The sequence below is a fragment of the Scatophagus argus genome, chromosome 10, assembly GCF_020382885.2.
Source record: "Scatophagus argus isolate fScaArg1 chromosome 10, fScaArg1.pri, whole genome shotgun sequence".
Taxonomy (NCBI): domain Eukaryota; kingdom Metazoa; phylum Chordata; class Actinopteri; family Scatophagidae; genus Scatophagus; species Scatophagus argus.
Window position 1 is genome coordinate 9,432,572 of NC_058502.1, and position 105,544 is coordinate 9,538,115.

General features: G+C 41.2%; 2 protein-coding genes across 5 annotated transcripts; both read left to right on the top strand.

Annotated features, from left to right (window-relative positions):
* The first annotated feature begins 11,182 nt into the window (after positions 1–11,182).
* LOC124065715 (cGMP-dependent protein kinase 1) lies at positions 11,183–83,974 on the top strand. 4 transcript variants are annotated; one of them, XM_046401370.1, is made up of 18 exons: positions 11,183–11,999; positions 20,394–20,560; positions 36,400–36,513; positions 56,433–56,538; positions 59,383–59,446; positions 63,168–63,245; positions 64,742–64,836; positions 70,784–70,849; positions 73,153–73,227; positions 77,268–77,364; positions 77,519–77,658; positions 78,511–78,600; positions 79,084–79,225; positions 79,712–79,875; positions 80,725–80,847; positions 80,958–81,020; positions 81,156–81,222; positions 81,356–83,974. In XM_046401370.1, the coding sequence occupies exons 1-18, from the start codon at positions 11,743–11,745 to the stop codon at positions 81,452–81,454; spliced, it is 2,007 nt and encodes a 668-aa protein (XP_046257326.1). In that variant the 5' UTR covers positions 11,183–11,742; the 3' UTR covers positions 81,455–83,974. The 4 variants fall into 4 exon arrangements, with proteins under 4 accessions (XP_046257326.1, XP_046257327.1, XP_046257325.1 ...); XM_046401371.1 differs by having other exon boundaries at positions 11,190–11,589; XM_046401369.1 differs by lacking the exon at positions 11,183–11,999 and adding an exon at positions 14,666–15,748.
* Positions 83,975–84,700: 726 nt separating this feature from the next.
* On the top strand, positions 84,701–88,058 carry LOC124066497 (dickkopf-related protein 1-like). The gene is made up of 5 exons (XM_046402922.1): positions 84,701–84,846; positions 85,937–86,172; positions 86,293–86,437; positions 86,651–86,785; positions 86,905–88,058. The coding sequence occupies exons 2-5, from the start codon at positions 85,957–85,959 to the stop codon at positions 87,168–87,170; spliced, it is 762 nt and encodes a 253-aa protein (XP_046258878.1). The 5' UTR covers positions 84,701–84,846; positions 85,937–85,956; the 3' UTR covers positions 87,171–88,058.
* The last annotated feature ends 17,486 nt before the right edge of the window (positions 88,059–105,544 follow it).

Genomic DNA, 105,544 nt, shown 5'->3' on the forward strand with positions numbered 1-105,544 from the left:
TCTGAGAAGGTCTTAAGCTTGAAGTCAAATTCCAGCTCAGGCTGTGCTGTTAAGGATACACTATGTGACTTTGCTTAGTCTACCTTCTGTTACCATAAAAGTTTTGGATGGAGTCCCCGTCCGAGCTGGAATTGTCTCAGAGAATGACATACTGTGTGATATAACAAGTCAAAAGTCAATTAACGCCAACTGAGGGGACAGTCTCATGACTGATGGAAACAGTTTCTGTGCCATCTGTCTGCGGTCCTTGCCACCAGTGCTGGCACAGCAGATTGAACAAAGAGGGGCATCCTCAGTCATCTTATCACTCCACCTGGAAGGCAAATGCATCATCCTTGAACAGACACTTTGGTTTGTTAGAAGTTTGGAAATAGACCATGTTCCTGACAGGTCCGAGTGAGAAGTTGGCAAACTGATTCTTCTCAGGTCCAGGTTGTCCAAAGAGTCACTTGGACAGAGACCACCCTGCTGCTGAACTGTGGCTTAAATGGCATCTGTTGAACACAGAAATAGTGTTAGTCAGAAATAGAGTAGTTTGTCCCACCATTTCAATGACATACTAATATATGCCTTCTAATAAAGAGTAACTTTTCACCCAGTTGAAAAGCACTGTGTCCCTGGAGTTTCAGTTTCAAGCTTGTTTCACTTCAGACTGCAGCGGGCCTCACTGACAGGTGTGGTTGGGTGTGGTAACCAGGCCCAGCTGTGATGGATGGGTTCTTGGATTTCACCTGTACTTCATCTAATTAAACCACTGGAGGTCAGCAAAAACAAAAATTTCAAGCGACTTTGTTATTTAAAACTTTAAAACCACCTGGAAAGGTGACAAGCTGTAAACGTAACATTATGGATATGTTGACATAAATATGATGAATAAGATTATAGACGATAAATAGCTGATAAAGCAAAGACAAATTGTTTTCTTTGACTTAACAAGTGCAGCATCTACACTCCGATACAGTAGGTGGCAGAATGTCCCTTTAAAGTAGGTTTGTAATCTACCAATAAAGACAGAGAAGAAGAAGGAGAAAAAGAAGATGAAAAAGAAGAAGACATCAACTGCTGCATTTGTATAGAGTGTAGACCAGTTTCAGGGGAAGACAACACGACTGCAACTTCCAATACGTATTTTGCAAGGGTTCCCTATTCAGATATCAATCTGAAACAGAACAGCATTTCTGGTTACCTGACAGATGCAAGTCCTTTTAGCTCTGTTTGGTCTCTGTCAGCTCCTGAGGAAAATGTTTCACTCTTAAGCTGTTCATTACGTTCATCACGATCATTATATGTTGAGTCAGAATCCGGGCCTGAATGGACTTTAAAAGGCACATCACCGGGGAATCAATCCATACAGAATGATTTTGAAACATGGCAGCTGACTGGAACCCCCTCCTTTGACCATTCTGGGTGGTTTTGTGAGTAGCACTGACGGTGTTTTTGGTATTAGTTTATTTGTGTGCTTTGTTTTCGTCCGTGCTGCTTGACTGGCTACTACACATGGATCATTTTCTGACGCCAAAGGCCTCAAAAAGCCACAGTGACAGAGCTGCCTTTGATCCAAGGTGTCACCCTGACTTTTTTGAGCTTTTGGCATTTGGATGCTATGAAAGAAGAACAAAGCTTTGGTCAGCAGACAGGGAAACAGGGAAATGTCAACGATAAGTACAATAAGTATAGACGCTTACATAACCCTGTATGTGGCTGTCATATTGGCTCCATAAGTCACAACATTATCAGGGACAGAATAACGACCATACAGAGAGAGTGCTGAGGCTATTAAAGCAGGTAAACAGACACCCTGCATGAAGTGTCCTTGAACAAAATACTGGAGCACTACCAACTTCACGGGATCCTCCTCTACTGTTCAGCAGAGCACGAAAGCACACAGCTGAAGAGATCTCAGCCCATCAAAAAATCCTCGAGACAGCTGTTATTTTGAACATCTCGTTCTGAATTTGTCATCTTTGAAAGCCAAAAGGAAACATTGTGTCCTGATGTCTGATGTTCTCTAACTGCTCAATTCGGGGATTTTAAAAACTTAAAAGCAGGGTCTGTAAAAGCAGGTTCAGTCACTGTTTCATCTTTATTGTATTTTTTTAAAAGCTGATTTATGTACCTGATCCTCTCAAGTCCTCTTTGTTAAGTAATCATGCTTCTTAGTTTTGCTCTGCTATATAAAGGCAGAAGAGGAGTTTGTGTAGCAACTCCTGAAGATCATATTAAAAAAAAAAAAGAAACATATGCGTTTGGCATTGCTTAAGAGGCGAAGAGAAACAAGAAACGCTGCAGTTGAAATCTAAATCTACGCTGGCTGTTGAGCTTGTCCACTGAGTGATGCTGTTTGTCTTGATGAGCATGTACGAGGTCAAAGGGTTGCCATAATGGAGACCTGCACGACTGATTTACTGCAGCACACGCAAATGAAGAGTGATCATGCTTGCAACATGAAGACTTGTTGTGTGCTGTGTTTCCCGGCAGCCGTGCCTGACTGCGAGCCAGATATCTCCAAGCGCTCCTTCAGGCTGAGTCATCCACCAGTCTTTTTTTTTTTTACTTTCACAGTGGCAAACATTGGTATGCTCCCATGCAGAAAATGCAGTGAGATTTTTTTTTTTATTGCAATTGCAAAGTCATGGGGGCTTGTCTTGACTAAATGCAGGGTGAGAATACTTGTTATGTAACACGGGCAAAGATTCATCCAAGCATCTATGAAGAGCGTCTCTTTGTTTCTGTTAATATCTCTCACACTCTGCCGTGATATCCAAGAAAGAGATGACCTCTCAGCTTGTGCATATTATATTAGTGATTTGTTGCCTCTGGAGGCCTGTCCAGTTATTCTGGGTGAGCTCCTCTGGCGCCATGTGATGTCGATTGGAAATGAAGAGGGCGTCACTGGCTACTAGGCAACTGCAACTCGGCGCAAATTAGCAACAATGCAAGAGGAGCCGCAGATAAGATCTCAGTGTCTCCTAATATCAATCAGTCTTGTCTTTGTTATGCAAATATGGAAAAGAACATTTGTGTAATCAACAGCGAGCCAGCTCCTTCTAGCTGAAGGATGGTTTCTTGAATCCGACATCAAAGCAGATCGGTGCATTCAGCTGCCAAGGAAAATTAATGATGCTTTTTTTAATCACAAGTCACTCAATCTTTTTTAACAGGACGACTTGGGAAAACACTCACACTCTTTTGGGCTGCACGCTGAATCACATCAATCTGAACAAGACAAAGCGATACAGAAAAACAAAAGATGTTCCAATTATTTTATTTTATTTATTTTTTTATCAAGGTGGCGAAGGGGATCTCAGCACGTGGATGGGACTGAGGGTATGGGCATTTTTCACCCATTTTCCCACCCAAGGCTCAGAAGTAACAGCTGAGACAAGAAACCACGTCCCCCCGCCCCCCGTTAACATGCACAGCCATGGGCAAACGTCACTCAAAGATGTCAGGCTTTTGTTTTGAGCTTTAACTGTATCATCCTTATCTTCAGCATCTCTGGAATCTTTTGTGTTGTCTCTTTATTGAGCATAATCTCTGTTCTTCATGTTTGCGTTATCACTTACTTGTCTGTTTGCCTCTGCTCTTTATGTATTTTTCAATTATCCCGGCCAGTGTTCGCTAACAGGTTCAGTAAGTGCTTTCAGACACTATTTTTACAGCACCTTCCAGTTAGGGTGACAGTAAATGGTTTCACAGTGAGTCGGGAGATTGTTAACCTTGTGTAGTTTGTTGACATGCTGCAGGTGGTGGCCTGTTGAATGTCCAGCTGAGCCAGGAATTTGGAGGCCCTTTGGGTGCAAAGCAGACGGAATCAACCGTGCAGACAGGAGAGGGATTTCCTGAGCACTAATGCTGGTACTGCTAGTAGATTAAAGGTGTGATGAATCCTAAAGTCTTTGTTTAGTTTTAAAAAGCAACATAGAGAGGCTTTAGAGCATTCAACCACAAAGCCAAGATAGTACACGGCCAGGTCTTTAGGTCATAGTACACATCATGAGAGGGTTCAGTTCAGTGACAGGCTGGGATCGGCATTATGGCAACAAGCTAAGCTACACCATCTGAGGACCCTTTCTCTTCAGGCCCCAAGGGTCCCCTACTGATTTATGGCTGTCCCTCTGACCGCCTGTGTCTATCTTTAGCTTCTCAGAATTTTATGAGCTTGTCGGAGTGAAGGCGTGCTGTGGCACTGTTCTCAGAGCTCGCTCCAGACACTTGGACCAGCCTCCACCATGACTGGTCCCTCCATAGGTTGTGCAAAGCTTGCTTAGTTTGCTGGGAACCCTGCAGGGTTAGGCATGCGCCAGAGGAATTCAGGGGTCCAGTAGCTGTGTTTTTCGACTTCTGCAGCTCACAACTGCTACTGTCTACTAGCTACCAAATGGTGGTGGCTACTTTTAGCTATTTATGCTTTACACTTTTTACTTCTACTCCACTACAAATCAGGGGGAAATTAAAACAAAACAAAAACAAAACAAACAAACAAAAAAAAAACATGCAATGGACATATAAAATATGATGCATGTATTTACTGCCAGTATGTCAAATTAGATCTGTAATGATTAGTTGATTGACAGGAATAAGTTTTTGAAAACTGATTTATTGTTTAATTTATTTTTCATGCAAAATGCCACAGAAACGTTGATCGGTTCTAATTTGTTAATATCCGTGGGGATAATCTAAAGATACAACACGTAAACTGCACATAAAACCTAAAAGTGCTTTTACTTTGGATACGTAATTTGTATGTAATGAGTATTTTAACAGTTTTATTAGCACTTTTATTTAAGCAAAGGATCTGAATATTTCCTTCTCCAGGATATTAACATGCTGATCAAAACACAATGCAGGGCACTATTAACAGCTTATGATGCAGTCCTTTTGTAATAAGAGACGATGACTCCTTTTAAGCTCGGGTCCAGGTCACATTAATAAATATTCTTAGAATACACTGAGAGCTTTGAAGTGATTCAGGACACAATCTGAAGCCATAGGAGCAGACCTTTTATCTCACTTTCATTGGTCAGAATCTCCTCCTTTTCATTCATTCGTAACACAGGACAGTTTGACATATGTGTGATTTATCTATGTTATTTAAAAATGTCAGCTTTCTAAAAGCTTAATTTTTAATATTCCTACTGGCTTGGCTGTTGTGCTATGTCAATCATGATATTACAATCAATGTGATAATGGTTTGAAGTTTTGACCCTCTGTTATGGCAATCCTTTATTATTATGACATCTGTTATTTTTCCATATTGCTGGTGTCCACGTGTTTGTCATTTTTATCATTTTGTTTCTAGTAGTAAGGACTGTGCAAGTTTTTCATTGTGAAGTCTCAATTTTAATAACTATTCCTGATAATTTAAAAAGGGTTAGGGTTAAAAAAAAAATTCTCAACTGACCAACTTCTTAATTAGACTCAAATTGTATAAAAATCCAATTATAGTCAAAGTAGACTGTAAACTGAGTATTTCCTATACACTTCAATCTAGATGTACCTTGCAGACAGGAGCTGCACTGCCTTCAGTAATCAGTGAAGATTGTCCATGTATACCACGGTTAGATAGTATCAGTATCCCCCTGTATTTACCTGATGGTGACTTTATTTTTAATGGTACTTCTAGAAGACTGTGGCCCAATAATAAGTAATATAATTTTTCAAGAGAATTGTAGCAACATAATGATAATAAGTCTTGCATTTTAAAAACAATGAAAATGGTTAGTAAAAGTGTTTGAGAACAGTAAAGTTTTTTCTTATGACTAGCAGGCAGTTATGTAAACTTCACCACGCACCGTTCGACACGCACATAAGCTTATTTATTCTGCTACAAACTTTTTGGAAGAAGGAGGCCAGGAAAGAAAGTTTCATTTTAAAAACTTAAGTACTTTTTTGGCTTGACATACTTCAGACTGAGATCATCAGTCACTCTGAAAATCAACAAGATATCACAGCTGAAAATGAGCCCTGTAAAATGGTTGACAAGACCATTAAAGGGCTGAGAAAGCACACTTTTACCAGTGGAATCAGCCATGTGAGAACTTTGAGCACAATATACTATCCCGTGTGCAGAGGAAAGCCTGGCATACAGTCTCCATATGGTGTGGGTTACACCGGGGGAGGAACGTGCTCTCTCAGACTAGCTTCCATTAAACGCATTCCTTGTTAACAGCCCGATAACGGCACACTAGTTGAACCCAGTTTTCCAGTGATGTGACTCATCACTCAGGTGTGTTTACAGCTTATTGCGCGAGAAAAAGAGGCTTTTCTGGTGACAGACTACCATGCTTTGTAACACATGTTTGGAGCTCCAAGAAACAGTCAAAGCAGCTCATCTTCCTCTGAGCAAATGTGTCACAGGTGACGACCTTTTCAAACACAGGCTTTTGCTAACAAAAACACGCGGGAAGAGAGGCAGAGATGAAGAGAGTGTGATGGTGCTCATGTATGTGTGAGCCTGAGAGCCCTCGGGGTGAGCTTGACACATCAACAGGGTCATTCATTTCGCCCAGAACCATCAATTACGTCCCACCTCACCATATGAGTTTGTTGCTTTAGTGCCACGGCTGCACGTCCAGGTGAGGAGGAAAAACGGGTATTTGTTGTCTTACAGCCTGGGAGATGAGAGGTTTTCTCCGCAGCTTATGTAATAACATGTCAAACTCTGATGACGTGACTAAGATGAATTAATATTTATCCTTATACGACAAATTAGACTTTTCTTTCTGTATTTGCTGTGCAGGTTAAGTCCACACATGAACACAACTGTCCCATGACTCAGCGTGGTTCAAATAAACACATTCAGGAAACAAAAAAAATGTTGTAAACAGTACATTTTTCTGTAACGACAACATCACAGCTGCTCCTCGCTGCTCCTTGATGGTAGGGCGTCAGACAGCTCGGGACAGGCGCGAAAAGAGACACCTCCATAACACCCGAGAATTAGCGGAGGAGCAGCAAATAATCCTGCTTCGTCTGAGCGAGCACAGAGCAACACAGCCTTCATTTTCTCCAGAAAAATGCGCAGACATAAAAGTAGTGGATATGGCAGAATGACAGACGGAGGGATAAGATGGTGTCTGTTTGTATGTCTTCTCCTGTTACCATGTGTCCACTCTGCTTATCCACGAAACAAACACTTCCAGAGGTGTTGACCTATCACGACGAGAAAACATCTGCAGACTAAGAGTGTGACAGCGATGCCAAACAAACATTTGTCTTTTTTTCAGGTTGACATTTTTTAATGCCTCTACACTTTGCTTGAAGCAGCATGAGGCAAGACTACCATCAAAACGAAGGGTATTCATGAGTCATTTAATAGTTGACATTGAAATGATGTACCTATTGTGTTGGGGAAATCGAGTCAATTTCACATCTATTGCCTGGTATCAGGAATCTCATATTTGATGCTGCAGAAAATACAAGAAAAGATACACTGCGACATTTTGTGATCTTATTTGAATTAGGAGGCTAGCAAGGCTAACGGTGGCAAATAAATTTAAATAAATCTTTTATCAACTTCAGTAACTCTGTTCTCTGTATCTCTATACTGCACAAAATGGGGATTATGTTTTCTCAGTTTCCCCGTGTTTCATTCCTGTGCTTTGAGCTCTCAGGGCCACCGTACATGTGAATGAGGTCATTAGCAATGTTGCTCAAGCAGCACACCTGGAAGATGACGGGAATGCAGCATTCCAGCCAGTGACCCCTGACCTTCTGTTCACCTCACAGGCACATTTCTGCTCCATGTAAGACCAGACCCAGAATCTGTTCTCACACATACTGTCTACTTTGGATCATGCTCATTTTTTTAAAATTAGACTTTCACATTCAAGCAGCCTCTGAGTGCTGAAACAATTAGTCAATTAACCGATACGCAAACTGACAAACAAATTAATCGACTACAATTTTGATAATTCGTTTAAATCTTTCATCAAGCTAAAAATGCATTCAGTGGTTCCAGCTTCTCAAATTTGAAGACTTGAGGCTTTCTTCCCCTATTTTATATAATATATTATATATGCTAATAATATATTATCTATGCTTAATAGACAAAACAAACAGTTTAAAGATGCTATCTTGAGCTCTGGCAAATTGTGAGATTTATATTTCTGAAACGTTATAGTTTAATGGATTGTAAGACTCAACAATTCATTTATAGCTGGAAGCGCTAAATCAACTGCACATCTTAAACAAGTAGTAGAAATAAGCTGTAAATACAAGGTGATGTGGTGAACTTCTTTACACATCAAACAGATAAGGAGCAACATTGGCATTCATCTGTAGTCACGCATCTGTCCACCTGCTGAATGTAAGTCCAATATATGCTCCATTTACAGCATTCGCCAAGTCGCTAACTTAGTCAGTGCGGGCAGCGTGGGTCTGTAAGATGTCTCTATTTTAAAAAAGAATCCAGCTGCATTTAGAAACAGCCATGATGAAACAGCAAAGTTGCAGACCATTAAACCAAGACGTTAAAACTCTCCTCGGAGTTGAGGGAAAGTCGTGTGAGCCATTGTTAATTAAAAAAAATATTGATTATAGCCACTTGAAAGATAAGTCTCTTCTTAATTAATCTAACCCAAGTCCAGTTGCCGTTGACCGAGAATCTTCACAGACAGATTCACTGATAGGTTAATAAATAATGAAAACAGCAGCTGCAGCCTGAGCATTGTTGCAAAAAAAGGTTAAATGCACCCTATCCTCACCATCTAGTTTTGACAGTACTAATATAGGAAGGCAGGAAGGAAGTATAATTACTGCTTTTGCCAAGTCAATTTCCTGGGTTCTGGTTGTATCCATCTTCAGTGTGAGCCAGCCGAGTGATTCATCTGCAGCTCTGGATTTGATATCATGTTACGGTGCGAGACTACATCGATGTCATGTGAAGTCTGCGTATTGATATTGCTGCTGGAGTGTACGGTTTGCTGTAGTTTTTTTTTACATTTTTTTACAGGACTGGAGAGGCTCAGAAATAGATTGCCCTGGGCTAAAGCATCACTCCCCTGTCCCCATGATGTCTTTCACCTCCTCTCAGCGCTCATCTCACCTCTCCTGGGACAGCAGGCCCAGGCAGGCAGCCAGCTGGTGGTGTCTCACTGGGACAGGAGCAGAGACACCGGGGGCATAGTCTGATGTGGTTTCAAAGACATCAGGAGCTCAAGGGGGAAAATTCTCCAGAGATGCAGCAACATACCTCTCCTACCACTGCACTTACAGTAATCCCCTCTGCGGGATGATCGTGTTTGTGTGTCTGCTGGGATGTTAGTTTTGTGAATGGTTACATAAATCTTTATATGCAAGCGTGTGCGTGGGTGATAATGATGTGCAAGCATTATGTCTGGGTATACCCAAGATACCTCTCTCTGTTTCTTTTGTGTATGTGTGTGTGTATGAGTGTATTACAGGAAAACAGTGACTAATGTCTGCCCTCTTCTCTTCCGTAAGCTGATCTGTCCCAGAGGCGAACAAGAGGGCACAAGCTTTTCCCTTCCCAGAGACACTTTAGAAACACTGCAAAGACAGCACATGAGCGCTTTATTACAAGGCGGCCGGACGCAGCAATCATGACCTCAATGGCGCCTGTGAACGGCCACTCTCAAAGCATCTATCTCTGGGTGCCGTAAGGCTAACTTGGCCATTACCTAACCCACAACATCCAAGGGAGATGACCCATGTAGCGCTCAGACAACACAAGCTGAAACCGGTAGTGCAGCATTACTCACTCTGCGTAAACATGGGATAGTCAAGTGTTGGGGTAACGCAGAGGGTCCTCTTAAGCCGATGATGGTGACAGAGTCGTGACGCAATGAGTACGCGTAGGTACATGCACTGATTGTGTGTATTGATTGAGGTAGTGCCGTGAGATCAAACACATTTTAATGCGAAACTGACTGATAAGATTCCGCGTCGTTTTGTCCAAATGCGTGAATGCCCTTTGCTTGAACATGATGTCAGTGGAGCTTTTTCAGCGCAGCCATATTCTCCGTGGATATGGATAGGGTCACGGAAGGTGATACTTAATTTACCACTGTCATAATGGGCACAGTGTCTGCTGCATACATAATTAATCAATCACTGTTTTCCACATTGATAACAGCACGACCCCGGTGCTCACCTTGTCTCTGAATGCTGATTACATTCACTTTGCCGCTCACAAAACGCACTTGCAGAGACACTCAGAAAAAGCAGTAAAGAATTGGATTTTGTGTTTTTATGATGAGAACCTCAGCAGTCTATTGAGGACCGACTGAAGCCAGGTGAGAAATAAGTGGGTTATCACGAGTCTTGCAACCATTTATCATGGTAATATTCTTCTCCAAGATGCATTTGGAGAGATACAGGTTTGGGAGGGAAAGAAAATGTCAGATAGTATGCAATAAAACTCTGCAAATACACCCAGGCTTTCCAGCAAGGAACACTCATCTCTAACCCAATAAGAGCTGGTTGGAAAAATAAGAAGGCGAGCAGTAGACAAGGGTGAGATATGTTGTACTACACCAGCAAAGGAAAGATCTGTTCACTCTATTTTTAACTCAGAATCTTAATGAAACATCCCCCCAGTGCTCATGAGCTCCCCCTTTTTTTTTTTTTTTCTTTGCTCAATGAATTCATTGAGTTGAAACAGATTTAGGCAGTAGAGTGAAAAATGGTGCATAGAAATGACTGGCTGGATTTGGAGATTAATATTACAGAGAGAAGAGATGATCTGTTGCAGGAGTCTCTTCAGTCAGCACAGCACGCAGAGGATGAATGTGACTGTTGATGCCAAAGTGTGTATCTCACTGATTAGTCTGACTGGTAAGAAAACACACTCTGAACCTGTTGAGTAATTTTAACTTTATGCTGGACATTTTAAAAAAAGATAAAAAAAAAAAAAAATCTTCTGCAACTATGAATCATCAGTTTTGGAGTGTTTGAGTATCATCTAGATTTTCATTTTGTTCTTCACATGAGTTTGATGTTTAAAATAACACTACATATTTTTTTTATTATATCCTTTGATTTAAGATTGGATTGGATCATCACAACAACACTGAACAGCAAGTTAGAAAGCAAATCACCAGTGCACTCAAGTATTCTCCTTATAGGGAGATTACTTTCACTTCACTGATGTGTGTTTAGTCCATACGTAAAATGTGATCGCTGCAAACGAGCTACAGCCCAGTCCACTGTCCAATGAAGCCAGTGCGGGTGCGGGACAATTGATTTTTGCAATATGCTAGGTCGGGGAGGTGATGTGTGTGCCAAACATTGCGCTCAAACGGGATTGTGCAGATAGATCGTAAACAAATATTTGACAGCAGCAGCAGCAGCAGCAGCAGCTCTGGACTTCCTCTGTGGTGTATTTGCAGTGTGAGAGGCGGCGAACTACAGGAGTTGCCTCGGCTTTTAAGTGCCCAGTTTGACGGCCTGCCTGCGTCCTCAGAGAGGAAGAGCTGCTGTAATTGGTTTCTCAATGAAGGATCATCAGCAGTTCCCCGGAGGCTTGGTGGACTGTAGCGTGGCGCTGCTCTATCATCCGTCCGCTGCCCGGCTTTAAACACCGCTTTGCTCGTTTCTTCTGAAATAAACAAGTGGGCAGTGAAGGTGGGTATTCAAGGAGCATCATCATCCTGTGCGTATTTAGAGGGGGGGGGGATCTCTGTGTCCAGTTTCCACAACCTGCGCGAGTGCTGGGAGTTAATCGTTTTGGTCCACATATCGCGGAGTGATCGCGGAAAGTTTAACGCCGATTTCAAAATGAGTGACCTGGAGGACGACTTTGCCAAGATCCTGCTGCTGAAAGAGGAGAGGATACGGGATTTGGAGAGGCGCCTGGCGGACAGGGAAGACGAGATTCAAGAACTGAAGAGAAAATTGCACAAATGTCAGTCTGTTCTGCCCAGCGCTCAACTTATTGGACCGAGGACCCGCAGGGCGCAGGGCATCTCCGCGGAGCCTCAGACGCACCAGGATGTGTCGAGGCAGACGTTTCGGAAACACGCCAAGTCAGACTGGTAAGACTCTTTCAGTAGGCGTACTTGTTTGCCCGTGTGTCAACTTTGCCTTCCATCTTAACATATCGTGTATCTTTTCTTTCCACAACCAAAATGTTTGCCTCGAACGGCGTGAATCGATACCCTGTTAGCAGGAAGCACAACTCTCCCAACAGAAACGTGATCGAGAAATGAATGTGCAGTATGTTGATAACAACTCCACGCACTCAAACACACACACACACACAAGTTCTCGTGGTACTTCGGTGTCCTTTCTCCACAAAGCTCTTTTCTGTCTGTTGTCCACCTCGTCTTTTTTTTTTTCCATAAATGAGACATGGAGACGTTTGCCATGAATGAACGAGCACTTTCATTCTTGGGGCCGATGACGCAGCTCCAAGACGAGCTTCAGAAAGAGCTCCTAATTGATCAGATCCATCATGGCAGTCCCACGGGACACAGACAGGAGGAAGTGCGATGCATTATTGGCTTTTAGTAGCTGGACGCTGAGGACCCGAAGTGCATGTCTGAGGATATTTAATACTCCATTAGAAAACGCTTTGTTTGACCATATGCTTCCTTCATCACCTTTAGGTGCTCGTTTTAGCTTCATAGTATGCTTGTGTTGACTTTGAGGGTTTCGTGTGAGGCCTGTAACGTAATAGTTAAAGGTTGTCTCATCCTTTCAGTATGTTCAGCTTGATTTTGTGCTGTGATTACTCCCAGCAAAAAGTCTGACTCTTCATCTTTTGATTTTTGAACTTCCCAAAATCCCATGAGGATAATTTACTTCTTACATTAATATCGCACAAAAACACAAGCAGAAATCACTGCCTCAATTAATGCAATAGACAGTGGGGTTGATTTTATTAAGATGGCTAGACAATTTCCAGTCTTCATTTGCATTAATAAAGCGCAGTCAGGGAAGGTCCTCATTTGCACTCATTAGCTGATACTTGGTGTGCTTTCAAACAAACACAAAAGTGCTCGCGGTGTCCTGAGGCAAAGCATAAAAATACTTGAGAATGAAGTATGGAGGTCATGAATGACCCTGGTTCATTGAGAAATAATGACTAACAGGCTATATTCTACACAGCAATGGTCAAGTATACGTATCATCTGTTGTCAGCGTTCTTCCAGAATCAGGGCTCATTCTGAAAAGGGTCAAATTATGCTGATGAGGCACACTGTGTGTTTGAATGGGCCTACGTGTGGCCAAATACCCTGTTAAACGGAAGTAAACTGTTTGTGAAAAGATGAGATGACGTGATTGTTCCTGGTGCCATGGGGCGTCTGGAGGAAGGCCTCCACCTGCGCCGCCGTACCCGGGGTCAGAGACGGCGTGACCCCCCCCTCCCCATTAGAGTCGGGACGTGGCACCAGCCGGTGGCCTGCCCCGCTCATCGGATTACCGCAGCGAGGAGCGGCGGATCCTGTTTCTATTGATCTGCATAGGAAAAGGGCTGAGCTGATGGTTAGAGAGGTGAAATTTAAAGCGCAGAGGTGCTTTGAAGGACAGTGGGAAGGCCTTTTGATGATGGGCGGATGCGGTTGGGATGCAACACTGGACAGGAGGGAGAGCTTGAAGTCTCCAGGCACACGATATGAAAGAAACTCTGCTGCCGCTGCTTCATTTTCTTGCCCTCCCCTTGACAGAGTCGCAAGAAAACGTGATGCTTTTAATTAGCTCAGAAGAGAAAAGCTGCTTTGCTTTATTGGAAGTTTGGGTGTTTGCATATAGAAAACAGCCCAAAAACACATAGTTTGGGGAGAAATATATAAAGCTGTTATTCTAATGGCTTAAACAGACAACGACCTGCTTCATTTGTTGAATAGGTGCTCCCACAGTTGCTTTATCTCATTTAAAGTCTCACAGAAAGCTTAAATCCCTTCTCTTTTTTACTCTTTGGTGTTTTTGGGGTTGTTTGCTAAGCTGCAGGTTTCCATTTGTTTTCACTCATTGCACACAGGAGTACTGTAAGCTACATGCCAGTATTTGCAGTAATAGAACTAATTATTCATTGCCACAGCACACACTGCTCGGGTATCCATTAACACGGTGATACTTGGGAGCACTGTGGGATCATTAAGTGCCTGCAAAGCAGACGATCCACCTTGTTGCTGTGTGTTTGAGTTGATGCATGAACTCACCACAAGAGGGCAGCTGTGATCTTTTATTAGACCAGCTATCTCTGTCCGAGGTTGTTTACATGCTTTTTTCTGTAAGGAAGAAGATGCTTTTTAACCACACACACCAAACACATCTGTCCTTAGAGCCAAAGTAATCCTGCTCATCCCTCCTTTTGTCCTCACTGTCAGCCTGTGACTCCCCATCCTCTCAGCACAGTAATTGCTGTCGTAGCCTCACTAACTCTTCATCCTATCAGATTGTCCTTGGCACTTTATCCTCCTCCGAATTTGTCCAGAGCGCGTGAGGCTAGTAATGTTCGCTGAGCTTCAGATGACTCATTGGGATAATGTGGACAGACATCAACAGTGCAGAGTCCAGACACGGCTCAAGAAAAGATGAGGAATGTGGGGCTGCTGTGGAGAGACATGAGCCTTTGGTATTGTTATATTTGTAAGATCTGTCAGAATACCTATTTTTTCTTTGCCTTGCCTTTATTGGTCCACTTTGAGATCAGATCTGTAATACAATGAAAGCGTTGTTTGACAGGGATTTGTGAAAAGTGGCCTAATATAATAAATGCTAAAGTGGGAGCCACTTTTTAGTATTTGTTATACCACAGCATCATGTTCTCTTGTTTGCACTTTTGTCCATGTAGGCAAAATACAGAAATAGTCTGTCACACTACAAGCAGCAGAGCCTTCCCTTCCTTCCCCAGTAGATGTTTATTCTTACACTGAGGTTCATTAAGTTTCCATCACCTTCAGCTTCCATTAAGGCTCCGGTGCTCATCTATTTCTAACTCGGCAGCCTCAGGGTGAGTTTCTGAGGTATGATGACATGGTTCTCCGAGCACTGGCTTTCTGACTGGGTCCATTATTCATGTGAGATTAGCGAGGCTCTCTCTGGAGTGACAGACTGCACTGTGCCACAGATTCCTGTAGGCGCCCTTCTCGCCATGCGCTCTCACTGGGTCGCAGCCTGACGCACTCGGGGAGGACGGTCCTCCGCTGTCACACCGCCGAGGGAGGGAGAGAGAGAGAGAGAGACAGAGAGAGAGAGAGAGAGAGAGAGAGAGAGGGCAAACTTTGCGTGATTGTGGCTGAGACGCTTTCACCTTGGCAGTCGCGGCAACCACCGACCGAACATACCTCAGCTTAAATTCCCAACATCCGCTGGTGACAGAGCGGTTGAGGATCCCCCCCCTCGGGAGAGACAGGGGCTGCATCCTCTGAAGCCGTTCATGCCGGCTAAAGTTTATGAGCAGAGAAGATAAAGACCCAGCTGGCTCCCTTTTGGTAAACTTATTGGGAAGTCGCTCGTCGCCGCCAACGGAAATGGGCACCTTACGCGACCTCCAGTACGCGCTCCAGGAGAAGATAGAGGAGCTGCGGCAGAGGGACGCACTCATCGATGAGCTGGAACTGGAGCTGGACCAGAAAGACGAGCTCATACAGAGACTACAGAACGAGCTGGATAAGTACCGCTCCGTAATCAAACCGGCAACCCAGCAAGTCCACAAGCAGAATGAGCTGCACGAGCAGCAGCGGACGAAGAGGCAGGCAATCTCGGCCGAACCCACTGCCTTCGACATCCAGGATCTTAGCCATGTCACCCTACCTTTCTACCCCAAAAGCCCACAGTAGGTGTCCACATCATAAACGCGTTTTACTTTTTCTTCTCTTAATTTGCAGTGTGAGTTAATTCACGCTTTGTCACTTTTCCAGTGCGTAATTTTACGTGTGGCGCAGCAGGTGCAGCACCTGTAGCACAAACGCACACGCACGCACACACACAACGAAAATGTGATATGATGCCACCAACCATGAACAGGAGAGAAATATCTTATCAGAAGATTGTCATCAGTGGCACTTACCAATAAATGTATCAGCAGCCCAGTGATAAAAGGCTGACTATCAATACACGTGATTATAGATTACCATGAGAGAGAGAGAGATGAAATGTCTCCCACTGACAGGGAATTATAGGTTTAGAGAGCTGGTGATGGCAGCAGCCCTGCAATGTGCCGGTGCCTATTTCATACAAGCTGTGATTCTGTGACAGACTTAACAGGCTCTCTGTTTGCATGTTTACCTTATGATTTGTCAGGAGCTAGTCTCTCTCTCTCTCTCTCTCTCTCTCTGTGAGTCTTCTTTTCAAACTCAAGCAAACACATCTCTCCTACTCAACTCTGTCTGCAGCGTGAGGTCTGGTTCTCGTACTGGCACTAAAATAGCCCTCTGTTGTGAAACCATCCACACTTTGCCCCCCCCCACCCCCCACCCTCAAAGAAAGGTTGACATATTGAATGTAATTAATCCAAAAATAAATCCAGCTTTGTAACGCATAGCGGGACAGTCAAGTCACTTGACTTCAGCAGAATGGAATGTTCAAATTCAAATCATTGGTACGTTATCTAATTTTAAATGCATTATAGCGTGATATGAAATGCTTCTGTTCTCAGACTTTGCAGAGAGATCAGATGTGTCAGATATGCATGTCATTATTCCGTTGACGCACAAACAAACAAAGCTCCAAGGATTTCATCAAAGAAATTTAAAAAAAAATGAAGGGGATTATTTATCTGAACTGAAAAGGTCATTAGTCTTTGTTATACCTGTCAGCTTTGTTTGTCAGGAAAAAAAAACCCCAGAAAGCTTCTCTTATTTGTTTCTTTGTCTCGCTGTTGGAAATAAACACGACGGCTTGGAATGGCAGTTTGGTAAAGTACAACCGGCTGACCGTTTTATTTTGATAATTATAGTCGTCTTAGAGCTTTTATTCTGTATGCTTGTTTCCATTAGGAGATTTCCCAAAGAGGCTTTTAGCGAGACCTCAGTTGGAAAAACAAAAACAAAATCTCCAAAATATCAATTTGTCCTGCGTCTTGACATTTTTTGAATCGTCTCTCGATTACGACAGGGAAAGGGAAGATTTCACATTGACAGCAGAGAGGTGACGTTGGCCTCGAATCATTTTGGACGATTAAATCCTCACAGGGAAACTGAAAGAAAATTACATGAGGGAACTGAAAACTAACTTTCTGCATTGTTGTTGTTGCTGTTGTTGTTGTTGTTGTTTGAACTTCCGTCAGTGCCTCTCAGCAACAGCTCTGATTTCCTGCTGAGCATCTGCCACACCTTTTCACACTCTCCATCTGGCAAAAAATGAGAGCTGTGTTCAGTGTCTCTCTTCTAATAAACATACGTGTAAAACAGATTGAAAAGCAGACAGACCGTGGAGTGCAAATGACTGGACACTGTTGTCTTATTAGTTCAGCATTGTTGTCGCTCTTCAGTTTGTTTGGGCATCTGTGCTTGAGAAAATTGCAAAAGTTCAAATTATTTTCTTTTGTAACTTTTGTTATTGCTCAATTGAGAATAAAGAACTTTTTTCTTTTGAATGAAATACACAAGCGCCCTCATGGGATAACAACAGCTGTGTTACATTTTCAGTTTGTTTGGTTATTGAAGTGTAGCGATTCTGCCTGTTGGATTTGGCCAAATGTTTATATTTGTCTTTCATTCCCACCCACTTGATCTTCTTCACGAGGCCCATAGAGTGTTCATTACAAATACGCTCGCTATCCCTCTCCCTCTGTCTGCCTCTTATTTCCTCTCCCTCTTTTCTGCCACCCCTCTTCTTTTTTCCTCCTAAAAGAGCATATTTTCTCCTTTTAAGGAAGGCTGAACTTGCTCAGCCCCAGACTTCACTTGTGGATGAAGGCAAATATATCATCCTCACAAAGGCGAGGCAGGCATATGTTTTCATAAAGGTCTGGCTGGAGGACGTTGCTCAGAGGCTCAAGTTGGGGTGGGGGGTCCAGATCGGAGACGAAAAGACCAGGAATGTCACAGAAACAGGGTCAGCGAGGCAGATTTCCTGTTAGTTTGGTGATTAAATGCTGAGTTCTGCAAAGTCTGCATACATTTAAGCAAGTTTTAAAGCATCATTAACTAAGTAAGGATCATAAGGATCATTACAGTCTAAAGAATCCTCACTTCACACTTTTATTAAGGTTTATTCCCGAAAACCTAACAAGAGTTGTTACATCCAAATCATCCTCTGCTCCTTGTGCAGTGTTTGTTGGTTTGTTGAAATAAAACCAGCAAGTTTTTTGGGAAGCACATCTGAACATAGGTTGTGGGGTGGGAATTTAAAAATAGGTGCAGCACTTCAGTCTTCTCTTTTTTATTCCCCGGAATAACTTGTTCTGATTCTAAGTGGTAGAATAAAAAAATAACTAACAAGGAGCCTTTGGATCATCCTAGCTGCCCTGTTGGAGTAGCGACTGCTCTGTTCTACACGAGGTTCAAATCGATGAAAATCAGAGGACGACGGAGGAAGAGGAAGACTGTATCTGTCATCTCTCTCATATCTGTGAAATGTCTAATAAAGCAATTGTTATGTAGAATATGTTCTAAAAAGGCATGTCTACAAATAGGAGTTTCACATAGTGATGCCACCGTACAAAGACATTGCCTGAAGACAACGGTGGTGTTTATACAGTAAATAACCTTTCGAGAGAGAAAATGCAATATGCAAGGATTTCTGAACTGTTACTGAGAGCAGTTTATCAATCCAGAAACCGAGTGTAAGAAGCATCACTGAGAAGTCAAGCAGTCTGACGCTTTCTCCTCCTTGCTTGTGCTTAAATAAGTACACTGTGTTTTTCTAATAAACTGTGACAGCTAGCTAATGTTGGTCTTTAGTGATTTAGTTCCTCACTTTTATCCACAAATATCACTGCTGTCAGGGAGTTAAAGCAGAGCTGTTTGGGGAGCCTTGGGCCTTGAAACCCTAACTGAAAATTTATCAGACTGTTAACTGCACAACTTGCATTATAAGGACCATGTTAATTATATTTTAGCACGCTATCTGAGACCCAAACCAAAACCAGTTCAGATTAAAATGATCTGCAGATGCCGATCATTCATGTGAGCATAAAAGTTTAAAAAGGCAGACATAAGCACAGAGGTCAGTACATAACTCTCACTGAACAAACTCCAGGGCACTGCTGATATTGTCTCAGGGCAGACATTGAAGTTTCCGTCCTTGAAGTTTTGTTTGTGTGCCTGTGTGGTTTGTGTAGGATGTTGCTGCGGGCTGACAGCAGGTCAGGGAAGCCTGTGTGTGGCGGGAGCATTGCTTTATAAATGCCTTCTAGGCTATTTGCTCTCTTATGAGTTCCTCAGGTGATCAGGTTCTGAAAAGGGCACTGAAAAGGCAAGAGGCATTTCACCAGTATCAGGGGACAGAGAGTGCTCCCTGTATTTTTTATGAATTGGGGGTATAAAGGCTTCACTTCTCAGTAGGAGGGGACCCCTAGTTGGATTAACCTTGATACATATTATTAACCTCATTCATCAAGCCGACACTGTCAAAACCAGCTATGCAGCACCCAGCTGAGCAACTCAGACTGTGGCCATGACATGCTTTAATGAATGAATGATTTTGACTGTTGAGAATCAGGTCAGATTTCTCTCCTGTCTCCTGACACCTCTGTGTGTCCGAGAGGACTGGCCAGACACTCGCTTTGACGGTTTCAACCCTCACTGCTTCCAGCGTTCGTTCACCCGTTGGTGTCAACACATGGACACCTTTTATGAGCAAATGTCCGTCAATGGTACATCTGTAGTGTCCAATGTGGACTTGTTGATCTCAGTGATAATTTGACATAATGCCCCCTTTCATAAAGTTATCTAATTCCATTTGCCTTTGTTTTTCCTTTTAGCCCGCCTGACAAAGTGCTCTTTCACCTGTTCACCGTGCTGCACCTTAACAACGGCACATTAGCTTTACAGTTAATTACATTTTCTCTCTTCCTTGCATAGTCCTGGCAAAAAATACTTACCCGTGGAATGCCCTAATGACTCCACAGTCTGGAGGCTGGTTTGGCTTTCAGAAATGTGCCCATGAGTGGAAACAATCTGCCTCCATTAAGGATGGATTTTGCGATTTATTGACTTGTTCCAGCATTTGGAGGGGATAAAAAAAGGCTTCACCTTGACATCTTTGAAATGAGGATATGTTTTTTGAAAAGCTACTGTGCAGTTTGGTTTAGAAATAAGCAATGTGCCTGCCTGTGGACCTGAATAACATCCTTCACTGCATTGTAGAGAATAGTTTGATCTCTGTCAAGGTTTTTGTTTCAGTCATATGCGCGATACACGATACTTTCTCCCTCTTATTGTATCCCGTCAGGTCTTTTTACCACAAAGATACACCTGTGACGTTTATATGTGTTTGTGCAGGTATCGTTTAATTGTGTTTCACCTTCTCTCCAGGTCTAAGGATCTGATCAAGGAAGCCATCTTGGACAATGACTTCATGAAGAACCTGGAGCTGTCGCAGATCCAAGAGATTGTGGACTGCATGTACCCTGTGGAGTATGGAAAGGACAGCTGTATCATTAAGGAGGGCGATGTGGGATCGCTGGTCTACGTTATGGAAGGTAAAATGTCAGTCCTGGGGAAGCACAAATCTAGTGCAAAGACTAGAATAACACCATAAAGAAGTATATAATAAATAATGCGATTGACTGGCGACCAGTCCAGGGTGTACCCCGCCTCTCGCCCATAGTTAGCTGGGATAGGCTCCAGCCCCCCCGCGACCCTGATGGATAAGCGGTATAGAAAATGGATGGATGGATATATAATAAAGAATAAGAATTAACTGAATCTGTAGGACTGTGTAGGGAGAACTTTAACAGCACCACTGTGACAATGAAGGAAAAGAAATGAAAGGGCATTATTGATGACTTTCAGAAGGATGATGAAGTAAAAGTCAAAACTATAACGCTTTGTGATGCTGCATGATTCACACATGTACCATCGATTTTATTTCTCATGATGCAGTGTCCCTGCTGAGTTCTTGATATTTCAGTCTTTTTTTAACGGCATTGTTTCAGCATGTGGTATTTATTTATTTTTTAAAATAGTGTTGGTGATACTGAATGTGGGAGCACACTGTCCACGCTGGTGCTGATGGGATTTGCGAAAGGGCATTTTTGCTACTTGATTTGTGATACGGCTATAAAATCCTGAGAGAGCCATTGTCCCTGACGATAGATTTGACCTCAGTTAAAATGGCCTCGTTCAATGCCTGCACAATGTAATTGATCGTTATACATAGAGAGGTGAACTTTGGCATTCACTGACATAATACAGATTCAAATATAGAAATATAGAACATATAAATTAATATTATCGCCAATTTCCTCTTTAAAACCTTTATAACTCGCGCTTGACTTTAATAATGCTGAAAGGTGGAAACACTTTTCTCAAAACCTAAATGACATAGCTGAACAAAGAGAGAGAGAGAGAGAAAAGGGAAACTCTGAATCTTTGACATATAGGTAATGGCATTTAAAGGTTAATATTTTACTAGGAAGCTTGCTGGTATTGTTTGTTCAATGCTGTCCACCTCCTTTGATTATGGAATTGGTAAGACATTCCCTTTGGCCAAACGTAGTTAACAATTAAAAAACAAACAACAATTTTACTAAACTAAGAGAGACTTTCCTTTTTCAAGATAAATTCAACCGCAAATCTGTGTTCTTTATGAAATTTTACAAAAATATACTCGTATTCTGCACTTCACTCTTTTCAAGCAGAGGCAGGTAGGATTTGTCTGTCTGAAAGAACTCCAGGAACAGACGTTGTCTCTGTTTGGATGCCAACAGAAAAAATGGCTGTTTTCTGTCTTCATCTGGTCTTTAATGAGTCACTGGGTTTGAATTCAAAAACCTTTTGTGGTGCATCTGAACCGTGACTTTAAAGGTTATTGTATTAGAGACATGACTCAGTCATATTGTTCAGCAGTGGTCTTTTGCCGTTCGTCAGCTCTGGATGAAATGAATACTGATACTCATGTTAATAAAAGTGTAAATGTGGGTCTAGAAAAGCGAGACTGACTCAACATTTTAGCCACGTTGTGACATGATCCACCACTTGGGTCCAGACTAACAGATGCTGAGTAGATTGATTTGATTACATTCATGCTTCCCAGAGGATGAATCCTGCAGACTTTCCTGGCCAGATACCTGCTAAACTAATGATGTTCCCATCAGTCTCAGATTGCATTTTTGCTTATTAGGAAATGTTAGCATGCTAATTAAGTATGCTGAACTGATATTGTGAACATGTTAAACATTGTATCTGCTGAACATCATATTAATATTGTCATTGTGAGCACGTTAGCACGCTGATGTTGCCGTAGCATAGAGCTGTTAACGTGACTGTAGAGTCTTGCAGTGTGTCCCAGTACCCACACTGAGCATAGGAATTGTAAAATGCTGCTTGCTGTAAGATAATAACAGTCACAGGGACCATTTTCCTACAGATCTCAGTACATGTTGTTAATAATTATAGTATTTTTACATGGATAGGTTTTAAATGCAGGACTTTTACTTATCCTGACGGTTTTGGCATTGTAACACTGGTACTTTTACTTTACTTGCTGGCCTTATCTCTAGGCTGTAGAGAGAAGACAGATATGTAAAAAAGTCTAACATGTAACTGGCATAATGCAAATGAAATGTAAAACACAGTGGCCTGTGCAACAGTGAGCTGAAATGAATTGTTAGAATTTGGGGAAGTACTAGACCCCGTAACAAAAACAAGGACAAATATATACACCACCTTGTTCTGTTCAAGAGTCGAAGTGGAAAACAGGAAACAGAACCAGGTGCAGTTTTCACAGAAAGCCAGGACATGAAGCTCCAGATGCCGAGGTGATGGTCTAAAAATGTGTGTTGTTTAACGCCGGTCATCCGTTCTGTAGGTCATGAGTAGATCTGAATCTCTCCCTGTGACGAAGGCTGTGAGAAGTCGATTGTGCAAGAGGTGACTCGTCATTGTAGGTCACAAATGAGCAAGTGTCACACTGACATGATGAATTGGGTTTGCCTGAGCTCAACAGAAAGAGAAGAACAAATGATACCAATCTGTAAGAGAAATAATTGTTGAGAGGCTTTGTGATTTCCTTTCCGACAGCAATGGAGGAAAGCTTAATTGGAACAAGGGCTTCAGTTCAGCAGTGGTCATATGCCACTAATATCAAATGTATGGTTAATTATTTCCCATTTTCAATTCTCAGTCATATACTTTACATATGTATTCTCAGAGAACATCAGCAGCAACTCCTTTCTATGCCACTTTCTGCCCATCTCTCGTTTGTTTTTCTCTGTCTGGTGTCCCAGCTTGTCCCTTGCCTGCAGTTTTCACATTAACCGTCCCTGGTCTTGACTTATTTTGCATAAAAAACAAATGTTAAAAGCATTAGCCAAGGGGTCGATGACTTTGTGCCAAGGTCTGTGAAAGCCCATTACAGGCTCTGAGTTTTTAATCCACACTGACAGGACTTCTGACTGTGCCATGCCATGTCAAACACACAATGTAAATCATTTTCTTAGCAAATGAAGTGTTCAGTGCTCAGGCTGTAGAGTCATTTCTGACTGCAACTTGGCAGGCTAGTCATTGATGTTTTGCCATGGGACTGACGGCGTTTATCATGCACCATGTAACCATAAGAGGCACAATTACATCAATACAAAAACTGTGATAATAGTGTGCTATGTCCTTGCTGTCTCTTCAAATACATTTTCATTTTGCATTTTGTGACTCATTTTCCCCTACTGAGAAATTAGATTGATATCAGAGAATAGCACAGCCTCTGTGTTTAAACAACCTCAGAGGAGTTCGCTTTTGCTGCTTGATAATTAAAAATCAGAGAAAACAGAATGGATCCTGGCACCGGCTTGCTGCTGTGATGAGGCTGCCTACATGGCCAGTAGCTGCTCTAATGAGCGTTCGCTGTATTTTGGTTGCATCCAATGGGCTGTAACTGTCACCGGCCCTCCTTAAAATACTGATTGCAACTGAGACAAAACCTCAGGTTTCCATGGAGATGAGCAAGGATTTTTGATTGGCTGTGTCACCCAGGAAGACCCATACAGGTGGCTAATGATGATAATGACAAGTATAATCACATCCAATTACTATCAAGTACTTCCTCAACAGTAAAACCCTCATGACTTCCTTCATAGTCATCATTCAACCTAAGCTAATGAAAATGTGTATGCTAATACAAATAGGTAGTTCAGGTTCTACTTGTCCTCTAAGAACATGTTATTATCGGAGCATTGACAGTGTTATGAATAAGCTTGTTAGAGGTGTAATAGGGCCTAATCCTGACCTTTGAGAATAGAGATTAGATGATTCTTTTGGATGGCATAAACACACTAATGTGCTAAAATTTGATTGGGTTTTTTTAATTTGTAATTAAAAATGTGCTTATTTTTCCTGTCAGCAGAGGAATTTCAAAGTTTGGATTGTTGAACCAGAAAAAGCCACTTCTCATTGTTATAGTTATTTCTTTTACGTTAACACTTAATTGTTTGCTTCGGCGCTAGTGATGTTCAGGTATAACCTCTGGTGTTGATGTTACAACAGGAAGACTATGCCGGAGAGTCCCCAGCACACATCCTGTTATCATGATAAAGTAGTCACCTGTTCACTTAAACTTTCTTATTTAAACTGTACATATGTGCAGGACAGATTTTTATCCTGACAATAACAGCCAACTTTGCATTTACATTTGATTATTCACTTAAGATTCATGCATTTATAGCTTTCATTCTGTATGAGAAACAGGTGTGTTCACAGAAAAAAAGTCAAGCCAGGAGGATAAAGGCGCACAGCATATTGATTCTAATTTATGTATTTTTTTTTCTGGTTGTTACCTTTTATGAGGAGTTAGCTGTCTCCTTCACAGTGTATTTTATTAGTTTTACTAAGTGTACAGGGAGGGCATGTGGAAAAGTGAGAAGAAAGAGCAGGGTTACAGTATGAGTCAGCCCCAGACCTCCCCGTGCTCACAATACATTGACAGTCTCTTTGACAGGCTAACCCTGTTTAATGCAACCGTTGATACACCGTAGACCATTTTATTCATGTGAAGGTGTTCAGGGGATTTGAGAAGACGCCCAGGATTTGACATTTTCTCAACACAAATTGGATGAAGTCCCAATTATTTTATTTGACCTGCCGTTAGGGAAGGCAAATATAATATTCTGACAGATTTTTTCTTTCAGAAAGACTTGAAGTTTGAAGTGAGGCTTAAATGTCATTCTTTAATGTCTGAATGACAGAAAGGAACAATGTGCTGTTTTGAGGCTCACGCTGAACCACTCCTCCAGTTATTCTGTTTTTCCTGCTGTTTCACTTAGACAGACCTCCGAATAACAATGAATAGGAATGTTTACCCGCTGTAGCTCTGTACGTCTCTCTGTAAGGAAAGTATCTGATGTTTTTTTTGACTCGTTACGATATGACACTCAAGATGTTTGGTAAACATATTGTGCATGTAAACCTCAAACACTGATCTGTTTGCATGTGTCTCTAATCAAATATAAACAGCAATGGGAAATGAGGAGCACAGGTGTCTGTTTACATACCATTTCATGGCATATTTTATCCTGTGATAATCCCTTCGAGCTTCTACTAGCACCTTATCACCTCTCTGTCACCTTGTTCTCTACATTACAGGCTGATTTATTAAAACCTGACATGAAAACTGATCTCCAGAGCTCAACGTTCACAATCTTACCTAATCAGCCACCAGCCAAAATAGTCGACTGGCTAAAAGACCAACCGGTTTACCAGCTTCCAAAACAAGAGACAAAATGAATAAATGTCTCTGTCTGAGATTCTGACAGCACTTACGGTTTACAGGACTCATCCTCTCTCATCGCGCTGTAGGCAGGAGTCCCTCTGTGCTCACTGGCCAATGAGGCAGAGGAAAAAGGAGATGGGCTCTTCTCTCATCTTTCAGGACAGCATAGAGATGTAATCAACAGGGGCACTTGAGTGTGACTCAGTGTAAGAGGTGTGAAAGGATACGTAAAGCAAATTAAAAGCACTGCCTAGTCTTACTACTGCCTCTGTAACTGCTACTCGGCTGCCGCCGCCACTGCTGTTAGTAAGTTGTTGGCTGATCTTTGTAATTATTATGATGTATTCGCATATTAAAAAAGATGATATGAAAATAGAGAATGCACTGGATTACAGAAATGTGAGCGCACAAACTCATTGCGCTGCATTGTTGCCTGGCAACTTAACTAATTCAGCTCAGCAAAGTAAAATGTTGAGGCTCACAGATTTTGGTTTGATTGGCCCCAGAGAATACAGCATGTAGCCAACATTTGATACAAAAAAAAAAAAAGCTGCCTATTGTATGTTGACAGCACCGTACAGCCGACAATTTTAAGTTAATAATGAAGCGTAACCCACTGCTGAGGCTCAGAGTCACCCCTGCTGCTGAAAACGCGTCTCCCGCAACTCAATTTCAGTTGCCTGGGACTCAAATTGAATGTACGATCACCTCTGTGTGTGTGTGTGTACACACTTATGTAACATGACATGTTATACCATTATTACCAGGAGATTGAGTCACATATAGTCTCTCCAAGACTACGGGATCTCATGACAACTTTAATGAGGCTCCTTGTGGGGGGGTTTATTAAGAGATCATCTGGGGAATAGGTGAGAGGTCTGTAATTGGAATGACATTTAAACACTCTCCCTAGTTATCTCACACACATACACACGTCGAAAGTAACTGCCGGGATCAGGTGTTAACCCTGTGTCTGTCCACTTAAATATGGTTACTCTGAAACCTGGTGTGTGTGTGTGTGTGTGTGTGTGTGTGTAATTCTTTGTATTCACGTGACTGTCAGAATTGTTGGTGCACCGGGCATGAAAAATCATTTATTGTGAAAGAGCTTGCGGGAAATTTTTCTGCATCTGATTTCCAATTTACAACTTAGGTTGTGATAGTGACGCACACTAACTGTAGATCATGAATACATCAGAATTTCTTTTTCTTTTTTTTTTTTTAATTCATGATCTCACATGAAAAGAGAAGAAAACGTGAAGGCAGCAAAAGAGCAGAGGATAAAGTTTTTGTCACACTCCAAATTCAGGGGGCTTATTGATTTTTAAGGTTGGTGAACATACACCTGCATTTATTAACATATAATAGTCTAATGATCTTATATATACTTCTATCAAGAAGAATACGTCTTTATCTAATGTGTCATTTATGTGCAAATTGTGACTAATGATGTCACCTGTTTCGATTGGCTCACCATCTGACCTGATCATCAAGTGAAAATACTCTTTCTCTGGCAAGTGTCTTTTCTCATTTGCCCTTTGTTCCCTTTGTCACTTTCTCTCTCTTTCAACCACACACACACACACACACACACACACAGAGGTACACAGTATCAATTCAGAATGCTCAAATGTAAGAGCAGAGGCATGCATGACTCCTTCTGTCACTCCTCCTCACATTTTACTGACGATGACCCCAGTCTCTCCTCTTGTCACCATCTTTTCTCCAGTTGCTCATCACTACTTCTTTTCATTTACTGTCTCATTCCTCTTTGTTGCTCTTCAACTATCTGTCCATTCCTTTCTGCTTCTTTCTCTTAATATCCTCTGCCTTTCTTCCCCGTTCACCCCTCCCTCCTTCATTGTCTTTTCCTTTATTCTGATTAGTGTCAGATGCTCTTTGTTTTTTCCCCCTGAACTCTAGAACAAGAATTGATCCCCATATTCACTCTACTGAGGCCGATGAATACACTTTAGAGTAAGAATTAATGAGCAATTTGTGAATGATCCCAGAGCCTTTATCCCTTTTGTGGCCAACCACGGTTTTGAGGGTTCCTCATCTGGAACGCATTGTATGTGTGTTTGTGTGTGTGTGTGTGTGTGTGTTAAATAGGAGAAGGAGAAAGGAAAGGCAGACACTGACAAAGAGAGCTTATGAGCATCATATGAGCCGAATATTATGCAAATGTATGAAACTCCAGTCTTTGCTTTGGCTTAGGTGGGCATAAAGTGTACTGTATTGTATGTTTACTTGCTGTGAGTGTGATGTTTGTATGTGAGTGTGTGTGTGCATGTGTGTGAGTGTGTATATGTGTGTGTGTGTGTGTGTGTGTGGAGGTTTTGGCTGTAGCTGGGGTAATACTGAGAGTCTACCGTGACTAGATAAGCCCTGTGTTTGCTGAGGTTCAGACTTGAGGACACAAGATATGGCTCGAGTTGTACTCTGCTACATTCACGGTCAAATTCCTCTTTTCACCCTTAGACACATGCACAGCACCCACACACATACTGTGCATGTATATATACAAATATATGCATGTGCAGTTGCAGTCACTGGCTCTAAGCAACATTTTGATCTGAGGACAGTCTCACGATGTCCATCCTTAAAGGTTGTGTTCTTGGCTTTTATTGTAAACTTGCGTACATGAAGAAGCCTGAATACATCAAGCTTTGAAAGGGCACTCTCATCAATCAGTACCACTGGAGTCAAGATTTGAGATATGGGTTTCCTTTACATTTCTCTTCAGTCACTGCAGACTTTTTACTTGAGTTAAATTTCGTTTCTTTGATCTCTTTTTGAACTTTGATTGCCTCTGTGAAACACTCTCCACCCCAGCATGGAAATTCTCAGAATTTTTGTTGGGGCAAAAGTAGAAATCACTGTTATAAGATGACTTTGAGTGTGCATGTGTGTAAAGTGTTGCTGCATGTGTAAGCAGATACAGTAGGAGCATATTGCTGTACTTTCTTAATTATCACAACTTTTTCTAAACTAAGAAAAATAGCCTTGTTTTAAGTGAGATAACAAAGCATTTAATGACATTTTGAAAAGATTAAATGAGCCAAGGAGGCTGGGATAATTCTCAACCCAATGAGCAGCATGTAATCTTTCAACAATCAGAGGAAGGAAGGAAGGAAGGAAAATGGGAAGTTGGTAATATCAATTTTCTTTCCACAGTGACGGTACAAAACATGTCGGTCTGTCAGTCGGTACATCATTTTGGTTCAGGCTGAAATATGTGAGCACCTATTGTATGGAAGGCTGAGATATACTTTGTGAGTGTGCTGTTCAGAAAAGGTTAGCATGCAAACACACCAAAATAAGATGCAGATCATGGACACCTGAAAAAACATCTGCTCATATTAGCATTTAGCTCAAAGCAGTGCAAAGTACGGCCTTACGGAGCCTCTGATGTTAACCTAAGCTTGTTTTGTATGTGCACTTCTACTTACGCAGATACTCTGAATCTAAAGTTCCCTCTGAATGCCTTCTCATGCCTGAGGTGATACAGTAGACTACTGAAATGAGAGCAGGCTGTGGAAATGAGAGAGGCCTATTACTGTAGTACTTCGATTGCCATATAAATCTGTATTCTGCTTTTGAAGCTGCCTAATTAAGTCTGGTCTGCATAAAAGAAAAGCTGCAGTACAGCGCACGGTCTGGACGCTAACTGCTAATTACAATGCTGTGATTTGTCTCTGAATACAAAATGATCATTTTCACTGCCCCCTGCTTAGGCTATCAATCAGCTTGTCAACACAGGAGCCATAATCTGAGTTTGATGACCAAGAGAGTGGCAATGATGAAACCAGGCCTATTACAACGTTTTAATGAAAACTCAGATAGGACAGGGGCTCTAGACAAGGTAGTTTAACTGTCGTGCCTCACCTCACATGTCTTCTTACTCCCACTGAATTAAAGTAACCTTCGGGGTGAGGCTTAAGGGCGCTAAAAGTAGACATAAGGTATTGCAGTATGTTCATGGCTGGATTCCTGCCTGATAAAATGATGTTAAAAGGATGAAACCAGCTGTTCTCAGTCTATAGGACCAAGACACTACTTAGTGTCCTTACATCTGAAAAGCACTTGTACAGAACTGCAGTCTAATTCTCCATCATACCGATGGCAAGGCACCCTGTGTGAGGGTGCCTCAGTTCAACTGAAAAAGATCTGAAGTGCTCTCACCACAAATGATGTGATGTTCAGCAGCGCTCACCTGCAGCATCAGGTGTCCTTCCTCGTCTTTCTCCTCTGCTGCTCCTCTGCTGCCCCTCTGCTGCTCTTATCCTCTCTTCAGCACTGCCTTCTTACGTTTGTCACCCCGGTTCTCTTGCCATGTCCCCGCATTTTTTTCCTTTCCTTTTTCTGTAAAAAAAGCTGGCATACGTTTAAGAAGGCTGTTTGACGTCAGCTAGTTTGCACTCGGAGCCAACCCGCAGAGCAGTGCGTATTCAAAAGTCTCTCTTCTTGTCAATTTAAAAGGGATGCTGGCACCGGTGTTTTTTGAAAAGACACACACACACAAAAAAAGGAAAGTAAACTCTCCCTTTTCCACCTCCGATGGTAAGTTGTCTGAAGCTGCAGATGGTTACACAGGCTGCTCCACAAGTTGCTTGACAGGAAGCTAACAGTCAACAAGCATATTTTTCGGAAATTGTGCAGAAATTATATCATGGGGAACAAGGATGCAGGACTCAGGGTGAACATCATACTGGTCTCATGTTCACAGACTGCTGCTGTCCACCTAATTGCATCTTCACATAGCTACTGAGTGTACTGTAGCTTAAAGTCTGGAGAGTGAAAGATACTAAGAGAATAAAGAGCACATTTAATATAGCAATTACAGCAAACTAATGTCACAGTGTAGTAGAACTAATAGTGCTGATAATACTTCATCACTTAGTGAGGCAACAGTCACCTGAAGCTCAATGTCACCGGTGAGCTTGAGGTGGACTACAATGGATGTTGCTGTAGACAAGCTACAACGTGGATGCTTTACACACATTTTGAACCCAGCAGCACAGAAGATCAGCACAATCAGCCCAGTTGGAAATGTGGTCACAATCAGCCCTTCTGTTTCTGAGTTATGGTGTAGAATAGTGGCCTGAAAAATATTTTTGCAGAACATGATGATGACAGATGAAGTTGACCTTTTGGATAGAAAATGTAATTAATTCATTATTTTCTCCCGCTGGACATTTGTGTGAAATTTTTTCATGGTTAGCGCGTGATTTCATGAATTACGGCTAAGTACATGTTTCATCAGGTGGTGACCTACAGCCTTTGACCATCGATATCTAATCTGTTCATCTTTTAGTTTAAGTGGTGGTTTGTACCAAAATTGACCAACCCCCCCCCCCAAAGAAATTCCCTTAAATATCACGTTCACAAGCATGGTTTGCCCCTGTCCTTCGATATCACTGGCACAGAGCCATAAACAGGTGGACAGCAGCCACCTGTGGCTCATGCTACAGGAGGTTGTTCATAGGGTCTGATGTGCTGTAGCTGTTAGCTGTGACGGCTGCACCCTGCTGCACCATCATCACTGGGTGCCAGAACATTTGCATCAAAGACAACACTTTTTTTCCATTGTGGGTTCCACTGTGGACCCTGCACATCAACCTGCTCCTCATATTCTTTCAGCCTGTAGTGATACAAACAGAGATTCTTTGAAACAACAATAGTTTGTCACTGCAGGTGTCGGTTTGCTCTGAACTTGAAACACAACTCATTCCCATTCTGAACCTTTCTCCCCGTATTAATCAACTAACAGTGCCATTTCTCTCTCTTCTTTTCTCTTCTGGTTTGTCCTTGCTTAGGGTTTATTTTGTCCTTAACTGCAGAGGAAAAACAACCCATGACTTAGAATAATTAGTCCTCATTGTTGCACATGGTCACCGTTCTGTGATCAGGAGGAGATATCAGTTTTTTACATTTTTGATTAATTCAATAAGGTTTGCTATTAATTTGCCTCGAACACAAACACAAATGTTTCTACATGTTTTCCCTTTGAAAATCTCTCCATTGAGTGTGAAGTAAAGCGTGGCATTCATGCTGAGATCTATTTATTTTATTTTTAATGCTTTGTTGTCTGCGTTTTGTGTTGATTCATGTGTCTCATTTTTCAGGACAGAGCAGCCGCTATGAATATTTGTTCTGCCGAAAGGGTTTTTTCAGAGGTCAGATTGTGTTCTTTTGAAAAACAAGGTGAAAACAGAAATTGCTGCTTGGTGCTATCAAAAGCTATCATTTCAGACCCATCTCAGGCAAACTTTTGAATGACCTGCAATTTATGAGATCTTTCAAACCACATGTTTTTGTTAAGATATAAAGAGCAGATGGTGATTTCTAAACTGTAGAGTTTTTTGAACCCATTTCAGTCCCTGCTGAATAGATCCCACGCTTGGCCCTTTTTCTCTCATGGCCTTTCCTCCACAAAAGCATTCAAACTGTCAGAAACAGTGTAACATTTTTTTTTTTCACAAATATGTCATTCCTGACCTAACGTCAGAAGTGTTGACTTGAGGGCTTTACCACCTAAAACTTCACCCCATTTTTTTGCCCAATGGGAGCAGGATGAAAACATACCATGCTCGATCTAGTCTCAGTGTTCCTCTTTTTCCTCTAATGGATTGGGATAGCATTGGGTAATCTGACCCCTGAGCAGTGGCTGGAGAACAAGGCCTGTCAGGATGGGATGGTGGCTGTATATTATCCACTAAGGGATTTGAACTCCCCCACATCCTGTTTCTTGATGTCCGTTTGTTGTGCTTGAAAAATCTAAAAGCTATCAATGGAAGAAGAGGAGGAAGAATTAAACCATACCAGTGCCTGACCCCTGAAACTCAACTTTATTTATAGATGCAGCCTAATAGTCTTAGTGTGAAAGACTCCATGTGGAGGTTAACAGATGTCTTTGTCTCTAAATTTATTTTGTTGGTTGTAGGGAATCTTGTGTCACATGTTGCTTGTACACAAACAATTGGGTAGACAGAAGTCCAATTCAGTGTTTTTAAGACCTCAACAAATACAATTCAAGACCCAAAGAATGCAGAAACTATTTCTTTGATGGGAATGAATTTATGGAGTCCTAATGTATGTCATCCTTTACCTCGAAAGAATGGTTTCCTGCTTCATTGTGTGAAAGATCCGCAGCACTTCATCCTTTGTGCCTCCGACTATGACACAAATTGCTTAATGCTGGCTGTTGAGAAGTTTCAAGGGATTAATCATAGCCATCAGTTTAAAAGATAGATATCTTATTTAAAAAAAAATAGCAGATAATTTGGTCAAATTTGTCACTCCTGTTAGAGGGCTAGTAGGAGAAAATAATATTACTTTTAATCTGTGAAGTCTTCAGCACCAGTGAGAGACTAAGTCAAGCCAAAAGACGACAGCTTTTTGATTTGGAAAGCAGCCAGAATCTTATCTGATCTTGAGCCAGAGGGAAGTCTGCCCCGAGGTCTGTCCGCCTCGAGGTCTGTCCTGCTATGTGAAGCGAACCACAGTGTGCATTAAAATGATCAGCCATTAACACAGTGACACCTCCTCAGGTGAAGAGGACCTGCTGTGATGCTCAAAGCAAAATTAATATTATACATACGACAGTTTATACGTTTTGAACTTGTTACCTTTTTTATTTGCCTTTAAACAAAACAGTAAGCAGTTGTTGTTAAATGCATCAGTGAGATATAAATGTACTGGTGGTGTTGTTATTTGAATAAAATTTGAATAGCACATGGTGAATTTCAAATTTGGACCTATCGTGATAAATAAGTCAAGTCTTATTAAGAGGCAGGAAATGAACTGGACTCTGCGTCGTTTGAACTTCCGAAATTTTTCTTATGAATGGCCATTTATGGAATTCCAATAATTGCATCACTGGATTACTTAATTTCCTAGCGATTCCCACACAGCCTGCAGTCAGTGACTTGTCCAAAACAAGCTCCGCGCTCTGACTACTCACCTTTGTCAGAAATTAATTACATGGGTATGGACAGGAAATTATTAGCTCTGTCCATTGTCGAGTGTAAAGGTTTTGCTACCTGATGTGTTTTTGTCCCTTCATGAATCCATCGACAGGGTGCTGCAGTTATAAAACCACAGATATTGCCTTGATCTTAATGAAGTTCTGTATCGTGTGCTCTTTCAAATAGGGCAGGGGCATATACTGCATTTGTTTCTTGCGACTTGATTTGTTTTCACTCCAATGCAGTGTCTTCCTCCTAACTAAACTAAAGTCTCTCTTTTGGTGGAAGATCAAACGCTCAGGGTTGTCTTTACTTACAATTTTTGAACTGGAAATATACAGCAGCTGTTGCGAATCACTGACAATTTTCGTCTAAACTGTAGTCATCATCCATTTTCTATCAAGGACACCCAGGTCTAATAGTACATAATAAGGGCGCCGAAGTTTTGAGTTTTCATCTCAATGGTCCTCACAGTTCACTGATTATTCTGGCACATATTTGTTGGGATCAGTCGATTCTCAGTGGCTGTTCTACAGGCTTAAATCTTGCAGTGAATTGAGCGCACTAATTATAGTATTCATAGACTTTGCAAGGGCCAGACTGATGCAACAAAAAAATGATTTCAGCCAGACTCACTTCAAATAGTTGCTCATGTAAACAAGCAAGAGATTCTCTCTTCTCTGGGAGAAACCCCGAGGAGATGCCGTCTAATATTTTCTTATAAAAGTGAGAAAGATTGATTTTTTTGGAATGATTATAAAAGAAACTACATGAGTGTTTCCATATTTTTCTCATTTTCATTTCTTATTGTTTTAAGATGGAAAAAAGCATTCGTGTGAGACATTTGAAAAAAATACTGTATGTTTTTTGTCTAGTAGTCAGTCGAATGAATGAAAGATTCACAAGAACCGACTTGTTAAATATCTGAAGGCAGCTTTCTAATGGCGAGATGTCTCCGTTAGTAATTTTCATCTCCAGCAGTTTCTTCATTTGAGCGGAACAAGAGGAGAGTGACACAAAACAAGGCCATTAAACAGGGCCAGTGAGAACAGCAGGGAGGTAGACAGTAAGATGGTGACACACTTCAAGAGCTGAAGATTTTCTCTGCGATTTGAATTTCATGCTGTGTGTTAATGGGTAGTGTATTGTTCACCCTGATGGCAAAAAATGTACGCTATAATCCCAGTAAGGTGGAAAAATTGGAGAAAAGAATTAGATTTGACACATGGTGAGTTTTTTTGGCAACGTTTTGTCAGAGAGGTTTACAACCCTCTCTCAAGATAACGTGTCACACTGTTTCCTCTGTGGACGACTCGTCTGCTCTTATCATCTTTCCATATTTCAACAGTAGCCTAGAGCCGACTTAAACTGTTTTCTTTGGGTTACTGCTGTCTGTGAATCAGGCTTGAGTTCTCATGAAAGAATACATGCTTGATGAGGCTTGTCTAAACACTGTGGCAGCAGCCTGTCCCCCCCAGTCAAGGAGCAATGGGCCTCTTACAGTGTTAAAGAGTTTATTTTAAATTAGCTTTAAAGTGGAATTATGCCTCTCTATGCTGCATGTAAGCAAAAGCACACAGGTATAACATTAAGGAACGTACACGGCGGGAAGCAGTGTCATGTTAAGCAACCTACAATGCAAAGAATACAATAGAAGAGATCAGGAAAGAGAAATCAGGCTCTTCTTGCTCACAGTGTAAACAAACTACTACTACATTCGTCATACAAACATGAATGAATTTGTATTCATTAACGTAAATTAGTCACAGTCACAACAAGGGCAACAATATTCAGTGAGCTGAGAGGAACTGAGAGGCTCTGTTCAAAGATCACTGTTGGCAGTGTTGAAATGTGAATTGTTCGCCTGGACTCTAGAAGAACAAAGACAGAAATCCTCTCAACATGATGTTAGATCAATCAACCTCCTTGCTTAATTAGCAGGTCCACACGTCCCATTGTTGAGATTTGAATGGTTAGCTATAACACACAATTCTAACTTTTAGTTTGGCCATGTGGTTTGTTTGACAAAAACCTTTTTGTTATTGGAATATATGTAGATTAATAAAGTTAAAATCAGTCAGCTATCCCTTAGCTTTTTTTCTTTAAGTAATGTGCTGAAACAGATGGATGGATGGTGGCTACGGGAATCCATACATACTGCAGTAAGAATGTTTTACAGCATTCTTTGTGAATGCCACAGTCCTGATAACATTCACTTATTTTCACATACAGTATATTGATTTAGCAGTTGTCCTGTTAAAGCATACCACACAGCTGCCTGTGAGTTGTGGAGTATTAAGCTTTCAGTAAATTTTTCTCACGTTGCTACTGCTGCAGTTGACAGGGCCACGTACAGGCCTTGGTAGGAGGCCAGTAGCCCTTAGAAATTCCACATTGCAAAATAATCTTATTTTCTTTCCAGCCCAGTGAGTCAAGAGCACTCTGGCTGGGTGCCCCCAGAAATGAAGCAAAAGCCCCCAGACACCTATCTTCCACTTCATTTCATCACTGAAACTTTGTTTGTTGCTGTGCATATCGAATGCTGAAGAGAACTCACACACTTGGGTGATCAGGCAGGGAAAATAAATGTGCAATTTGAATAGCATTACACCTAATGGTATACCTGTATTTCTGTACATGTTTTCAGACGGGAAGGTGGAGGTGACGAAGGAGAGCCTGAAACTCTGCACCATGGGGCCGGGAAAGGTGTTTGGAGAGCTGGCTATTCTCTACAACTGCACCAGGACGGCCACTGTCAAGAGTGAGTCTCCACAGACACCTGGAAAAACATCGAAAGTGCTTGCACAAGTCTGTCTTATTGGATGTCGACATGTTGTACACACGCACACACACACACTCACACACACACAAACACAAGTCTCCTCCCTTGGTGTAGAGGATTAGGGGATTTTCTGTCTGTAGCATATCAGCCCCACATTGACACAGAAAGAGGGATCTCCACCATACTGTATAAATGGGGAACACAGCAGTCATGATGAAACACTACCCATCGCCGCTCTGTGTTTTCACAACACTCCGGTTAAGTGTTTTGCGAGAACCCCAGCGAGCTGAATGTCAAGGTTTACTGCCTCTGCTCTCTCATGTGTCAAAAACTCCAGCTATGAAGGATGCACAGTGGGTGAGTAGGTGGTCTATCAGACTGGCGATTTGAATAGTCAGCCTAATAGAGTAAGGAGAGGAGACTGGGAAAGGACAGGACAGATGGTGTGCGACGCACATTTGAGACCTAGTGTGTTATAAGAGAGTGTGTCAGTATGAAAAATGTGTATTTATGTGAGGCAGGAAATAGGAAATATCTGGAAATGTGTCTTTGGATAGAATAATAAATAGACAATAGGTGACATGAGAGAACAAGGTCTGGTGGGTGAAAGTGTTTTTGTGCACATAAATGCAGATCAAATTAAAATGAATGACTGCAGGTGTGTCTGAATGAGTGCTCCAGTTGACACTAAAGAACATAATCAAAATGCAGTATAATCACTGGCTGGTCAATAATTCCACACACTGTTAGCGGTTAGCTGACCCTCATGGCAATCATACATGTGACCCTCCTGCCCCTCATACATGAGGGGCAGGAGGGTCCTGAAGAGGCCTGACTTGAAGTGAGGAGGAAACAGGGTTGATGATGGTGGCAGTGAGGTTGCTGGCCTTTTCCATGTCCCATGATCTGGTACTGCTGACCAGATCAACCTGACAGAACGCCCAGCTCCGGTTGCCGTGGCAACAAGTGCCCACTGGGAGATGAGCCAACTCTTATGGGATAAAATATTCCCCTTCCTCCTGGCGACAGAGTGTCTGTCCTCTTCTTTTGTGTATTTTTTATTTTATTTTATTTTTTTTGCCGGCCACCAGCCCATCGTCCTGCGCTTTCTTTCACGATCTCCTGATGTGTACGTCAGTGCTCTCCTGCTTAGTAAAAACTGTGCATGGAACAAATGATGTAATTGTCTACATGGGCAGGAGTGTGTTTACAGTCTAAACGGGTCACTGGCACTGTCTCTGAGAGTGGATGTCTGTGGTTTAATGGATGTCTCTACACAGGAATGTACAGAGGAATTCAGCCACTTACTAGAAGTGACAGCCGTCAGTGGAGTTCATGCAATCACCTGCATGTATGGAGGTTCAGCTTCCAATCACAAAATTGATCCGTTGATCCGTGTGTGTAACCCTGTAAGAGGATATATTTCCACTCTAATTTAAATTTCATTTCCATGGTACCCTAAGTCATGTGGATGAGTAATTACGTCTTGGGAGAATTTGGACGATGAACCTGCTAATGTGGACTCAGAGGAGAGTCCAGCCATCCTTTATCTGCAAAGGTAACGCAGAAAATAATGACATTGCTAACTGTGATAATGAAGAGAGTATTAGAGATTGTCACCTCCCAAGGAAATTCAGAGAAACAATTAAGATGTCATTATGTGCAATGATTCACAAACTGTGCTTTGAGCACAGTTGGACCAGTTATGCTGACATAATGATAACATTTCCAGTGTTTCTTTGTTTCAAGAATTGTGGCGTACTCAAAAAACACATTGCATTTAGAGATATTTCATTCCTGAGATTTACTTACTTCCAGTGACAGGAAAAAAAGAGCTTGAAATCTAAGAGTTACAAGAAGCACCAGAGAGCAACAGAGATACAGCATAATTTATCCTGTTTACATTAAATCGCATATATTTTGAATTAGTTCCAGTGCTTTCCAAACATTACTACAGACTTTTAGATTTTCCTTTGTGTCTTTTCATCTTCCATGCATCATTTCAGAACATTATGGAAATCACAGACTTGAAACTCTGCTTGATTTCAGTGATTCATCAGGGTGAGTTTTGTGTCTGTTGGCTTTCCAAATCAGTCTACACTTACAACTGTCTTAGTAAAAAGGGATAGCATGATTCAGACAACAACAAAAGCAGGCAGATAAGGATCACTAAACGATTATCTATCACATATTTAATTTTCAATTCTCTGCAAGTTGTTTGTCAAACCACACAGGTGGAAATAGGAAACCGCCTAGAAAAAAATGCGTTCTGTAAAAAGGATCTGTGACTGGTAATAAAATGTCTAAAGCATGCAAAATCACTGATGTAATTATTAAATTACATTAATATTATACGAACAGAATGCTCTGTAAAACAAATTAAGAATACATTACATTTCTAAGCTGTTACAAGAAATTGGACTATTTCATGTGGGGAAGGGAGTTTTGATTGGAAAAAATTTGCAAGCGTTCATCCGTTTACACAATTTTGTGCAGGTTTATTACAAGGATGAGACAAAATTGCAAGGATTGATTGAATAGGTAATAATTCTTGCATTTCCAGAATTGCAAATTCCTTGAGGGACTGACAAGGATATTCATTTCCCATCCCATTCGCCTTCTTTTCAGGCTTCAGGCGATCTCATGTGTGAGCTCTTGCTTGTTCTCTCCCAAGAGAAATGGATTCCGTACAGTTAGTTCGCCCTGGCTCGAGCATTTCAAGCAGCACTTTCTCCCAGGCTGTGTAGTTTCCCCAGCAATCTCCACCAATCAATGTGTTGTGTTTAGTTTCACGATACAGAAACTTAAGTGTAGAGTTACGGTCACATTTGGGAACTGACTGTACCAGTCTTGGCAAATGAGGTGGGATTTTATATTCAGCCTGGGAGAAAAAATGTTGCCTTAGAAGCAGTTTACAGAAGCCATCAAATCCATATCACATCATTTTCACATGACAACAATGAGATAAGATGCTGGCCGATGAGAAGAAGAAGAAAATGGTGGGAGTGAGAGACAAGAGAGAGAGGTGATAAATAAGGGACAGTGGTGACAGCAAAATGAGGGAGTCACCTCGAGGGAAGAGAGATAGAAGTGGTATTTTTTTATGTCCACAGAAAGACAAGAGGCAAGGACTTCTGCTAAAAACTATTTTTTTTTCTAGCAACAAATATCACTGTTTCTTGACAACTTGAACAACTTGACAGCGTAACAGGATGCAATTCAGTCTGGTGCAACATAAGCATCACTTCACCACGTGACAGCAGCAACAGAGATCATTTTAAACACCATCATCGGCTTACTGCTTCTTCAAAATGGACACTTATTGGTACGCTATGTAATCCAAGCGTGTAGTTACAAATTTCAAAGTCATGTTGAAAGGGTTGTTTGATCATAGAGCTGCAACTAAGTATTGATTTTAATTATTGATTCATCTGTGAGTTATTCACTTGATTACCTAAAGATATTCAGTTTGCCATTTAATTTGTTGTTGATCAGTTCAACATTTAATTCATTGCTTGTTTCAGTTGTACATGATAAACATGGTCAAACAGGTGCCATGGTTTCATCTAAACTGACTAACAAGCAGTCACTTGCCCTAAAACTTACTTTCTCTAGATATTAACCAATCATGAGCAGATGTTGTTTGTGATATTATTTGCCTTATTAAATATTCTTTGATTTAAAAAAAAAAAAAAATATCACATTAAGGTCTGCTTATTAGCTTGTTTCAAATTGCTTTAAACCACATTGCATGGTCTTTCTCAAAACATATCATAGGATGTGAAAAAGGTGGACCTTGAGTTAAAATGTTTTTTTTGTTTCGGAGGTGAGGAGTGGTTTTTCACATTCAATTATAGACTTTTTTTTATTATTATTAGCAAATCAAACAATTTAATGAAATAGCAGCAAAATTATGGTTCTAACAAATGTGATGGGACATACTCAACAAAAGCTCATTGTTCACAGTGGCTCTAAAAGGAGTGTTGGGAGTCCGGATTGTTTTGGATCAGTCCTCTGACAGAGTGAGGTCACTGCCAGTCACTACTAACGTAATCAGTGAGACTGATTATCTGTGGGCTCCATCTTAATGGCAGTGGTGGAAAAAGCAGCCTCAGACGTCACTGCACAAACTGTGCTTCCAGTTTGGATCATTTCAAGTACACGAGAATGCTTTAACGTAAGACTACTTTACAAGACAGTATAAACTCCAGACGAGATTTGGGAGGGGGAGCTTGAAGGCTTGAAGGAAATCCTAGTTCTAGCCAACAAGTATGCAAGAGTGGTTTTAAAAACGGTAGCACAATTGCTTTAAATTGACTGAAAACTAACTGGGGCTTAAAGCAGTTGCATAGAAAATATGCAATTGTTCCTCAAACAAGTCAAAATGGAGATGATCAGACTGACTTGTGTTGCTCAAAGTTTAAAAGCTTAATTGATGGAATTTAATATTATTTTTGTCATCTTGTTGCTCCATTAACTGACTGAAGGTGATTATTTGTTTAGGTTTTTTTTTTTTCTAGAGTATTAAGCAACCTTTTACTGGAATTATTGCAGACTATACAAGAGTGTGCCCTTCACTATGTCAGGACAGTATTTTGACAATGCACTGCTGTAGGTCCCAACAGGGATGCGTGTAACCCAGCGGGTACTTCTGCAGTAGGGCTAGAGTAGTTCATCTAATTTGTAATTATGTTAGATAAAAAAAGGAGGGAAAATACACACACACACAAATAGTAACCCCATAGTATCCTGTGCTATGCTGTGTAACCTTTCAGTGTGACGCTAGAGAAGTAAACGTAAATAGCTAGCAGAAAAAAGGTTAAATGTTTGACACATACAACTTCCGTTGCTCTAGTGCGAATTCAAATGTGACCAAATGCTACTGAAGAAAGACACCTAAACATCACAGTGTCTTGCATTATATATATAATTAACAGTATTAAATAATAACCTGATGGATGACTGGTGGTCTTGATGAATGTCTAATGCATAAATGTATTAGATGCATACTGACACCCACCAGTCTATACATACACATTATATAGCGATATTCATCTGAAATTGACATTTCCTTCATCCTAATGATTCTCATTATTTGACATTTACACTCTGCCAGATAATGTGAACCTGAGATAAAAATGAAAACGCAAGTCTTAATTAATATGATGGAAGATTTTCATTTCCTGAGGGTGGCAGCCATCCAAGCCACGACTCAGTCTGTCCTTTAAGATTAAGGGTTCTGTTTTCATGAGGGTGCATGCTGGGTAGTGAGGCAATGGCACCATGCGCCATTGACTCATGAATATAGATCTTTAAAAGCCTTACTGACAACTCCTGTCAGTAAGGTCTTTTTGCTCGTCCTTGTGACTGTTGTTTTTCCACGACATGGGATTGAATTCACCCTAAAAGTCCTACAGACAGCACAGACATGTAGAACAACATACTGTACACACACACACACACACACACACACACACTTACTTGCATGGCAGTTAGCAGAGGGCCAGTGCTTGTGCATCAGTATTCACACGCACACACACACGAATTACTAAAAACAGCAATTCATATCACGGTATCACAGAAAGAAAATTAAGCCACAGCAGCATTGTTCCGGAGACTTCTGAGAAAGGGACTCGTAACAGATTGATAACTCTGTTGCTGTATGAAAACCCTTCCTTCCGCTGGGAGTGAGCAAACGGTTTTCTTTCTAATCAGTCTGAGAGAGGACAATGTGCTTGTGACTGTGTGTAAATGTGTGTGTGCGTGTGTGTAGTGGGCTATGTCTGCTCAGTCTCAGGAATCACCCTGTCCGCTGTGAGTGAATCTTGTTTTGGCAGAAAGAGATAAGTTACAGGTTTGACTCCCTGGAGCACCAGGCACCAAGTTAAACATTATGACTGATATGGAAGGCAGAGAATGCTGGCTTTTGCTGAAGGGCTGTGTTGTTTTACACTATTATGTTACACATAATAAAACATGTAGCTGGTACGACTGTCGGTTTGCCCTCTAAGTCCCTAACTCTTGGGTTCACTTTGTGTGTGTATACGTCTATAGTCTCTTCCATAAATATTTCCCTGATGTTACTATGTTATTCTCGTTTCAATGACTTGATTTATTTACATATCACAAAGAAATGCAGACCAACTTCAAAACATTCCTCCTCTGCATTTTAGCATTTTTCATGCATGACTTAACATAATGAACTGTGAGATCACCCCCAGCCTCTCTTTGACCCGGCACTGTGTTTCCACAGCATCGGTGCGTGCCGTGTCTTGGCCTCCTCTTACTGTTATAGGCAGAGCTCTCAGGTTGGATCTGGTGTAGAATAACAAGCATCAGCAAGCAGAGAGAAGAAACAACTGCGTTCTATGCGATGCATTTTCAGTGCGATTAAATTGAAGCGAGTGCTGGATTTGAAAGCACTCTCCCAACAAAAGCAATTACTTCTGTGTCTTTTGAAAACCAGGGTGAGAAATGTTGCAGTTTCCTATAATTTCAGCTGAACATAATAGGAAAATATAATGGGGAATATCCTGGAGCGAGTGTTAGCTCTGTCTTCCATTAATTCTATTGACTTGCAATGGTTAGCGGTTACATTAGCAACGTTGTGAATTAGGCTAAACAACATTACATTGCTAATGATATAAGGCAATGCAATGCAAGTTTGCAGATGCACTTAATAGCAGTTAATGCCTCTCTTGATCCTGAAGGACATCTATCAGCTCAGTATGTGCCGCTTTGTTCGTTTTAGTCAGCTGGACAGGTTTTTTTTCTTGCAGAGTGAACAGTTAATGCAGTCATCTGTGGAGGTGTTTTGGTACAGCAGGCTGATGTGGTCTCTGCTGCTTGGGGGAACAGTCTTGTTCTAGCTACCTGTATCTACGACAAGTCAGCAGTGGTGCCAGGCCACAGATAAAGATGAAATAAAGATACAGGAAATCAATGACACAGGCAGGACTGAACAGTCAGTGCAACCTGACATGTTAGCGCCACGTTGTGCCTCTCGTGTAGTCATAATTTTTAAATGTGATACTTCATTGTACAGTTGCTTGTTCCTTTCACATTCATTATTTCCATTAAATCCTGGAGATAACTTCTGGAAAGAGAGAGATTAATTTAGCAGCTGACACAACAATACAACACTAATGTTATGTAATTCAAGAATTTATAAGTAATATCACTCTCAAATTCAGTGCAAAACTGTTACTGTGTAGGACTTTGAGAAGCAAGAGAAAAGCCACATTTTCTGAAGGGAGTGCTGTAAGTATGATTAGAGTATTAGGGGTTTACGTATATAGAGATTTACATCCGCTGCAGCCCTTAAGAAAAGCAACATTGTATGATTTGTTGTGAGCAAAAGGTGTGGAGATAAGGGCTCTTAGAATCAGTGCTGGTGAGTGCACTCTTAATAGGGAACACAGAGGAACCATCTATTGTGTCATTTCCAATCTTGGGCTGCTCGCCATAATTAGAGGTGCAACCGAGAGCAAGGAAATGCCACACTGATGAGGTATCCATACAAATGCTATACAGTTTATGTAGGCACGCCACATCTGAATTCAGACAGGTAATTTGACAAGCAGAGAAAAAGATTGCATTAACAGGAATTACTTATGAGTGCACTCAATACTCAAAAATCAAAAAAAATCAAATTAAAATACAAAAAATTGCAAAATTGATGTCTCATTTGCTGCGACTGACATCCGGATAATTTGTTGTAAAAGTTAAAGCAAAACCATTCCCTCCACATCTCATCACACTGATGTGTGCAGAGATTCAGGAGAGCTACGTTATCGTGCGATTAAGGATTTCACGGGTTCACTGAAGAAGATGCAGAAGAAGAGAGAGAGAAAGGAAGGCTTTGGTAGATACAATTCCAGTGGGACAGAGAGAGGAAGAATCTTCTCCTTTTCCGTGGCTGCCATGGTAACACCACTGCCAGAATGCAGCAAGAAATGTGGTGGTAAAATGGTGACGGTGGCATCGAAGCCCCCATCCAGCTGTTGAAACTCGCTGTTTTTGTCTGATGTTAATGTATATAACTTGACAGTGTGACTTAGTTGGGGAATGTGGAAGGTGGACACCAGAATTTTTATGTCTGTGTGTGTAAGTGCATATGCTGGATGTTGCCCCTGTGTGTTTGTGTGTGTGTGTGTTTGGAGTGAGGGGCCCCTGCTGCTGTTATTGTCCTGATTCTCAGCTGGAGCGCAGGTGTGAGCCCGGAGCTAGAGTCTCTTCTGGGGCTCTAGAAGACTTGAAAGGTTAAAACACTCAGGGAGAGCCAACCTCAGACAGCAGCAACGTACAGTCAGTCAGGACGAAAACAGCCCTGCAGCTGTAGTTTTAAACAGCTGCTTTTCTTTGTGACAGATATAGAGAGACTAATAATATGAATGTGGATTTTGCTCTGTAAGGATTCTGGATTTGCGCTATCCAGGGGACAATTGCATTGCTCACTTTTTTTGATACAATTATTTTTATATATAATCATTATTTGCTGATTATTAATCATATAACAATTTGTCAAAAAATAACTTATCAAATTTAAAAGAAAAAATCCTGTTCTGTGTTCAATTTTTTTTTTGGACTAGGTGCAGTGATGTAAGTAAAGTTAAACATCCATGTAGCAAAAATGATACATCGATACCAGATAACAGTCAGCTCTCATTAATCTAATGTCACAGGCTAAAGGACAACCAGGAGGTATAAGAATAAGGTTTGGAAATATTTTGACAAAATCAACAAAATGATTCACAGTGAATCACAGAAGTGGTATCTGGAGATTCCATATTAAGCTTTGTGGAAGAAGGAGACTTTCTTACTGAGCTGGAGTACAAGCTACCATTAAAACAAACAACAAACAACCACCAGAGTGGAAAAGATTTACTGTTATGTGGAAAGCATTGTGAGATAAAACCAAACCCTAACCCCTATCCACATTTTGTCTTGGTTGTTTTTCTATGCTTTTTTTTTTTGAGTCTCTAGTGTCTCATTGAAGGTTTCAGGATGGATTGAAAATTGCTTGCTCAAGCCACCAGATGTTTTAAAAGTGTATATGCATCCAGATCTGGACACAGGGCCCTTGAAATAACAAGTGTAAATGGGCTCACAGATACTCATAGTGTTCACCAGGAGATGATTGAAAGCTAATCCTCCACAGAACAAACTGGAACATGTATGACTCACACCCTTGGCTATTTTGTGGACTTATTGATTTGGTGAACTTCTATGAAAAAAGAAGCAAACAGTCTCTCACACTGTGGAGAAAATATGCTCCTGAGAATCAAAGTCAGTAATTGTGGAGCTAAACATTACAGAGCTAAATGTAAAGTTTAATTTTGGCCAGTGCAATGATCTAAATAGGTGAGGTCTAGCGGTCCAGGACAGACACCTAGTAGTAGTGGTACATGTCTATAATGCATCACTAATGTTGAGCCAGTCTGAGAGGGAAGGTGTTAACGACCTCTCGTTCAGGAACGACTGATTGTTGTTTCTTAACTTGGCAAGGAAAAATACAAGCAACTGAAGATGCTATATGGCTGGCAGTGAATGCAAGGACAAGGTTAGAAGATATGCTTGCTCTTCCAGCTTACATTTACCCACAATATTGTGTCCAACCTGCTTTCATCACGGTCTTCAAGTGATTTTTTTTTTCTTGCCAATTCTTGGAAGGCAGTGAAGAGGTCAGGATGTTTGAACCATGGAAATACAAATAAAATAATGGATAGGTAATGAAATTTCTATTTTCTGGTCTTCCAAAAACTAGGCTTAATTTCATGTCCCATGAGAAGTGAAATGATAGTGAATAAACTATGATATTTCCTTATACATTTATATATTTATACATGTGATTCTTCTGATACTGTAAATACTGTACATGTAGTTGCTGTGTTTTGCAGCAAGCTGAAAACACCTCCAGCAAATGTTGAAAACGGGTCGGCCTTGAAGTTTTTACTGAAAGCAAGTATGAAAATGGCATTTGATAAAATATAATGACAGTAATTACAAATCAGGAAAAGATGAGATGTTATGAACAATAGTTGGACTGAAGGCACTGTAAAACGAGTCAGTACAGAAACTATAAAACTAGACTCACAGACGCATTGACCAATTATAAAACTTCTGCTACACCTTAATTAAGTAAACCTGTTTTGCTTCAAGTCTTTTTCAACATTTAACCATGACCACAAGCGTTCTCTAACCCTAACCAAGTGCTCATTATAATACATTTATCACCCTTTAATTGCATGAAATATGTTGCCAGCCGGTGCTTTGCTCATTAGTTCAGTATAAACACTTTGCAACTCCTTAAAACTGTTTCCTCGTTATATTAAAAAAAAGCTTCCTCATTATATCCCTCATTAAATCATAAATTTCAGTCAGTGGACCCATTCGCAAACAGCCGCTCACCTTCACTCATAGGCAGTGAATATCTTCCGCCTGCCCACATATGCAAATAAAATGTACAGATCTGTGATTTTACATCACAACTAAACAATTAGTCTATAAACAGGTGTTTCTGTGGTTGCCTAGCAACATAAAAAAAATATATGCACAGCACTGCGCTTTTTTCAAGTTGTATGCTAGGCCTCATTAAATAAAGTCAGTTTGGTGTGCAGATCATGTCCTCTTGAGGTGTCAAATTTGTAGGATAGATTATTGAATATTTGAAACATGGCAGAACTGGGGGTTTTTTCACTGAAGAGAGAAAGTAATTTAACATCTCTGGACCACTCAGTGATTTGATTAATGTGTCTATGGCTATACATCTTTTCCTCGCAATGAACAGTTTCTCCACAGATTTCACAGAAACAAAGCTGAATGGTGGACTCCTGCAGAGTAAAGAGGCCTCTTGCCAGAATAATTGCTATTTCAAAACAAGAGTGCCATGCACACATATAAAATGATGAATATGTGCACACATGCTGGCATTCACCGCTGGCAAAGCAGAATCAAAGCTATCACTGTGCTTTTGCCTCAGCACGGGTCACAAAACATCAGCCTTGACTGACACAAATTCAACAATGACACAACAAGTTATTTCTTCTTGTTGCCAGAGCTGAAATAAAGAAAATAGTCTGTGTAGAAATTTCAGTATAGACGCTTTGGTTAACTCTGGCTGACATTGTGTGACATGTGGTTCTACATTGTTCTCAGGATCCCTGACTGCATGACAAATCAATAATTTGACAGGTTTCAGTATGGAGTTTGAGTAGTCCACAGAACCTGCAATACAAAGAAATATGTTACTGATATAAGCCACGCTAGGGTCTAAAAATAACCTACTTGCTGATAAATAGCAAACACACTTCATTTCCTCCATTTGATCGGGTTATTCAAACTGATTTCCTCTGTGGAAAATTTCTTGTTCACTGTCTATAATGACAAGGACAACAAACAATTAAAATTTATCTCACAAACCGAAAGCAATTTATGATGAACAGGTAATTTTTTTTTTTTGCCGCGGGGAGTGGATGACTACATTGTTTACCTTGACGTCACCAGCTCACGTAGCAGTACTTATGTGACTCGCACCATGAAATAAAATCTGTGTAGGACAGAGAGAAATTAATTTCTTTTAATGAAACATGTTTCGAAGACAGCAGACTGTTCAAAACCAATTGGAATGATTAAAGGCTTTTAAAAAAGAACAATGTGTTGATAGAGTTTGTTCCGTTTTTCTTTGCTCTTTCACTCTTGTTCATTTCTGTCTTTTTTTGTCTATCAATTGCTCAAGTCCTCCTCAAACAGAAATGTAATTTTCTTCTTGGCCTTACACCTGATGTACATCAGCACCAATTATGATTCATATTAATTTGTATTGTAAAATACCTATGTTACCTTTGCTGTTAAGTACTTTCCAGATATCCATTTTCATTTATATATATTAACCTGCAGGGCAGCGCAGCAGCATAGTGGTTAGCGTTGTCACCTCGCAGCAAGAGGGTTCCTGGTTTGAATCCCAGTTTGGCTCCTTCTGTGCGGAGTTTAAACTGTATGTTCTTAATTGGTTGTTGTCCTTTTTTCCCACAGTCCCAAAAACATGCACATCAGGTTAATTGGCTACTCTACATTGCCCCTAGGTGTGAGTGTGTGTGTCTGTGGTTGTCTGTCTTTGTGTGTCAGCCCTGCAATTGACTGGCGACCAGTCCAGGATGTACCCTGCCTCTCCTCCATAGTCAGCTGTGATAGGCTCCAACCCCCACCGTGACCCTGATGAATAAGTAATATAGAAAAGGGATGGATGATATTAATCTACAAATGGAGAGTTTAGCCTAAATAAGGGATGTTTCACTTTCTGTCCACACATTTTTCCCTACTCTGTCCACCCTCTGCCGTGTTCAAACTCAAATTCATACTCATATGAACTTCAAATGATAAGTGTTTACGTAATAGAAAAATGTACATAATCGCTGTGACTGTCCAAAATGACAGCACATCCAGCATCCAGAGAAACTACTTCTTGAATCTGTGCTATCAGAGCGTTTCATCCAATCCAGTGTTTGCTGCTGTGCTTCAGTTATGAAGAACATTGGCAAACCTGCAGTCACAGAGCTAATTTTAGAACCACTCACCTTTCAGTATAATGGAATTCTTATCTAAACTGACCAAACTCTCAGTCTTCTAAATGTGTGAGTGTTTATAATAAACTTCCAAACACGATCAGCTGGAATTGACGCATGGAGGTCGGGCGTGAGTTCTGTTAATGTTAGAGATGAGTGGTGAATGGTGTTCCTGAAGACGGAGAAAGCTAAAAGCAAGCTTTCAGGAATATCTCTATTCAGTCAGCCTCTGTCAGGAAGTTTCTAACAGGAATGTAAAGAGAATGTCCTGTCTGCGCTCAGTGTTAGATTTGTGCTTTTAAACATTATGACTCCCGCATGCTTAAGCGTCTTTTTTCATTTCTAATGGTGGACATTGTTGGACATAGATGTTTTTTTTCATGAGTCTCTTTTTTATCAGCAGTGCCAAAATAGAAGTACCTAAGATAACAATAATCATTTTTTATTATTCCTTTGTAGAAAAATGGTTCATCCTCTGTGCAGTATGGTGGACAGCCGGTGGTTCAGCTTAATATTTGTGGAGCACCTGCTGCTCCGAGTCTGTGGTGGCTCCTGTCTTCCACACGGGGCGAGCGCTGGCAGCTGGACACTTTGTCTGATGAAGCCAGCTAATTTTCTCTGTCGGGATTCACTGAGATGTGAAAGCTGTCGTAAGAGCACATGCTACCACCCAACCTACAGCCGTGCGAGGCTCCAGTTCACGACAGCTCGTGTGAATCAACGCTTCTCGTTCTCTGACATATGAATTTTAGAAACTCATCACACATCACACTACTGCGAAACATGTACTCAGTGTGTCTGTTTTTCCTGCATTGTGTTGGTTTACTTTAAGCCCCAGTAATAATAATTAGAGCCACAATTACGTAGAGAATTCCTCTATCGTTTTCCTTTTTCTTCAGGCTCTGTGACACTGTGTGGTGTAAATGACCTGTCCTGCTTTCTCACGCTCTAAAGAGCTCATCCAGATGTAATCAGACTTGGCTGATGTTATTAATGACTTAGGGGGAAAGGAGATTACTCCCTACTTCCACCACGCAGCCCTGACAGCATCGCTCACTTAATGCCTTCCAAAACCAGACATGTAGGAAGCCTCGAAGGAGTACAGTTCACGTGACTATGTGATTGTGAAGTGTGTATGTGAATGTGTGTGTGTGTGTCTCTCAGAGTGTGAAAAGAGAATGGTTTATTTTCTCATTTTCTTACACATTACAGGGATGCCAAGAGGGGAGAATTTTGGTAGAAAATGTCAATGGTGGAAATTAAGTTTCAGGCACAGGCAAGTCAGAGATTTGTCAGTGGGAAAAGTTTTTTGAATTGCAGTGAAAACCAATTCAAAAGTCTTAAAACCTAAACATTGCAATAATATTCCAGAGTGGAAATTCTTGCAGATGGTGCTCTTGCTAATTACTTTGGAGACGTGACCTCGTCTCTCGGAGCTTTATGGCGTCCCCTCCAGGTTAATCTACAAGTGCTAACATGATAATTCACAGCCGAATGCGTCCTAATAACCAACATGGCACCAAAGCCGCAGGTTGATTAACATTTCCACATTCCACATTTTAACACATTTCTTTTGCCGTGTGACAATGATTTGATTACTGGCATCTTAACGTTGGAAAACTGGTAGAGGAAAGAAATCATAACTTGAGACTTTGCTGTGAATAATATAGAGCGCTGTGTGAAAATGCAAATCATCATCTTTCGCGGTCTTATTTTGGCAGCTGTAGAAAATTTACTTATTGGAACAATAGGCAAATAATCAATAAAGACTTTCCTTCATCTACTTGACAGATGAATGTGGTGAGAGAAGGGGAGCTTATTTTCTGTCTGTGTACACACTCTGACGTACACTGAGCAGTGCGTAATACTCAGTTAATAGTTTGTTGTGAGCAAATATATTTCTTGTCATCAGAGCGTACAAGTTTCCTTGCACACTTCACTGCTTGATACTCTGGCTCTTGAGACTCTAATCAATCATTTTGGCGTAAAGTACCGCTTTAATGTAGGCCTGTGATGATTTTGGAAAGGAATGTGGATTTTCTGCAGTGCAAATGGCAGGCGCTTTATACTTCAGCTGAATCACCGTGAGCCAGACGCAGACTGTTTTGAGTCATTTTAAAACCTCATTAAAACTCATGGTCCTCAGAACAAAAATCAAGATTACAGTCACAGTGAGGAGCGAAGTTTAGATTTCTCTGAACCCCACGCTCTCTGGATGTAAATTGTCAAGACTGGAGTACAGAAAAGAAATCGCATTCTATATTTATATAATTTAATGAGCAAAAATTTGATTACAAGAACAAACACGTGGAACATTTGCATAATGCCCTCGGCTGAAATTCAGTTACAGTGAATTATGGCCGAGTCAAATGAATGACTATCTCCTTCTACCACATACATGCTTTGTCCGGCTTGCAACATGCATATGTATATTATCTCTCACTGTTTTCCTCAGGCTTAAACGCATATTCGCTCCCTTTGGGGCCAAGGGAGCTAGTGTTCCAGTTTTTGCTGCATAACAATCAAACATATTGATCGATTGTTGCAAACAATTGGGAGAAATTGAAAGCTGAGGGATTACAAACACCACATCAAGGAGAAGCAAGGAAAGGAGGAGCAAGAGCAAATGATAGTGATAACATGCTCAGCTGTGGGCGGCATGGCTATGAATAGCCATCCTTTATTCTGAGGTGGGATTACATTCAATTTAGTGGAGCTTTCAGGAGCAAAGAGAAGCTAGAATTGCTACCTTGTGTATGTCTGCACCAAGCAGTCATGCAACCGTTTGCATCTGCATCTGTCTGTGAACAATGAGCTTGTGGTGGTCTACGGTGCTTCAAATTGCTGTAAAAAACTACAAATTCTAAAATATGGATGCACAGAAGATCTGTACAATCAGCAGGGCATTTTGATGCCAAAATGAAGTTACCCTTTGACCTTTGGGATGTAAAACATCATTACCTCATAACCAGTTTATCCTATTAGACATGTATGCGAAACTTTGCAATGATTAGTGAATGAATTATTGAGTTATGGCCACAAACTTGTTTTATAATCTCCCTATCCTTGACCTTTGACCGCCAAATTCAGAACAGTACATCCTTAAGCCCAAATCGGTGTTTGTGCCAGGTCTAATGAAATTCCCTCCAAGCATTCCTGATACATTCACCAGAATGGGATTGAAGTGAGACCACAGTGACCTTTGCTCTTTTACCACCAAGATCTAATTCATTCTTGAGGCCAAATGCATGTCTGTGCTAAACTCTGCGAAATTTCCTTGAGGTGTCCCTGAGGTATCGCCTTGATGAAAATAGGAGAGGCAGATGGTCGGACACACCGAAAATATAATGCCTCGGGCTACGGGTGTCGCTGGTGCAGACATAAATCGGTGTTAAACAGTAATCAGCAGGGATATTGAGGTTAACGTGATTTTAAGTTAGGGAGTAAATTTTATGTTAATTAGACTGACTCATATCGTAATGTGATATTTGTGCTACAATGAACAATAAAGTGCAACATATATCAGCTGCATATTACAAAACACCTGCACTCCGGTACTTACTATGCAAACCCACACATCAGTGAATTGGTGCACATCAAGAGGCCGTTTTAGCAGCATCAACCAGAGCCAGTTTTTGAATGATCACACATTTGCTTCTGAGATCAGCATATCCTGACTACTGTTTTCTAACTCCCTCCTCTGTGTCCATGACAGCATGAGTGCTATAAACATCAGTTGAAACACATCAGACACCTCGACTCTCCACAAAGCTGCCCGTGTGTATTGTACTGAAACCTCTTTTTCAATTTTTTTGTTTTACCTTTTTGAAAGAGAATGAATGCAAATGTATTTTTATTTTACTTCTCAGTGCCGCATCTACGGCAAACACATACAACAGATATGACTGATACTTGACAAATGCCAATGATCATATTCACAGGCTAAAGGGCTGTCCATGCAGATGACTGTAATGATAACAAGCTTCCGCACTGATGGACGTTGACGTTCTGTAAACGGCAAGCAAACACTACGCACTGAGGGATAAGAGCAGAACCTCTGAAAAGTCTTTCCTAAATGGCATCAATTAGCTTACACAAAGCAGTGCAACAGTGAGAAATCAATAGTATAAGTACTGCAGGGATTTGATTGGCTGTCAGTGTTTCTGTTACTCATCAAATCGCTGTGAAAGGTGATTATCCTTGATGTGGACGACCCTTAAGACTGTTGATAAATAGAAACACTGAACCTAACCAGTGCACCTGTCTGCAGTCTGGAGCAACTGGCACCCAGGTAGTACTTACCGCCTGTATATACCCTTGTGGGTTTTATGTGGCATTCATCAACAGTCCACCACAGCATGAGCAAAGACCATCCCAGTGGAATAACACACTGACCAATTCCTCAAAACCTTTCACAGACAGCATCCTCACATCTTCCCAGCGGTGCCCTGGGAGTTGTGTGTACCCAGAAAGCTGTGAAGCTAATGATCGGCAACTCGTGAGCATTAAGACATTCATCTGCGCCCTCACTACAGGATAACTAGCTCCCTCAGTCTCACTGCAATTTAGTCAAGCCTCAGAATAATACACTTACCTGCTGTGGCGCGCTGCAGGCACCCTACATATCTTATTTCCCAGTGCCCCACACTCCCACTTCATGGCACTCCCAGAAAACATTTCATTGCACACTGCATAGTGGGCAGTGACGTCTAACCTCCCACTCTTGTTGCTTTGGGGTCAGATTAGAAGTCCATTCTAACAGTTTCTTTTTCTCCATACCCTACGGTTTGTTGGGTTTGTAGTCTAGTTTGTCCACAGCATCCCAGTTGATTAGATAAGACATAACTAGATCCAGATATTATTTTTTTAATAATAATTTTGTTTAATGAGAAGAAGAAATAAAATGGAGCATGTGTGTTTGGAATCAGTGCAGACAATGTTTCGCAGTTTATTTTCATATTTTCGCCGTCAGATGACTGCTTAATTATTTATCTGTGCATATGCACTCTGCATGTGTATTCAGCAGCAGGTGTTTGTTTACATATTTGTGTGTATTTGTATGTATGAGAATGCTGTATGTGTATCCTGGTATGTGTGTGCTTGTACAGGATATCTGCACATCTGCGTATCCACACATCTGTGTATACATTTTTATGTCATGCTGTGCGTTTGGGGGTTCCTGCTCCAAGAAAGAGTCTCTAACTAAAAACAGTCTGTGTAATGAGGGCATTTCTCTTGTGGTTTGGCCCCATTTTAGAGTGCTGCCAAACTCTTGGTCTGCAGAGGAAGATTTGTAGTGCCTGTGGGAGTGTGTATGAGTATAGGTACATAAATATGAGGAGTATATGAGATTGCATGTTATGTGGTGTATTTTTCTGTATGTGTGCTCACTGAGCCTTATTTAAATTACAGGTATTTCCCACGTTATCACACCTTTTGAACTTTCCTTTGTTGTTTGCATTAGTGAATATTCTTAACTAAAGGTCCTTTTAAAAGCTGGTAAGACCAACCCCTCTGTGCAAAAATATCACTCTTTCAAGGAAAACCTCTGTGATGTAAACAAAAGTTGGTGCGCTGTGGTGTGTGAGTGAGTGGGCAGCATATTTATAAAGTGTAGATGGTCAGATGTACACAGAAAATGCATATTAGCTGCAGCCCCAGGCCCAGTTGTCATCATCCCGAAGTGGCACGCTGATTCTCCTTCGGCCTCAGGGTTGATGTTTGGTCGCTAAGTCTCTGGCTTCACTGTTGAGGACAGTGAGAGGAAAAAAAGAGATTCATCCTTTAATCAATAAACACCTCATTGTTCTTCACAGATCATTAAAACTCTGAAACAAGCAGTGAGTGTCACACCAGGAGGATGAGACAGAATGAAAATCTCAGACATACACACTCAAAATACTAAGTAGACTGACTCTTAGCTGGTGATTTTTTTCTAATATTGCTTCATGTCCCTGTGGCCACAGGGCCCTCGAGGGATCTCCAGATTTGTTCTTGGGTCAGACTCTCTGGAATCGCCTTATCGTTTTTATTACTCCTCACAGTCTACTGTACAGGTTGAAGTGATAGCCTTTGCTGCAGAAGATGATGGTACTGGAAATTATGAGATATCATTTTGATATAATTAGCTTAAGCTGTTACTAAAGTGAAGGATTGAATTCTTGAAGTAACTCTGCAGTGTGGCTCAGCTCGATGCAATGTGCCATCTTGATGTGTTTTGTTAGACAGTTTCTGCATCAGCAACCCAATTTCTAATATGAAATGTGCCTGAATGTGGAAATATAATGACATGCGGGTGTGGGTTAGAGGTCCATTGCGTTGTGCTGGCCTGGTTCCAACAGAGTCTGTTCTTTACAACAGAGATCTGTCACTGTGAAACATATTCTGATCAGAAGTGATTACAGAGGACCACAGAGAAAGAGCTGCTGAGGCTCAAAATACTGAAAAAATGGCAAGAAAGGGAATTTCAAAAGACCCAGATCTCCATCAGTCAACAGCCAGGCATGAAAATGAAAGAAAAGAAACGAAAAGAAAAGGTTTAGGATTGAGTTTCTGCTGAAAACGGACAGGGCATTCTGTAGTGCTGTGTTTAAATGAAAAAATTCTGCATACTGACACTTCAGTCTCCTTCTATTTCATGTTTAGAGAATATTATGGTTGGGGTGGTGCCTGCAGGCCACCACAAATTGCAATCACTGAAGGAACAATTAATTTCTAATTGTTCCAGGAAATTGTACAGAATAATATCAGGGTCGATCTTTGCGATTTAAAACCTAACATAACTTTTGTCGCGCAGTTTGATAATTGCCCTTAACACAAAGAGCAATCAGTACCTCGAGGGCTTTAACTGATAATAATAAGAATTAAAAAAAAAACCCAAAACAAAACACTGGCGTAGTCAAGTCAGATTCCTGACCTTAAACCAATTAAAATGCTGTAGCATGACTTGAAATAAGCCATCCATGCAAGCTATTCAAAAATACCAATTAACTCCATCTGCTGAGTAAAGAGCAATTCTCCTGAATGCCTGCAGCTTTAGAAAACATTTAGATGACAGTTATTGCCACAAAAAAGGCGACTAAAAATTCAAGGTTCACATATATCTCCACCTTGCTCTCTGAACAGGGATTTTGCCACATGCGATGACGCAGCTATGATTCTTCTCTGATTTCAAGTTCAGTATCACATACTTAAAATGCATATGATATTCACTATATTCGTATCATGCATGCATAAAAAATAAAGCTGTTGCATGTATTATGTGTAAATGTGCTACTTTATTATTCTGACTGCCTGAGGGTAAGAACTACCTTTCATGTCTGTCCTTCTTTCCAGCTCTAACAAATGTGAAGCTGTGGGCCATCGACCGGCAATGTTTTCAGACGATCATGATGAGGACGGGCCTCATCAAGCACACAGAGTACATGGAGTTTCTGAAAAGGTGAGGATCTGTCCTAAATTGTTAAACACACAGACAAATAATTGGCCTGAATAGGGCTTTGATCTGAAATGCAATGAATGAATTAACAAAATGAATTCATGTAAGCTGTTTCTCAGAACATTCCTGAGTCCTTATTTTCTGCCAATATAATATATATATCAGTACATTAATCTCTGATGTGTCAATGAAGGTGTCATTCATCCTTCCGGTGAAATACCTTGCACTTCGTATAATATTTCTTTAATGTCCCTGTCTGTATCAGAGAGCCCCCTGTCCTAATTGCTTCTCTATAGAGAAGCCTATTATCACTTAAAAGGCCTGTAGACCCTCTCTTTGGCCTGCATGGAGTATATGATAAAAGAGAGGCTCATCAAGCGGCAGAGGCGAAGCAGTGTGGTGATTTAGATTCATATGATGCAATTACAGTATGTTCTCTGTCACCTCGTTCTCTGTTAAACTTTCCTGGGATTTTTTTGTCATCCACCAACTATGAAGATTATGTCACATCTATTTCACATAGAAGTTTCTCCTATGTCTTCACATTTCCGCTCACACATGCACTCTGATGAGTTGTGTTAAGGCAGGGCACGTACATTCCCAGCAATTCATCATATGACTCATTTCACTGTTCCACACATGACTCCCTTCCATGTGTTATGATGTGTATGTAAAGGTGTAGTTAAGTATGGGAAATTAAAGTACTTTGGTTAAGTTTAGGGTTGAAAGATATCACAGGACAAAATCACTCATGTCAAAGTCACACCGAGCCATTCAATTTTATCTTTTCCCTTAGGCCTGAAGAACAGTGAAAGCCTGAGGGAGTTTAGTCACTAAGAACTAGTTCCGACTGTGATGGAAATCAAGTGTTTATTGTTGTTCTGAATGGCCGTACTGGAAAGTGGAGCTGAAAAAGCCAGCTGTCATTTGCATTGTAGTGTTTGTAGTGTTACACTTGGATATTCACTTGAAAAATGACACAAATTATTGTATGACAAATGAAAAAAAAAAAAGGGAGAGCTGAGAGAATTTCAAACCCTGGCTCTTTTCTCGCTGCTGCACAGTTGGCCAATCAGAGCTTACAGTGGGTGCGAATTCGAAGTGAAGTTAGAAAAATGGTCGAACACAACATCCAGAAAGGTGTGTGTGTGTGTGTGTGGGGGGGGGGGGGTTAGTTTCTGAAGCTATTCAACCATATAACAAGTGCTTCTGATGGAGTAGACTCCTTCACTATAGGAGGGTTACTGGGTTGGCTTTAACACATACAGTAGTATACAGTACCAAAGACATATTCCCAGCAATATAAACCCCCTTGCCCCAATTAATTATACTGTCATGTCTGAAGCTATTTTAGTAATCGATGACAAAAATAGATGCTGAAAACAGTCCTGTCTCTTCACTGAGTCTACGAGCTGTATGGCAGGTCTTGCCCCTCAGCGGCTCTTGTGTAACAGCCCACCAGATAAGTAAATATTTAATAGATGAACGTATTGCTTGGTTTGTGCTCACTCTGTGTGTTTGGTTTGTAAAGGGGTATCTAGGGGAGGAATAGGAGATTTATAGCAACATTTGTTAATTTGCAATATGTAGATACTAATGTTGCTTTTTTGTTTCCTAGAAGCAGATCTTATAAAAGAGCTGTAGTTTAAGCATGAGAACAAACACTTGCTGCTCCCTGTGAGTCTCCTACCCACTCGTTTCACTGCTGTGAAATTATATATTTGCTCTCACAAATTGTAGAGGAGGAACACAGATGAAAAACTGACTGAGAAATCCCAAATTGTATTGCATACAGGAAGTGAGTGTGCTTGTGAAGACTTTTTTTATTACTTCTTTCTAGCATTTATTCTGAATCACTCAGCAGAACAGCAAACAGCAAAGACAGCATTTATGACCTGACAAACTTCACCTGGCTTTACAAAATGGTTATTTGCTGCGAATTAATATTTTTATGGGTGGTGGGCTGAGAGTGAGGCCTTGAAGTTTGCCAGATCACCATTGTTGGAGGTGCTTTACTCCCAGTCCCACTTTCCCATTGACCTTGTATAATTAATCAATTTGCTGTAACACAATTAAGCTGATCAGACATTTACTACAATGGAGGCCGCGTCAACAGCTCAACAGCTACAGGGACTGAAACTCCATATGTTTCATGCAGAGGAGGGTCATTTGTTCACTGCCTTGCTGATTAGCTTTTGCCTCCGCTGAGGAAGCTACAACACAAGGGATCAGTACAGTGGCTGTGGGCTGGGTTGGGAGCTGAGACAAGATGGTTCAGATTACTGTAATAAAGCATGGAAAATGAGGGGGAGAAGGAGACAGAGAAACAGGGAGGGAGAGAGAGATGATATAGGGAGATAAGTCCTTTGTTCACCAACACGGCTTATTTTCTCTCCTCCTTGATAAACATTGGGCCAGTTTTATTTAGTAGGCTTGATAACAGATGGATACCATTCATTGAGGCTGCCGGGAAGCAAACGGAACAAACATGAAGGCCTCATAGTGGTGTATTCAACCTGACGATCTGATGCTCTGCTGTGTAACTAGAAACGCCCCGTTTATGCTAAAGTATTTATGTGCTCATATTGTAATGCAGGATAAGCACAATATTGATTTTTATGTGTTCTTCTTGCCTATATTTAAATTGTTGACTTCAGCTCACAGGTCTGCTTTGATTCTGGTCTCCTGTTTCAAAGCTAACACATAAACTAAGCTGCCAGCTGCATTGCTTTCTGCATCTTTTTTATCTGGCAGCCGACTAAGACTTAATCAGTATTATATTTAATATGTATGACTCTTAATATGTATTTTTCTATCTAAAAGCCGATTCTTTCCTTTCTCCTGCAGCGTCCCCACATTCCACGGCCTCCAGGAAGATATTCTGAGCAAGCTGGCAGATGTCCTTGAGGAGGTAAAAGGCTTGTTCCAAAGCCTCTGACATCTGCACACAGCCCACTCCACACATCATAATAGATTTCCATACATTCACTTTTTTGTATTGCAGTGAGAAGAGGGAGCCAGAAGGGGACTGAAGGCATATTCTAGCTAATGTATGAAGATAATGGAGATTTTCTTTGTAAGGGGTGGGATGGTGGGGGCTTGACTTGTAATGTTGTTGGGCGACATACACTTTGGCTTACATGCCAGCATAGTTACCCACTTTGAGCACCTTCTCTTCTTAGAACATATGTTTATTTTGTGTTCTTCCTACAATTTTTCTTCATGACATCCATAATTTTCCCATTCATTTCCTCTGATGTGGAAATCAGCACACTCTTAATATTTGCTTCATTTGTGTAATCCATCAAAGTAAACAAAACATTTTCAAAGTTCCATTACTGTAATATGGTAATGCAGTTTAAGTGCAGATTTATTTGAAAAGTCTGCACTGAATTACCCCAGAACAATAATTTAATAAAAAATGAATGCAGACTCAGTGCTTACTGTGATGGATGACAAAACTCAGGCAAATTTCTAGAGTCCGTACATGTAAACTAATGTGGACCAATGGCTGCCTGCAGGGCAGAAAAACACACTAAAAACCCTGAAACACTTCAGCTTTTTTGACAAAATGGACAGCAGTTGTGATACACAATTTATTATATATGGACCAAAACGTGCAACATCAGTGATATGTTTTGTTATATAGAATATACACGTCACCCTGGCAACAGTGTGCATTTTCAGATATGTCTCAATATTATGTTTTCTACCCATCTGCACACCACTTCGTTTGATGTTTTCTGCAGCATAATTTAGCCATGCAAACACGTTCTCATTTACACTTGTGATGTGTGCAACTAACATTGAGGCTTTTCAGTATGTTGAACTGCATTCAGATATGGCCTTTGTCTACTTTGATAAATTATTTGATTTAAATTATGTGTGCAATCATTTATGTAACTAATAGAAATTAATTCCAGATAAAGAAGACCATTAATTATACAAACCTGTTGCAGATTTTTCTCATTTTAATGCTTGCCTTGAGGAATGGATTGACCACGCAATATTTAAACTGGTTTTGAGTAGGAGTTTCTAGTTGTGTCTCCTGCAAAACAACAAATTAAAAATTAGTTTTAATTAACAGTGCACTGTGCAGCGGCTGATCCTTTTGCTTTGAAGAAAGGATAAAGACGAAGAAGACCATTAATTATGCATGCACATCATGCACTTGTTGCATAATTATTTTATAAGGCTTACCCTGTTGAATGGATCAACCATGTATTGTTTAAACTGGTTTGTAGTAGAAGTTTCTAGTTGTGTAGCCTGTAGAAACAGCAAATTAAAGGTTTTAAGGTTTTAATTGGCAATAGTTCTTCAAAAGAAGCACCCCCAAACAAGCACCCCCACAATATAATGACCACTGTTACTCTTAAGAACCTGTACACAGACACATTTTTAACTTGCAGTTAGTTTCCAGACAAAGAACCTACAGCAAAGATGAGAGCCCTTTGGTACAATGTAACCTTATGCAGTGAAAATGTCTGTGTGTGTGTGTCAGTGTCACTGAAGGGTAATGTATGGTAAATGATGCCAAATATTACCATAAAGTTAACTTACCACCTTTGTTACATAATCTCCCATTTCTTAAATGGTGATATATGTTATAGCAGGAGTGGACAGTACCAGATTTCATTACATAAGGGTTTCTAGTTTTCTTTTTTCATTCACTGATTTAACATGAAAAAAAAAACTGTCCTAACCTTTCTTGAATGTTTTTCTGTTCTCTTGATGACAACTGTATATGTGTGGAGCTGCAGCCTTTGGAGTCGATTTCTTTTTGCTGCTCCCTGGGCTGGGGAAGAGTTTGTCTTGCATAGGTCAAATAGGACACATGACATCACTTCAAAGCATAGTTATTTTAGGCTCATTATATTCAACCTGGCGCTATAAAAATGATGATGTGATTTTGGTTTCTGTTTACAAATGTATAAATAGAATACAGTATAAAAACACCATCACTGTATGGCATTTTTTTGTAAGTGGGTTAAAGTTAAATTGATGGTAATGCAAAAGTGCAACAGTTAAAAGGGTCAGCGGGGTAACAGTGCAACTCAAGAGATTCAGCACAGTTAGCAGCAGATATTGAAGGGCAGGGGAAAGGGAATGAGCTCACATGAAGCAGTCTTAATGGCGAAGGACAACTCCATCAAGGGAAAGAAAGTGGTCAGGGGAAAGTACATTGACAGAAGGAGGCCACAAGCTATATCACCCACAGCAAAACAATGTCAGCGGCTGAGTGTAATATCGGCCACAAAGTTTGGACTAGTGAGAACCTGCTCGCCCCATCAAGCTGTGAGAGTATACACGATAACAGTGTTAACCTGTATTCTGTATTCTCATTAATGTGTTTGTATTTGTTGGCTGAGGGAATTGGGATATTGGAAAGTTGATTAAAATCATATTTATCAGCTTCATAGACAAGTGGCAAGCTTGAAGGAAGTGCTAAATTTATTAAAACGTTTGAACAATTGAATTGGCTTTGGTTCTTACACCCATAAACAACCAATAAATGGTTTGTGGGGTTTGACTCCTGGTATTTGAAAGGTTTTGTCCTACCTTTAAAAATAAGTTTGCATTTTTTGTATCAGAGGTTCTGTAGGTCGATTATGTGCAAGGCCAAATAATCCATCATATTGTCCCATGTCTTGTCCTCTTCTATAATAGATCATTAAGGTCTGGAATTGATTTCCCTGATAGATCTTCGCTATTTTCTCTCCTTGACGACAGGCTTGAGAAAAGGGGATAATAGCTGTTGACTAAACATTATCATAATGAATCACACGCTCGCTGCTCAGTGTTAAGTACGGTTCAAGGTATATTTCCGGGGTGAAATGGTACAAGAATGAAAAAAATAAATAAATAAAAAAACATCAAATGCAGGGTGGAATCTGCTTGTGATCTAACAGGAAATATTGAGTTCTGCCGTCAGTCTAGAATTAAGGTCTGAGGTGCAGCATGCTGTGTGTTTTGCTGGGAAGGTGAAAATTCCTTGCACATCAAGAAACTGTACCCTAAAAATAACATCCTTGAAAAAATTGCATTCCTTATCTGAAGGTTATTTTCAACACAAGGTGTGAATGAGTGTGTGAAAGTGCTTGTCTAGCTATCTGTGTTAGCCTTGTGTTAGACTGGCAACCAGTCCAGAGCATAACCTGTTCAATGTATGCTGGGATGCTTTAGCCCAGGAATGCTGGGTGTAGTAAATGAATTTCTGGATGGATATCCTGTATTAATTCTGCACTTGGAACCGAGCTGTGATTTGCCTTCAGATTTTACATTCATTTATTCACTCATTTTCTTTATCGCTTGCTTATTCATATTCAAGGTTGCAGAGCATATCCAAGCAACTAGTGGGTGGAAGACAGAGAAACACCCTGGGCAGCTTGCCAGTGTGTGGTATTAACAAGGAAACAAAAAAAAAAAACAACATCTAATTGGGATTTATCACACTGCATCCAATTTAGCTTTACTTCCTCTGAAGAGCAGCTTTTTGTCTCTGGTGTGAATGTCTCAATCCCAGTGTGAGAAAGGAGACAAAATCATCTGAATGTTCCTGAATAACGCTTCTTTTCTCCGGTTACTCTTCATATTTTCTGATCTTTCCTTGCTCTGGCCTTTTCTTCTGACAGACACATTATGAAGATGGAGACTACATCATCAGACAGGGGGCCAGAGGAGACACCTTCTTCATCATCAGTAAAGGAAAGGTGAGAACAGTGCCTCTAGCCTACCACCAAAATAATCATCACGACATCACAACGCAGGACCTCGTGGCACACGTGGAGAAAGACACCTGCCTTTGAAGCAAAGTGGTAGTATTTTTTGGAGGAAGTCGGATGTCATCAATCATCTTGAGATAAGGGAGAGGAGAGACAGAAGCACCGCCTCTTTCATCATCTCTTGCAGTAGTATTGGAACCACCTAGAAAGGAGAATGGAGTCACTTTCATTTCACCTTTGTGTTATTAACACTGGCTTTCACACTGAGCACAGATGAAAACGCTGTCTTGTCCAGTACTGTTGGAGGGCTGGTGTGTGCTTGTATTGTTATCACAGTTTGATGGATAGATGCTCCCTGCTTGTCCTCCTCATTTTTTTCATTCTTTTCCCATTCTTCTTATCATATTACCACCATTTTACACTCTCACCTTCACTTGTTTCTTCTCCTCCCTGCACTTCCCCTCCTCTTCATCGTCATTATATTTGTTAAAGATGTCAAAAGTGGGAAGCTGGATGATTGTTTTTAACCAAAAACTTGCCCTCAAGTCCCAGTGAGTGAATTGAGGACATGTCCACATGTCCACAATGACCCAAGATACATTATGTCCCCTGTTTTTTTTTCTCTCTCTCTTTCTGCTCTCTTTTGACCACAAACAGATCCAATCCACTACACAAGGTTGACACAACTGCTTCTCAGACAAATTAGCTTCTGGATACAGACGTGAACACACACACACACACACACAGTCCTGACCTTATCAGTGCTTTCTGCTCGACTGTTTCCACATCTCTCACTTTGTCCCTAGCCAGACCACAGACAGCACATTTTGTCTGAAGGACATTCCACCAAATTTGGACTTCTCACATCACACACACAATCTGACTTTTAATCTACATTTTTCCCATTCCATGAACCTCTCCGCTTCCTCTTTTTTTCTATTAGATGTCTATTAGAGTTCTGTTAGATGAGGAGTACTTGCGCTGTCACTCAGGTGTAGACAGCATTACCGTGTGCTGGTGCTGGATACGCTGCCACACCTGTTCAGAGCTGTCTAATGGATAGAGACAAGATCCTTCATTAGGCAAAACGACCGTCTCCCTTCACTTCCTCTAAAATCTACTCAAATGCCATCACTTTGATTTGTAAGGTCTACCAGAACAGCTCAGTCAGTCACATGTCATCTGGTTAATGAAGTGGTCAGCAGCGCCTCCCACGTCGTGCAGTCACCCCTTTGTAACACACTACCCATGCGCAGAGATATTGGACACACGGGTGCTTCTCCCCTGTGTGTAATAGTGGGATTAACCTGCCATCTTGACTGAACATTTACGTCAGTTTCTTTCCGAATGATGTTGAAATGAAACGTTATCCCTCCCTAATAAAACTGTCTTGTACTCGCCACACATCGCTGTACTGTTAGCTGTCACCTCTTCTTCCTCCTTGTCACCACCCTCCTCCTCCTTCATTTCTGTTCTTTCACCAGGTTAATGTGACCAGGGAAGACTTGCCCAACGGAGAGCCTGTATACCTGCGCACCCTCTCGAAAGGAGACTGGTTTGGAGAGAAAGCACTGCAAGGGTAAGATTGTCCCTAATAACACCGCCTCTTCCAATTTCAATCCTCTGTTCTTTTGCTGTGTCTGTCCCCTTCACTGTCACACATTTCCCTTCTGTTTTTCGGTCCCAAACTGTATTTAATAGCCTTCTTTTTACATTTAATATGCGTCTATCATTTCTAATTTGCTATTGATCTGCCTCCAGCTCTTATGTGTCACTATTTTTTCCCCACTGCTCACTCTTTCAGAGAGGCTTGATAACTCGATAAATGATTGGATATGCTGAAAGCTGGGTGTACATAACACAACCTCAGGCCTGATTTATTGACAGAAGTGACACAAAAATTCTCTCTGAACTGCGGAAAGCCTGTTACAGTAATTTTGAGCTCATCAGAAGGACAGGGTCTGAACTGTCATAAAAATCCAAATGCTTTCTCTTAGATTTTGTTTTTTTTTCACAATTGTATATATAAGCAGTGTGCACATCTCGTGAATATTTTGGTGAAAAAACAAAAAGGGGGGGAGTTAGCAGCGTATGTTGATAGAGAGACAGCCAACCATATATAAACCAAGTATCAACATTCTTCAGCATTACAAGCATCTATACTATGTAAGTCTGTGCTAGGAACTGGCCTTGCTGCTGTGATGTAACCAGGCTGTATGTGCTGTCGGAATCAAATGATTCAGGGACATTCTGTGTTGGCTTGAACACCTTCAGTGAAAGAACACTTTGGTCTAATAAAGTTATTTTATAGGGCTTTGGGCGCCTAAGACTGTTGTCCAGAAGTGATATTTTTATTCTGCTGTTGTTTGTTCTGTCCTGTCATGAATGTGGACCTTCACGGACAATGTATTATTAAAACGGAGGGTGTTATTGCGGCAAAAGGTCAGATAGAGACAGCGAACATATGCACTCATGCACATGTATTTGAGTGCATGCAATGCACATGGCCATGAGTGTTAACATGAAAATAGTGGAGATGTCGCCATCTTGTGGCTGCTGAATGCAAAAGCCACCTCAAATTAGCTCTCAAGCCTTTAATCATACCTCAAAAGCATTCACTAAACACTTTAAAGTGCCCAGAGACTTAAGCTGAATCAAAGCAGTTTCCAGTGAAAAGTAAATGCCAGCTTATATGTTGTCAAAACACACTTTAGATAGTAGTTTTCATCTATGGTAAATACAATGGGGTGAAACTTGTCAGCTCAACCCAGAGGAGCAGTAGGCAGCCACCACATGGCGGGGGGGGGGGGGGGGGGGGGGGGGGGAACATGTAATGTTGTCAATGTAGATGACGACAGCTCAGACAACAGCTGGAATTGTGCAGATGGCTAAGCTTTCCCCATATGTTAAAGTTAATGACTACAGGACATAAAATATGACAGATTATTAAAATGCACAGGGGACATATGACACACAGGAAGCTTGGTCTCCTGGCAGTGGGAGGAGTTGGCTGTTCCAAAGGGAAATTTTATCCTTTTAGACTAATGAGATGTAAGAATGTGCTGTTTGATGAATGAGAGCATGACACAAAGTACTAATTTATAATGCATTGAGCAGCTGTGCTACTCTTGTTTTGAATTCGAATTTGCAAAGAATTCAGTGATTTTTCAGTCCACACACACACACACACTGTGAGCCTCTATATAAATACATTAAACATCACACATAACCTTTAAGTATCCACATATTTCCATTAATGCTTTTGAGATGTTCCAGGAATAAGTGTGCCATCTTCAGAAGCTCTTCAAAGCATCTTCAAGAGCATTCCAGTCTTTGTTTAATCAAGAAAACCGCATCTCTCCCTTATGTCACCGTGACAAAGTGTTCTCCTCACCTCGGCATCTGCTTGGTATTGTTTTTATATGTCATCACGAAAGCCTTTTGTCTTGGAGTGTCTTAGCCTATTCATCTGCACCTTTGATGGTCAAGCATGTCTTGCAAATTTAAATGATTGAGATGTTGGCCATCTTCGAACCAAGCTTTTGATCAGAGGGCTTTTTTGCTGGCCGTCTTTCTAATTAGAAGTTAACTGTGTGTGTCCTTGCTCATGAAACTCAATAGCCCCTACTCAAAGGGCTACTCTGTCCATCAGAACATGTTGGCTTTGATCTGTGAGGACAACATATTTACAAATCAAAGTCTGTTCTCCTGCCAGACATAATGGTTTGTTCGAGCTTGTGTGAGTGCTGATGTGTGATGTATGTGTGTGTGTGTGTGTGTGTACATTAAAGCAGCTGAAGAAATATTGGATAACATGTTTTCTCTGACGGGTTGTGTAGGTGTAGAACTTAACGAATACTACAGTATATAACTCACATATTCCTGTTCTAGGAAAGCTTAAATAACTACGTTTAGCATAAATTGTTTGGACAACTGTTTGGACAGATTATCCTGATGACTTAAATAATCCCTTGACTTTTCCTCTAGTTCCACCGTGAACTGTTTTGGGCTAATTAGCATAAAATGTTGAGCATTATGCCTGCAAAAGAGCAGGATGTTGATATTGTCACTGTGTGCATGTTAGCATGCTTATGTTCACATTTAGCTCAGTCCAACCCATGAGCATGAGTCTCGTTGTGTGGTCTGGATACTTGCACGTATTTTTTTACCCACCGCATTGCACTGGTGGATGTTGATACACTGCGCTGCTGGAAAACTTGAGCCAGGTTTAGCCTATTTGCAAGGCAACCATGTTTTTTTTTTTTTTCTTGAGTTTGCTAGGTCGGTATCCATACTGAACCAACACAGCGGTCACATTGAAATGAATGCTGCATTTATGGGATGAAGAACTCGTCAGTCTGAATGCAGCTTTGTAGAATCTCCCCTCTGCCTTCATTCCAAGCCAGACCCTCAGTCTTTTAATAGCTCATACCCCATGAGTAAAGCCGATAACTTCTGCCATTTGCTGTGAACTACAAATCTGTGTATTTTACATTTCTCCTGTATGGTCATGTCAGTATCCCCTGTATATCTTACTTTGCTCTGAAACATACCACAAGTTCTTAGACTTTTAGACATTTCTAATTTTGTACAGTATGAAAATCAGCTCCCAAAGACTTTAAGTTTTTCTCAGACTGCTTGAGAAGCACTTCATCAAGATGAATCCCATGTTGCCTTTCAATTTTGGAAACATGCAAATTTCTCATGTTGTTATATTGCTATGTACAGGGCCTGTTCCTTCATACTTTCCCACAGGCCAAACATTTATTTTAGGTGTTGGAACCCAAGAGGGTGGCAGAGGGGGGATTTGACAGTGAGGAAATAATAAACATGAACTGCCACAAAAGGTTTATTTTTGGGCAGGCCACTAAAATATGCTATTCAGACTTCCGAGACTTGAGACCAACCTTTCCACATTATCTTTTTCATACTGTCCATGTTTGGTTATTCTAACAGCATAGCTTGTGACTGAAATAATTTCCAGCAGTTTAAGCCTTGGATGTTAGAGCCACTAGCTGCCTGGAACAGTGGGAAAACATATCCATAAATGTAAATATTTATGATCTGGCTTGGAAAGTGATCATGTGTTGCGGTTATGTGGAAAATGCACAATTTGTCGTTAACGGGAAAAAGCTGCACAAAAAGCACCACAGTCTTGTACTTACATACGTTAATAGCAACGTATGAAGTGTCATACACAGCTCCCCAGGCCCTCCTGAATACCTCTCAGTCACCGAATGGCCGCCTCTTGTTCTTGGCCCAGTCCTGACCCCGTCTTTAGTTCCCTCACTGCAGCTCAGAGCTACTGCCTCATCCTCAGCCTCCAAGCCTGGATGTTATTTTCTTAACCCCCATCCCGGGACACCAGATCACTGTCCAATTACTAGCTTAATTTCAGCTATCTACTGGAAATCAACACCACAGTCTCCCTCCTGTGTAAGTCCGAAGGACATTACAGATACAGCATGCAGCTGCTGTCAGTATGTCTGTGCTTGAGCATGTGTGTGCATGTGTCTGGTTTCCAAACCATTTCTTGCTGTGCCGCAATTAACAAGTGCAGAGCCATCTTTGACTTAGTGGATGCCTGAGACTCAGCACTGTGCAAATGAATCATTCTGACAGATATTGTTTAGCGACTGTGTTTCACATCACTAGTATCAACGCAGTGGCACACTAAGTTGTTTTCCTCAGTCACAGTCGAGCGCCAGGGGACAGGTGTAACAAGCTGCTCTCCAATATGAGACCCTTCAGGTCTCTAAAGGATGATTCGTGATTACATAACCACTATTTCAATATAACCCAAAATGTCATGTTGTTTTGTTGTTTCACCATGGTTAGTAAATGACAAACACTGTACACTTTCTTTTATGAGAGAAATTAACTCATGCAACAGATTGTGGGTGTCACTGTAGATGTAGCTCATTTTCGCTCTTGAAAACACTGATGTGTGTGTGTGTGTTTAAGTATCTATCATTTGGAAATTTAATGCAAAGTGTTTGACTCTATAGCTGGAAGACTGTTACTGGTAAATTCAAAGCTGGCACATCATGATAATTTGCTTCTGAGTATTTGAATAATCATCACATTAAACCATTTGTTTGGAGGGTCTCGTATGTTTTCCTTTATAAATTACACTAATTCAAAAACTTTTCTTTTCGCCTCAGTCTGGTACAAAGTTAACCATTAAGAACTCTTTCCTCCTGACTGTCACTTATCAAGTCTCTTGTTCCCCAAACTAATTATCACATTCATCAATAGTAACAACCACAGTGGAACACAGTGTATTTCTCCAAACAGGGGCCCATTAACCTGTTTATTAATACTTAAGTGTTCTGACATAAATGGCACCGAATGCTGCTGTGGCCCAACAGAAGAACAGGTGGAGCAGTGTGTGCCAGAGTATTGTGTTTAGAGCATGGATGCAGGTCATGGGAGCTTATCGGAGGTGAATAAAATACTGTATGTGCCATGCTAGCTTGAGATCCCCCAATTGTCATCTGTTATATCCCATGCACGTGATAAACGCTGCCTTCTTCTCCTCTGCTCTCTTCTCCACTGTAGTCGTCACCTTTCAAAATGTGTTGTTCCCCCGCCAGCTGTGACCTTTATTCAAAGGGGTCAGCAGAAAGAGTGAGTGTGTGCATGTGTGTGTGTGTGTGCATGAGAAGGGAGTGTTGTAAGTATATGTGTTTGGAAGAGGGGCGGCAGAGGGAGTTGACATAGCATCAGGAGGAATTGTCACCTCGGCTCATTGAAATAGGCTGCTGCGTGTCTGAGCTGAGATCAGAAACGGAGAGTGATTGTCAGTTACTGTTGAATTGAATCAACTTTCTATGGCAGAGCCTGTTTTAGCTCTTTATTTGCTACCCAGCGGGATATGAATTTCATCCAGAGTGTGATCTTTTCTCCTGTTTTGAAAAGAAAAGGGCATGAAATAATCTGCTTATGGGACAACCCCAGAAGAACCTCCTGTCTTTTCGTAATATTTTAGTTTGTGTTAAAGCGGATGATACTACACTTGGTTTGGAGGTTTATATACAAGTACTACAGACGTGTCTTTTGTTGGAGGGCAGCCCTGGGCAGTGCGCTGGTTCAGAGGTAGAGCTTATCGCTGTGGGACTCTGTGTGCTGAAAAATTTTCACAGCCAAGGATGGATTCTTGGAATACAGACTCAGAGGATTCATGCGACTGGGGTGACTCCTCTGAAGAAGCATCATCATCAGAGGAAGATGAACTTGGTGTCAGATACAATACAGAGTAATGCCAATCACGCGGTGCTGTGTGTTGCCTGTTGTGAGTGATGTTTTCATCGTGTGCCATTGCCATTTATTGGAGTGAATGGAGGGGATTAAGACGTAACTGATGTGCAGGTGTTTAGTTTTGATTGCTTTCATCATCACAGCTCTGATGAAGAATTTGAAATGAATGGTAATGTGATTTAATAATGACCCCACAGTTTGTGATCAATGAATCAAATGGGTCAATTTTGCTATGACTGACTTTGTTGTATGATCTTTTCGCCCAGGGAGGACATCAGGACAGCCAACGTCATTGCGGCAGAGGCAGTCACCTGTCTAGTCATCGACAGAGAGTGAGTACCAATAAAGTTAATTCCCACACAACATAATAATCATTTTGTTTGTTTAGCATTAAAAAGAAATGCATTTGGCCCATGAATGAATGTCTGTCATGACTAGCCATGCCAAACCAGGTGACAAATTGTGCTTTGTTGATTATGGCCAGGGGAGGACAAGCTACCTTCACTGAGATATTAGCATGAACCCACTGCTACACCTTAATGGATGAACATGGCGCACGTTTAGCCATAGTTGCTTTCAATTTTCAATCAAGAAAAGAGCATTGAGGCTCTCATAGGAATGTCAATTTATTCTAAACTATCCAATTACATCAATTTTGACAAAATTCAATAACTGTAAGGTGAGAAATAGATTGTATGTTTGCAGGATCATGCTCCACTTCACTGAAGTGCTGTGTCTGAGTGTCTGCTCACAAAGTTTGGGAGTCATAAAAGGGCAATCACATGATCACCTCAAGTCTGTTGATTCATCCAACGTCTGCATTCAGGCCTCACCTAATTCTCATGCAAATGTCGAGACACAACTAAACTTGGGAGATTTGGACTTCAGCTCAGTTAAATGGCGTCAAGAGGACAGATGTAAAACATGTCCTAAGTCCTAAATTAACTTCAACAAAGAATTTAGATTTATGCTAGATTTGTGCAGGAATGACTAATGGGTTATTTTTTTCACTGGTGTTTATCAGGAGATTATCAAAGAGTAAAAACATATTTTTCAGCTTCATGTTGCCCTTTAAACTAATCTCAGCTCAGGTATTTGCTAATTTCCTTTTATTGCAGCAACACGGTTTGACATTTTATTACTATGTTTATCGTGTTTTTACAGTAAGCTCGTACTTAAAAAACAAATGATGTTGAGCCATCTCCGTCTTCAGCATTAAGTCATGTGGTGAGAATAGAGAGACAGATGGATAAGAGCTGTGGGTAGTATGGTAGATGGTATCAGCTTACCCAGGGCCTCCCTCTGGCCTCAGGGAACACCACAGGCACAAATGGGCCATCCTCAGAGCTAGCCGAGGGGATAGTGAATGAGTCATCCAGCACAGGTGATTATGAGAGCCTTTCACACTGCCTGTCATGCAAGTAGCTAATGCTGTCACAGCCCACAAAACTGTCTCACTGTGTTTTTCTGTGTCACCCAGACTGGCCAGGTTGTTGGTATTTAAACCTCTGTTTATTCTGTGTGCATTTATTCATTTCCTGTATGCTGCATTAAGAGAAAACCGTGCAGCTTAAAAGGAAAGATAGAGATAACTTCAGGAGCTGTGCTGGAGGAAAAAGGAGCAGATAGAGACAGTGGGAAAGAGACGGGGAATAAAAACAAGCAGCAGGGAGTGAAATAGACAGTGCGAGCAGCCAAACATTGAAAGAAAAGCTCAGCTCGGAAGCAGTCCCATCTCGCAGGCGTTATGGTCTCAACAGGAGAAAACACCAGATGTATTACCTCCTCTGGTCGACAGCTTGATGAGCTTTGCATGAAAATGGTCTCAGTTAGTTGTTCTTTGAGGACGCTTGGAGTCTTCCACATGTGCAGCCATATTGCAGAGAGAAATGAGCTGTAGCGTAGTTATTATTTTTCATGTAGAAGATCTCCCCATGAGTGCAGCTTCTGGATTTTATTTCAGTGAGTTAACGTATCATGTAGCTTATTATCCTCAAATCTCATTCTAATCTTTAACTTTCATATGCTCTGCAGACACTCTGATGACAATTAATTAATTAATCAATTAAAGTTATTGTATGTCCAGTGAGAAAAGTAATTATTATCATAATTGTATTTTTCCAGGTCTGAGAAGAGCGTGTTTTGCAATTTCTTACAGTTACATAACTGACTTGGTACTAGGTAGTAAAAGTACAGAAAATATTGTTATGTGGATTTTATGTTTTTATTAATGTAACACGTTATGTTTTCTGTTCTGTAATTCTTCAGTAAAAGATTTATGCACAGATTCTACTTTTGTCTCTAAGCTTCCCACTCAGCTGCCGTCTGCTATCACACTATTTTACTCCTGTTCGAAGTGGATCTGTCTCCTCATCTGTTCTCAGTGAATTTTTTTTGGCTCTAAAAGCAGACTGATGAATATTTAATAGTAACTGGCTGTGTTTTTTATGGCAGTCTGGCCGTATATTGTATCAGCTCCTTGTATGGATTACCTGCAGTGTACAGCACAAACTGCTTTATTTCCTCCTCAAGCTTTCCATTCACATGTGCAACACTTTGGGACGGACAGAGTGTAGATTACATCTCAGAAAAGTTTGCTCATGTGCTGTTGTAACATTTTCTGTCGGTGTTGCAGTTCTTTCAAGCACCTGATTGGAGGTTTGGAGGATGTGTCCAGTAAAGGCCACGAGGATGCTGATGCCAAAGCCAAGTAAGACAAACACAATTTATTGGCATGCAAGAATTAATAAAAATACCAACTATTCAAAATATATTTTATTGATTTTTGCTTTTGGTTTCATTTTTGTTTTGTTCGTCTTTTGTTTTCATCAGTTAATTAATTTTTCTCACCCTCTGAAATGTAGCGTGTCATGACTGCCCACCAACACTTTCTGAAGGAACATGCGCTCGACCAGCCATTAATGTATTTTGCCCTTAGTTCTGTTACATAAGAAGACAGTCCCCAGCAGGCTAGAAAACAGAGACTATGACCTCCGCCTCTATTTCTGGAGGAATTAATATGCACTCTATTTATTGTCGCTATTGGAAACTAGAGAATAGCGCTACAGGCAACACAGGGCACCCTGGCAATGAGGTGGGCATCTTGGGATTTAGACAGCTACACACTGGCATAATCTGATACCTGGCTCCCCCAGTGCTATGCTGTGAGTCAAGGTGAGGAGAAACAAGAACCTGGTAATGATAGATTACAGAGAGCAAGAGAGAAGAGGCAGCTTATCACCACAAAAAGGGGAAGGGAGATGTAGATGGATGGATGGACAGAGGTGAGGTGGGGAGAGATTAAGGCGGGTGACACAGTGAAGTAGATTTCTGTCTGATGCTTTGGATGTCTAGCTGTCTGCCCAGAGTGTCAGTCATCTTTGGCGAGTCAGTAGAATTTAGTCAGCCACGAGCAGAACATAACACCAGTTACTGTGCTGGACAGAGGCACTGAGGAAAGAGAGAGAAGGGAAGTATAATGGGTGGCGCAGTGGCTCGCCTCTGGCATTCAGCCCTGGCCAAATGCCCCTGATGGCTCACTACCACTGATGATTGCTCTGCCAGCAGATTGTGTGATAGAAGAAGACCTGCAGTGTGCTGGTCTTTCCACCCCATTCTTCCCATTTCTGCATGTTTTAGAAAGCCAGTTTATTCTTATGCAAATAAGCGAGAATATATATTTCTGCATGCCCACCATTTGTGACATTATCACCAACTCTCTGCAGAACCTAATCTTAAAATAAAACAGCTGTCTCCCTGTGGCTCATGGTATCTGTCACATCTAAGCCATTTTCATCCTGATTAAGGTAACTTCCCCTGCTGTGTGTGCATGTGTCATCTCTCGCTAGGGCTCCCCGCCCAGCAGAGCATATTTGTTTCTTGGTGAGGAAAGCCTGAGTCAGGATCCCACGGTGATGGAAACTATCTCTAATTGGTCACAGCGGATGAGCACTGCAACACAGCAGCACTGTAACTGTACGGCAAACTACAGCTGCTCTCTGTGAGGCTGACAGGTCTTTTCTTCAAAGACTAGCTCCCTGCTATGTGCTATATGCGCACATTGTTTTTGATGGAGCTGCTGCCTCTCTCTGCAGGAGGAGCTTCTAATACATCCAACTCCACTATAATGTCTCACTTGTAGTTCTGCATGCATAGAACGTGAATTAAAATATTTTTAAGGTGAGAAGCTGATACCATAGATAAAATCTTATTGGCAAATCCTGAGGAAAAAATACATAATTAATGTTTTCTAAATTCCCTGGAGTGTAATTAAACTAGGCTAAGTTTATTAAACTTGCAGGTGCCTTGTATTGACTTATGTCTTGTATTGTACTAAGACTGATGAAAAAATAAGACCTAGTATGACCCAGCACGTCCCATGTCTGTTGAGCAGGTGCAGGAGTTCAATAAGCAGTAGTTACTGGTAAATAAAAGTGGCATTTAATGAGAGTCAGCTTTAAGGTCAGGGATGCTGTCTGCTCCCTTGGGTGAGTCCTAGAAGAACCAGAGCAAAGGAAATGGGTAGCGCGCACACACACACACACACACACATACATACTCACACAATTAGACACATGGAGATTGCCTCATTTTTTATGATCTCATCTGTTCACTGATACAGATTATCACCCACTGGGGTATTTCTTGACCCGCATAGGAACACTTTGTATTGAAGCACTAGTAACGAATTGGACAGTAATAAGAAACATGTCATTTTAGTGTCAAACAAGGGGCCACAAAATACATTATGTAACAAACCAGGTTTACATTACAGTGTTGGATACAGCTGAGCTTTGTCTTAGTTTTCATTCAGGGTCATTGGTTTTATATGTTTGTGTAAAGGGGATGTACAGTTCGCTCGCTTGTATCATAATACCCCTCGTGCAGTTCAGCCATGGACATAGACAAGCATTGTTCTCTGCTTATCTGAAAAAATAAAATATGTATGATTTGCTGCGTTGAGCAAATATCTCTTCTGTTCACCAACTGCCAGAGAGGCTATGTATCCTTGGTGGAGACATAAAGCGTAAGGAAGTGTTTTTCCTGAAACAGAACTATTGATTACAATTCATTGCACTGAATACCATCGGATGGTTTTTCACTTGTCTTATTCTGCTCTCTTGAATATGAGTCCATCTTTTGCACAGAATAGAAATAAGGGTTCATTCTTCCATTGTCTACTAAATATAATAGATTCATTTTGTGGCTCAGCCTTGTAGTTCAGTTGTTGCTCTTCAGCAATATTTCCCCTTTTATGTTGAGACATCTAATAGAGCAACGCTGCCATCTGCTGGCCAAAGGTTACTATTACTTTGAAACCTTTCAAGAGATGCGCTAGATGTAAAATAATCCCCTCATTTCTTTGAAGAATTTGTGAGACCTTCTCAGTTATCAGGACTTGAACTCCTCATGAGATCCACATCTCATTGATTTTGGGTGCGGCCATTTTCTGTGGGTGTGTGTGTATGTGCGCACATGCAATTGCATGTACTCATAAGTCCATGAATGTGCACGTGCCGGTCGCCATGACATTATTCATAATCCTATCTCACACACAATAATCTATGTGCTCTTGGTTGCTAGTCTCCGTCCTTTTGTTAAGCAGAGAGCATTTTGAGATTCAGGGTGTTTTCTGGGCTTACTTCCAGATGATGGGAGGGGAAATAAGATGAAAGGATTACCTGTGAATCTTCTGTGCAACTAGTAGTGCCTATACACAAAAATAAACATAAGCATTGACTGTCCTGGTAACCTGATGTGTTTCTGAGAAACACCATGCTCCGTAACCTGTCAGCACGTGCCAACACTGTGCCCACTGGTATGCAGCTTAGGGAAAAGATTTTACTGTTCCAGCTTGCAATGTAACTGATGTATCGAGTGGATCTGATGGAGTAAAATTCTCATTCTGTATCTCAAGGACCACATAAGTTTAGAATGAAGTAAGGCAGAAGTAACCTTTAATTTATCAAATGCAAACCCAGAACAGTATAACATGAGTCATTGTTTAAGCTTTAGTAAATAAACTTTATCCTTGCTGCTCCATAAAGGAAGACTGTTGGCTTATCTAAACAAGTCAGGTTTTCTCGAAGTATTTTTAAAAATGTCATTGTTATTGGCATACAGCTGTAGTGTTTTTGTGTGAGAAACGGCCTGACGTTGAAGCGATAGTCTGTTCTGAGTGACCCAGATCGGGCTGTCCAGGCTCAGATCTGTCCTAAGCCCACTGATCCAGAGACTGAGCTGATGAAACTCTGTCTGGATCAAACAATAACCAGAGAAGACACGGGGCATCTGGGGATGGACACGTGGAAACAATCTGTGCTGCCAGCATGCGCAGGTCTGCAATGGCATGTCGGGGTGTTTGGTGGCAGAGCCAAGGCATGTCTTCAGAGCCAGCCAAGCAGTGAGCAGCTCGTGTGACGGATGTCCCGCCTTTGTTCTTTCCTACTGAGAATGGGGACAAGCTGGGGACAGAGAGTCTGTGTTCAAAGAAAGGTCAAAGAGGTTTACCAGAGGACTAAAGTCAAACGCATCCTGTTCACGTGGTCATATTTATACACTCCACATCCTCAATAACATCCTTCATAGATTACTATGAGTTAATTCCTCTAAGATTTGCAAACAAATGAGCTGAAGGAGAGACGGATATTTTGTCTCACATTGTTGAAAGTGGATTATCTCTTCTTTCATCCTTCATCTCATCTCTAATCCTGTTCCCATTCTGTCTTCTCTTCCCTTTTACCGGCACAGGTATGAAGCAGAGAATGCGTTTTTCTTCAGTCTCAACCTAGCTGACTTCAACATCATTGACACCCTGGGGGTCGGTGGCTTTGGTCGTGTCGAGCTGGTAGGGGCCGCTCCGCTGTGAAGGCAGCATGAATGATTTTATTCATTTATTTTTCCCACATCCTTAAAGTTGCCTAACAGTCTGCCCAGGGTGACGTGCAGGCCGACGTTATGTGCCTACATGTTTAAATCTCTTTCTTTCCTTCTCACTGCAGGTTCAGCTCAAGAGTGACGAAAACAAAACCTTTGCCATGAAGATCCTGAAGAAGCGGCACATCGTGGACACAAGACAGCAGGAGCACATTCGTTCAGAGAAACTCATCATGCAGGAAGCTCACTCTGACTTCATTGTTAGGTACACCCTCTGAATAGCTTCCCTGAGATGCAATGTAGTAATCTGTAATAATCTACTGTATATGTCATACGTGTCACAAGGATTAGTAGTTTATTACCACAGAGCAAGGAGGCCATGATTACCAGTTTTCTCAGTGGAGCTTGCAGGTTCTTTGTCAGGTTAATAGAAGTTGTGTCTCACATGCAAGTCAAGTATATTTGAAACAACTTGCAATTTATGAGTATGAGCCCTACCCGTGGTGCTCCAGAGATAATCTTGTGGCCTTCTATACAAGATTTTTTTTTGTTTTTTTTACTGCTTTCTTCTCTACGTATGCTGAAAAATACTCCAGCTTTCTCTGACGCTGCAAGAAAACAAGATGGCACATGAGTTATAGTATACAGTATAAGGTCTTATCTGTAATCTATAAAGGTCTGTTCATCCTCTCAAATCCTCTAGTTGTTGTTGCTTTAAGCCACAAATAAAGTTTTCTCTCCCTTCTTTGGTTTTGGTAAGTAGTATCAACAAAAATCCAAAGGAAACAAAGACTGTGACTATGAGTATATACCAACTTGATTGCTAAAATTGCTTCCTCCACAGCTGTATTTGTGCTAACTGCTTAATTACATTCCAAAGCAGGCATTAAGAGATGATTTAAAATGTAGATGTACCTTGTGTATCAGCAGTGCCTGTGTCTGTATCTGCAGTGTCAGCAGTTGCTTTGTAAAAGTACCTTTCAGCTCTTTTCTTAATTTTGGAATACAAATTTAGGACTCCCTACGTTAATTAATTGTACTCATTCCAAACGGATATTCATCAAGCATTTTTGCATTTAAAAGCTGTTTGAGATAACATCTACATTTGTGTTTTCAGACTCTACAGAACATTCAAGGACAGCAAGTACCTCTACATGTTGATGGAAGCTTGTTTAGGAGGAGAGCTGTGGACCATTCTTCGAGACCGGTAAGCTCTATTTCACCAGCTCACATATAACTGAATTGCATTAGCTGTGTTATATTTTAGAGAGGAAGTGCCACAAAGAGTTGCAGTTACGGTCTTAGTCCTGAACCCTCAAGTTTTTGAACCAAGTTCTTTTGCAAGATTTCCAACTCTTTTCCCCTCAGGATTTTCAATTTATCAACAGAGTTAGGCCTGTGGTTCACATGAGCCTAACACATTTATCTGTTTGACAGCTCCTTTCAGTTACGAATTTATATCTCAGCTGTGAATTTTGCAGTGGTCCAATGTTAACTTTCCAGTTATATTGATAGCATGTGTGCGCTGCAGAGATAATTTTCTGGAAAGAGCTTACTGTCTATTTTTTCAGTGGAATCCTGCACAAAGCAAACCTCCTAGTTGGGTTAAGGAAAGAAGTTTCTGCTGGACTTTTGCAGTTAGATACCATTCTGTTCACCGTTCAGCTCTGTTGTCCTGTTGTGTTTCCAGGGGTTCATTTGAGGACTCAACCACCAGATTTTACACAGCTTGTGTGGTGGAGGCCTTCGCCTACCTGCATTCCAAAGGAATCATCTACAGAGACCTCAAACCGGAGAACCTTATATTGGACCACAGGGGGTATGCCAAACTGGTAAGACGTACACCAGGGATTACTACTAATAAAACTTAATGCAATTTCTGTGTCTTTTGTGAAAGTTGGAAATTCTGAAATCATTCTCAAATGAGTGAAATCTGTCTGTGATGCAATAAAGGAATCAAATAACATCTGCATACTTGCTTTGTGTTAGCTGTAAATGAAATTATAATTACAGTATGAAACAGTGTAATTGAGGTTAAGTTGAATTCTGTGTTTTTTGGGGTGCTGCCATTCCCTTCTCTCCTCTTGGAGAAACCAGTTTGTAGATTTTGGCAGCGCAGCAACCAGCTGCTCAACCCTTTCTATCTGTCATGCCAAATCGTGGAGTGAAAGACTAATACTGAAATAATTATGCAATTTAAGCTTCACTATTATTATACATAAGAAAGATTATGATCTGAAACAAGTGGTAACCAAATTTATGGACTCTTATTCAGCTTGGTCTGACTGACAGAGAACAATCTTGTTTTTTCCCCTCAGGTTGACTTTGGCTTTGCCAAGAAGATTGGATTTGGGAAGAAGACGTGGACCTTTTGTGGGACGCCGGAGTATGTAGCGCCAGAAATCATTCTGAACAAGGGCCATGACATCTCAGCTGACTACTGGTCTCTAGGAATCCTCATGTTTGAGCTCTTAACTGGCAGGTACACACAAGCCTTGGCATGTCCGTAGAACTAATATCTTAAAGGCATTATACGCAGAATATGTGTAAAAACACAATTCCCCAGTCCTTTGTAGCTTAAAGGTTGAGAGAAAGAGACAGAGAGAGAGAATAGCAATGAAGAGAGAGAGAGAGAGACAGAGAGAGAGAGAGAGAAAGAGTGGCGGTTAGCGCAAACAGAGCAGTGAATCAGAGAAATAAAACGTTTATTTGTTGAATGTTTCACAGCGGTTTTATTGTAAAACGCACATAAACACACCCAAATCTCTACCCAAGTCTCTGGATTTTGTGTGAACACAGTCAAAGTGCCGGCTTCATTGTGCCTCTGTGCTGCTGTCTGTCTCTGTGCAGCACACACAGACGGACCTGCAGCTCCTGCTGACATACTGAGAGAGCAGAGGAAAGAGACCATGGAGAAAGGGAGACAGCTGTAACCTGGTTGCTATGATTTTATAGAGGCTTGACCTTGCACTGTTATTGGCTTTGGGCTACACACCACTGCACAAAGGCTGATGCCCAGAAGCACCGCACAGTACTAAGAAAATAAGAAAATACAGGCAAAGGGGAGGGTCTCTGCAGATACAGACACCACCAAGACACACTTCTACAGGCTCCGAAGTAGTGATCGAGAGAAATTACTTTAGTATGAGTCTATTACTGCATATTGTACCTTTAAGTGTTCCCTGTCATGTGTGTCAAACCATACATAACAAACAAATTAACAAATATGATAATTTAATGCATTATCACATAGTTTAACACAATCACTGAATTAAATTCATACTAATGCATTTGTCAGTCAAGACTAACATGTTTTGCCTCTGTTGCATAGCCCTCCATTCTCGGGCCCTGATCCTATGAAAACCTACAACATCATCCTGAGAGGCATTGACATGATTGAATTCCCAAAGAAAATTACCAAAAATGCTGCCAACCTAATCAAAAAGCTATGCAGGTGAGTCCTGGTGCTTCCAGCTGTTTAAACTTGCTGAAGTAGTACGTGTGCTGATTCACCTTTTTTTTTTCTTTTTCTTTCTTTCTTTTTTTTTGTTTTGTCTGCTGCAGGGATAATCCGTCTGAACGACTGGGAAACTTGAAAAATGGTGTCAAAGACATCCAAAAGCACAAGTAAGCATGTCTATAAATAAATACCAATTTATTCATTTGACTTCATACTATACTTGCTATAGGCTTCATACTATACTATACTTGTGCAGTTCAATGTAATCATCCAGTGACAAAATGATGCTATTTTACCTTCAGATGGTTTGAGGGCTTTAACTGGGAGGGCCTGAAGAAGGGGACATTGACGCCTCCTATTATCCCCAATGTAAGTGCACACAGCTAGTAGCACAACTCATTATAACTTTACTTACTTCTCAATTTTAGATTCCAAATCCCTTTGTGGTCCTCTTCTTTAGTCTTTCTGTAGATCATTCTTCTGTCTTATGGTTTTCTACCAGGTCACATCAGCAGTCGACACAAGTAACTTCGACAGCTTCCCAGAAGACAACGAGGACCCGCCCCCCGATGACAACTCCGGCTGGGACGTTGATTTTTGAATTCCTCCTTTCCCCTTAAAACCAAAAGAAACTTTTGTTGGCTTGGAGGCCATCATGAGCACATGGCTGTGTTTAAAAAAAAAAAAAAAGAAAAGAAAAGAAAAAAGAAACTGCTTTAAAAAAAAGGGAAGAGAGCATATGGAAAAGGAGATAAAATGGATGGCAAACCCTCCAGGTCACCGATATGCCTTTATTTCACTGTGGCTCTGGAACAAGCATTTATAGTGGGACTGCTGTAGCACTTCTTCAGTGTTGTCTTACACTCGGCTCTAACGGCAAAGGCAAAGAACGTGCAGGGATACACATATGTACACACAATACATAGACACACACGATACAACAGAGGCTGACAATGGAGCCGGGTTTTCCCTCATAACAGGGAAACATGTTGAGTGGTTGGATGAATGTTCAAGAGGATAAATAATGGTGAAAATGTGATGAAGTACTTCCTCTCACAAAGAGAGGAAGCTGATGATTGATTTATTTTCTGTGTTTTTTTCTCCGCAAGATTTGGTGAAATTTTTGGTGGACTTTAGGAGTATTACTGCAGTTGTTCCTTGGTTTTTGACATGCAGCTGCATGCTGCAATCGCTGATACTTTCCAGACAACTTCGCACTACAGTTTGCAAGTTAAACTGGTACCAAGTGCTCAAGACTTAACCTGAATGTCACTGATTTTATTCTTATTCTCAACGTCCATACAGCATACAGCATGTACGGTACGTAGTATTTGAATTTACAAGGTACATTCTTGCACAAGAACACAACTGGGCTAAAATCAAATACTAGTACACTTAATATAAGACTAACCTACCTTGAAAAGCACAAACTGTGCATTCAGTGGAAAGAGACATGACTCTTTAAGTGCCCTGCTTAAAATTTAATTGAATCACACACCGACACACATGAAATGTCAGCTAGTATTTCCATAAAGCAATTAAGACCATTAACTGAGAAAGTCAGCAGTTATTTTAAGCTTCAGTGGATGAAGTCACACTTGTTTTTTTTCTCTCCAAAATGCTTTTAATCACGCATATGAACGCTTTATACCCAAATGCCACACAAATGCCTCGTCCTCTATTCGCTCCTGTATAGTTCTGACATAACTGTGAACATGGTTTCAATGTCTTTGGTGCTGTTATTGATAAATTATAATAAGCGATGGTGAGATGACAGTACTTGTTATTGTTTTTGTATAGTGATTTTTTGTGCTTTATTTCTTTGTAACGTACTTGACCTCCTTTAGAAGATTGGAAACTTGTGTCGATTTGTAAACTTGAGTGAAGATTCATTTGATTATCACTTGACACCATGTTGCATTGTGCTGAGTGGTATTCTCAAGGTTTTTAAGCAGGTTTTAACCATCGTAAGTGCATCCGTATGAGGTAACCATCCTCCTCTTTAGAGGCCAAACTTACCACATTCACATTATCTTAAGACTATCTTGACTTAACATCAACTTAAGACAGGCAGCGAAAGAAAAAAAAAGGAGATTACATTTTGTGAAACTCACAACGTAGCACCATGATCTCTTGCCCAGCTCATTACCTCTCATGTCCAAAAGTCAGACCATAAAATCAGAAGAAATGTAAGTGCCTTAAATCAATGGCATACAAATTTCACATCACAAGTCCTTCTCGATGCTGCATGAACACATATACACCTCAAAAATGTATGTGTCCTCTTAGATGGCTGCTTCTCATCCTTTGTTATAGCTAATAAATACATTAATCACAGCTAAAAGGTAGTTTCTAGTCATTTGATGGCTGAGGAAACCATATTTATATGAAATAAAATTCCTGCTTACCCCTTTGATTTATCTCACAGGAACATTTATGAACAGTAAAATGCTAAATAAAAAAAAATAAATCTGTCGTACTTGATATGGCTGCAATGACATGCTTTTCTCCACATATCTAATGTGGTCTCCTAACCACAAATGGCCTGGTATAAAACAAACAATAAATTGTGGCTCTGAGGGACCATCAGTCACCGGAAATCTGAGCATTTAGAGATGGCAAGAATGATTTGCAGTTTTGAGCGTTTGACAAACATGAAGACAGTATTCTTGTTTACCACTGTTGACAATCTTTGATGAAATGATAGCATTGATCGTAATGCATCATCATCCAAATTCTCATTTTATTGTTTGGTTTGAATAAAGCTGAACAGCTCACATCATAATTCATCCCAGGAAGCAAAACAGAACTGACACACTTAAGTTTACTCTGTATCATATAAATCATTTTAAAATACAATTGAAAATGAGAAGAAATCTTACTTCTGTAGGCAAACCTTAAGCATTTTACTGTTTTAAGAGCAGGTTATGTTTATCACAAAGCCTTATGTATGCCATCACTTTACAAACCACTGGTTTTGAGTCTTATATTGATCGCCTTCTGCAATGTTACCTGATATTTGCCTTGTGTTATGTTGTCAATTCTGCTGTAAATTGATTTTGCAGAGTGCCACGTGTAAAATTTTTAAAATTATAGAGTAAAACCAATACTTTTGAGTGGTGTTTGTCTCTTAGTTATTGGAAACGGCTCAGTTGAATTGACTGAAAGCGTGTGCTGTGAAGATTTTTGCAGCTGCCACACGAGGGAGCTGCAGGTAAGACAGAATCTCTGAAGCCAACGGCCTCCCTCCTGATGGGAACTGGTTAAGGTTGCCTGAGATCTAATAATCAGCCCCAGAGTTAATGTCATCCACTTAGTGGTTAAGCGCAGATGATTCAGCTTCTCTGGTCTCAGTGTTATTCGCACAACAAATCTGTTTGGGGGGGCAGAGGAATGGCTTCAGCCATAACAACAGGGTGACACTTCAGCCAGATCAAAGGGGATCAAAGTGCATCAAAGGAGCTCACCTTACCAGCACTGACATTTAGTAAAGTGGAGATAAAAGCTCCACTTCAAAAGATATACAGCAATTCAAACGCGCAAAGTGCTACAGTGTGTTTGTCAGGTGTCCATGGCGCATCTCTCTCTCTCTCTTACGCACGCACGCACACACACATCCTCACACTCAAACTGCGTGACCAGCAGATGACGTCCAAGTGCCAAGATATCTTCACAGAGAAACGAAAGAGGCTCGTCTCCATCACGCACTCCAGCACCTGTAAAGCTTTTCTGAGTGGATAAAATGCCGTTTCGCTTCTTTCAGGAGCAGATTCGGAGGTAGAACAGATAATTCGAGAAAAGTTATCTACTTCCTTTAAAAAGCTTGTCAGATTTCATTTGAATATTTCAGACTATTGTGTTTGTTTTGGGGTGGACGTGTCTTATAAGTGGAGGAGCCCAAAGGGTCAGAGAGCAGAGACAGATCAGAGCTGCCTTTAATCTCAAAGTGCCAGTCAACCCTGAAAGGCCTCGCCACGGAAGTCCATTAATTCGGTAAACTTTTCACACCCCTTAATGGTCTGCATATCCTACACATTGATGTCCGCCACTGGTGTAATCAAGCACACTTTGGAGGATAATTGCCCCCTTTGCAAATCAGAAGGATCAAATGAAGTAGTTAATCGACGCAACTAACTTCAATCACTGTCTTCACACAGCCAAAGGGCAGTTAGGCGACTTGAATGTCAAAGAGGCTGGAATAACCAAACAGCTTTTTTTTTTTTTTTTTTATAAAGAAGGCTAACAGAGTTCATGAAGAAAGAAACGCAAAAACACACACTGTGAAGTTTTGTTACCGTTTTAAAGCTAATTTAACGAATGAATGCAGTGCAACATTTGTAGCGTCTAGGCTTTGAGATGAATGACACCTATAATAGTCAGAGAGTCATTAAAATAAAAAGTGTTGGATTCAAGCTTTGGAAAAAATAAAGGAATTCTGATCATTTGAATAAGTGAGGAGAGTGGAACAAGACAAAAAACGACTGACAAACAAGCTCATTGAAATCACACCCGACATGATTAAGTCAGTGTGGTGAGATGATCACTTCAGTTTTCCACAAACGTCAGTGTTGAATCAAAGTAGACAACTGTTGGCAAATAACACTTGTTTTCAGGAGAAAAAAAAATACACGTATTAAAGATGAGCAAGTAACTCTTTAAAAAAAAATTAAAAAGAAAACAACAACAACCGATTTTGCACTAACTGTACGCACCAAATGTGGGTACACTTAATTTCCAGTGTGCGTCTCTGAGTGATGGGCATTCAGACAGACTTTGCAGATATTATCATTGCACAAACATTGTGAAACGTAGGGAGAATAGACGGCCATTTCCGTACAGTGGGGCTCTCTTTGAAATTCCACCCCTCCGCCTTTGTTGTGCACAGCGAGGGGCGGGAAGACAAACAGGTCCACATGTATAAAGAGATCATCCCAGGGCTGTGAGTCAGGAAGATTCGAAAGCATCGTGCCGAAACTTTCTGGAAACTTTGGGATTCAGGATTCAAGGCCGCTTTGGACTTTGTCTCTCAGTTGTTCTGCAGCCAAACAGAAGGGATTTTTTTTTCTGCGTGTTTGCATCGCAGAAGAGTTTAAGGGGAGAATCATGCAGATCCCGTCAGCGCATCGTTTCTTGGCTGTGTATCTCACGCTGTTTGGATACCTCAGGGACGTTTACACGGGGACAGTTCCGATGAACTCGAATTCCATCAAAAACTTGCCCGGTGTTTCGGGTAGCAAAGGCGCCGACAGTGTCAGTCCGAGTCCGCGCACCTCACCGTCCGGTGGCATGGGACACAAATTACCCGCAGACACCTTACAGGTAATTCCCGTGCGTAAAGTCAATTCTGTGCGCCACGACAGAAGTTGCGTTTATGTCCGTCTTATTGGCAATATCTTAATACTCCAATGACACGCTGCTTCTGTTTCTATCTAACTATAGCAGTCAGGTGTCTGCACCGATGATGAAGACTGCGGAGGTGATGAATTCTGCAACGACGCCAGAGGCGCCTGCCTGCCCTGCCGTAAGAGCCGGAAACGTTGCGCACGGGACTCCATGTGTTGTGCAGGAAATCGCTGCAGCAATGGTGAGCACAGGCATCCTTTGCCACATTTTCGATTCTCTAATGACACTTTGGAATAGTTTGGAATTTGGAATAGTTTGTTTGTAGTCACACTGTCTTGGAGGTGTGAACATTTACTGATACGGATTAATTCTAATTTGCACAAGTGATGGATGACTGTGGTCAGCTATGATAAAGACAGACCCTTAATACATTTCTCTCTTTTGGACTTTGAAGGTGTATGCCAGGCAAATGATATAGATGGTGCAGATGCATCCATCCTCACTGCCTGGCATAAACACAACAACACCATGGAGCATCACGCCAAGAGGCCCCCCACTGCCAATGGCCATCAGCCTCATGCTGTTAAAGGTGAGCCTCCTGTGAAGAATCATGAAACTTTATTAAGTTTAAGCAACAACACAAGAAGTCCCCAGTGAGCTTTTACTTCATGTAACACATTTTCATCCCTCTTTTTCCTCTATTTCTAGGCCAGGAGGGGGACACTTGCCTGAGATCTGCAGACTGTTCTGAGGGTCTGTGCTGTGCCAGACACTTCTGGTCTCGCATCTGTAAGCCTGTGCTGACGGAGGGCCAGGTGTGTACGCGCCACCGCAGGAAAGGCACCCATGGCTTGGAGCTCTTCCAGCGCTGCGACTGCGGAGACGGCATGACCTGTCGACCAGAGAAAGGAGAGCGAGACCAAAGTGTCAGCAGGACTGCAGCCCGGAACCTACACACCTGTCAGAGACGCTGACAAAAGCGTGGACACACACAGAGACAGAAATACACACTCACACACACAAGACACACTCCCAGCAAACCAACAAATCAGTCACAGACACTGACAAAACACTTTTCAGCCTTGCATACACCTGAGATGCTGACACACACACATAGATATCCAACTCCTAAGACATTCTTTCCTGCCAAAGTTGCTGACACAAACAGCACCCGGAAGGATAGACATGATTCCTGGAAAAGTGATACACCCAGAGGGATGCAGCAGTGCAAGACGGACTGATCCAATTCCCCATCAACAGATGAGGAGTCGGAAGTTAGGAAGGGGCATTACAGAAATCTTGTGAAGATCGATTCATGTCGTCGGTAATGGCAGAGCTGTTTTGTTTCTCTTTTTATGGAACTTCGAGCCTCAGTTATTGCAGTAAATTACTGTATTGTAAATATTACCCTGGAGGTGGCACTTAAATGAGCTATTGAATTCTGTCAACACCAGTATTATAAAGACATGGTGCTGCATGCATTGTAAATGTGTTATATATATTGTTTTATAAGAAAATGTTATATATAGAAAATCTGAATATATTTGTTTTATTAAACACCATGTGATAACCTCACTCCTTTTCTCTGCCCCTCATTTTTGGCAATTATGTTTTAAAGTAACTGGCTGACAAAAAAGCAAAAGCTTTTTGGGACATTGTTTCAGTGAGTTCTCAATCAAGATCTATGAAATACAAATTCTCCTGCAGCAGTTAGGATCTGAACCATTTAGTCGTTATTTATTCACTTAAAGGCTGGTAGGGGTGGGAACTGTTTCTGGCTAAATAATAACCATCCTCCTCTGGAAAGCAAGAGTTATCTGAACAATCACTTGGTGGTGTTTAGTCCTCTCAAATATGCTTCTCAAACCCATTACACACAATTGCTGAAATATTTGCATGAGCTGAGAGCATATTTACAATAAACGTATAACTTTAATGAATAACTTTGTATAACTTAAATGAGCACATCCTGTTTGAGGACGGTCCATCAGGGCTACATCATCAGACAAACATTAAAAACAGGACAGGGTGCTTCTATATCAAATGATGACTGCAAAGAGGTAATAACAAAGTATGTGTGTCCTGGCGAGTGCTTGCCACCTCACCCTTTGGTGTTGCTGGCTAGTTTCTAATTATAACTTCCCTGCCTTCATGTGCAGCAGAGCAGATAGCTAGCTATCCAAACTAAAGCCTCTAATTACTTCATCTTACTCAATCTACACAAGGATTCATGAAATGAGGTGCACCACAGCGCTTTGAGTTTTTGTGATGCAACTCAAAAAAAAAAAAAAAAAAAATTTTTGGTTCAGTCCAATTGCACAGTGCACTCTGTTTCCTGGCTGTTGCGCAATGGATGTGCTCTAATGTGTAGGCTATGAATCCACCCAAATACACCTTGGTGCCTGTAATTAGACGTGTTTAGATTAGAAGATAGCATGGAAATTATTGTACTTTCTGCTTGATTCTTGTGTCGGATCAAAAGGAGCACAAGACACTCTTGATATCTGAGTGAGCCGGATAACCTCTTCATCTGTTTACATCCACAGACATTAATTTGCAGTTTGTCAAAGGAAGACAAGATGCGGTTTATTCTGACTGTCATAGAAGATCAGTGGTGAAAAGTATAAGGTCATTTACTCAAGTGCTGTATGTAAGTATGATTCTGTGGTATTTGTACTTCACTTGAGTATTTCACTCCCCTACATTTCAGAGAGCGACACTGTACGTTTTACTCCACTTACCAGTTACTTAGTAGAGCAAGACTTCAGCTATAAAAATAGCCTATAAAATACCATGCAGTAACACCATATATAATAGGTGTACCCAACTGCATTTCAATTGATCTGTAATGATAACACAAGAGTATTAAATGTATAAAAATACAGTAATTCTGCCTGAATGTACTTATCATAACTGTGTCATACCTCGCATTTTCACTGATTGTACTTATCAAAAAGTATGTACAATACCATACACTACAATATCAATAAAGTTCCTTACATTTCAAATACAGGTCCTTTACTTGACAAGAGAAATTCTATATTGTGGTATTGCTACTTTTACTTAAGGAACCGAATACTTCCATCACTGGAGTACAGATGTGTTGACAGTGAGGCAGGCAGACATACAGAGAGACACACTCCATTTAAACAATTTAGTGCCCATTCTTCAAAGTAATTAAGAGTAATGGGAGCATTGTCAGCAGTACAATATACCATGCAGGCTCCGCCAAGTCATGTTTGTGGGGGTCTTGGAATCTGTGTATGTGTGTGTGAGAGCCTGTCATCATTACTCCAACCACAGACTAACACAGGCCACAGGCATGTGCCCCAACTCCTGGAAGGCCAGCACTGTGTGTGTGTGTGTGTGTGTGTGTGACCACACAGCTATGGTAACTACATTTAGAGGACTCCAGAGGAACAACAACAGCAGCATCCACAACAACAGACACACACACAGTCATGTCCCCACATGCCACTTCGCAGCTATTACACATATACAAACACATGTACCCATGTCCACACATGCACACACACATGCACACACCCTTATAGGGGCCAATTTTGGGGTGTGAGAGGTTTGGAGTAACAGTGTACTCGCCCACACAATGGCATCCAAACTAACAACATTTGGTGTTGTCATACCACAAGAATGAATCAGCATTTCCACTGACATGCATTTTCATGCTACTGTACACTTCCAAAAAATGGAAACATGTAACTACAGCAAACTTTCATCTTAGCAACAAGGATGCACGCCACGATTCTTGAAAATGCTGATCAACACATTTAAAGCCTGTCAGTTTTCATTCCGCTATGCATTTTATGCGTATTTTATGTGCATACCCCAACTTCGCAAACACACAAACAAACCAGACTCTGATCAAGCCTGGCTTTTATTCATCAAGTGCAGTGTATTATGAAAACACTTAAAGGCTAATGAGAAAAAGAACACATTTGTTTATACTCCAGTCTTAAAATCTACTATCTCCCTTCACGATCTATGAGTAACAATAAAGCTTTTCAATGCTTGAGTACCTGGCATATCTTTCGTTATTATTCTAATGTTGCTGCCAAACACCCTTGACAGACATCCCTGAGTTAACAAACTCATGTGCAAGCCATTGGAGATAAAAGGGTAAAGAAATGAGGCAGTGTACACAGAGGCAATGCATGTTATTTTGTCAGATGAAAGAGATGGCATACTTCTGGAATGAGCATTCGGATCAAAACCAAGCTCTAATGTAAACAACATTTCACAGGGAGGTGTCAAACTTCTGGGTGCTGGCACTGAAGTACAATGCTCACTATTCATCATTGTGGGATGACAATCTGCCTGGTTGAGCAATAAGGGGAAATCTCCCGGTCCTTGGGAAATAATAATTAAACAAAGGACAACTCATTCAGCACAATACGTTTAGTGTGCGAATGCAGGTGGAGAACAGGTTTGCTCCACTGATTTAACTTCTGGGTGATGTCAACACAACAGGGGAAACAAGGGATTGACGTATTGTACTTTGATTGGGTCTCATGTTACATTCCAGGCAATTCACCAGTGACAATTGTTCTCACTCACTCTGTCCATGCACGGGCCCAATTCAAAGGCTTCCTAACTCAGATCGCTCATGCCTGTGTGTTATGGAGCTGAAGTTAGGATGTGCTTATCTTGTCTTAGCGTTGTTTATCTTAGCTTTGTTTAGCTGGACACAATTAGCCTGGGTCGGGCTATATGATACAAATCTGAAAATGATAAATTGTGATTTTTATATGGAGAGTTTTGTGTTGGAGCAGACACAAATTCAGAGCGCTGTGCACAGTCACTGTGCCTGGCTGTTGTTCAGCAACAGGAAAAGCTGCCTAGTCATTTTATCACGTCATTCTTTTTTTGTTGTGTGGTCTGAAAAAAACCCTAAAAACAACACATTCATTTTTAATGTTAGAAGGCATAATTTTCACTTCAGAAAGACCCAGCTTAGGTTTGCACTCTGCCTTGAATTTTTATGCTAATCTAGGCTAAACGTGTCCTGGTTCCAGGTCTGTACTTAAGGCAAATTTAATATTTTGGGGAAATATTTCTTGTGGTGAAACGAGAAGATTCATTCTCATGTCTGTCCAATTTATACAAAGCAAAGCTAGATGCAGCCAGCAACTTGAGAGCATAGCTTAAAAATCAATTAGCCTGGTTCTGTTTGAGGGTAAGAAAATCTTTCTACCAGCAGTGGTTAAAAGTAACTGAGTACATTTATTTAATGTGCTTAGCAAAGTAGCTAATCTGTAGTTACGTTGCAGTTTGAATTTAATAACACAAAATACAATCAAAAAGTAAATTATTATGTAATATTGTAGATTAAACTGTATGAAAGCTTCTGATATAAAGTACCGTAGTCAAAACATCTTAATATAACGTTCTGCAAAATGAGTAGTTTTGCCTTTTGTACTGTAAATATATTTTTCTCTTGTCACAGAATATTTCTACATTGTGGTGTTGACATTTTTACTTAATTTCAATTTCAATTTAATCAAAATTGTCTCTAGATGCTTTACAGAGACCCAGAGCCTGAACCCCCAAGCAAGCAGACAGTGGCAAGGAAAAACTTCCTTTTAACAGGAAGAAACCTTGAGCAGGACCCGGCTTGCAAGGGAGAACTATCCTGCTGATAGTTGGCCGGGTGAAGGGGGGGAAGAAGAGGTAGACAGGACAGAGAGGATGAAAGAGAGAGAGAGAGAGAAACATACATGCAATAAACATCATTTAATACAAAGGACAAAAATGACAGGTTGTTATAATTGGAATTCTGAGGACTATGTATTGTATGTATTTGTTTATTAGCTGATATGTTGTTTAAGTTAGTTATAATAGCACTACATAGAAGAACGACATGGGCAGATGTTGACAGTAGACATTGGGTTTGTCAGAGGCCCGGATGCAGTTCAACATGTAGATCTGGATGGAGAGATACCTGCAGAAAGATACAGAGAGAGAAAGAAAGACACAAAACTACGAGGAGAACTGGACATACAGTTAGTGACATAAAACAAACTTAAGTACTTCTAAAACTGAGTTATTGACACTTTAAATCCATTAAAACAAAACAAATGACAGCAACAAAAAATGATTAGCAGCAGTTTTTTTGACCAATTAAACGAGCGTTAAATTGTGAGCTTTATAGATACTAGAAGGTGGATCTTATTATTATCCTATTTTTTACCTTCACCTGCTTCCAGTCTTTGTGCTAAGACAAGCTAAGCTAACCAGCCTAATTCTGTGGCTTCAAATGACACACAAAAAGCCAAATTTGGGTAATACACCTCTTTGCTTGTGAAATATTTCCATTCAATCAGAAAACTGTGAGTGGGGCTTTCCATATGGCGTAAATGAGGCAGAGCCTCACCCTCGCTGCTATACCAGGGACAGAGCCATGACACTGTGTTTGCTCACCAGGGGAGGCTCACCAGTGACTGGTTTGATCCATCCTGGTGTTCCTTCCATCTGCAGCTGACACCTCCTCTGTGGTCTCAGGTCCCTCTCTGATGATGTCATTCCATGTTTGACTCCCCGTTTACCACATTAAGGCAACTCAGCTGCCCTGACTTCAGCTATAAAGGCCCATAGTTGGTAGGCAAGTTGGGCTAAAACAGAAACAAGTGGTTGTGTTAAGTCATGTAAGCTGCCTGTTACAGCAACACTGCAAGAAAGCCCATGTTAAGCGATACCTGACCACAATACCCTGTGTTTTGTGATGCTCTGTTTCCCTGTGGACTCGTTTATTTTCCCCTGGGTACTAGCTTTTCAGCAAACCGGTGGTGCCAGGACTGGAGGGTCATGTGAGCACTGAGGCTGATCCTCCACACCACCTGTGTCCTTGAGGTGGATTCCCTAACTCTCTCCCGTTCCTCCATGTGCAACATATCCCAGTGCTTGCACAGCTGCGACCAATTCTGTGCAAACAAACAATCTGCCCATTGTTTATACAAATAATATCCCAATATGCAATGTCTGCCCAGTCTGCCAGATGAGCAGGGAGTGAACAGATGCACCAGGAGGAGGGGGCCAGATTTACAGCTGGGTATAAAAATGCCTACTCTTCATTATGGCTGGTCCAAGCTTGCTGCTGGCGGCCTGGGGCTGGGGCGGGGGCTAGGACAAGGGCCAGGGCCAGAGCTGGCTCAGCTCCTGGCTGCTATGTTAAGTCTGCCCCAGCCACAACCACATTGCGCAAAACTGCTTCACACATATAATTTACTCATTATTTGTAAAGTTTTCAAAGAAGTAAAAAAAACATATTGCAGAATGAGAGAGTTGGTGGAAAACTAACATGGAGTGAATTGCTGTTCAGTAAAAAATAAAGTTATATTCAGTTATATAACACTGAAAGATGGCGGGCTTGTGGAGTCACACTCAATTAGCACAGCTGATTGAATAGAGGTGACCACAGAAACCGTATACTTTGAAAAATACCTTGTAGTACTGAGGGGAGACAGCTTAGCAGATGACTGGCAAACCCCAGTATGAGTGCATCAGTAGGCATTGCTGGTTACCATTCCTAATCCAGTATGCTCATGGCAGACAGACTGCTTTAATGATACGCAGGAAATAGGTGTCTCTGATTCATCAATAAATTTCATAAAAAATCCTCAACAGGAGATGAGTCTGTCTGCCTGAGGCATGGACGAACATTCCTGTGCTTTTGCAGGGGCATCGAAAGCCCTGGATGCTGTGTAATGGAATACCTTTACTCAACAGGGATGCATCCTTTAAGACAATGACACAGTAATGGTCCCAGTGGTTCAACCATTGTCCTATTAACAGTCATCAGGCCTTAATCACAGCTTTTTTACCACTCGCCTCCTCCTTTCATACCATTCTACCCCCCTAGCCCCAGTCCATCACCCAAACTCTTTAATGTCCCTGCTTGTTTTCCATCCTTTCAAAAACACTACCTTAAACCCCACCAAAGAAAATGGCTGATGTACAATCTCATTTGTGAAGGACTTTGCAAAGGTGGAGTCTTTGGTAACAGAATGAAAAAAGAAGGAGGCCAGTGCTTTGATCTCTCTGGGGGGCAAATGGATTGGATTGTCTTGCCCCTGCTGGTGGGGCTAAGCTGGGGACAGTGTGAGTCCCAGGGGGTCATATCAAAGGTAGTTATCTTCAGAGGGTCTTCTCAGCGCCACATTAGTACACTATCTAAATGTTGATTTGTTCACACCAACATCTAAGGAGGTCTAAATGAGCTGACAAAAGGAAACACCCAGTGAATGTAAATGCGCAAAGTGGTCAAGTTCAGTTCTTTAGATGTTTGTATAGCTCTTCTTCTCATCACTGCCAACATTTACCGTTAAACTTGTTCCAACTGGACAAGTTAAAAAGGCTTGATGTTAATTCCAAGCAAGACGATTTACACAAATTACACCCTGAAATCTGTTTTTATTTCCTTATGAACTGCCTGTTTCTTCCACTCACAGGACCAAACTTTAGTAGCGCAAGGATGCTCATTGTCTATGTTGTGGGTAAGGAAATGATTGGGAACACCCTATAGCCTCAGCAAACAGCCATGTTGAGGTTGCTGACTCTGTGTGTGTGTTCCTCCATTGTGGGTGGGAAACATCATATTACTGTCACTCTCACAGCTGACATTTAGAGAAAGGTATAAATCTCTCTCTCTCTCTCTCTCTCTCTCTCACACACACACACACACACACACACACACACACAAACAAACAAACACACACACCAGCACCCACTGTTAGCCACAGCCAGAGACAAAGAGTTAAGTTTATTGTGCATGACATCTTTTCCCCTAATTTGATAAACTGTAGACATTGAAAGGACCCATTCACAAATACCCCTGCTGGTGCAAGCCACAAACTACACATTCATCTGTTGGAGAGAACGACTGTTGCATTTAACATCACCCTGAAGCCGCAGGTCTCACATTAGAGAAAAGAATAGATGAGTATTTCTCAGACTGAAGGGAAGAGAAAAGGAAAAAACTGGTGCCCTTCACCAGTTGTACAGAAGTCAAAGGATATATTTCCATATTTATCATTTTCTAAGGCTGCCACGCTTCTCAGAATGACTTCTAAGCAATAACCATAAAAGAGAGAAAATTAGACTCCTTGCCTGGTGTTACAGTTTGCCATTCTCAGTCTACATGGCCCAAATGTGGGACTGCAAATAAGCATCTCTATTTTTAGGGACTTTAAAACCAGTAGCACCCGTCTGGGTCATTCCATATCATTAGAAAAAGCTCCAGAGATGACCAAATACTCATGGCACTCAAATATAATTCTGGTTTTTAAACCTATAGTACCATGAAATCAAAGCCAAGCCTAAAACCTCCCTCCATCCTTGGTGTTATTTCTACTAAAATTTGGGTTGACACGTTGATTGAAAATGCCCACTACTTTGGTTATCTTGCACATCAAATGTTCAGCTCAGCACATTCCCGAGGGGCTTGAATTGCACTCAGAAGCCTCAGTCTAACCCCCTGTTACTTAAATGTACATTTCATCCCGTCTTTACTCAGTCATTAGCCATGGTAGCTGTCTCCTAGGCTCTTTTCCCTGTCTTTGGCTGTTGGTAAATATTTGCTAGACGGAGATTGCATTCCGCATTGGTACTCCAGTGTCTCCTTTGCATAATAGTTGTTGTGAAGGCATCTATTGTCTCATTTAAACTGGCCACATAGTGTATTTTGGTGATGTTGGCAAGGGTTGGCTGCTCTACAACCCTAATTAGCATTCCTTCCAGATAAAACAATGATCGCTTGAATACGACTGAGCTAAGCTTGCAGGAAGTGATCTAAAGAGCTGATAGGAACCCATGATTACTGAGAAACTAACTCCAGTCCTTCATGCATAATGTTTTAATTCAACATCAGCCCCCACCATCCAGTGTTGTCCCATCACTAATCTTGTCTTAAGTTATCTTCAAACTACCGCTTTGCCCTGTGGCTACAGGCCTTATCATTTATTGATTATGTCTCTTAGATTAAAGGAGCTGCTTTCATTTCCACAAGAATGTGCCCCACTCTTTGTGTCCATATGGAAGCATTTGCTGGACAGATGGGTTATTTTCCCCTCTAGTAAAGGTCCCACTTGTCACAGAAAGATTCACAGGGACTTGGTAAGTAATATCCAATTGTTGCGTGCTTTGAAGTGAAACTACCAGGTGATCTGTACTTGACAGTTAAAAAGAGAAAGAGCAATGAAAAATATGCAAGAAAAAACAATACCGTACAGAAGTCGAAGTTGAAAAGCTCAACATTAATCACATGAGCCAGTTTTACATCAAGTCATCTTAATTCCTCCAGACAATTCAGGGCTGTCAAATGACTACATAATACTACCCCAAACCCCCTCAAGCCTCCCAGACTTAATTCCATGTGCTGAGAAGCCGAATTGCCTGAATGTGGGTTACACACAAATGACGGACATTTTGTCTTGGGGTAAGTACTAATATGCCACTGTTGTTGCCCAGACTGCCTGTATCTGGGTTTTGGTTTAAATGTTGGTTTTACTCTCCCTGGGCTGTGTGGTTTGCAGCAGCTTAATCACAAAACCACAAGCATCTCAGCCATTTTGATAGGAGCCAAACTGGGAAGGCTTCATATGTAGCACTGTTTTCGCTAGTGCTACATATAGCAGACATTTCTGCAGAGTCAGCGAGGCAACTAAATTGAAAAAGTTCATGTTGACAAATTGAAAATGTGCAAATAAAATGAAAATAAACTTGGGGCATTTATGGATTGTAAAATGTTATGGATTGTAAATCTAATGAGCGAGAGCTGAGGTTTATTTGTGGGAGGAATGGAAAGAAAATAATAATAATGAAAAAAGCTCAATAATTTTCAGTCCACTTGGACTGGAAACCTTGAATATTAAAAACATATTTCTCAAAAACGGCGATGCTAAGACTGTACTACATTATTTTGGCCATTTGATATAGTCTTCTGTTCAGTGTTCTCTTGTTTTCTTGCTAAGATAAATACAGTCAGCAGCCCCTTTTATACAGTCGGTTCAAGGCGGCAATTCAGTTCTGTATAAAAGGTAAAAATAGGGAAAAATACACTTTTGAGTGGGGGTGGAGGGCATTGATGTTCTGCCTCTGAAAGGTCAGTGGAAGTAGTAACAGAGGGAAATTAGTTATGTTATGTGGGTTACCTGCCACAGCAGTTAGCAGCTAACTCGGTAACAGCAATCAAACATACCTGCAAACTGAGGAGATAACAAGGTCCAGGAGCTCCTTACCCTCCAAGCAGAGGACGAGATCCATTGTCATTTACCGGGGATTGTTCAGAAGGTGCTGCCCCGATGCGATGCCAGCACTGTTGTGTTGTTGCTCTTCATCACTTCCAGGATGCCATTGTGCTACCTGAAATCACACCCTGGGGTAGCATCCTGCCACCCGTATTTCGTTTAGTGTTACAAAAAAACAGCGTGGGTGGAATGCAGGGTCTTCGTTGCAGCAGTATTGCACAATCTCTGTATAATAAGGGTGACATTAAGTGAAGCATCTGGACACAGTTTCTCAGATCAGTTTCAGGTTTGGAATAGAAGATGAGTAAACAGCCAAAGCATGGCTTCACGATTAAAGAGAATAAAGTGATAAAAGATCTTTCGAATGGACGACACAAAACACAAGCTTCTGTGAGATAACACAGATCACCAGTCTTTGGATCAGCACACTGGCAGCTTTACGCACTTATCAGCCCGAGCCAGACTCTTCAGCATCCAGGTGTCCCGGTCACATACAATATTTCCCAGCATACAGGTGTTTACAATTCTTTCCAAGTAACCTTGTTTACAAAAACAACAACGTTGAAAAAGCATTCCAAAAAAAGTTACAGGCAACGAGGCAATTAACGCCTGTGTACCACATCGAGTGCCTCGGCTCACTACTAATGGTTTGGCGCTGAGTATCAAGCCTGCTTTTTATTGAGCGTTCTACTTGTGAGACATCCAAATGTTGCCACAAGGGAGGTTTTGAAACATTGGCTTACTGGAGACACAGAGGCTCTTTTTTTTTGCTGTGCTGTGCATGTAATTTACCATCAAACTGATCAACTTGGTAAACTTGCTACTGTTGACTCCTGCTGTGCAATCACATAAACATTTTTTAACTTGGTGCACTTTGGATGCTGTGCAGGAGCTATGAGATGTTACATTCAGCTCGGTGCCAAGTTGGGCCCTCAGAGCTGCAGTTTTTCCACTGAGAGAAATAGCTGATTCATTTGAAAAAGAAAAAAAAAACTAATTAGTGGTTCATTTATGATAAAAAAAAATGGTAAGTTATTTTCTTGTAAGTATAACAGACTTTAGCTGCTTTGAGCTTATATGACAGGTTCTATAAAGTTTAGAATTATTATTATTAGTGTTGTCTGGTATAAATCCAGTGCAATTACAGGTAATTAGACATTTCTGATGTTTTCCTTGTGTTTCAAGCTTCTCTCCCCCCATTTCACCACATGTATTTTTCAGTCCCTCTTTTCCTCTCAGATGTTATGTATCGTCAGTCCTCTCATCTCTGTTTTTCCTCCCTTCCTCCCTCTGATCTGACACACACATTGCGAGGGAGCTCACCCCTGCTCCTCCAAGATCTGTGAGTACATCGTCAGGAATGTGTGTCCTTCCTGACATTACAACGCTCTTTATCAACTAACAAGAGGAGTAGGAGGGGAGCGAGAGGAAGAGAGGAGGATGTTAAGATGTTAAGAACGGTTTGGGAGCTGGAAAAAAAAGAGAGCTCTTTGTGGCTGCTTATCTGACAGGATATGAAGCAACTCAATGGCTTTGGCATTTGGCAAAATAGCTTCCTTCAATGGTTATTCACTACAAGAGGCATCCCCTGACATGAGGCCACATATGTCTGAGCAGCTGAGAGAGAGAGAGAGAGAGAGAGAGAGAGAGAGAGAGAGAGAGAGAGAGAGAGAGAGAGAGAGAGAGGACTTCAGGAAGAGAAAAGACAGCCAGAGGGTGTTTTAGAAGTTCCGTATTTTGTTAATTGCCCACGATAAGATGCAGCAATTTGCCGGTAGTTGTGATGATTATCAATGGCAGCAATTGAACAGATGTTGGTGCGCTGTTTGGGCTTTGAAACACACCAGTCTTTCCAGTGCTGACTAAAGGACAATTCTGACAAAGTTTTGTTTTATATTTTTTATTTATTTATTTATTTTTTTACATTTTGGAGCAGTTCTATGAGAAGAGGAGCCAAATTTTAGAGTCGAAGAACCAATTTTAACTCACCAAAGGGCGCTTCTTTCTACACACACACACACACACACACTCTACAATTTCTGAGTATTATTTTTGCTAATGGGATCTGAGGGGACATCGTTTTCCTGATGTGGTGTAATTGAAGCTGCTGTATTAAAGGGTTGTGTTCCTCTCCTGCAGCTGAGACACAAAGTAATGCAAACCCCATCCCAGTTATTAACCCAGGAAGTCCCCACGGTGCACTGCACTCTAATGAGAGAGGCCGATACGTATTTTTCTGTTTTTTTTTTAGTTTAGATGTTGCCCTCTTGACCCCTGTGAAGAAATCAAGTGCTCAGTGATCCACCTCTGTCCCCGTGGGGAACATGCTATGTCCACATACTCTCAAATGGTCCCTTTACCACATTTTAATATTTTTTTTCTCTCTTATCAAATGAATGCAAATAGGAATATTAAACTAAAGTCCGACTTTATGCAGCCTTGTTTCCAAACATTTCTTTTTTTCTGGTTAATCTTATATTATTTCCACTTTTGGGACAGTAAATATTTGAAAATGAAAGGAAATAAAAGAGAGACTTTAATGCAGGTTTCAAACCCTTGAGCTACCTGTCACCTGATCAGAAGCTTTACCTTTTGAACTTCATGAGAAAGATACACAACAGATTTGCTGTCTTCAGGATTAGCCATGTCGTCTCAAAGAAACACGTTTATACCATCTCATTATGTGGTTAGAACATGTTGCACCTTAATATCAAAATGTTTACACCTTTCTTTGCCTTTCTTCTCTTTAGCCTCAAAACACACATAATTTTTTAATTAATTGTATCTGTGGGTTTACTCTGAGTTTCTTAATCAACTGCACACAAATATTTTCCATTCATTAAAAACTGATGTTTTCATTTGCCAGCATTTGCAGATAAGTCTAACTGGCACTGTCCACACCCCACTCTCAACACAATGGGCCTTCTTGTCACAATACAACAGCTCCTTGTCTTTAAACAAATTAGCACTAATGCATTTTAATGGGGTTGAAATTACAACCCCGTGTTGCCCGAGGCCAACTTCTGACAGCGATTCTTCTTGTTTTTCTCGATCTCGATGAACATCTAGAGTTCCCGTAATGCACCTTTTATTGGTTCCCGGGTTGTGTCTCCATTTTTCACCTGAATGACTGTGTTTCAGTGTACCTCATGAGGGATGCCATCACTGTTGTGTATCCAAAGAAGAGATTACTCTACAGCACTCAAAACACTCCTGGTTTTCTCACACAGGGCAAAAACCAGTCACAGTTGTATTATCTCCTTTGCTTTGATGTAGGACTCTGAGCCCTGACGGACGTATAATATCATTTACAGTCAAAATCGGGGTGGTCTTTGCCGGTGTCAACAGCTCACCCTGCTTTGTGTCCCACAGCTTCCAAAAGACCAGATTTTTCTCAGGCTGTTGAACATTCACTGAATGGTTTAATTGCATGCAGACTCAAAGAGATGGATATTTGAATCATGCTGAGTAAAATATGGCTCCATCTGGATTTGATAAGCTCATAAATGAATGCCATCTGATGCTAATTTTACACTTTACACTTCAAACAATTACATTAACTGCAGGGCACCCATGACTGTGGAGTGAAAAGGCAATAATCAAAGAGTAGACACGTGGTTAACAAATATGCAGTTTCATGTTTTGCGAATACTTAATAGCTCTAGTTGCATTAACTCCCACCCCCCTCCCAAAAAAAAAACAGGCTATGTTGTTTCTTATAAGTGAGAACCATTTGGCTTTATCGCAAGGATGGATAGTCTTCATTTTCAAAGAAAAGGGACTGAAGCGTTTTAATACCAAAACAGCTCTTACCCAATGTTTGGAAACAACAAAAACATTTGCCGAAAGATCAACTGCAATTCCTGACTCAATAACATTTACACACCAATAGCTTTGATCACCAGAGTTCACGAAATATGTGTCAAAACAGGTTGCAGAGGAAGCATGAATCTATAATTATATAGATGGCATAATTACGAATCAGGCACATATACAATTCATGGTGTAATTATGAACCTCTGCAGTTATAAGCCACTAATGGGAACTGGGAGTGAGGAGTTATTCAACACGCAGACAGCGAATTACTGTGTAGACCTCGTTAATTGGTTGTGCCCCCAGTTTAGAACAGGAGCATGATGAGGTTGGCAGATTTATGGAGCAGCAGCACACCTACTCTAAACTTGAAGAGGCATATCTTTTGGTATCTTTAAACTGTGTTTACCAGAACAGGAATGAAAGAGGTGTGACAGAGAAACTGACAATACAGCACAGACAATTTGGCTCATGTTGAAGAGATGACACTTACAGTTAGAAGGTTTAGCAAGGATTGGTGCAATAAAATCAATACTATCACGCATGAAAAAAACAGCCATGCAAAAACAGACAAACATGAAGAAAAAAACAAAAAACATTCAGATCACCAAAGCAGCTTGGTTTTGCATGGAAACAACTGTGGCTGGATGTTTGGTTCTCATGGAAGCCACAAGACAGGGAGGTCATGAGAGAGACAGCAGGCCCGGCACTGTGTGCGATCTCACCGCACTCGTTCCCCACTGCACTTTTGAAGTTCCCTCCTCGACTTTTATCGTTTCTCTTTGAGAGACCCTTACTCTCACTGTCAGGAAAGCACACACACACACACACACACACACACACACACACACAGCCCCATCTCAATCTGAGCAGAATCTTTGGCTACTGCCACCCATTTTCAGCTTTACAAAACTATTTTAACAAGCAGAGAAATCATTCAGCGGACACTTTCCTGGACCATAAAACACCAAATGATGGCTTTGGGATCCTGTGCTTTTATTGATCTGTGCTCTCCAATCAAATGTATACTTCCTGGGCCAGGCCTGGTCAGCTTGGAAGAGAGGAAATGGGGGGGGGGGGGTTTGCTCATGTGAGGCTGAAATGTGATCTGGAGCCTGTGTCGCATTAGCCTTAACGGCCGTGTGGCAGACGCACTGGCACCACAGGGCGGAGAAGACGGGTGGTGGAAGAGGAGGGGGCGGGAGACTAGAAGGAGGACGAGAGAGGCAAATCGCCGGACACCCCGATGCAGGAGAAAGGAATGGAGCCAATGCAGAAGGAGGGAATGTCATCATCCCCACTGGAAGGTTTCTGGCACCTCCCTCAAAAAAGAGAATACAGAGAGGGAAAATGATTCTTATCCCTTGATCTAAGTCACCTTTGCACCCACAGCACACACATCATCACACATCGCCTGTCAGCCAGTCATCCCACAGGGTCATGGTCAAGCTGGCGCTCCTTCTCTCTGTGTGTCATGTTGTCTCTCTCCTGCTCTGTAATTTCCTTTTTTTCCCTCTCCTCTTTCCCGGAAAGAATGCGTCTCCTGTCGCTCCACCAGTCAGTGTCAGGGGTCTAAACAGCCCATTTTGGTGTCTGACTCAGTTACCGAGTCCCAGAGGTGCCTGAAGGATTCCAAGAATTCCAGCTTTTGCACCCACAACTGTGACGCCACCTGAGGGAATGCCATAGAGATCATACCAAACACTTCCTGCACACATGCAGGGTTTATCTTACATCCAGCAGCAACAGCGACTCCCTGTTTCATGTCCGGATGACAAACTTTAAGATCAGGGTGAAAAGCAAATGAACTGCATATGAAGCATGTCTCTATGTGGAACAATGCACAAAACACTCACGCTGTGCACATGCATGACAGTGAGTGGAAGACAGAGTGATGATGACAGAGACGATGAAGGAGAAAGAGAGAGCAACAGAGGAAAGGAGAGACAGAGTCAGAGTGAGAAGAGTGGAGGGGGTAATGACTAGGTCTGTTCAGGACAGAGGAGGCGACAGAGGGGGAAGCGTCTCCGATCGTCTCCTCGTGGCTCCTCTTTGGCGTCTGTGATCCTCGGACCCTTCACGCAATCTCCCTTATTACAAGGCTTCCCCTCTCCACACGGGCACCACTACAAAATGGAGCAATTACATTTAATTAGGCTGCAGAGGGTAGCTAGCCTGCCCCATCCCAAAACCTCAGAGAAGCGCAGATTTCAGGTAACACAACGGTCGGGGAGAACATCAAAGAGATGCAAAATTACAGCGCCATTAGTGGAGCCACCACAGAACTGCTGTGAAGCCAGGGAATCATTTGACCCAGAGAGGTAGATTCAAAGGAGTTAAAACTGAAAAGCAGAGCAGTGGAGACAAAAACATCTCAACAGCCACAGATTAAGGGGCAGACTGAGCACTTCTCTAAACATTGTTTGTGTTGTATGGGAGACTTGAAAAATTAAGGAGTCTTTACAATGCCTATTAGTTATCCCATAGCCCTCTAGCCTCTCTGGAAGGATGCTCTTTCGGGCCATGTCAAACATTTTGTGGTTTTACAGTCAAAAAAAAGACAGATTTTTGTTCCAAAACAAACAGACTTGGGTTAAGTGTCCTAATAAGCCATTCAGGCTGTTGTAGAAAGATGATATGCAAGGCAATCCCACTTTATCTGCCTGCTGTTTGGAGTTGATTTTGGCTCACTGAGGGCATGATGGCCCTAAAAATTTTATTGATGCTGACTCACTAGGCCTCCAAGCAGAGTGGAAAATTTCGACTTAAATCCTGTTAGATCTGCTTCTGAGACACAAGGACTTGTGTTTAAATAAACAGCATCAACACAGGTGAGCTAACAAACAAAAATGCATTCTTCCGGTTTTTCCTGTTAGACAGTTAAGGAGACTGAGGCAAGTAGTGAGTCAGGGCTTTTCGCAATGACACACACACACACAAATAAAAGGAAATATCTGTATAAATGAGTAATGAAGCACAAGAAGTGCAGATGCTGCTGTCCAGGGACATAAAGGATCTTTCTGTGTTGCTTTGTCATTTTGTCTTCACTCCCAAACTATCTCGCACTGCATCAGAAAATTGTAGGAGAAAACGCATGGTGATCAGTCACATCTCCTGAAGTCTGCAATGTTGTGTCTCGACAGCTGCCGTGGCCCCAGTGTGTAGTTATATTCTATGGGAGGAGGCCTTTAACGCACAACTATAGGCCCAGCTTTAGCCAGTGCTCCCCAGCACCATCATCAAAACATCAAATGAGAGAATATTTTTCAGAAGAGCAGCATTCATCCAGTAGAGTTCAGAGATTCACAGGAGCACCGAAAATGCTCTTGCGGCTCATTGTGGCCTTACTAATGCATCTACTGTTGTTGTTTCCCTTAATTTGTCATCAATTTGTATTCCATGAGCACACGACAATGGTAACCTTCTCTATTAAAACCTTCGTCTGCGCATGTCCTCTGCAGTTAGCTGCGACTCCATAAAAAAAAAAAAAAAAATACAGCCCAGGACCTTTTTTTTCCCCACCACAAATTAGTCTCATGCTGCGTCGTGATTTACTGTCTCCGTTACAGTAATCACAACCAGATCTGCACTCACCGTAGACTACAACCAACTGCTGGAAACTTTGAGAGAAAGCCAGTCGTACTGTTGTCGCCTGTGTCACCAGCGCTCTGGAACGCTAGCCATGTGTCACTGACTGGGCTGATGGTTACCACAGCACACCACTGGATTTAATATTTTGTTTTCTTCATGTGGTTGACAAAATTAGTGATTAAAGTAACACTCCTTTAAAAATAAAATAATAAAAAGAAACAGCACAGAAATAATCGTAAAATAAGTAAATGGATACTTCAGCTACAAATGAATGACTTATGGAAAACGCAGAGGGATGCAGCAAGCACAGCAGAGCACTCAAATTATTAGGGCAGGGGACACTGAAGAGCACTTTGTTCATTAAACCGGTCCCTACTAAGACTGACAAAATAACAAAATCAACATGTCAAACAGCTATTTATATTTATATTATATTAGAACGATAACAGTGGCATTATTTAATGCATAAATCGAATGCTCCAGTAAGAACCTGTATCTTAATATGAAAAGACAAAGATTAGTATTGGGTTATAGCACAAAATTTTTACAGGAGCTGCTTATCTGTGATTTAAGCTGTAAAAGCAGCAGAAGGAAATGTTGATTTAAAGCTTGAGTCACGGCGTACGGCAAACCTTTGAGTTCAAGATGACATTGTGTCTCACTCGCGCTTCCCGGCCTCGGCC

Bases quoted from the DNA above. Each gene is read 5' to 3' on its own strand.
- LOC124065715 (XM_046401369.1), top strand. From the start codon at position 15,366: ATGAGCAGAGAAGATAAAGACCCAGCTGGCTCCCTTTTGGTAAACTTA. The intron at 20,561-36,399 runs GTAAAATGTCAG...ACATGTTTTCAG, and splicing joins GCTGGTCTACGTTATGGAAG to ACGGGAAGGTGGAGGTGACG. The intron at 80,848-80,957 runs GTGAGTCCTGGT...TGTCTGCTGCAG, and splicing joins CTAATCAAAAAGCTATGCAG to GGATAATCCGTCTGAACGAC.
- LOC124066497 (XM_046402922.1), top strand. From the start codon at position 85,957: ATGCAGATCCCGTCAGCGCATCGTTTCTTGGCTGTGTATCTCACGCTG. The intron at 86,173-86,292 runs GTAATTCCCGTG...ATCTAACTATAG, and splicing joins TACCCGCAGACACCTTACAG to CAGTCAGGTGTCTGCACCGA. The intron at 86,438-86,650 runs GTGAGCACAGGC...TGGACTTTGAAG, and splicing joins AGGAAATCGCTGCAGCAATG to GTGTATGCCAGGCAAATGAT.